The sequence below is a fragment of the Aquarana catesbeiana genome, linkage group LG02 (assembly GCF_042186555.1).
Source record: "Aquarana catesbeiana isolate 2022-GZ linkage group LG02, ASM4218655v1, whole genome shotgun sequence".
Lineage (NCBI taxonomy): Eukaryota > Metazoa > Chordata > Amphibia > Anura > Ranidae > Aquarana > Aquarana catesbeiana.
Window position 1 is genome coordinate 687,881,051 of NC_133325.1, and position 144,179 is coordinate 688,025,229.

Here is a 144,179-nt window from a genome sequence, read left to right on the forward strand (position 1 = left end):
ACTGGCACATAACGTTCTACTCTGCCTGTCCTGTTGGGAGCAATATAAACCAACTAAAATAATGTTCCCGGTTAACAGAGCACAACATGGAAGTAGCTGTTTGTCATACTCTCCATTTACAATGGTTGTGTTGGGTGTTGCTGTGCAGCCAGTGTTGGAATTTTTTCTGTGGCTCCGGTATCGGTTGATCTTGTGTACACATCAGTGGAAGCCAATTTAATTCTCTGTGTCACATAATAACAGCACAAATAGCATTGATATGAAGCACAAAACAAAACATAGCATTTCACAATCTCATGGAGTAAGCACTTAGAGGTCAAATAAATAATGTCATCTTCAACAAAATAATGTAATAATAATGTACATTGTATCTAGCATAAAGGATTTTGTCTTGAACTAAGACTGGAGTCCACGTGATTATCCCATGCGAACATCACATGGAAGGACAAATCTTTTAATATATCAGTTAGGGTCCCTTCACACAAGCGTCATCATTTCTGTCAGGAAAACTGAAAAAGAAAAAAAAGCATTAAAACTTGAGTTTACATCTTAAAGCGGTTGTATACCCGCTGAAATTTTTTTTTTTTTTTTTACTCCTGTAAAGCAAAAGGCATAATGAGCTAGTATGCACCTTAGAACGAGGCGTCGGTATCTTACCTGGTCCACGCCGAGGGAGCTGTCATGTTGCCTCGGCGTGTCTTCCGGGTATCGCGGTTCCAGCGCTGTGAGTGGCTGGAGCCGCGATGTCGTCACTCCCGCGCATGCGCGTGGGAGATTTCTTACCCGGCAAGGTCCGGCAGTTGCCGGGCCTTCAGCCGAGAATCCCCTGTGTGCATGCGCCACTGCAGTCAGCGGCTCATAGCAAGGGGAATATCTCCTAAACCGTACAGGTTTAGGAGATATTTTTTTTACCTACAGGTAAGCCTTATTATAGGCTTACCTGTAGGTAAACTTTAAAAAAAAGACTATACAACCACTTTAAAGCAGAGTTCTGCTTTAAAAAAAAAAAAATTAGTCAGCAGCTACAAATACTGCAGCAGCTGACTTTTAATAATCGAACACTTACCTGTCCCAGGGTCCAGCGATGCGGGGGAATGAAGCCCCGCTCGTCTTCCCCTCTTCTCTGCGGCACCGGCATTGTAACTGTGGGCGCCTGGCTGTGGCTTCACAGCCGGGCACCCACTGCGTATGCGTGAGCCGCGCTGCGCCGCTCGCCGTGACTGGCCGGACAATCATCTGGGACCTGTGACATGTCCCACATGATTGCCGAGAGGGAGGGAGGAGAGGTGATCTCCCTTCTGGTGCCGCGGTGCGCCGGGAGGAAGTGGGAGTTGGGACCCTGTAAAGAGAGCCCCCCCCCAAAAAAATGACATGCCAAATGTGGCATGTCAGGGGGTCACCTCCCTTAAATTGGAGTTCCATTTTTTGGTGGAACTCCGCTTTAAGTCCAGTCCTGGCTGGAAAACCAGAGACTTTTGACATGGCTGTTGTCTGCCCCCCCACCTCCTGGGCCAGGCCAAAATTATTTGTTGATAGGCATTAACACCAATCTTGTGAGGAGGCTACTCACTTCACTGGCCCTGGAGGGTGCCCCAGTAAGGAAGATCCACCCTCGGCCATGCTAGCAGTGTGAAAGGGGTCTAACTAAACAAGCTGACGATAGAAGCTGATTGGGTGTCATTCACAGCTGCTCCAGTTTTGATAAGTCCCCCTCCAGTGTGGTTCATTCCTGGTTCACACTGAATGCGGTGCGGGAACTGCATGCGATTTGAACTGGAATCGCACTGCATTCCTGTTCAAATCGCATGCGACTCTGCAGCAGTGCAATTTGAGCCATAATTCTGTATAATTCTGTATGGCTCAAATTGGACCGCATCCTCACCAAAATCACGCAGAACCTTTTACTTTTTGCCGTGCCAGAATTGGATTGCATGGGTTTTAACACCCATGCAATCCAATTCTGCAAATGGCACTGCGTTTTGGGAACCAATTTTGGGGTACCGTTAACGTAACATACACACCCGCAGCACTTCACATGAACGGGGTGTGATTTTGATGCAGTGCGGAAACCGCACAGAATTTGCTGTGAATTCTGCACCACATCAGTGTGAACCGGGCCTCAGTCTGGATTCTGAAACAAATGACAGCAGGATCCAGACTGAATGCTTGTGTGAAAGGGCCCTTACATGAACAGGCTGTATATAGATGCTGTGTGCAGTGGATGAACTGTGATCTGCGGTGCTGCACAAGTGATCAGTTATGAGTCCCAGGGCTTTTTTTCAGCTGTAACTTGGTGGAACTCAGTTCTGCCACCTCTGGCCTCTGCTCCCTGCTCATCACTATCACTTGTAAACACAGAAGTCCGGCTTCTGTTTTTACAAGTGATAGCTTGTCTCCCAATGGTCCCAACAAATCGGATCTCATGAGTAGATCCCACTGAGGACAGAACAGGGACAAGGGAAATGCAGGTGCCCGGGTTGCCGTGCAGTCATGGGCAGGAGAGGGTGCGTGGTATGCTCCACGCTCTGAGATCTCCATTTCTCCCTGGTGCCCAGATGCTGATGCCCCCGCTGTATGATCTTCCTTTTGAGTGAGATAGGCAGAGCTGCCTACGGTGTGGGGGAGGGGGGTTGTGGGGGGGGGGGGGGGGGCATGGTTGAGTTCCTGCATATATTCTCTGAGAAATAAAGCCCTGGTTATGACAGAGCCATTTGATGGTTGGAACGTTCAGTTGACAGTGTAAGAAACATGGGCTCAACTGTTTGATCTATTTTTAGATCCTAGGTTCTGGACTGAACTGTTCAATCTATGTTTAAATCCTAGGCTCAGCTATTTGATCTATTTTTAAATCCTGGGCTCAAATGTTTGATCTATTTTTATATACCCTGGGCTCAACTGTTCGACCCATGTTAGATTTTAGGCTCTAGGCTCAACTGTTCAATCTCTTTTTAACCACATCCCGCCTGGCCTATAGCAAAATGACGGCCGGGCGGTGGTTCTCATATGACGCTGACAGGGCTTGAGTAGAAGAGAGCCAATAAGCGGCTTTTCTGACAGGGGAGATCTGCACTGATAATCAGTCCCATCAGCGATGCTCACAAATCGATGCCCACTTGTATCCACCAGTGATGCCAATCAGTGCCCATCTGTGATGCCTGTCAGTGCTGTCTATCAGTGATCATAAAGGCTGCCCATCAGTGCCACCTATCATTGCCCATCAGTGCTGCATATCAATGGCTCCTGATCAGTGCAGCTTCATCAGCGCACAATAGTGAAGGAGAAAACCTATTTATTCACAAAATGTTATGACAGAAACAAAGAACACCCACTAGGACCATCCATACCTACTATAACAGCTGGAGAGCCAGGAGTGACATCACAATGCAATGCGCCCTGCTACACACACCTATCATAGCATTGAGAAAGGCAAGATTGCTGCTGGATCTTTAATATAGGACAACTCTCTATTATACAGATGTTTATCATACACGTGTATTATAGAACAACTCTTATATACAGATCTTTCTTATGCACAGACATTTATTATACATGGATCTTTATTATAGGACAACTCTTTATTATATACAGATGTTTAATACTCACACATGTTTATTACAGGACAACTCTTTATTACTGTTTTATTATACACGTTTATTATAGGACAACTCTTATATACAGATCTTTGTTATGCACAATTTATTATACATATATCTTTATTATAGGACAACTCTTTATTATACACAATATGCTTATTATATACAATACAGATCTTTATTCTACAAACACCGAGACCCGAACCCGCACTGTCCGCACATCAGCGGCCCCAGCAGTCACATGACCCTGACCCGCTCCAATCACATCTCTTCTCCGCGATTCCAGAGGTTTTGCAGCTGTTTGTCCCCCCGGAGCCGCCGTAGGCTCTGTCGGAACTGTTCCCATGGAGACGGAGGGAAGTTTGTGCCCGGGGTCTGCAAGATGGAGAAATACCAGAGAATCCGGGTGGTCGGCCGAGGGGCATTTGGGTGAGCTTGTTAGGCTGTAGGAAGGATGTCCTCGGGAGCACAGTGTGTAGGTATTGGAGGGCATTAGTCATGGCTTGTCCAGCCGTTGTGGAACTACTAGTCCCAGCATGCTCGGTGTGGGGTGACCTTTTCTTTCAGAACTGCCAGCTATGACCCCCTTCTTTTCTCTTGTTTTATGAATTATGTAACCAGTAAGTGCACATTTGATATTAGGATAAATAACAATCACAGAAATCTCAGTTTTATTCAGAAGAAGTTTTTTTTGTCAGAAATATTCAGAAGAAGTTTTATTCATAAAATGTTTTCAATCTTTTAAAAGCTTCGGCTTTGTTTAACCGCTTCAGCCCCGGAGGATTTTACCCCCTTCCTGACCAGAGCACTTTTTGCAATTCTGCCCTGCGTCACTTTAACTGACAATTGCGCGGTCGTGCGACGTTGCACCCAAACAAAATTGACGTCCTTTTTTTCCTACAAATAGAGCTTTCTTTTGGTGGTATTTGATCACCTCTGCGGTTTTTATTTTTTGCGCTATAAACAAAAAAAAGCGACAATTTTGAAAAAAAAGCAATATTTTTTACTTTTTGCTATAATAAATATCCCCCAGAAATATATAAAAAAAAAAAAACAATTTTTTTCCTCAGTTTAGGCTGATATGTATTCTTCTACATATTTTTGGTAAAAAAAAAAATCGCAATAAGTGTATATTGATTGGTTTGCGCAAAAGTTATAACGTCTACAAAATAGGGGAAAGGGTTATGCCATTTTTATTATTAATTTATTTTTTTATTAGTAATGGTGGTGATCAACGTTTTTTATCGTGACTGCGACATTATGGCGGACACATCGGACACTTTTGACACTATTTTGGGACCATTGTCATTTATACAGCGATCAGTGCTATAAAAATGCACTGATTACTGTGTAAATGACACTGGCAGGGAAGGGGTTAAGTGTGTCCTAGGGAGTGATTCTAACTGTGGGGGGGGGGGGCTTCCACTCACATGACAGCGATCACTGCTCCCGATGACGGGGATCGGTGATCTCTGTCATGTCACAAGGCAGAATTGGTAAATGCCTTAGTTACGTAGGCACTTCTCCGTTCTGAGGCTCCGTGACACAATCGCCTGGAGACCGGCGGACATCGAGTCCGTGGGTCCCACGGGCACGGTCATGCTGTACGCGGCAGGTGCATGCCATTTAAAGGGGAAGTACAGGTACGCCCATTTGCTCACCGCTGTCATTGTGCCGACGTATATTGGCGTGCGGAGGTCGGCAAGTGGTTAAAGTAATGCCTGGCAATCACTTCTTGTTATGGGGTGACAACTGTCTCTCACACCTGGGTTGTCACCCCTCGGTTTGGTGGCCATGTTGATGCACATTGCACACGCTCGGCTCCATCGCTGTCACTATTGGGAAGCTGTTCTAATGGTGAGAAGCCAGGACTGGAGGGATTTCTGGCAGAGTTCAGATGTCACCATCCGCTCTACACATGCAGAGTTACACCGCATCCTGCGCTTTATGTGCCAATCAGAAGATCCAGACCACTGGATGGAGCCTGGGAGGGGGCACATGACTTTGCCAGGTCATGTGACTGGGCGCTCCTCATTCTGTTCAGTTTGTGTTGAAGCCATACCTCTGCTTTACACATGGAGCCCTAGAGCTCCATTCACCTCAGCGCTTCTCCAAAGTCGCAGGATTGCCAGTGCAACTTTGATCCGACTGCATTCTCTGGACCAAAGTTGCATTAAAATAGTGCAGACACCTTTTCCAAATCGCTGCAATTTTAAGTCATGGGCTGCGGCTTGTCATGTCCAAAGTCGCCAAAGTGTGAATGGGCCCTAAATGTGTCCGAAAAGGTTGGAGGAGATCAGCACCACTGAGATAAAAAATAGAATTAAAGGGTAAGTTCACTTTTACAGAAAAATCTGTAAGGTGAACTTACACAGGACCCCCCCCCCCCCCTGTGACCCCCCCCCCCCTGTGACCCCCCCACAGCATGGGGGAGAAGAGGCTTCAGTCCAGCAGTGTGGAGGGAGCTTGCAGGAGAGGAAAACCATGTAAGCAAAAGTACTTTTTGTGACCCCTAGACAAGCATTTAACCTTTGTAGTGAAGGGGGCAGCCCCACTGCAGGGGAGGATTGTCACTTTCAGTTCAGTTATAAATATAAGAACGTGGCAGCTGTTTATGATACACAGTGCGTTGGCAAATCAAATTTCTAGTGTATCTGTAGGCCAAACCTTTTTTTTTTTTTTTTCTATAGCCCTCTGGTCACCCCTGTGAAAGAGCCCTTGAAGTGAAAATAAAGTTCCACAGTTACCAAATCAATACACAAGCGTCAAGTTATTCAGACCGATAAAAATAACGTATTCAATATATTGATTTCTGCACTTATCCTTGTTTGGCAGCATTCTGAATAGGAGCCTGCAGTCAGCTTTGCTTTGTTTTCAGAAATCAGTAGGCGGGCACATGACATCAAAGCCTCTCTCTTAAACGAACGCCCACCACTAATAACGGTCCATAAGCATGTATGCCAGCTTGCATCCCAGCATCCCTTTGTATTTGTGCGCCTACCTAATGTATACTCAGCGGCATACTCATGCGCCTGTCAATAGACTGAGGATTACGTGCACGCACTTCTTTACACTTATGTTGCCTGGATGCTGATGGTAAGAGAGGAAATGAGTGACACCATGTGTTGCATGGTGTTGCTGATAGTAGCTGGCAGTTTTACAGGTTGATTGTGGGAGAACAGGAGCATGGACATAATCCAAGCTTGGTGTTATATATTTATAAAGGTACATGTGGTATATGACCTCTGTGACCAAGCCCCAATGAGCGGGGCGAAACATGTCAGGGGAACGTGGCTGAAGCGATGCTGGCTGAGGCCACATTCAGCTACATACTAATGCACTGGGTTGGTGAGCGGCACCCTTTCTTCTTTTTGAAACTGGTAGATGAATGTTATTGTAAATTGATGTTCCTATTCGTACCTCAGAGGACATAAGGCGCTTCATATTCATGCGTTCTTGGGTTATGCTGCTACCTGCAGGACACTGGCCAAAAAAATAATTCCCCACCCAGGCATAACCCCTCCCAGCTCAGCTAAGCCTCAGTCTTTAGCTAGTGCCCTTAGGTAATGGGTGTGCCTATGGCGTCTCTCTAAAGATGTTGCCCTTTGGCACTGGATGTTGTAGGCAGCGATCTCCGGGCTACCCAGTTACTGATTACCTCATTGGCAAGGTGCTGTGGGGGTCCAAGGCAGTGATCTTAGACCTTGAAGGCCCTGTGGGGCGCGCCTGCTGTGAGAGGTGAAGATTGTGCCTTTTGGTGTTGTTGCAAGGAATGGTGAGCGTCTCTGTATACAGAAAATGTGTCAGTCGCCCAGTGTTCCCATTGTGATTTGAGCTGTGAGGGCAGTACTGGAATGACACACTGCTGTAGTGCTTTTAAAAAAAGGTGCGGATCAGATGCAATTATATCATCGCACTCATCTGCGCATGTGTGGGCGCCATTTTCAGTGTCCCTTGGCATGGAAACACGTGCAATCAGCAGCTCAGCATGGGCAGCTACAGCACAGTATTGGCACAGCTCCAGCACAAATCCTAAAATAATCCAGCACAGCTCCTTCCCAACCAGAGTTGTTAATGCTCCCCTCAGGTTCAGATTATCTTTAAATCCCTGCCCCATCTGGTAATCGCACTGTTTCTGGGGCACAGTCTGAGGGTTCCTTTTTGTCAAGGAAGGAATTTTCAGTGTCCATTTCTGGTTTGCATGACCAGTTCTTAGGAGTGTTCAGTGATTTGGTATGCCTGGGTCAAAAGCGTGGGTGGTCTTCTCCCCCTTACCCCTTTTGCGGAGAGCAGAATTTGCTGATCAACATTACGGAACTTTGGGAGATTTGTCTTGCCTTTCCCTGATCTACTGTAGATCTTCCCTCTACTGCAGCTTCTCCCTTGCCTGTTCCACAGGATAAAGTTGGAGGACTTTCTGATGATTCTGATCGCATATGCTTGGCCAAGAAAAACATGGTATGCGGACATCATGGAAATCTCTTGGTAAATGAGCCATGGACTCTTCCAAATTGGTCAAACTGTTTTGTAGCAGGATCTAATCTTCTTTCCTGCTTTATGGTCGCTGGCTTTGACATCATGACTGTTGAAAACCATGTCTTGAGGTATAGGGGTGTTTTTGACTGTAATTTCTACCCTGCTCAAGGCAAGAAAGTCAATCTCCAGGAAAGTATATCATCATACATGGAAGGCTTATTTTACCTGGTACGTGGATTGTAAGTTTCATCCCTGACAATATATTGTAGGTGCATTTTGGTTTTTCTTCAGTCTGGTGTGGAGATGTCTCTAAGTACCATCAAGGGGAAGATCTTGGCTTTGGCCATTCATTTTTAACTGCTTGTGGACCGCCCCATGTACATATACTGTGGCAGGGTGGACGATGTGCACTGAATCATGTATCTGGTATGTGATCAGCGCTTCCAGGTAAGACATGCAGGCCCGCCGCCTCAGCTGTGCTGTGTTTTGTTAAGGCACAAGCTGATCAGCGGGTTCTGGCCAATGATTGATTGTTGGGACCTGCTGATCGGCTACATCATTCATGGAAAAGACCTCTGTGTTGGTAAAGAACACAGAGCGCTGTACACTAACAGGCAATCTTGCCGTTTTTTTTCCCTGCAAAGAAGGGAAAAAAACAACAAGATTGTTTAGTAAAAGCAGCACATATTACACATATTACACATTGTTAGGCACACAGTTAACCCCTTGATCATTCCTAGATGTTAACCCCTTCCCAGCCAGTGTCATTAGTACAGTGACAGTGCACAGTATTAGCACTGATCACTGTATTACCATCACTGGTGATGTCGGCGTCAGTTCGTGTCAGATTGTCCGCCACATTCCCACTATAAATCACTGATCACTGCCATTACTAGTATATAAAAAAATTAAAATAAATAAAAATTCCAGTATATACAGTATATATAACTTTCATACAAACCAATTAATATACACTTATTGGGATTCTTTTTTTACCAAAGTCATGTAGCAGAATACATTTTGGCCTTTTGAAGAAATTAGATATTTAAAAATGTTTTTATTGGATATAATTTATGACAAAGTAAAAAAATATTGTTTTTTTTTTTTTTTTCAAACTTTTCGGTCTTGGTCTATAGCACAAAAAAACAAAAAAAAAAACAGTTGGTGATCAAATACCCCCAAAAGAAAGCTCTATTTGTGATATATATTTCATTTGGGTACAGTGTTGCATGACTGTGCAATTACCAGTTAAATTAGTGCAGTGCTGAATAGCAAAAAATGGCCTGGAAATAAAGGGGGTAAAACCTTCCGGAGGTGAAGTGGTTTAAAGGTTGATCCTCTTTTCATATAGGGTTTTTTTTTTAAAGTTAGATGTTCTCTGTGTGCGATACTGGTTGATACATATATAACCGCTTATGTTTACCATCTGATTGACCCCTACATGATCTGATAGTCGCTCAATCACTGCTAATTAAAATGCTCAGCTACCTATATTAAGTAATATTAGGTAATCTGAAGGCTACGCGCAAATGGGTCATTGTTGTCTAGGTCATACATTTTACACATCATTTTATACAATCAATGAGCTTCTAAATGGTTTAGTTTTGATCAGGGTTTCATAAACGTGGAGTAAATGCCACATTGTTTTGTACAGAGTTTTATTTGCCTAAAAGCTCACTTGAAATTATTATGGTAAACAGGAAACAAGCTTTTTTGTCAATTTGAAAGATGGAGCGCACAAAGCGATCACCTGAATTCACTCTCTGTCTTCTCTTATGCCCCGTACACACAATCGGACTTTCCGACAACAAAACCATAGATTTTTGTTCGACAGATGTTGGCTCCAACTTGTCTTTTTTACACACGGTCACACAAATGTTGGCCAACAATTACGAACGTAGTGAAGTACAAAGACGTACGTGGTATCTCCATTATGAATGCTAGTTACATCTCCGGCTCGTACTTGATTCCGAGCATGCGTGGACTTTTGTCCGATGGACTTGTGTACACGCGATCGGAAAGTCCGACAACAAACGTTTGTTGGCTGAAAATTTGAGAACCTGCTAGCCAACATTTGTTGGCGGAAAGTCAGCCAACAAATGTTCAATGGAGCATACACACGGTCGGACTTTCCGCCAACAAGCTCACATCCAACATTTGTTGTCGGAAAATCAGATCGTGTGTACGGGGCATTACATGGCAATGCTCCATTGCTAGTGCTTCCAGCACCTATTTAGTTTGCATTATAACATACTAGAATTATGACATAAAATATAATGTTTTATGGAAGTAGCACATTACCATGTCATACAATTGATTTGCTGTAGTTCTTCGGTGATCTTTGGGGTCTCTTCTTGCAGGTAATTCATATTTGTGTGTTTGCAGGATTGTGCACCTCTGCCTGAGAAAAGCAGACCAGAAGCTGGTGATCATTAAACAAATACCTGTGGAGCAGATGACCAAAGATGAGCGACTTGCAGCCCAGAATGAATGTCAAGTGCTGAAACTATTAAATCATCCAAACATCATTGAATACTATGAGAATTTCTTAGAAGACAAGGCCCTTATGATTGCAATGGAGTATGCTCCTGGTGAGTAAAAAGGTTTTACCACTGCAGATGTGGTCATCTGTATGATACTAGAAATCTTTGATGATATACCTGCATTTATACAATATACATTCATCTGTAAAAATTGCAGCCAAAATACCTGTACCTGTTTTTTTTTGCTGCACATTAAATTTTTAACTTTGTAAATGTTAACTGATGACAGTCACTAACCACAAAAGTTTTTAATGCTCTATGAAGTCCTTAAGCCGGCCATAGTGCCATTTTCTCTCCTGCAACTACGGGCTGCACAAAAGAAAATCACTCGATTCCCCCATCAACACAAGCAGTGTTGATGGGGTAATCGCTCCCGCTGAGTTATTGTGTTCCCCTGGCGGGTGACAATAATCACATGAAATATCCGACATGCTGGTTGTACCCAAGTTGATTGATCGATCAACTTGGGTACAATCGGCCTGCCCATACATGGTTTGAATCTCGGCTGGTCCCTGGTGAACCGGCTGAGATTCGAGTCGTTTATGGCCAGCTTTAGGCTTTGCATTTGTCAGGCTGGGTTTCCTATTGTTGACATCAGTGGACCATTCCTGTGTAATGTGTGTTGAAACAGCAACTTTTTTTGAGAGACAGGGTGACAACACAGGTGCACATCCGGGGGCAGAACAATGTCACAATACAACAGAAAATGCCTGATCATTACTTAAATGAAAGCTAAAATGGAAAAAATATTGAGAATGACTTTTGCAGTTGGGTTTGCATACACTTTTAAGTGAACTTAAGTAAAAAGCAAATTACATTTGGTCCACTGGTCCCCTCTGAAGCTGTCATAAAAAATGTCCTCCTAACTATCTTCTAAATACTTACCTCTCTCCTGAAGCATTCTCTATGATTCATTCCTTCCTTTCTATCTGTCAGCCTTAGTGAAGGGTCGGATCAGTATAAGATGAAGACTGTGATTGGCTGCCTGAGCAACCATTCTGAGCTTCTGATCCAACCCTCAGCCACATCTTACAGATGTGCACATCTCATTTGCAACTGCTTTCTTTAGAAATAGGCTGTTCTAGTGGATGACAGAAGTCCTAGAGCCTGGTCACATCATGCCTGCACATATGAGCACCCTCATATTCATGGGCATTCTAATGCCCCGTACACACGGTCGGACTTTGTTCGGACATTCCGACAACAAAATCCTAGGATTTTTTCCGACGGATGTTGGCTCAAACTTGCCTTGCATACACACGGTCACACAAAGTTGTCGGAAAATCCGATCATTCTGAACGCAGTGACGTAAAACATGTACATCGGGACTATAAACGGGGCAGTGGCCAGTAGCTTTCATCTCTTTATTTATTCTGAGCATGCGTGGCACTTTGTGCATCGGATTTGTGTACACACGATCGGAATGTCCGACAACGGATTTTGTTGCCGGAAAATTTTATATCCTGCTCTCAAACTTTGTGTGTCGGAAAATCCGATGGAAAATGTGTGATGGAGCCTACACACGGTCGGAATTTCCGACAACAAGGTCCTATCACACATTTTCCGTCGGAAAATCCGACCGTGTGTACGGGGCATAAGAGTAACGTTGGGCATCAACAAATAGATTTCCTTTATAAGGTCTCTTGCACACGGTACTGATGTTTGGGCATCTGCTTTTTTTAACATAATTTCTGGCGATTGTTTTGTTCGTATCTATGCACATACAGTATTTGCACATATATGCGCATTTGTGAGCACTATACATTCCTAGGGAAAATTCATTAATATTTATGCTTATATGCGCATATTTGCGTGTACCGCCGCAAAATACTGACCGGGAACGCAGATTTTTCTATTTTTTTTTCTTTTTACCGAGGACAATGGGCTGCATTTTTGATTAGTAAAAAAATGCTATACTGAGCTTTTTCAAGCTGCAGTGTGCAAGACGCCTAACAGATTTCTCTATACATGCAAAACAGCGTGGGTAAACAAATCCCCCCAGTCGACAGTCGTATTCTGAGAGCTGGTTCCAGCAATTTTCCACCCAACTCCTTCGAGTATACCATATCATATCTTACCTGGCTACAATAAACATAAAACTAATTTTATTAATACAGGTAACAACCTTTTGCACATCTTTAGTGTTCTGGTGCATCCCACTCTTAATCTGATTCTTTACTTTTCAAGACATTAGAAGAATTTAACAAAGATAGATTTTAGGTAATTTTACTAGTAGCATTTAAAAGGTACCCTGAAGATGAAGATTGTCAGGAAATAGGGTAATTAACTAGAGATTCTGCCTTCATGTTAGATATTGTATGATGAAGGTTTTCTTTTTATCAGAAAAGTATATTTAAAAGGTCAATCACCAAAACATTAGAGAGCTGACACACACACAATGGGACTGACTATAGGTGCATGCATAAGCTGGAATCCAGTGGAAAAATCTGTGAATTTTTGCAGCTGGGATGACAAGTATATGCGAACAGCGAATGCCGCTCAACCTGTCCAAAGCTATGGAATTCGGAAAGGAGGCTGCGAGAGAATGCGTATACAGCACAGGGGACCAGTGTCAGTGCAGGTCCTGCTGGAATGGTATGACTCTGTCCGCCTGCAACTCTGGAAGGGAGCGCTAGCCCGTAAGCAGCGCCACATTAGGGAAAAATTCTCCCCTTCATCCAGGAAAGGTAGTGGTCGCAGTACGAAGTGCAAATGCTGTTATTGGGGAAACAACTTGACAAGAGGTGGACACCTGAGTTAAGGGTTGGTCCAAGTGAAGATGCGGTTGGAAGAGAGCTACAGAGCACTCCACTATGTAGCCCAAGTGTGCCCATCGACAACGGACGACAGCCCAACAGCAGCCTTTGGCTATGGCGGCTTGGGGATGTTGTACTGGAGGCTGTCCAAGGACCCTGACTTTGGGAGCGGAGCGATCTGGAGTGGCGTTTGTAGGAAATCATGGAGTATGGAGATCTAAGGCTGAATGTCTTGGAAGTGCTCTGGGCACAGGAAGATGTGGAGTTTCTAGCCATTCAGGAATGGGAACTGGAGATTGCCTACAGATGGCTGCTAGACTCTGCTCAGCAGCAGGGCTGGGCTCCCTTTGCCTGTGACTATCAGGAAGTACCAGCCGACAGCTTTGAAATCCTGGCTGAAATGTCAGCAATGGGCCAGAGTGACAATGTGCTTTTCCCACCTCCACCCGCAGTTATGGAAGCGAAGCTCTTATGGCGGATGCAGCAAGTGCTGACTCACCTTGACGAACCTGTTTCTGCACAGAATGAGCTTAGATGGAGAAATGCATCTGTCCAGCAGCCCGATAAGGATGCAGGAACTAGAGCCTTCCTGAGAGAAGAAGAAGCTGGCCTTTCTCCCACACCACTGACAAGGACATTGGATTACATGCCAGCAGCATCTGTTGAGTTACAACAGACTTCTCCAGCAGAAGCGCTGGCATCAGGGCGGAGTGTTACAGACCTCTGCCCCACACCCAGGGCAATCCCGGAGGCCCAGGGTGAGAAGATGGAGGTTCTTCGTCCCCAATGGCAGATCCACAGTTCAGCAGAGGAGGTGGTCGTCCTCCCTCCCCAAAAGTCAGTCAGAGTGGAGGAAACGGTCTTCCCTCCCCAGCAAGGATCTGTGCACCTGGGATACAGTACCAGAGAAAGATCTTCCCAGAAACTGAATAAGAGTACAAGAGATGGAGCAGCTGGCTCATCTCCCCAGCAGCAGTTGAAGGACCAGGGAGGGGAGGAAGCTTGTCCTCACTCCCCAGCGGAAGTCTAAGATGAAGGGAGGGGAGGAAGCCATGCACCCTACCCAGTGGCAGATCTACAGTCTGGGAGTGAAGAAAGGCGGCCTCCCTCTTCAACAGTTAGCCAGAGCGGATGATGTGGGGTCCCCGGCAGAAGCGCTGGCATCAGGGCAGAGTGCTGCCAACCTCTGCCCAGCACCGGCAAAAACTCTGGAGTTCCAGGGAGCCGGGGCAGGTGGCCCTTCTCCCCAGCGACAAGCTGATGTAGTAAAGCTCCTACTTCCAGCTGAAGCGCTGGCAACAGGGCAAAGCGCCGCTGGCATCTGTCTAGCACCTATAGTGTCTCCACTGCTTCAGGGAGCAGGGGCAGTCGGCCCCTCTTCTCAGCAGCAGACTGGGCTCTGGAACGGAAAAGACCACCCAGCTGAAGCTCTGGCAACTGGACAAAGATTCCAAGACTTCTGTCCCAAACCTACTGATGACAACTATTCCCTGTGGCCCATAATGGAGATCATGTGGACCACCTATGTGGGTTCACTCTGCCCGACTAATGCAGGTCCAGACCAGGTGGAGGCCTGGGACCTTGTTAGTCTACTTTTGATGGGGGAGAAATGTGACCCAACCAGGACAGAGGCTTTTGGAGAGGACTAGGGGCAAGCCTCCTACCCACTGATTTTGGCCCACAGAGAGAGCAGATCATTCTCCAATGATGAACAACAATGTAATGGATGGTGAGAGCAAGGCTTGGATTAATTTTATGAATGGGGACAATAAAGCTTCCCTTCTGGAGTGGATGGAAAGGTGTAATATTAATCTTGCACAGGCTAATGGTTAGATGTAATATGGTGGCCCTCCTGCAAATTGGGTTAGAGAGGCTCCTTCACTCGGGACAGAAATATTTATCAATCATAATCCTCAAGAGATTTTTGAAGATAAATTAATTCCACTGTATCAGACTGCTGGGACATTTTATGTCTTCTGGTGATTTGTCTAGTGGACAGAATACACAAGTTTGTGTTTCTCCCATTGTTGATTGGGTCACCTATTGTTTCAGTTTGACTGCTAGTATTGTGTCCACTCCGCCTTGTTAGCAAACTATTGTGGGATGTTAAATGTTTGTTGATTAACTTACACTTTAATTACCTGGTAATCTAATTAAACAGTATGTAAACTCGATTTATGACATTTGAGCTGGGCACATATATCTGTAGTGTTTTCTTATCTCTCTCCAAAGCACTATGTCCCATAGCTGTCTCTTGCTCCGTAGCTCTGTTATCGCACGTTCTCCGAGACGTGTTGGGGGAGGTTGCTATATATAGATTAGCAGCCAGCTTGCCGTCTAAAGGCCCATACACATGATCGGACTTTTTGACAACGGTCCGGCGGACCTGTTTTATTGGACAATCCAACTGTGTGTATGCTCCATCGGACAATTGTTTTCGGTTTTTCAAGGGACAAATGTTTGCTGTGCATGCTCTCAAACTTTCCAGCAACAAATGTCCGATGGAGGATAATACGATCGTGTGTACACAAGTCCATAGGACTTTAGTCCAAAGTACAAACACGCATGCTCAGAACCAATGCTAAAGATCAGACAACAATAGCAGAAGTTGCTCAAAGGGTGGTGGTAAAGAGCTGAAAAACCACGTGATTTGCTGAAAGTTGGCTGAAAATGTTCTGCCATGTGTATGCAGAACAAGTTCACGGCCAATGCCCCTTCGGACCAAAAGACTGATGGAAGTCCGATAGTGTGTATGAGGCTTAAGAGGAGAGCTGTGCATGTTTTTTTCTTCCTTTGCCTATGAGGAGAAGGGGTGTGTGCCTTTCCTCCAATCAGCTGTCTTGGTTGTATGCCAATAATCCACTCCCAGTGGTAACTAGGAAGAGATAAACTTTAACATGATGTGCGCTTTCTAAAGCATATATACAGATGAAGGCAGCAGATATGCATGTAAAACGTATGTAGGGAGATTTGTTTCATCTCTGTGTATCATCTGAGGCTGTTCACTGGGTATATGTGAGGGTTTACATACACTTTAAGATCATTATTAGCTGTTAATTGGATTGGTGTTTGAAGTTGCATTGTCATGCTAATATCCACAAGAGGGGAATTTCCTCCTTTGGGGTATAAAGTATGTGTCTGAGTTTCAATAAACAATCATTCCTTTGGTTCTATCCCAACATTTTGTCTGTGTACGATGCTTGGAGTAAAAAGGGCTGGTATTAGCTCTCGGTCGGTTTCGAGGGCAGGAGTCACTGTGTATCGGAAGGAAGCACCCAAGCGTGGTGTCAAAGCGGTTCCGTCACAATACTGTTCAAAGTGTGTCTATTCAATAAGGGCAAAAAACCCAGATGATCCTGATAGAAACCTTCTGAGCTGGTATCTTCACAGGCTCTCTGCCTCTGCTAACTGTTATCAGTTAGCATTGTTTTCTCTCTGGACTACAAAACACCCCCTCCATATCCTGTGGATAAGAGAAGAGACTGTTCTGTAGTCATGTGATAGGATGATAGTGGTGCCGCTCTATAGATACAGTACAGTAAGTGAGTGTTTTTGTGCTAGGAGAGGAAATTTTGTTACTGACTCGATCACTAGGTGAAAATAAAGTAAAAACTGCCCTAAAAGAGAAACTAATGTGACCACGTCATCTAGAGATTGGTAAACTACAATATATTAAATGATTGTTTTGAGGATTTTGAGCTGATTTAGGAGAATATAGAACAACTGGCACCTAGTAAGGAATAGCAGAGATCTGGATTTTTTTTTTACAGTCACCAGTTTCACCTGTTTCATAAAAAGCAGTTGGTTCTAGGTTTCTGTGGCATCTAGTGTTAAAAGATATTTCAGAGAACAAGCAGGCCATGTCATCACATACAAAGCCTACATGTCTATATCCCACCCATGAATGCCTTTACTTTCCAAGAAAGCTTGTAATCAACCTCTATCACCTCTTTACTTACTACTACTGTACATCTGGCATGCTTATGGCTGAAAAAACGTTTTTTTTTAAAGACATAAAGCAGACCAGTCATTTTTTCATCCATCTCTTAAATCTTCTGCCCTTGTTGTTTTAACTTTGTATAGTAATTTTTTTTTTTTTTTTTTTGCCAGTAAATCCCTTATACAGCCCACTTCCTGTTTTTTTTCTGGTCATTAGCCTAGGCTTATGACATCATGCACAGCTCTCTTTCTCTCTCTCTCACTCTTGTGAGAGTTTGCCAGGAAGGGAGGGGGGATGGATCATAAAAGGGCCAATGAGAGCTGCAGAGCTGGAGGTGTGCCTCTGTGTGTCTGTGTAAATCCAGGAAGTGAACAGGCAGCAGCTTCAGCTACCCACTGTTAAAATGGATGCAGCCAGACTCAGTGGAGGGAGATTTCTGCAGCATATTTGGCAAGTACAGAATCACAGTATATATAAAATAATATGCAAAGAGGTTTGAGGGAAGCTTTAGAATGGCAAAGATGTTTTTATTACAAATTATGTGAGCAGACTGCAGTTCCTCTTTAAACATTTCTCTAAATGAGAAAATAGCTACCAGTAATGTTTTTTTTCCTGATTTGAACTTTGTTGATGTTATCTGTTTGCTAATTGTTGTAAGAACACAGATTTTCCTCATTGCCTCTGCTACATAAACCTAATTGTTCCATTCATTTAGCAGTGCCAGCCAGTGTAATAATATTTGCTTACAGCTCCGTAGGAGGCAATATTACACAGCTTTAAACACTTTCTAAGTGTTTTTTTTTTCTTTTTTATGAATTTTTGGTGCATTTGAGTTGTAAACAGATTACATGGAATCTCCTTGTTGCAACCTCCATAGCTGTGTTTGGCATGCGGTTGCAGCACAGTCCAATTGATTTCAGTGGGCTTGTTTGGCAGGCGAAGCTGCCTATCAAACTCAACACGCTGAATAAAATATGTGCAATACATATACTGCAGCTCCAGGTGGGTCTACCACTGCGATCTTCTCTACCTCTTGTTTCCTCAGGTGCTAGCTCTGCTCATCGAGCCATGCTTAGTGAAAACACTTCGGGAAAAAAGTATCCATTTTATTACAAATATAAAAATGCCAAAAACAGCAAATCAGACACTGTGGAAGCAAGGAATGAAGTCAACGCATTTCACGCTAACTAGCGCTTACTCATCACTTATGAGTGTCAGGAGTAAGCGCTAGTTAGCACGAAATGTGTTGACTTTATCCCCTGCTCCTACAGTGTCTGGTTTGCAGTTTTTGGCATTTTTACATTTGTAATTGCATTATTTTTCGGAAATGCAGCCATTTGGATCCCATGTGTTTTTGCTATGCATGCTGAATTAATCAGAGGATCAAATCATCACAATTTCAGCAAAGCAAACAGACCTGATTGGCTGAAATATCATATTGTAGGTAGGCAGTCGGGGTGGTAAAAATGCAGATCACCCATGTGTTTTTGCTGCCTCCCCCAGCCGTCCATGTGAACTTAGCCATAGAAACAGTGTCAGCAGCTTTTGTTCAATTCTAATGGGTTTTGCATAAAAATCCACGAGCATACAAAACCCACATGTAGCAGGTCAAAAGGAGGTCAACTGCAGGTCATATGCTCCTGTCATTGAATTCCGAATGATCATACAAATGTCTCTAACTGATTTCAAACTATTGACAAGCCCAAAGTCTATTGTGCAATTCAGCCTTTAAATGTAATTGTCTAAAAAATAACATTGAAATCCTGTGAAAAATGAATGCTATCCTAGTTAATAATCCGAAAAAAAAAATTGGGTCATCTTCTGTTCTGTGTATAATTCGAATTCCTTTATTTATGTATCGCCCCCATTGGTTACACCCAGCAGAAAGTATCTGACTTGTTTTCTTTTTCTTTTTATGCTGCTTTGTTACTTTTATTGTAATCTGATATCAGGACCGAAACCAGCTGCTTATGTAAATTCAGGTCAGAAAACAGAGTGACTCAGATTGTTGACATAAGGACAGTCATTGTTTTGTCATACAGCTTCTTCACTGATTCAGGAATGTGGCTTTATCTTGTCTATTAGTGACAGATCGGGCCTTGCCACTCTCATGTCCTTGTTTCAGTCAAAACAGTTCCACCTTTCATGATTTATTTCATAAGCACTGATATTATTAAAGCACACTTTTCCCCTCTTTCACTAAAAACCACATCAGCATTCAGCTCTGCTTGTTGATATGAAATGATTTTACATTTTTTGCTTTTGCTTACATTTACAGTTTTTCTACTTCCTGGTTGAATGAGACACTGGTGATGTAGCACGAGTCTTACAGATGCATCCTGGGAAGACTACATCACCAGTGCCTTCCCCCTCATAGTCACATGGTCCAGGAGGCAGATCTAGAGATATAGGAAGTAATGGGAGATGAATTCTTCTTAGTGAAATTGGCCTCCATGAGAAGAATGGAGAGGAAAAGAAAAAAAAAGATATGCGAAGAATAAAATGCCTGTAGTTATCTCTAAGTATCTGTTTGTAGATTGTCTTTACTAAATCAGCGTTTAGGCATGTCAAGCATGTTTAATATATATTATTTTTCTAGTATAATATAGTGGCCTGCATGAGCTGCTATGTAAATGGAAATGTCTCAACATATAGTGTTAACCAGGTCATGCCACTTTCCCCTGAGAAAGTCACATGACCCTGTGACGAAACTGGCAGGGGCGGGGCTTACTGAATGAAGTCATCACATTCAGAAATACAGGAAGTAAGGGTATTTGAGCTGTGTGATCTGTGTTTAAAACATAAACGAGTTTTTTAAGGACACAGGCAATTGTATTGTGGTGCTTGTAAGCACCTTGAACAATGTAAGTGTAGTTTTATTTGGGAGTGTGTGACTAAAATAAATAGTAACCATTTAAGCTCTTGTTCTGAGAGGACATGATATGACGGCCTCCCATTCTTGCCACACAGCGATAGGTGGTGGGCTTTGACCCTTGGACACAGCGCATCACCGATCAGGGTAAAGAGCAAATTGAAGTTGGCTCTTTAACATGTGATCAGCTGTGTTCAATCACAGCTGATCACATGTAAACAAATGCCAGTTATTGGCATTTCCTTTCCTCAGCGCTGTCACTGTCTGAGGATAGGAAAGCCGATAACCGGCTTTCCTGTGACAGGGCATACTTATACTGATGATCAGGGCACTGATCATCAGTGCCCTGATGATCAGTGCAGCCTCATCAGTGCCTCTTCATCAATGCTCATCAGTGCCGCCTCATCAGTGGCCATCAGTGCCGCCTCATCAGTGGCCATCTGTGCCGCCTCATCAGTGCCCATCATTGTAGCCCTATCGGTGCCCATCAGTGCAACCTCATCAGCGCACATTAGTGAAGAAGAAAAATTACTTATTTGCAAAAGTTTATAATGGAAACAAAGAAAAAGGTGTTTTTTTTCTAAATTTTCTGTCTTTTTGGTTCATTTAGCAAAAAAAAAAAAAAAAAACCCAATGGTGATTAAATACCACCAAAAGAAAGCTCTATCTGTCTAAAAAAAAATGGTACAATGTTCATATGGGTACAGTGTTGCATGGCCGTGCAATTGTCATTCAAAGTGCGACAGCGCTGAAAACTGTCCTGGGCAGAAAGGGGGTTAAAGTCTCCGGTATTGAAGTGGTTAAGGATAAAGCCCTATTTCAGTACTTTTTTTTAATATGTATATGGCTGATTAGTTAGGAATATGTGGCCTGTCACAACAATATTAGAACAATGACATGCCTCCATCCCTATACGTTGCACAAAGAGGAAAGGAAATGGGACTTTACATGAGGTACAGTATATGGCTGAGTGGAGGAGGAGAGGGAGAGCTGGAGAGGTCACCTTAAAGGAGAAGGATATGCAATTACTGGAAAGAGATTTTAACTTAAGGCTAAGTGTGGACCACCAAGGTGACATTGAGGTGTACCAGAAGTCCATTTAAAGGGGACATGAGCCTATTTTGACCCTACATAAGATGTATGGTCAAGTGGTTCAGGTAATAAAAAGAGCAGCAACAGAGATTGCACTCACATTTGAGTTGAGGTAAAAAGGCATATGAGAGTCCTAGATGTAACCGAAGGGGTCCGTGAGGTTGATCATCCCTGCCATGGATGTGTAATCAGACTGGTCTTCAGATGCGCTGTGTCCACTGGCCGGCAACGATGGAGAAGTACCAGAATGAGGCTTGGAGGCAAACAGTAATCCAGGTGAGGGGCGATGACGTCACACACGTGCGACGCGTCTCCTGAGTCAGCAAGCCGTGAATGGCATGACGGCTGCACTCCTTTGTCAAGCTAGTTACCATGGGACTGGTGGAGAGAATATATGGGAGGGAGTGGGGGGAGTGGCCATGAGAAGAAGCTGTATGCAATTGTGTCAGCAGCGAAGGACGTATGAACGGGACCGGAAGAGGAGCAAAGTGAAAGTGCAGAAAAAAGCACAGAAAAAAGCAGAGGGGGCATGATTGAAATGGAGACATAAATAGATATGTAGTACTGGGGATAAGAATATAATTAGAATTAGAAGATATAAAAACGGACTCTAAATAAAGGTATGAGTGACTAAAGGGAAATTAAAATATAAAATAATGAATTAAAAAAAAAAAAAATTAAATTAAAAAAAAAAAAAAAAAAAGTATGTAGCGTTATGTGTATATACTGACACACATATACAAACAAACCCAATATGTTTGATGGTATGTAGTTTTTTTTTTTAATTTATTATTTTATATTTTAATTTCCCTTTAGTCACTCATGGGAATCCCATCGCCCTCATTTCATGGAGATGAACAAAGACAGAAGTGTGAAGTCCAGCCTGGGTGGCAACCATGGTTCCCTCCGTAGATAGGGTGTAGAAATGAAGGAATGGAAATGTGTTATTTGCAGGATCACCAGGTTATAATAAAGGGAAGAAAGCCTAAAATAAGAAAACAAATGCAGCCACCAGATCTAGAGACTGTTAATCTGCAATATACAGTATTATGTTTTTGTTTTTGGGTTTAATACCTCTTAAAGGTAAGCTGTATCTCTAAACCTAGGTATTAACATGGTAATGTGACTACAAAAATATTTTTCAGTCTTTTTAAAGCCTAATGCCCTGTACACACGACCGGTTTTGCCGTAGGAATAAACTTTGAAGGTTTTTCCGACGGAAGTCCGCTCAAGCTGTCTTGCATACACACGGTCACACCAAATTCCGACCGTCAAGAAAGCGGTGACGTACAACACGTACGACGGGACAACACGTACAACGTCTCGTGCTTCAGAGCATGCGTCGTTTTTGGTGCGCTGGAACAGCATACAGACGATCGTTTTTTCCAATAGTAATTTGTTCCATCGGAAAAATATAGAACATGTTCTCTATCTAAGTCCGTCTGAATTTTCGATGGAAAAAGTCCAAAGGGGCATACACACGGTCGGAATATATGATGATAAGCTCCCATCGGACTTTTTCTGTCGGAAATTCCACTCGTGTGTACGTGGCATTAGCTTAAAGCCTGGTACACACTAATGCCCCGTACACACGATCGGACATTCCGACAACAAAATCCATAGATTTTTTACGACGGATGTTGGCTCAAACTTGTCTTGCATACACACGGTCACACAAATCTTGTCGGAAATTCTGAATGTCAAGAACGTGGTGACGTACAACACGTATGACGAGCCGGGATTAATGAAGTTCAATAGCCAGTGCGGCTCTTCTGCTTGATTCCGAGCATGCGTGGAACTTTGTTCATTGGAATTGTGTACACACGATCGGAATTTACGACAACGGATTTTGTTGTCGGAAAATTTGAGATCCAGATCTCAAATTTTGTGTGACGGAAATTCCAATGGAAAATGTCCGATGGAGCCTACACACGGTCAGAATTTCTGACAACAAGCTCCCATAGAAAATTTTCCTTTGGAAAATCCGACTGTGTGTACGGGGCATAACAGTTTTTGCGCAACCTGCAAAAAAACTGACAGCTCCAGTCGGAGACACTGTGCTAACCATCCGACATTAGTACAGAAATCTCCCCTGCTGAGCTGTTGTGTTTTGACAGGGGGACGGCCCCCCTGCCAGAACACTCTGATCAGCGCTCTCCGCCATTGGCAGAGAGTGCTGATCGGGAATCGGTCGGCTGCTGGTTTTCCAGCAAGCTCGTCCGACAGACCAACATACATACGGGCCGAATGGCGGACATTTTTTCTTGAACCAGCAAATGTCTCCCGAGATTCGGCCCATTTGTACCCGCCTTTAGACTTTGCCATGATGGTCCCTGTTCAAGTAATTTCTGTTATGGGGTGGCTCTGTTTTACAGCTCATATTCTAAGTTGAGACCCTATCATATACACCCCTGATGGCTGTGCTGGCACACAATGCCCAGGCATAGTCTCCTGTTGTCGCTATCAGGAAGCCAGTCCAGAGCAATGATGTGCTACTAATGCTGGAGGGCCATCTGTAAACAGGACGTGGCTGAAAGAGGCTGAAATTGGTGCACACTGAATCTGTTGCATCTGTGCATAGTAACTAATCAGCTAACTTCAGCTCATTCAATTAAGCTTTGACAGTGAGCCCCCGTTCACCTCGGGACGATTTGACATGTTAAATTGCATGCCAAATCGGAGCCTATTATCGGCAACGACACCGTCCAAATGGGTGTGGCGCCGACTTTGCGACGCCACGCTGATTCCCAAAAATAGTTCCTGCGTTACTTTTGGCAACTTTGGGGCAATTTCAATAGACATCTGTGCTTGAACCTGCACAGATGTCTTTCAAAACGCCCCCGAATTCGCACTGAAATGCGGGTTTAAAATTGTGCGAGAAATTGCCCTCAGTGTGAACGAGGGCTTAACCACTTCCCGACCGCCGCACGACTATATACGTCCTAAGTTTGAACGGGGATATCGTTGTTATGGCAGCAGCTAGCTGCCATAACCCCGGTATCCCCGTTTTCGTGCGGCGGCCGGCTTTCAGATAAAAGTGGTCCCTGTGGCGGATTCGCCGCGAGATCACTTTTATCGGTGGCGGGAGAGGGCCCCCCCCCTCCCGCCGCGATCCGGTGCCCTCCGCCGCTTACCGGAGCCGTCGGTAGCGGCGGAGGCAATCGCGTCCTCTTCCGTTGTGTGTCAGGAGACAAGTGAGGCCAAGATGGCGCTCACTCGTCTCCAAGATACTGCTGGGCGGAAGCGACTTCAAAACGTCACTTCCGTCCACGCCTCTTAAAGGCATATTTTTTCAAATGTCATTTTTTTTTTTTTTTTTATTGCATTTTAGTGTAAATATGAGATCTGAGGTCTTTTTGACCCCAGATCTCATATTTAAGAGGTCCTGCCATGCTTTTTTCTATTACAAGGGATGTTTACATTCCTTGTAATAGGAATAAAAGTGAAACAATTTTTTTTTTTTTTTTAAACAGTGTAAAAATGAATAAAATATTTTAAAATAAATAATAAAAATAAAAAAAAAAATTTTTAAAACCCCCCTGTCCCGACGAGCTCGCGCGCAGAAGCGAACGCATACGCGAGTAGCGCCCGCATATGAAAACGGTGGTCAAACCACACATGTGAGGTATCACAGCGACCGGTAGAGCGAGAGCAATAATTCTAGCCCTAGACCTCCTCTGTAGCGCAAAATATGCAACCTGTAGAATTTTTTAAACGTCGCCTATGGAGATTTTTGAGGGTAAAAGTTTGACGCCATTCCACGAGCGGGCGCAATTTTCAAGCATGACATGTTGGGTATCAATTTACTTGGCGTAACATTATATTTCACAATATTAAAAAAAATTGGGCTAACTTTACTGTTGTTTTATTTTTTTATTCAAAAAAGTGAATTTTTTCCAAAAAAAGTGCGCTTATAAAACCGCTGCGCAAATACGGTGCAAAAAAAAGTATTGCAACGACTGCCATTTTATTCTTTAGGGTGTTAGAAGAAAAACCATATATAATGTTTGGGGATTCTAAGTAATTTTCTAGCAAAAAAAACCTGTTTTAAACATGTAAACACGTAAAATCCAAAACGAGGCTGGTCCTTAAGTGGTTAAAGTGGATGTAAACCCAATGTCATCCTTTCTAAACTACTACCATAGGGGTTATCTATAAGGATATACATGCCTCCTGCATGTATCTTTACCTGTCAAATGTCTCCCCTCTGTCTGTTATTAGACCCGAAAAACTGCAGATTCTGTGGGCGGGTCTGTTGTCTGGAGCTCGGTGGGTGGAGTCGTGATGTCAGTAGACTCCCCGCCCACCTCTACACTCCCCTTGTCAATATGCATTTTCTCCTGTGTATTTCTTACACTGAACTTCTGCTATCATCTCTAACATCCAGTGAAAAGACAGGAAAGTAACCACATGACTTCAGCATGCCAAATCATGCTAAGGTGTGGAACAGCCAATCCTTGCAGAGCTGCTGAAGAAAGGAGTGGGGGAGGGAATTAAAAAATAATGCCTGTGTCTTAGGCTGTCACTCACAGCAAGGGGGAGGATTTGACAAAGTTTTTATCAGTTTGTCAAGATTTTTCTCACTGAACAATAAGAGGATTGCTCAGAGATGGATTAACTCTGTGGGGCAAGACTGGGCTCAAATGATAGGAAATCTTATATTCTACATTGTGATATAAAAATAAAATAAAAACATTTTTGGGTTTACATCCACTTTAAGTAGTGGAGTGGAGTGATTGTACTTTACTGATCCTTTCTCTCAGCACAAGTCTGTTTGTCTACTCAGACTGATTGAAAACAATACGATCTCTATGTAGCTTAATCTGTAATTGGCTTCATTCAGAGTTCTCACTGCCATGTTGTTGTGTGACATCATTGGGAGGCTGCCAACTCTTCTGGGTCCTCTTGGTGGGCCCATAGACTAGTTTTTTTTTGTTCAGCCAGTGGGTTGAACGAAAAAAAAAAATAAAAAGACCCGATTTCCCCATCTATTCCCATTTTTTTAGGTGTGCTGTGTGAATGGGAACACATAACAAACATATAATTATGCTGACTGCACAAGAGGGCAAACAAACCTAGAGATCTGTGTATAAATTATGATCATGAAGATGTGGCGTAGCATACAGTTATAAGAGTTAAAATGTCTTCAGAAATTGATTTTAAGTAAACATTTTAATAACCACTCAGTATGAGTGTTCACTGAAAAAAAAAAAAAGCTTTTAAAACTTGCTTAAGCAGATAAAAAAATGTTTCACAGAATAATAATTCACATAATAATATGGCATTCTTGGTTTGCAGGTGGCACTTTAGCTGAATACATCCAGAAACGCTGTAATTCCCTTCTAGATGAAGACACTATTCTGCACTTCTTCGTCCAGATCCTCCTTGCTCTCCATCATGTGCACAATAAGCTTATTCTTCATCGGGACCTGAAAACCCAGAACATCCTACTGGACAAACATCAGATGATTGTCAAGATTGGAGACTTTGGCATTTCAAAAATTCTCAGTAGCAAGAGCAAGGCTTATACAGTAAGTAAAGGACACTAATCCAGAGTCAATGATTAGCATACAGATATGTATGTAATAGCTCCATGGTGTAAAAGTATGAAATGTTATCTGAATGGCTGATCTCTATGAATGAACACACATGCCTTTTATATAGATGCTTTGTTTAGAAAAGCTGTTCAGAGTGGAAAACTATAAGGCTGGCCATAAAAGGAGAAAATTATTTTCTGCAACCACGGGTTGCAGGAAAGAAATTTTCTTGATTACCCCATCAACACAGAAACTGTTGATGCGGAAATCCCTCCTGCCGGGCCTATGTCTTCTCCCAGCAGGGGCCCCCATAGCAAGCTGCTTGCTGTGGGGGCACTCAACAGGAGGGAGGGGTCAGTAGCACCGAAGAGGGATCAGAGAAGAGGAGTATCTTGGCTGGGCTGTGCATAACCAACTGCACAGAGCAGGTAAGTATACCATGTTTGTTATTTTTAATGAAAAAAAAACAAAAAAACAAGACTTTAGTATCACTTTAAGACTGGTACACACTATGAGAAAATTGGGTGAACGATCGTCCAATTTTCCTTGTTGTTTCACAACAAATAGGAACTGAGGAAAGAAATAATGTATAAAAATTCTTGTATGACAAAGGCTTTTTTTTTGTTTATTGTTTCTGATCATGTGCAGTCTTTTGTTTCTGACTTTTCTCGTTATCTACGAAAACGGTACACATTAAATAAATATTGTTCGTTCTGTTCACTTCCAAGAAAAATTTTGCCCCTTCGGAAATTTTCCTTTCCAAAGTCTGAATCGAATGTCAAAAGTTGTGTACACGCTATACGAAAATCTAACGATCGTTCCTCAAGCAGATTTTTTCTTCTGATTTTCTCATAGTGTGCACAACAATTTTTCTAAATTTTGCTGTCATGAGCTGAGCCGGTCTCACCTAATAAAGCAGAATGAAGGTGTTCTAAGAGGACCATATTGCTGACTTGCAAATAGCCTCAGGAGACATTCAGCACTGCGCTGTCTACAGAACTGGCACGGCCCTGGTTGAATATGCTCTTAAGTCTTCCGAAACAGGAAGGCCTTGTGAAGAGTAGGCTCTTTTAATTGTCTTAACAATCTAGGAGGCGACTGTACATGTTGATGCTGACTGATTCTGCCTTAAGTCACGCCGAACCAAGCACAGATTTCAGCTTTCCTGATTGAAAAGGTTGCTGTCAAGCAGGCCATCAGAGTTAGACCACCATCCAGGGGATGTGGTTCTCCCACTTCACCAAAGAAAGACGATAAATTTGGGTTCCTGGTCAAAGTGGAAGGAGAATTCTGCGAGCTGGGTCTGTCTTTCATTTAGGCCTCATACCCACGGACGCTTTAAAAAACGAGCTGCAATGCTAGTACCGACGCCAGGAAAAAAGCGGCGTTAAAAACGCTGGGTTTTTTTTTGCGTTTTGCATTGGCGTCAATTAACATTTAGCCACGCTAGCTTTCAGCAGTGTTTCTCTGTCTCTATTCAAAATCACTGTTTCCCTATGGGAGCCCATTGATTTGAATAGAAGTCGCAGAAGTCGGATCATGATGACCAGACTTGTGCTAAGAATCTTGAGGGGGAACCCCGTCAAAATTTTGCATGAGGTTTCCCCCAAGATCCATACCAGACCCTTATCCGAGCACACAGCCCGGCAGCCCCCCCGGACCCTACCAGGCCACTTGCCCTCAACATGGGGGGGTTGGTGCTTTGGGGCCAGTTCTTCTCCTCTCTGCGCTGTCCTCTCTCCCCGCTATCTTCTGCTCTTTTGCTGGGTCTAAACTATTGATCTCTTCAGTCACAATGTAATGGGGATAAAAAAGCAGACATGTTAGTTGCTCTGCTGGGTGGCAACAGGTGCTGCATATACATACTCGGAGCAGTGTCTCTCCACCTTTTATCAGTAGTAGCACCCTTTAAAAGTATGCAAAATCCTGAGGCACCCCCGTCTAAAATGTAAGATATTAAAATGTTACTTATCATTGGGAAACCTGAGCCTGGGACAATGCACACAACCAAATTGATGAGAATAACTTCATCAGATGCCCCCTGTCCCCTAATCACATCAGATGTCCCTTCATCACATCAGAGGTCCCCCCATCACATATTTTATTAAGGCAGCTCCGGCTATTCTGGCGACGTGTTCTCTCCTCTCCGGTCCTTCTCCCCTCTCCAGTTTTTCTCCTCTCTGCGCTGTCCTCTCTCTCCGCTATCTTCTGCTCTTTTGCTGGGTCTTCTCCCTCTGTTCTTCTTCCGATGTTGACTCGACGCGATCTCCCGGTGTAATGCTGGGTCCGCCGTGTGCCCCTACTCATTCACCTGGGGTGGGAGGCCGTGATCTGGGCGGGCCCCTTGTTAAAGGGGCTTCCAGACCACGATAAGTCCCCGCCCGCAGACCCTGACAACTACCGGGCAAGGGTTGTCGGGAAGAGGTCCTTGCCCTCATCAACATGGGGACAGGGTGCTTTGGGGTGGGGGGGCGCAGGGGCCTCCTCTGCCCCAAAGCACCAACCCCCCATGTTGAGGGCATGTGGCCTGGTATGGTCCAGGAGGGGGGGGGGGGGGAACCGCATGCAAACATTTTTTGGGATTCCTCTTCAAGATTCTCAGCACAAGTCGGATCATCTTGATCTGACTTCTGGTGCGTCTTCTATTCAAATCAATGAGCTCCCATAGGGAACCATTGATTTTGAAGAGACACAGAGAAACGCTGGACGGGGCATAACACTGTGTATACAGCATTAAGCCCCGTTAAATCGCGTTTAACACCTTTTACTGGTGTCTGGCGTTTTTACAGCATTAACGCTGGAGCCTCAGAACTCACTGGTCCTGGGTTTTTTTTTTGGAGCTTAAAAACGCCTATGCCACTTACAGCTCAAAAATGCCGTGGTGGGCATGAGGCCATAGGCTAACATGAAGAGGCGTTTTTAAGCTGCAAAAAAACACTCATAAAATGCCATGGTGGGCATGAGGCCATAGGCTAACATGAAGAGGCGTTTTTAAGCTGCAAAAAAACGCTCATAAAAGTGGGTGTAAAACGTCCATGGGCATGTAGCCTTATAGTTAACCAGTCCTATAAGGTTGTGGGGGTGGAGTAAACTATTGATCTCATCAGTCACAATGTAATGGGGATAAAAAAGCAGACATGTTAGTTGCTCTGCTTGGGTGGCAACAGGTGCTGCATATACATACTCGGAGCAGTGTCTCTCCACCTTTTATTAGTAGTAGCACCCTTTAAAAGTATGCAAAATCCTGAGGCACCCCCATCTAAAATGTAAGATATTAAAATGTTACTTATCATTGGGAAACCTGAGCCTGGGACAATGCACACAACCAAATTGATTAGAATAACTTCATCAGATGCCCCCTGTCCCCTAATCACATCAGATGTCCCCCCATCACATCAGAGGTCCCCCCATCACATCAGAGGTCCCCCCATCACATCAGAGGTCCCCTCATCATATCAGAGGTCCCTTCTCACATCAGAAGTCCCCTCATCACATCAGAGTCCTCCTCCCTTTATGTCAAAAGCCCCTCCCAATCACATTAGAGGGCCCCCCATCATATCAAAACCCCCTTCACATCAAAGGTCCCCCCATCACATCACAATTCCCTCCATCATGTCTGAGGTCCTCCCAATCAAATCAGTGCCCTTTACATCGACAGCTCCCTATAAATTAACCCCCCCCCCCCCCCATCACACCAGAGCCTCCCTATCACACCAAAGTCCCTCCATCACCATAGAGTCCCACATTTACATGGAATCCCCTCATCACAAAGCTTCCTGGTCACACATGCCCCCTCCCCCTCCATTACAGAACCCCCCCCCCCCCAATCACGCAGTCCCCTCTTCACTCCAGAGCCCTACCTTTTGGCTCCAGCAGGGTGGCAGGGAGAGGAGGCCAACTTCTGACTTCTGATTGCTGGGAGCAGTCCTACTTACCTGCCCTGGATCAGAGTCATGCATTGCCATGGTGCTGGTGAGCATAGCAATGAATGATGCCATACGTCCTGGCCCTAAAGCATGATAGGTTCTTATGGTGCTGGCGCCCAGCCCACACACACCATGCTAAATACGATGCTGATCGAGGGTATACTGTGTCCTGTGCTCGAGGTACCCTGGGGAACTCAGATGGTACCCTGGATGAGAAACACTGTCCTAGAGACAGGTATTGTGTTATCTAAAGGATTAACTGGTGAAAATAAAGCAAGAAAGCCTGAAAAAAACACCATATCTTAATACTGGGACTGGTAAGCTGTAATATATTACGTTTTTGTTTTTTTTGGGGTTTAGATAGGCTTTAATTCTCTCATGGCATATTTATCCCGCTTCCTCTTTTATATTATTTTATAACCACTTCTTATGATGTCTAGCATACTATTGCCTTTTAAACATTATTTGTCTACATATTTTATTGGTGACTTACGTAGGTTTTCTCACATAATTATCCATTCCTGGGATTCCTCTTTGTCTCACCCTATTGTGCAGAAACCAAACACTACAGTTTCATTTGTTCACCACATGCAAACTGAGAACGTCATTATTATATTTAGAGTAAATATAATATAATGTAACTTTTGTAAGTATATATCTATACCAGGCATTCCCATTAACAAATACTAAAACAAGAAACCCAAGAAGAGTGTGAAATTTTGTTTCCATTGACTACTAAAACTAAAAACAAAATTCACTAGGTAGATTTTTGTATACTGTTACTATTTAAACGAATCTCCTGGTATTGGTTAGACCTTTGGGAGTACATACATACATACATACACATACATACACATACGTACATACATACACATACATACATACACATACATACATACATACATCACCTCACCAAGATCCACTGCTTACATTTATAGTGGAACTATGGGGAGAAGCAAACATGCCATACATCAGCCATAACATCATCACCACTGACAGGTTAAGTGAATAATATTGAGTATCTTGTTACAGTGGCATTTGAAAGTCCGTGGGATATATTAAGGCAGTTAGTAAACATGTTGTCCATGAAGTTGATGTGTTGAATGCAGAAAAATGGGCATCACAGTTTGTTGTGTATGAGACTGCGTAGCCACAAACCGGTTAGGGTGCCCATGCCGACCCATGTCCACAGCCAAAAGCACCTACAATGGGCATAAGAGCATCAGAACTGGACCACAGAGCAATGGAAGAAGGTGGCCTGGTCCAATGAATTACATTTTCTTTTACATCATTTGGATGGCTGGGTTCATGTGTGTTGCTTACCTGGAGAAGAGATGGCACCAGGATGCATTATGAGAAGAAGGCAAGCCGGCAGAGGCAGTGTGATGCTTTGGGCAATGTTTTGCTGGGAAACCTTTGGTCCTGTCATTCATGTGGATGTTACTTTGACACATACCACATACGGTACCTAAAAAATTGTTGTTGACCAAGTACTCCCCTTCATGGAAATAGTATTCCCAGAAGACATCCTTACCTTATAAATAATATATTTTTTGTGCTGCACTGAAGCACTTTCTGCTCTCTGGCCTAGGCCAGAGTGACGTCATGCCCTGATGACTGCTGGGATTTTCTCCAATTTGACTCAGGATGCGTGAGACATACCGCAGGTGTTTTGGATATAGCAGAGAACTGTGGCATGTGTGGGGGTATCCCGTGTCAACGTCTTGTCACTTATTTACATCCATTGTTACTTAAAGCGGAGTTCCCCCCCCAAAAAAAATCAATAAAAAATCAGCAGCTACAAAAAGTGAAGCTGCTGACTTTTAATAATCGGACACTCACCTGTCCCATGGTCCAGCGATGCGGGCATACAAAGCCTCCCTCCTCTCTGCAGTGGCTGCATTCTTACTGTGGTCATCCGGCTGTGGCTTCACAGCCGGGCACGCACTGTGCATGCACGAGCCGGCTCTGTGAATGGCCGAGCAATCTTCTGGGACCTGTGGCTTGTCCCAGAAGATTGCCCGGCCATTTTGTTGACAAAATAAACACTAGTTTAGTTGACTAAAATACAACTAAAACAATTCAGGTGACTAAAATATTTAATTCGAAATTTGACATCAAATTTACCGCTGGTTATATATCGCAATGTCTGTAGTGCATGTTCAAACCCTAATACTATAAATAATAACGTTATTTGATCTTTACTGCAGCAGTATATAATGAGTTTAGAAATTCGAGAGAAATGCTTAACCACTTCAGCCCCGGAAGGATTTACCCACTTCCTGACCAGGCCATTTTTTGTGATACGGCACTGCGTCGCTTTAACTGACAATTGTGTGGTCGTGCGACATTGTACCCAAATAAAATTGATTTCATTTTTTCCCACAAATAGAGCTTTCTTGTGGTGGTATTTGATCACCTCTGTGTTTTCTGTTTTTTGTGCTATAAACAAAAAAAAGAGCGACGATTGAAAAAAAAAAAAAAAAAAAAACATTTTTTACTTTCTGCTATAAAACATGCCCCCCCCCCCCCCCAAAATAAATGTATTCATCAGTTTAGGCCGATATGTATTCTGCTACATATTTTTGGTAAAAAAAATCCCAATAAACGTATATTGATTGGTTTGCGCAAAAGTTATAGCGTCTACAAAATGAGGGATAGATTTATGACATTTTTATTTATTTATTTATTTTTTACTAGTAATGGCGGCGATCTGCGATTTTTAGTGGGACTGAGACATTGCGGCGGACAGATTGGACACCTAACTGACATTTTTGACACTTTTTTTGGGAACCAGTGACATTATTACAGTAATCAGTGCTAAAAATATACACTGTTATTGTACTAATGACACTGGCAGGGAAGGGGTTAACATCAGGGGCGATCAAGGGGTTAAATGTGTTCCTTGCAGGTGTTTTCTAACTGTATGGGGTACTGTGTGACTGGGGAAACACACAGATCCACCTTCCTGCTTAGCAGAAAGACAGGATCTGTGTGAACTCCCCTGTCAGATCGGACATTTGCCTTGTTTACACAGGCAGATCTCTGTTCTGTCACTGTGGGGAACGATGGTGGGTGGCCGGCGGACATCGAGACCGCCAGACCTGCTGATTGGCTCCCTCCGCTGGCCAATGGGAGTGCCCACAAAAGAGTTCCTGAGCCGATGTACATCTACGGCAATTTGCGGGATCGTGCCACCTTGCCGCAGTATAATGACGGCAGCTGGTCGGCAAATGGTTAAATAACGCATTACAATTTAACTAAACTCATTCTATTTTAGTCTTCTAAAACAATTTTAGTCGACTAAAATGAACTGGAGGTTTTGGTCGACTAAAATATGACTTAAAGTAAAACAATTCAGATGACTAACATACAACTAAAACTAAAATGTCATTTTAGTCAAAAGACTATGACTAAAACTAAATTGAAAATTGACGTCAAAATGAACACTGGTACAGAACTTATTATAAAGATTAGTCTTCAAACTGTGATTCGGTATGTGTGTTGCTGATTACACTACAATGCAATGTAAGCTTATACCATTATTTTATTTAGAAAATGCATCCTTGATATTTTTTTAATCATTTTATTAAAAATTTCAAAGCATCATGGGATGAATAAATAAAAACAAAAACCTTGTCATGATTTACTTTAATATCCTAATTGTGGATTCTGTATGGCCTTGCCTTCACCTCTCCCTCCTTTCTTTATTCCTGGTAGCTGTTCATCATTGATGTTGATGACTCCAGAATTCCTTGTCAAGCTCTCATATATTTACCTTCCCCGTGTTCTTATTCAGCCAGTCTGCGGTGTGTAGACTTTGACCCCCACATTAGTGAATATGTACGGGCTGTCATCGGAACTTCACCCTGATATATTCATATTGTGACAGCTTCTCCAGGTCATCTGTTACGTATTGACAGCTATAGTTGTTTATTTCTGCATGTTTTATGTTTACATATTAGACTGCAGCAAGGTGGATACAAGATGACGTAATTAAAAACTAGGCTCCATTTACACCAATGCGATTTTTTTCATGCTTTTTTTTTTTAATGGGTTCCTTTGGAACACAATCACATCAATGCATTTTTGTGCCTCTGCATTTTTGGAAAGGATCAGGGACTTTTTTTAAATGCAAAACTGTGCTTTTTTGTTCAATAGACTTTAATGGAGAAGCTGCAGAAAAGCATATAGTGCGTTTTTACTGCGATTTGCATTTTTAAATCTGCCCAACAACGATAAAAAAAAGCATAAAAACCGCAAATTGCTGCAAAATTGCTGTAAAAAAACAGTGGAAAGCACAGCAAAAAGCACTGAAGAAACGCTCAAAAGCAACATGCATACTGTAGATGTGAATCAAACCTTATACTGTAGCCTCTCCTCTGCGCTGCTGACAGATGAAGAAAGATTTTAAAACTTTTCTGTCCTTTTGAAGGGGTGTAGGGTAGAGAAGACTGCAGATAAACAAGTAAAATCTATGTAGGAGGATTTGTTCCATCTCTGTATAAGGAGGCCATAGTGTCCCTGAAGCATTGGTGGTTTTGAAGTCTTCTATGATTTCATTGCAATTAAGACCTCAGTAAAGAGTTGAAGTCTTTGCTTATTGATGTTCTGCTGCCCATTTTTAGTCTTATATTCCACTGTATCAACAATGGCCTTGCACCCTCCTTAACCACTTGCCGACCAGCTCACACTGATATACGTCGGCAAAGTGGCACAGGTGCGCAAAAACAACGTACCAGTACGTCGCTGCATCATCCGCGGGTCCCGCGGACTTGATGTCCGCCGGTAGCCTGCGATCGTGGCACGGTGAGGCAGAGCGAGAAGATGCCTATGTAAACAAGGCATTTCCCTGTTCTGCCTAGCAACATGACAGGGATCTGCTGCTTCCAGTGATCGGGAGCTGTGATCTCTGTCATGTTCTAGTGAGCCCATCCCCCCTACAGTTAGAACACACTGAGGGAACACACATTTAACCCCTTGATCGCCCCCAAGTGTTTAACCCCTTCCCTGCCAGTGTCATTTACACAGTAATCGGTACAGTTTTATAGCTGTATAATTGCCAATGGTTCCAAAATAGTGTCAGAAGTGTCCAATCTGTCTGCCGCAATGTCGCAGTCACGATAAAAATTGCAGATCACCGCCATTACTAATAATAAAAAAAAATAATAAAAATTCCATAAACCTATCCCCTTTTTTGTAGACGCAAAAACTTTTGCGAAAACCAATCAATATACGCCTATTTCGATTTTTTTTTTTTTTTACCAAAAATATGTAGAAGAATACATATTGGCCTAAACTGTGGAAGAAATTTGTTTTTTTTTATATAGGGGATATTTATTATAGCAAAAAGTAAAAAATATTGCTTTTTTTCCAAAATTGTCGCTCTTTTTTTGTTTATAGCGCAAAACATAAAAACCGCAGAGGTGATCAAATACCACCAAAAGAAAGCTCTATTTATGGGAAAAAAAGGACGTCAATTTTGTTTGGGTGCAACGTCGCACAACCGCGCAATTGTCAGTTAAAGTGACGCAGTGCCAAATCACAAAAAGGGGGTAAATCCGTCCGGGGATGAAGTGGATAAAGTGGTACATATACCCACTGAAGTGACTGACCTCAGATCAGAGATGAAACAAATCCTCCTACATGGGTTGTACCTGTTTATCTGCCATCTTCTCTTCTCTACAACTGTTCAAAGTCCAAAATTTATATTGCTTGTCTGAGCTGTCAGAAAAAAGGGGGTGGAGGGCTGAAATGACACTCTGCAGAGCTCAATAAGGAAAGCTCTGACAGATGATTGGAGGGAAGGAACACACCCCCTTCACACAACACAAGGCTGTCAATCAGCTGGAGCTCCCTCCCCTGTCACATGTTTTTTCTTGGTGTCAGAAAACTTGTCAGAAGTAATTTATGCTGATAGCAGAGGAAAGAGGCAGCAGGTAGAAATGACACTTAGTGCTCTGGATTGAGACGAGACGGGTACACACTATAAAAAGATATACTTTGTTCATATTTCATGTCTGAGGTTTACTTTAAAGCCTTTAGCCTTTAGAGTCCTGTCTTGTTTCTTTTCTTGTTTGTGTCTGTGGGAGAAGACGAGACAAGAGAGAGTTTGGCAGCTGTGGCTGGAGCAGCGTTGTTGGAATGTATTGGATCAGTACTAGTGTGTGTTTATGAAGTGAATTTTCAGGCTTCTCTTGTATTGGATGAGCTGCCAGTTCAGAGTCTGAAGACAGCGTTACCTCCTATCTAAAGCAGTAACACTGTCTTTAGGCAGGTACTGTGAGGGGAAAAAAGTATTTGATCCCCTGCTGATTTTGTATGTTTGCCCACTGACAAAGAAATGATCAGTCTGTAATTTTAATGGTAGGTTTATTTTTACAGAGACAGAATAGCAAAAAAAAAAAAAAAAAAAAACGCATTTCAAAAAAGTTCTAAATCGATGTTCATGTTCACTTGGAACTAGGAGAACCAGAGACATCTGTAGGTTAGACACATGATGTATACTGAAAATATGTTTTCTGACATTTCAGTGTCACAGCTGTCAGCTGTCTCCGCTTTCTAGGGATCTGACCCAGATTTGAACGCTTTGCCCTTGGAAATGTCCCCACTTTTCCATGCTCTGTAAAATGTAATCTTTTCTGCAAGTCAGATTAAACTTTAAAGTCTGGTACACACGATCAGATTGTTGGCCAACAAAGCGCCAGACTTTTGTCCGAAGGGCGTGTGCCAGGAACTTGTCTTGCATACAAACGGTACACAATTGTCGGCCATCAAACACGAAAGTAGTGACATACTATGGGGAATTTCAGCTCTTGAGCGCCACCCTTTGGGCACCTTCTGCTAATGTCGTGTTTGGTGAGCATTGATTCTGAGCATGCGTGTTTGTACTTTCAACTTTTGTGTGACGGACTTGTGTACAGATGATAGGAAAATCTGACAACAGACTGTTGTTCACTGAAAATTACTAGCCTGCTATCCAACATTTGTTGGCGGAAAGTTGGACAACAGTTGTCTGATGGAGCGTACTAACGGTCAGATTTTAGGCCAACAGTCTGTCATCACACAATTCTCCTGCAGAAAATCCGATCGTGTGTACGAGGCTCTATGCCTCGTACACACGATCGGACTTTCTGCCAACAAAACTGTGGAATTTTGTCTGAAGGGTGTTGGCTCAAACTTGTCTTGCATACACACGGTCACACAATTGTTGGCCAACAATTACAAACGTAGTGACGTACTAGACGTACTACATGGTTTTTCAGCTCTTTAGTGCCACCCTTTGGGCTCCCTCTGCTTTCATGTTAGTAAAAGTTTGGTGAGTGTTGATTCACGCTTTTCTTTTCGCGTTTTTTAGTTAGCGCTTTTCAGTTTCTGAACGGCCGTTCGACAACCAGACATGTTGAGGAAATGGAGGAGATAACATGTTATTTATTATTGGCCTTGGAGTTATTGCTTTGACATTATTTTTTTGGTTGAATAATGATTTGATTTGATTTGGTATATTTTCTATATTTTTGGATGCATAGAATGCACTTTTTGGTTAAGTTCTATTGGCAGATAGCATGTCTAGTTTTATTTGTTTTCTTTTTTTTAATGCACAATAAAACAATTGTGTAGAATAATACTTGGCTATGTTTTTTACTTCAAATGACAGTTTGGGAGTAGGCAGTTACATTTTAAAAAATACAATGTAAAATTGACAAGGGACACCAACATAGTTGTATCTTTGATCGTAAAAACTACGGGATAATGGTGTTGTGGTAACTTGCCCAAATTAAAAAAAAAAAACAAAAAACATAATAATATTATTCTTGATATCACTAGAAAAAAAAAAGCCTTTGAAAATTTGTTTGCAAAAACTCAAATCAGTATCACCAGCAAAGCAGCTTCATTATTATCCCATTAAAGAAGAAGAGAATTGTGCGCTGCATTTCGAGATTTCATAATTTGCCACGTCACGAATGTTAATTCTCCATTACGAGCACTAGTTTACAAGACCGACCACTTCTGGCTTGTCCTTGCTTCCAAGCATGCGTGTTTGTACTTTGGACTTTTTTCCGACGGACTTGTATACACACGCTCGGAAAATCCGACAACAGACATTTGTTGGTGGGAAATTTAAAGACATGCTAGCCAACATTTGTTGGCGGAAAGTCTGACAACAATTGTCCGATGGAGCATACACACGGTCAGATTTTCCGCCAACAGCCTGGCATTGAACATTTCCCGTCGGAAAATCCGATCGTGTGTACGGGGCTTTAGGCTCTTTTAATGCTTTATGTTTTTCATAAAGTGTAACTTCACTCTCTCAATCAACATTGACTATTTTTAATCCTCATGCTGCCAGTATTAGTAAATAGATAGAAAAGTATTTCATATTTACTTTTTTTTTGTACTTTTTTTTTTACATTTTTTTTTTTTTACATTTCTTCAGTTACTTCCTGGTTTCCAGGCCTAGGCAAATAATGTCATACATCCCAAGAACCTTGAGGAGGGGTTTTCTTAGCTAGGCACACCCTTCTGTCTGTATGCCTGAGCAAAAGGCAGATGGATTCCAAGAAGTAAATGCTACATGAATCATCTGCCAGAAATGCTAGGGGGTGTTTTTCAAAGTGATTTCTCTGCAAAAGAAGCATGGAGACATGGGTGGATGGGTGAGACTGCTTTAAATATTAAAAATTATTTAACCACCCCCCGCCCACCTTATTGTGAATTGATGGATGCACGGCTGCTCTCATATGACGTTGTCCCACTCTTGACAGGCAGTGCGGTGTTTGGTGCTGCGCTCTGTCCCTGGGACAAGGGGCATCACTGATCTCAGTAAGGAGCCGATGGCAAGGCTCTTTACCCGTGTGATCAGCTGTGTCCAAGCACAGCTGATCACATGTAAACAAGGAAATGCCGGTCAGCAGCAATTCCTCACAGGGGAGATCTGCACAGATAATCAGGGCACTGATCATCAGTGTCCTGATTATTAGTGCAGCCCCAACCGTGCCCATCAGTGATGCCAGTCAGTGCTGCCTTTCAGTGCCAATCAGTGCCGCCTATATTTGCAACCTGTCATTGCCCATAAGTGCCACCTATCAGTACCCATACCATCCTTGCCACCTATCAGTGTTCATCAGTGCTGCATATTAGTGCCGTCTCGTCAGTGCCAATCAATGCAGCCTCATCAGTGCACATCAGTGAAGGAGAAAAATGACTTATTTACAAAATTTTTTAACAGAAACTAAGAAAAAACTTTTTTTTTTTCAAAATTTTCGGTCCTTTTTGTTTTTTAGTAAGAAAAAAGTGTGATGATTAAATACCACCAAAAGAAAGCTCTGTCTCAAAAAAATTATAAAAATGTTGATTGGATACAGCGTTGTATGACCGCGCATTTGTCGTTCGACAGCGCTGAAAATTGGCCTGGGCAGGAAAGGGGTAAATGTGCCCAGTAGGCAAGTAGTTCAATTGCATTTTTTAGTTTGTTGTGCTCAGATGCAGTGTAGTTCTGCTTTAAGTTTTGTTTAATTAGATAGGGGCATTTAAAACTGAGAAATGTATTTATATTCTAGTTAATAGACATAAAGGTGTGTATGTTGGCTCTATGGATGGTATTGAGAAGAATAAAGTGTTATAGTTGAACACCAAAGTGTTACTATAACTTACTATAAAGCTGAACTCTAGACAGCGAGCTTAATACACAGTCTCTAAGGCCTCATGCAGATGAGACGCTGTTAAACTCGCGCTCAGAGGCAGTTGGACACTTTTTTCAACTGCCCCTGAACTCATTCAATATTATCCTATGTGTCCATGTACGCAGTCTCGTTTTTTTTAGGCAGTTGCGTTTAACTTCGTTTTTCCAGAAGCAAAAAAATGGGTTCAGATGAAAAAGTTTTCCACGTTTCAGACGCCAAACGCGGGTAAACGCCGGTACTGCATTTAGTCGTGTTTCTGTTTATAAGTCTTTTTAAAGGAACCCTATTTTTTGGACCAGAAAACACAGAAATATGATGGTAAACTGCAGCAGAGAATGACATTTTGCGACCCGACTTTGAGGCCCCATATCTCGGGGCCACTTGGTGCTAGGAATCCCAAATTTGGTGTGCAAACACAGTGGAACTAACACTACAACATGTCCAAAGTTGGGTCGCAAAATGTCATTCTCTGCTCTGCAGACACTTCTAGATGCAAACGCAGTAAAATGCGGCTAAACGCAGCATGCAAACGCTGCCAAACGGGCCTCTCTAAATGCCGGTTTCAGCTTTTAAAAACGTGTTCAGCAGAGTTTGCACCGGCATCTCATGTGCATGAAGCCTTAAAGGTGCTCAAAATAGATGAAGCACTCTACCAAGCGTACATGGGCAGGAAGTCCTCTAATTATTATTACAACACCATACTAAATTCAACTGCTGCTATAAATGCACTCAATCAATAAAAAACAAATTAACATTACAACAATCTAAACAGCGATCCGTGAGTTGAAATGAAGTGGTGTATGCACGCCCAAACCCCAATGGTGATTATGTTCATATAAAATTCAACCATGTGAAATATAATAACCAGTCTTTAAATGAGTGACTGCCGTGAGCTAGTACTCTGATTTTCTGTGATATATATTGGTCACCTGCACCACACCATGTGAGTTACCACTCCCTTTAGACTCAACACTCACCAGAAAGCAGTGTCAATAAACATTTGTTTTCAGTGTTGTTTAAAGCGTCCTCCAGGAGAAGGTAGGTACACTTCCGGGTACTGCATCACATGCTGTAAATATCAAACTCTATTGGAAAGCCAGTGACTACATCCACCTCAAACTTTGTTAGAGACCGGTATCTACACCCAAACTCAACACCCACCTCTGAGCTTAATACACACTTATGCCCTGTACACACGATAGGATTTTCTGATGGAAAATGTGTGATAGGACCTTGTTGTCGGAAATTCCAACCGTGTGTAGGCTCCATCACACATTTTCCATAGGAATTTCCGACACACAAAGTTAGAGAGCTTGCTATAAAATTTTCCGACAACAAAATCCGTTGTCGGAAATTCCAATCGTGTGTACACAAATCCGACGCACAAAGTGCCACGCATGCTCAGAATAAATTAAGTCATTGTGGTGACCAGACACCTCTCTCAGCAGAGCAAATTTAAGTGTGTTCTTAATTTTATCGATAGTTTGAGTACAGCTGTCTATCAGACCATCCATATCTAGCATATTCATCTGTGGCACTGTTATTGTGATAGACTGTTTCAACCTCTCTCAGACAGCATAAGCAGGCCGTGGACCTCCCTGCAGACTACATGTCAGATAGACTTGTGTACACTGCAGGTTTTTTTTCCTCCCCTGGACATCTTGCTTCAGAGAAGGAAAAACAGCATTAAAAACGTCAAGCGCTTGTGTGTTCATTCATTCATTCCATTGAATGCCAGATTCTGGCCATTGCAATATATATTAACCCTCACTATCCCTGAAATGTAATTCTAAGTCTTAGTGGTATTTTAAACCTGAGCTATTTTTTCGTTTTTACTCATTAATATAACCTTCAGCCCAGAGAACACAGAACACTGAGCACTTTGCATCAGTCCCTGCCCAAGAATTAGCTTACTATCTAATGTACCTGCCACAGTCACACAAACACGCACACCCCAGGGATAAATTGAGTAGATGCCAGTTAACCAACCAGCGTTTTCTTGTGAGAGCAAACTAGAAAATCTGGGAGTACACAAATATTAGGAGATCATGAAAACTCAATGTCCTTGGTGAGAGTTGGACACAGGATCATGTGGCTACAACTATGTTACATATTTCTCTTATGTGATTGCCTTGTGTCTTTACATCAGCCTTTACCAATAACGGTTTAGTGTTACTCTAGGGTTCCTCCACAAGTGACCAGGAGTTTGTTGAGAAATTAGCACTCTCTCGCCTAAAGTCAGTGACCACTGACACCAGTGATCTTTTTAGCTATCTGTTGAGGGGGGGCTGTTTTTCATTTTATCCACTGGCCACCAATGTAAGTAGCATTCTTCCCACTGATAATCAGCACAGTAGGGCGCTTCCCCTTTGATCACCAGTGTAGGGAGAACTCCTAATTCCCAATGAGCCTGAATGTAAGGTGGCTCTTCTCCCATTGACTATTAATGTAAAGGGGTACTTCTCCTTACACTACAACTTTCACAGTTTGCATTTTTGCTCACTATTATTTGTTTAAAGGATACATTCACCTTTTGTAACATGTTATATGTTACACCTATATTCAGGGTGTAACATATTACTGTTGCAGCAGCTCCTGCAACCCCCCCCCCCCCATCCCCCATTATGACAGCAAGTGGGGGATCTTCGCCTCTCACTCACTATCACAATTTAAAAAAAACGTGGCCGTGCAGGGCTCCACTACCCAGGTACTAACATCTTTTGCAGCTGTCATCTTGTAGTTCTCAATGAACTGCCAGGTTGCTGTTGATGTTTCCTGTCAGTGTCTAACTGCCTGCCTATATGAAGTATGAGCAGACAGCTTACACAGTCTGCAAGAACCCTGCATAGCACCCGTGAACTGCTGATCGCAGGGGCAATGCTTTCCAGGCTCCTAGTAAAAAAAAATAAATAAATGCATATTTTTTTTACCTGCAAAAATATGTGCATTTTTTAAATTTTTTTATTTCAATATGATTAATAAAAATAATTTTGGTATATACAACAGCCATACGTTTGCCACATTCCTTATTTTTTATTTATTTTTATGTTAACTCACCTGTCACACCAGTGTACCCTGAGCTTTAGAAATAGTAATTTTCATCAGGGGTTCCCTGAGACTTGAAAGTTACTGATGTTGAGAAAAGCTGCTTTACATTATTGATTAGCTATTGATGTCACACATGATTATTTCATCACAATAGTAAGGATTTTTGATCGCCCTCTTATTGTATGTGAAATCATACTAATTACTTTATGTTTTCCTGCAGGTTGTGGGAACTCCATGTTACATCTCTCCAGAACTTTGTGAAGGAAAGCCCTACAACCAGAAAAGTGACATCTGGGCACTCGGATGTGTCCTCTATGAACTTGCAAGTCTTAAGAGGGCATTTGAGGCACCAGTAAGAGCAAATCTCGATTAACTGTGCCTTATGGTGTCACCCCTGTCTTCATTTAGAGCAGACAAATCTGTTTTAGAACTTTACATATCAGAGAGCATGTTGAAACTTGTAGCTACCCTCTGGTTAGGGGTTATAGACTCACAAGGCATAGATCAGGGGGATCAAGGGAAAAGCCAGGCATAGAATCTGTGGAGACCCATTACATTTTTTTGTGAAAATGACCAAAAATATAAAGCAATGTATTTATAAATGTTGCAGTATAAGGTCCTTTATACATAAGATAGGTCTGACCACCTCATTGCTGTTCTGTAGAATGATTGGGGTACTAAGTGGACGATCACATCAGTTGATTTTTTTTTTGTGGTTATGGCTTTTGCAGAGATCATTGCAGCAACCTAATTTTAGAAAAACAGTAGTGATTTTACCAGGAAAAATAGATAACGTAATTCTTTGTGCAAAATTGTTCTGCTTAGAGGTGTCTGAACAGTTGTTATGAGTACTTTGTAGGATGTAAAAAGCAAGAATAATGAAGCAGTCTGCAAGTGGATAACATATTTCAGAGGTGCATAATGTTTACTAAAGCTTATTAACTGGGTTACTGTTTAAACTTTTTAATACTTTACATTTTTTGTTTGCGACAGGAAACCAAGACTCCTTCTATAAGGGTAAGGTCCGGGTGACAGTTTCATGCAAGTGCAGCCAAACAACCCTGTGGCATTTTTTTTTTTAGCACAGGAAATAACTTATCTTTAAAATGCATCTCAGTGACAGGCTCACGCCTGCTACCTGAACCTTTATTTTTCTGTGAAATATCATTCCAGACAGTGATGTCATCTGGTTACCTTTTGACCCAGTGTTTCTGGGAACTATATTGTGACATGGCCAATTGGCACACTTTATTTGAGGTGCAGTATAATTATAGTTTTTTTTAAAAAACTGAGGCCCAGATTGACTCCCTAATTCCTTTGTGAGCCCCTACTATAATGTTTTCTAGATGATAAAATACCATTTTAATTTGACAGTGCAGTAGAAAAACATGTAGGCTTTTGTGACATTAAATGCCATCTAAATGTGCCACTATGCATCCCATTTATCGAGCCCATTAAGTTGTTACCCAGCTCCTTTACCTAGTAAAAGCTGCAATTGGGTCACCCCAAAACTGATATTTCTCTGCTTTGGTAGGTATGGCAGGTACAGCCAGTGTTATCTGAGGACCTGCATTTATGGCCACTTTCATTGTTCATCACTATTAGAAAATTCAATTAGGGGACTTTTTGAGTTGAGCTTACCAGTTTACACATCTAGGGCCAATATAAAGCCATCTGGTCTGTGCTCTGGCAAATTTGTTGTCTATCCAGTTATTATGTCAGATGAAAAATCCTTTTATTCTGGGCAATATGGCTTAGCATAGCTTTACAAGGGGCTACTAATCTTAATTTGTGGCATGTATGGCTTCATATCAGTACTTTATCTTTCTGCAATCTACAGTGCAAAATGTACATTTTGGTCAAAAAATAAAACTAAGCCTAGAAATGCCAAATGAGAACGTATATTTTTATAGGGCTTCTGTTTTTCATATAACGCATAGCTGTAGTAAGTTTAACTACCCCAATATTTAGAATTGCCTTGCACTGTACAAAATCATTTTATAATCTGAGGGTGCATACATGTGCATGGTGACATTTAGCTGTGCTGGGTTACTTTACTGGATTACTTCAGGTGGCCATACACTGTAAATGTTCATGAAGAACCATCCAAAATTCGCTACATGGGTTGTTCTGTTGTATGTCATCGCGCCATGGGAGGCTACCAGCTGTCCCAGGGAGGAGATGTAGATGAAGAATAAAAGGGGTCCAGGGACAAAGCCTTGGGGGAAACCTTACAGAAAGAGGTGAGGAGGAGGTAGAGTTGTAGGTGATACTGAAGGTGCAGTGAGATAAGAAGAGAGTCAGCAAAGAGTCTCAGAGATCAAGGGAGTAGAGTCTTTTGAGGCAGAGTGGTGGTCAACTGTATAAAAGGCATCAAAAAGGTCTAAAAGTGTATGGAGAAGGACAATTGGTTTTAGCACATAGACAGCTCAGTAGACACATACCAAAAATCGGCCGGTTCAGCAACAACTGGCTTCTGTCTAACAGTCTTTCTGGAAAACCAGCATTCAATCAGTGTATTCTGGGAGTGGGGAGTCTCCCTCTCAGAATACAATAGCACAGTGAGAGGGATCTCCACATCTTACATCATTGTGTGGATGCGGGGATCTGTCAGGTTTTTTATGTTCAACCCGCTGAACACACAGACCCACACATTTTGAACTGGATGGATTGGTGACTTTTTTCAACCTTACCAACTATGTAACTATGAAAAAAACTGAACGTGTATACCAAGCTTTAGTGTACAGAGAAGGCCATTGGTTTTAGCAGATAGTAAGCCATTAGTGAATGTTAAGAGGGCAGTTTCTGTGAAGTGTTGCAGGCTAAAGTCAGGCTGAATGGGGTCACAAAGGTTTTTACCATTGAGATGGTAGTTCAGACAGTTGTAGACTAGGCATTTTCTAAGTTTGATTTAGTTTTTTCTTCACACTATTGGGGTCCAGCAAAAGCTTTTTAAGTATGGGGGTGACCAGTACATGTTTTATAAGAGTGGGAAAAATTCTAGTAGAGAGGGAGAGTTAAAAGATGTGAGTTAAGGTGACCATAGATGGATTGAAATTTGGCAGATTCAGCAGGATCGGACAAATTTCAGTTACTCTATGGTCGTTCCCACACAACAGAAATCGATCTAACGGTTGATTTCTGTCGAACAGGAATGTTGGAAAATATTAATTCAACCAATGGTTGCAACACTGATCAGTGTACTGTATTTTGAGCACAGCAGGGAGGATTGTGATTTGCATGCTAGATCGGAAAAAAAAAAATCCATCTATGGCCAGCCTTAAAGAGTGTAGAATAGCGGGTGAGCAGAGTAGTTGTGAGTAGAAAGTCTAATGCCGTGTACACACGACCGGACTTTTCGACAGCAAAGGTCCGACGGAACGAATCCGCCAGACAATTCGATCATGTGTGGGCTTCATTGGACCTTTGCTGTCGAAAAATCAGACAGACTTTAGAAATAGAACATGTTTCAAATCTTTCCGACGGACTCGAGTCTGGTTGAAAAATCCGTTCGTCTGTATGCTAGTCCGACGGACAAACAACGACGCAAGGGCAGCTATTGGCTACTGGCTATGAACTTCCTTAATCTAGTACGGTTGTACGTCATCACACTCGAATCAGTCGGACTTTGGTGTGATCGTGTGTAGGCAAGTCCATTGCGTTGGAACCTTGTTGAAAGTCTGTCAAAAAGTCCTTCGGAGTTCAGTCCGTCGAAAGTCCGCTCCTGTGTACACAGCATAAGGCATACTAAAGTCTTAAAACAGTCACAAAGCATAAATAGATGTGATGTTAATGTAAATTGTGGTGTAAATGTACAATGTTCCTCGTGCTTACAACCTCATAATATTATGTGTGCTCTTCCTTTCATAATATTATGTATGCTCTTCCTTTTATGTGTAGAACTTGCCTGCTTTAGTGCTGAAGATCATGAGTGGGACTTTTGCACCTATTTCTGACCGATACAGTCCTGAACTCCGACAGCTTATACTTAGCATGCTGAACCTAGACCCTTCCAAACGACCCCAGCTAAATGAGATCATGGCTCATCATATCTGTATACCTGCCCTTCTTAATCTGTACAGTGACATTGGCAGTGTCAAAATGAGGTCAGTATAATTAAAGTCACTTCCAGCTCTTCCGCTTCAGCTTCTACTCTGTGTTTTGTGGATTACTTCTAGATGCTGGCAATAGTACAGAAATAGAGTATTGCCTAATGTATCTAAAAATCACCTTTTGAGCCTAAACTGCAATTGTTGTACAGGTTGTAGATTAATCAGCTACAAGGCAAGCACAAATATGAACATCTGATTGATTACTATGTTTTTTTTACATGTGTCCATGTACACACCATAAATACCCTTCTATTTTACACAAGATAAACTACTGATTACACATTTAATCACTTGTTGCTTTCCAAGAATGAGCTGTTATAATATACAGAGGTGGTGTTTCTTTGCTGATTGCAGAATGAACATGGAAGTTGATTTTCATTATGGTGGGAATGATTTTTAATGATAATTTGACCAACCCCAAATGATTTGCAATATGATTGCATGGCTCTCTGCCCTATGGCAACTAGTGCAGGTGGTTTAGTATTAGAACACCTAATAGTAAAATGGCAACAAACTTTGGTGAACTAAATTTTCCATAGGCAACACCTTAAAATCCCCTACTGTTTATTGATGTAACCATGAATAATGGGCCTAGAATTATTGCCCTTACTCCAACATTCATTTTTTGGGGGGGGGGGGGGGGGGGGGTTAAAAGCTTTTCACCAAAACATTTTACATTGTATAGAGGGCCAAAAGTCTTCTATGTAATATAAACTACTAATTCCAACATACCCCATGTAATGAAGATGGACAAAGACAGGCCTGTTTTAAGTCCAGCTTGGGTGGCAACCATGACCCCATCTTTAGATACTGTGGAGGAGTGAGTGTACCTGAGGACTGGAAGTAAGTTATTCACAGAATTACCAGGTCAAAATAAGGGAGAAAAATCTGAAAAAATAAAACTAAAACTTTGATGAAAAAAAATGTTGTTTTTGGATTTTTGTATTACAAAACATGTTAAGGGTTGAGCATGTAGTGTAGGGAGGTTAAGTTTTAAGGTCATATTTTAAGAGTTAGGTATGAGGTTGTGGAAAAATTAGGTGTTAATCAGATGCATTAGTGAAGGGGATACATTTTTAGTAATATGGTGAACATTATGTACACTGGTTTATAGTGCTGGGAGCATACTGCTACCTGTGCCATACTTCTAGCTGAACAATAAAAAGAACAGTTGCAACTTGTACTTCAGAGTTTCCAGGTAATGAAGAGTTATAATCCTGATAGGATCTTAAAATACACTGTCATGCATTCCCTTAACTCAGCTGGACAGGAAAGATCCATATGTTGAAGAAAGCATAAGAACAGAGAACAGGGTGCAAGGCCACCTTTGTGCATAAAAATCATAAACGCCTTAATAGGATAATATAAAGCACAAGGATAAAGGAATGGAGCAGCTTGTCACAAGCCAGTGCAGAAGTTCTCACAGACCTCCATGCAAGTGGAGAAGGCTGTGTGGGAACGGAGGCCTGTCCTGGATCCTTGCAGTAAAACAGAATCTCAGTCCCACAAGGTACTGGAAGGATGACGGTGTCTTCCTCTTCGGCACAGCTTCAAAAAAGCTCACACTACTGGGTTGGGGAAATACCGTGGTGCTGCTATGGCTATGTGCTAGGGGGCTCCTCTTCATTTTTCAAGCCAAAAGGGATAAGCTTGATTTATGATTTTAATGCATGATGTTCGTCTTGAGCCCTGTCCTCTGCAATACTTCTGACACACAAGTGTGCCACTCTATATTTACCCTTTGTGCCACAGTTTGTGTGCAAGTCGGCAGCCTACCTCTCACGCTCCATGTGTGTGGGAAAGATTGCAAGAACCCTTCTATGCTCCAGTGTGTGTTAACAGGGCTGCAACCACCCTGTGTTTTAGTGTTTGTGTGGGCAGATTGCAACCTTCTCCCTTGTGGTTCAGTATGTGTGGACTGGAGCAATATAAATTTAGTGTTGTAAATGTGGAACTTTTTGACCTGTCTTTTTGCAATGTCAGATACATGGCCATTTAGAAGCAAAATGATACCAGCTAATACATAACTACCAAAAATCAATAACAGATCAATGCCCAAGTAAATTAGTATTATTATTGTTACTATTATACTGGATTTATATTTTATATAGCTCCATTTTACAAAATAAAGACAGTAAAGTTACAATTCAAGACAAGAAAGTTAGGAGGTCCCTGTTCATGAGCGCTTACAATCAAAAGGTAAGAGGAAGTGGTAGTAACTGTATGGGGATGAGCTGTTGGTGAAAGTAAAATTGAAAAGTAAAATTGACTTGAGGCGGGATAAGCTTGCATGAAGTGATGAAATTTTAAGGGTCGTCTAAAGACTGTCAGAGTAGCTTAACAGATTGGAGTAGGGAGTTCCAGAGGATAGGAGAGGCTCTGGAGATGTGCTGCACACGAGAATAGGAGGAGGTGGCTAGGAAGCTAGAGAGAAGGGGGTCTTGGGAAAAGCAAAGAGAATGATCTGGTTGATATTTTAGGACGAGGTTGGTGATGTAGAGGCAGAGCTGTGGATGGCTTTGTAAGTTGTTAATATTTTAAATTTTAATTGTTGGGCTATCAGAAACCAGTGATGGGGTTGGCATAGAGGGGTGGCAGACACTGAGCAGTTATCCTCAGCAATCATGATTAACTGAGCAGAGCGCATGTATAGAGGTAGGTCAGTGATGAGGCAGTTTGTAGTACAGTAGTAGAGATGAGTGATATCAAGTAAGTGAATTAGAAGCTTGGTTGTGTTGTTAGTTAGGAATGCGTGCGTTTTGGAAATAATGCAGAGGTGAAGGTGACATCTAACACCCTGGTATGATGGGAAAGTTGTTTTAGTAAGTGGTTTGCCATCCATACTGAAATGTCAGTTAGTAAATTAGTGATGTGCAAGAAGACTGAAGTGATGAGCTGAGAAGTAGAAAGATAGATTTGGGTGCATAGAGACAGGGCCGGTGCTACCACTAGACAAACTAGGCAGCCGCCTAGAGTGCACTGCTGCCTAGGGGCACCCGCCCGCTGGTTTCCCTCCACCTCTGTATGCTCTGCAGGCTGCAGCATGTAACTAACTCAGTTAGAGGTGCAGCGCAGCACTGGAGCCAGTGCTAGAGGAAGCAGAGCCAATTCTTCCTGTATAGCGGCTCCTTCTGTCACATGGGCAGGACAAAGGGGGTGGAGTCAGGGGTGGAGCCAATGGGGGCAGCAAAATTAGGTTTTGCCTAGGGTGTCAAAAATCCTTGCACCAGCCCTGCGTGCAGATGATATTGGGATCCATACGAGATGAGGTGTAGATAAAGAACAGAAGGGCTCTGAATACAGGGCCTCAGGGATCCCTATGAAAGGAGGAGGAGTTGTAGGTGACACTGAAGGAGCGCTTAGATAAGTGGGAGGAGAACCAGAAAACTCTTGGAGGTCAAGGAAATTCATTTTTTTTAAGAGGAGCCGGTGGTCAAATGTATCGTAGGCAGCAGAAAGGTCAAAAATTGGGAGTACTGAGTAGTGGCCTTTGGTTTTAGCAGTTAGTAAGTTGTTGGTGAGTTTTAGAAGGGCAGTTTTTGTGGAGTGTTGTGTGTAAAAGCCACACTGTAATGGCCTGAGAAGATTGTTGTCAGTGAGGTAGCAGCTCAGATGGTTGTAAACTAGGTGTTCTAGCAGCTTAAAATATAACTAAAGGCAAAACCTTTTTTTAAGTTTTGGATAGAGTGCAGGGGGATTAGAACACTTATCAGTTTTATTGCGATCTGTGTCCCGTTAGGGAGATTCCCCCTCTCTATTTGTTCTGTTTACCATTATCATTGAAAGTGAAAGTAAAAGAAGATCCCAAATTTTGGGTTGTCCCCAGAAAAGTAATAGAGGGGAAATCTTCCAATGGGAAAACTCGTTCTGGTGACCTGGGGGTCCCCAAGGATTTCCCTTAATTTGCAGCGATTTCGTCTCACTTCCTGTTTGGCTATGGGACAGGAAGTGAAGGGAAATCTCCGCAATGGGACACAGATGGTGAAAAAAAATCTGACAGGGGTTACAACCCTCCCTTACTCTATCCAACATGTAAAAAAAGTGTTGCCTATAGTTTTACTTTAAGGTAATGAGGTGTAAAAGGATAGGTCTTAGGCTGTTCAGACTGGTGGGATCCAGTGAGGCCTTTTTATTCAAGGGGGTAACCAGTACATGTTTTAGAGGGGAGGGAATGAAGCCATTATAGATGTAGAAAATTAAGATGTGAACAAGAGAGTGTAGAACAGAGCAAGAGGGTGACCCTAGTAAGTGAACTGGGTCCAGGGGCAGGTGGTGAGGTGGGTACCAGAAAATAGTTTAGCAACTGCCTCACTAGTGACAGGGTCAAAAGAGAAAAGTGTTGAATGTGGTGGTAGAGATGGTATAATAATTGAGGTAGATAAATGAACCGTGACAATCTTATCACAAATTGTATCTATCTAGTTTTGTGAAATGGCTGACAATGTTTTGGGCAGACAGCAGTGTACCTTAAACCTCCAGTCGTCAATCGTATACTTTTATTTAATATCCTCAATAGTTGTTTATGGGGCAATTTATGTATTATGTAATGGTAGTCCAACCTATTGTTGATTACATTTTGCATTTTTTCTCATTTTCACTTGGTTTAATAACCAAATATTTCCTCTCTGCAGGCTAGAGAAGCCTCTGGCAGCAATGCCTGCAGTGACTCGTGGCCGACCGGCTGGACGGATCCCCAGTGCAAGATCCCGAGGTGAGCAGATTTGAACTGCAGGGTAATGCACTTGATAATTCATGCCATTAGAGTGCAGTGCCCTATTCCCGTAAATTAGTTTGCGATCAACAGTGGTTGATATAGTCATTTGCTCTCCTTCCTTCTGCTGGAATACAACACTGCATTCGTACATAATTTAGTGAGTTACCAGCTCATGCTTGATCCTGTGTTGTAAATCTCCTAATGAAAATCTGAAGAATTATGCACTATTTCCTGAGGAGATATATGAATATCATTTGTCACCAGTATAAACTTCCCATCTTTGCGCTAATGAAATACTTCTCTAGAGTTCCTGTCCATTCATTTAACATGACAGGTGCCTATTAGCAAGCCAGAGGGAGTTTTCTTTAATGCATTCCTTTATTTCCTCTTATTATCACCAGGGTTTAGCCACAGCATGTTTTTGTGGAATGTTATATTGGGAGCTCCGTCTAACTGTCATATTTGTGTTGATTTGTTACAATCAGGTGGCCGTGTTGGGTATTCTGCGAAAACAGGCATTCCACCCCCACTATCCTCAGTGTACACATGGGGTAGTGGGATCACCTCCCCTCTCCGACTGCCTATGCTGAATACAGAGGTAATCCAGGTATCAGCTGGAAGGACACAAAAAGCAGGAGTCACCAAGTCTGGAAGGCTCATCATGTGGGAGGTGAGCATCAGGAAACTCTGACCCAGGTTTCTACCGCAAGGCATCCGCCAAGAGAAATATGTAATTCTTAAGTATCTCAAGCATGTGCAAGCGCATCATAAAGAGTCATTTAAGGAATTCTACAAATCCTTTTCACAGTAGTGGGCTACATTCATATGGCCTGGGATACACATATAGTGCATTAACCCCTTTTTTTTTTAACAATCAAAGGTGCTTTATTGTCAAATAAAAGGTAGATTACAGTATATCAATTGACACGGTACACAACACTACATGTGAAGTAGACACAGGCAGATACAGAAAACAAAATGGGTCAGGCAAAATACAAACTACAATGCGGCATTCATGAAGACAGCACGGAGGATAAGTCCCCCAACATCTGTACTCCCATCCCACCCTCCTGGTGACCACAGATGATTAGGTAGCAGGGACATTAGAAGGATATTCATGGAGCCCATACCTTCTCATATTTCCGTGGGCAACCCCGGTTCATGTCCGTGATCCTATACATGGGTAAAGCAGCCTTGATCTGTGCTTCCCAGGAGGAGAGGGACGGAGGGGAAGAGACCATCCATTTCAGGAGGATCAGTTTCTTGGCATAAAATAAAAGATAGGAAATGAGTAATTTCAGATGGTGAGAGTATTGTGCATCCTCGTGAACCCCCAGGTGGGCAAGCTCAGACAGGGCCGAAATAGAAAGCTGTAGCCTCATATTAATTTCACTAAAGACCACTGTCATAGTTATGCAGTGATGTATGTCTGACAGCTTACCTCCTCCATGTGTTTCTTTAGAGACCATTTACCCTCACCTGACTGTTTAAATAACCTTCCCTCAGCATAGCTCCACCCCAGCTTCTAATTAGGAACACTATATTAACCTGGGTATTGCAAGCCAACCTTGCTGATCAACCATTGTGTATTCATTGTATGTTTGGCTTCCTGTTTCCTGCTTGCCGTGTGCTCTTCATTTTTCTCTGTTACCGACTTTGGCGTGTTCCCGACTATTCCTGTCTGCTCGTGACCCGGACCTTTTGGCGTGTCCCCGACTATACCGGTTTGTCTGTGACCCTGAACCTTTGGCGTGTACTCTGTTCCTGTCTGCTAGTTGCCCTGACCTCTGCCTTATTCCTTTACTGTCCTTGTTCCAGCCTGCTGCTTCCTTCTCCTGTAGTCTACCGTGAGCGTGAGCTGTGAGACCCTAGGGGCAGTGACCTGGAGCCAGACTGCAGCCCAGTCAATCCTCACCACTAGAGGCTCTGGTGAACGCCTGCTGGCTCTTAGACTCCGCGCCCTGGGGAATCTATGCTCTAGCTCCCACTGGGATCTGTGTTAGTGATCCAGTAGACCTGCTTCCTGAACCTCCCTGGGTACTATGCGCAGCAGTCAGTCCTAGGGTCCACTATCTTAGCGGTGCACTTCCGACTCCTACGGAGTGCATCTGCACCTGGTCTCAGGTGACCTGACAACCGCTTTCCAGTGGGTCACTATGATGGGGCAGTCCCAGAACATGTGGAAGAAGGTACCAACTTGAGTTTTGCATTTGGGACATATGGGGTCCCTATCTGGAAATATGCGATGAAGTTTTTGGGGAGTATAGTAGATTCTATGGAGGATTTTGACCTGGATGAGCTTATCCTTGGATGCTATTACCAACTTAGGGCCGTAGTCAAGGCTGTCTTCCCATCCCTCTTTGTCTAAAGATGGTATATCTCTATGCCACATACCCCACAGTCTCTCTATCTTGGGGGAGTCTTTGCCCAGGAGTGCACCGTACAGGGTAGAGAGATGTTTAGCAAGGTCCCCAGGAGTCAGGAGCTCCTCGATAGGATCAGCTTGGAGGAGGGGCGTTTGAGGAAACGGCCCTAGCAGCATGTTTAAGTTGGTAACGAAACCGCATCCACTGGGGCAGCTGGTATTTGGTCATCAAGTCTGAGAGAGGCAACAACTCACCCCGGAGCATAACCTGATTCAAAGTTGTGATACCATAGCGGCCCACACCTGAGGGTCCGGGATGGTTCGGAAGTGCGGCAGAGCGGGATTCCCCCAAAGAGGATGTGCAGGGGACCACTGATTCGGTCTCAAATAACGTCGTCTGGCAGCCATCCACACCCTCCACATTGACCCCCGGGATCTCAGCGTACGCCCCCGGGCCTCTATAGGGAAAGTTACGAAGGTCAGCCAGCGAGCCTATGCAGTTCGCTTCTAGACAGACCGTGGCATTGGATCTGGAGCCCTGAAACCACCAGTGGACCAAAACCAGCATCGCGGCCCAATAGTATATTTGAAAATTCTGGAGGTCCAGGCCTCCCAAATGAGCAGTCAGCCACAAGGTAGAGCATGCCAATCTGGGGACTGCGCCACTCCAGATAAAGGAACCCACACAACGATCAATCTCCTTAAAGAACGAGACAGGGACCCACACAGGACAGTTTCTAAACAGGTAGTTGAACTTAGGTAACATCACCATCTTAAGGAGGTTGATACGTCCCAGGAGGTTAAGCGGCAGGTCCGCTCAAGCGGAGCATTTTGTGCGTAGGGTAGTCATGACCAGTGTTAGATTCTTCTCTATATAGTTAGATGGATTTTTGGTAACCAGGACCCCAAGATACCTGAACTCTTCCACCCATTTTAGGGGGGGTGGGGGGGGCCCCTGAAGCAGCACCTTCATCTATGGGGAATAATACCGACATAGCCCAGTTAATTTTAATGCCAGAGAACCCCCCAAATTCATCAAAGATTCGTAGGGCAGCAAGGAGTGAGGGACCAGCGTCATTCAAGTATAGTAACGTGTCGTCAGCATAAATGGATAGGCGCTCTTCCATCTTACCCACCCGTAAGCCCAGGACATCCGGAGTACACCTGATCGAAATTGCCAGGGGCTCCAGAGCCATGGCGAACAGACTGGGGGAGAGCGGGCATCCCTGCCGTGTACCGCAAAATAAGTGAAACGGATCCGAGAGCCAGTTATTCATACGGACCCGAGCTCTAGGTGCATGGTATAACAGTCGAATTCCGTGGATGAACTTGGGGCCAAACCCAAAGCGATGTAGAACCTCCCACAAATAGGTCCATTCAACAGAGTCAAATTACTTCTCGGCATCTAGAGAGGCAATAACTCTGGTAACTGGGTTGTCATGTGGGATGGTGAGGTTCAGGAATAGGCGTCTAATATTTATGTCAGTCCCCTTACCCGGCATAAACCCAGTTTGGTCTATTCCAATCAAGTCTTCAATAACTTGGGATAGACGGATGGCCAAGACCTTTGCAAAAATCTTGGCATCCACATTCAGCAAGGATATGGGTCTGTAGGATGCAGAGTCCAGTGGGTCCTTGCCAGGCTTGGGCACCAATACAATTATCGCCTCGTTCATTGAGTCAGGTAAGGCCTCCAAGGTTGCGAAGTTAGTGAGGAGCGAGGTCAGCTTAGGGGCCAAGATTTTCTTAAAATTCGAATAGAATACAGATGGTAGTCCATCCGCCCCAGGGGCTTTACCCTCCCGGAGTTGTCCCATAGCTACCTGCATCTCCTCTAGAGTAATATCCGCCTCTAAACCCTCTCTAGCTTCCGTGGATAAAACAGGGATAGACAGAAGGTCTAAAAAGGGGGAGAGGGCAGAATAAGAGAAATTGGCTCAGGAGGTATATACCTCTTTGAAATATTCCCCAAAGTGACGATTAATGCTGTCCGGCGCAGTGAGTAATAGTACATTATCCCTAGTTGAATAAGTATTGTAATACTGAATAGGGAAAGTGAAGGATTGCCAAGGTAGCCAACTATGACGGTTCATCAGGCTTATTCTTTTAAAGAACAGTCTCTTCTAAAAAATGTACTTAAAACATGGAAATTGTTTATATACTGTAGGTCAGTGAGGTACAATTAACAATGATAGGTAATGTGCACAGACATCATGCATTATTTTATTGATGTGAAGCATTCCAGTAGGCCCTGTTATTTTGCCATTATTTTATTTTATTACAAGCATTTTTTTAGTACTGACCATTTACGCAGTGCTTTACATTTATATTGTACACTCACATCAGTCCCCCGAGGAGCATACAATCTAAGGTCTTTACCTTACATGCATACAAACACATTATTAAGCCAATTTAGACAGGAGCAAATTAACCTACCAGCATGTTTTTAGCGTGTGGGATGAAACCCATGCAAGCACAGGAAAAACATGTAAACTTTGTGCAGGTAGGGCTGTTGTTGTTATTCAAGCCAATGAGCCTAGTGCTGTAAGGTAGAAGTGCTAACCACTAAGCAGCTGTGCTTTGGTTATGATCTGAGGCTTGCCCCATTGGTAAATCAAAAGTGACTTTGGGGTAAGGTATGTTTGTAAGCCCTGCCCGTCTGTGCCTCTGAAGTTTAGAGAACTAATGCAAAATGTATTTCCTTCTACTATTGGTAATATGAAAGTGTAACTTCAGAAAATGTTTTTTTTAATTTTTAGAGGAAATATGCCAAACACAAGGCCAGCAGGCCAAATCCAACCCACCATCCGTCTGTTTACATCTGCATCTGTTCAGTTAAATTTTTTTAAATGGAACAGCCAACGTCCAGAAACGTTGAAATGGAAAGGATGTAAACAGATGCTGTCCAATTACATTCGGTATGTTTATATCTTTTGTTTATACAGTTGTCATCTCTTATTGGTTTTTGCAACAACTAAAAATATGGATGCAAAAACGGATGTATACTGAAGTAAACCGAACTGATGTAAACTGAACTGAACTGATCTGAAATTGGATGTGCAAACTGATGTTAACTGATGAAATCTCAATCCGTTTTCGTTATTTTTTTTTCTTGGCAAAAAGCAAGACTGAACAGATGAGGCCCATGTGAAAGGGGCTTTAGGGCCCTTTCACACAGGCTTTCCGATCAGGTCCGCCTGTCAGTTTTTTCAGGCGGACCTGATTGGACGCTCATTCACGCCTATAGGGCAGCGGATGTCAGCGGTGACATGTCCGCTGCTATCCTATCCAATCCTGTCCGCCAAATCCATATGGATGGGGACCCTATTTTCCATCCATCTGGCGGATCAGATGAAAACGAAAAAAGGAGAGCGGGACTCTGACAGGTCAGTCTCTGCACATTGAGCGAAGACGGACCTGTCATCCGCCTGCTCAGCAGGGATCAGCAGATCTATCTCCCGCTGAGCAAGCGGAGTTTGTGAAACGGACAAGCCCATGTGAAAGGACTCTTAAGCCTCGTACACACGATCAGATTTTCGGACGACCGTTTGTCCTTTTTTGTTGCATGCTTAGTCTCAAGTCGAAAGTGAAGAGGTTACTCACCATACGAAAATTCTCATAGGACAGAATACGACTTCAGAAGTAACATAATGTGTTGAATAGTTTTGTATGTATTCTTTCGTTTCTGAGCATGTGTAGTCTTGCTCTTGCGATTTTTTTCGGATGAAAAACATTCTAATTAAATGGAAATTGGACGTTGAGTTCACGTATGACAAAAATTTTATAGTCTGCACATCCAGCTTTTGTCGGCCGAAAAAACGGAAACGGCTGTCTGAAAACAGGGAGACCGTTCATCGGACAAAATTTTACTTCCGATTTTCGTATCATATACAGGCCTTTAGTCTTCAAGCATTAGGCTTTGCAATGGAAAATACTATAAAATTTAAACTGCATACATATTTACCATATGCATAGTTTGGAGTAACAACCTGCCAAAGAAGAGGCTTAATACTCACGTGTCCCGCTGCCCATTACTCCGATCTTTGCTGTCTGACAGAGCAATTGCCTCTTCACATTGGCCACACATCCAGATATTTAGGCTGCCTGCTCTTCCTCTGTGCTTTTCGCAAATGAGATATGAGATGTTTAACATTCAAATAATTGTATTTGTTGTGTTACTTGGATTAGATATATTATTTATTTTTTATATTCTAGGCGCCTCCCATAGGAACTGGTGCACCCTCACTTCCTGGTGCTGTAGAACATGCTCAGCCTCAGTTTATCTCAAGATTTCTGGAGGGTCAGTCTGGTGTTACCATCAAACATGTGTCATGTGGAGACCTCTTTACTGCTTGCCTAACAGGTATAGACAGAGTTGGGCAAAAGTTTTATGAAAATGGGAAATTCCTTTAACCACTTGCTGTCCGGGGCAATTTTTAACATTTTTCACATTTATTGTTAAAATCAGCATTTTTACTAAAGAAACATAACAACAAAAAAAAACTTAGAACCCCCATGTTATAAATTTTCAGAAAGCTGAGGCTTTAGATAATAAAATGGTGGCCATTGCAATTTTTTATGCTGCATAATACTTGCGCAGCTGTTTACCAAATTTATTTTTTCAGGACAAAATACAATAAAAAATGTAATATACACTAACAAAATATAATGCTCAATATTTGGTAAAATCTAAAAGATGGGGTTGCATTGAGTAAATGGGTACCAAACGTGTCAAGGCTTAAAATTGTGTGCACCTGTCTAATGGTAAAAGTCATGTTACTTAAAGGAGAAGTCCAGCCCAAGCTCGTTTCGCTGGGCTTCTCCTAAGGGACCTGTTTTCAGCAGAGATCGGTCTGAAGTTCGCTCTCTGCTGACGTCACACAGATCAGTCCAGGCAGCGCATCATCCCGACTCTGGGAGCCTGAATCTGCCAGGTGCCTGGACTGATGGCCGTCTCAGCGAGCCGCTGAGACGGACGCTTCCTGCCCCTCTACAGCTCAGCGATTCGGTGAGCATGGAGGAGCAGAGCAGGGGAGAGCTGCTGATTGACAGGCAGCAGCTCTCTGCTCGGGGAGCCGAGAGAACCGAGCCATCGGCTGTGTTCGATGGCTCAAGTCTCAGTGCAGAGACAAAGGGGGACAGATACAGCGTCGGACCAATGTTGCATCCACCTAGGTAAGTACGAATCTGGAAATAGAGCCAAACCCATACTTGTCTTTTAACATTTTTTGTAGGTGACACTTTAAGGCCCCATGCACACTGCAGCTGTCAAAAATTGGATTTTTCCTACAGCTTACCCGTAAAATCCTTTTCTTGGAGTACATCACGGGACACAGAGCAGCTATAATAATTACTATGTGGGTTATACGCCACCCATAGGTGAATGGACACTGGAAGACCAATCAAACAGGAAGTCCTCCCCTATATAAGCCCTCCTACACAGGAAGTACCTCAGTTTTGTAGCAAAGCAATGAATATCCCAAAAGAGGGGAGGGACCTCTGTGTCCTATGATGTACTCCAAGAAAAGGATTTTACAAAATCAAATTTTCTTTATCATACATCACGGGACACAGAGCAGCCATAATAATTACTATGTGGGATATCCTAATGCCCCTGAGGGGAGGGAGACGCAATCGCAGAAACTGCCACCTGAGAAGGACTTATTGGGGACCTTGCCCTTCCAAGCCAAAAGCTTGAATAATTTACTGACGGATCCAATGAAAAAATTGTTAACTTGGATGCCTCCTGCCTTTCCTGGGCTCTGCTGGCAGCACAAACCAGGATTCCTGACCTGTGCTGACAATTCAAGTAAATCCTGACTGCCTGAACTACCTCCAGAGTATGCAGCGATCTTACTCCTGCCAACGGAGGATTAGAAGAAGGTAAGGCACTGTCCTGATTCAAGTGGAAACTAGAAACCACTCTAGGCAATAAAGGTGGATGAGGACCAGTGGCGGCCCGTGCGTTGTGGGCGCACGGGCAACGCCCCCCCCCCCGACACTTCCGCCGCCCTCCCTATTCCTGTGCCTGGCCCCTTTCAGGACGCCGGACACATGAATTACTATGGCAGGGATAGGCGGGGGGGGGGTGTATTTTGAAGCACGTGATTAGAGCCAGAGGCTCTAATAGGCTTCAAAGTAGGGTGGGCTGTTGTGTGGCATAGCGAATGAATTTTCACTATTTTCACACTAACATTCCTCCCTGCCAATCGGCAGGCAGGTCAGTGAGACCTGTCTCCCGATTGACCAAAGCATTAGGTGATCCTATTGAATGCCTAATGCTTTGGCGGAAGAGGAGACATGGCAGAGGAAGCCTAAAGACGAGCCGAGCGGACACAGGACCCGCAGCCGCTACTTCCTGCCGAGGAAGAGAGACCGCCGAGGAAGAGAGCCACCGAGCCCCCGAGGAGGAGAGCCCCGTCACTCCAGGAGAGGAGCGGTAAGTGCCACCGGACCGGCTGCGTGCAGGGGGGGGTGTTAGTGAAGTGACAGTCGAGCCTGGCTGCATATACTGGGCAGAAGTGGCTGCATTTGCTTGACACAGGTGGCTGCATCTACTGGGCAGAAGTGGCTGCATTTGATGGGCACAATTGGCTGCATTTGTTGGGCACAAGTGGCTGCATATACTGGGCACAAGTGGCTGCATTTGATGGGCACAAGTGGCTGCATATACTGGGCACAAGTGGCTGCATATACTGGGCACAAGTGGCTGCATTTGATGGGCACAAGTGGCTGCATATACTGGGCACAAGTGGCTGCATTTGACGGGCACAAGTGGCTGCATTTGAAGGACACAAGTGGCTGCATTTGATGGGCACTAATAGCTGCGTATGATGGGCACAAGTGTCTGCATTTGATTGGCACAAGTTGCTGCATATACTGGGCACAAGTGCCTGCATTTGATGGGCACAAGTGGCTGCATATGATGGGGACAAGTGGCTGCATTTGATTGGCACAAGTGGCTACATTTGATTGGCACAAGTGGCTGCATTTACTGGGCACAAGTGGCTGCATTTACTGGGCACAAGTGGCTGCATATGATGGGCACAAGGGGCTGCATATGATGAGCACAAGGGGCTGCATATGATGGGCACAAGGGGCTGCATATGATGGGCACAAGTGGCTGCATTTGATTGGCACAAGTGGCTGCATTTGATTGGCACAAGTGGCTGCATTTACTGGGCACAAGTGGCTGCATTTACTGGGCACAAGTGGCTGCATATGATGGGCACAAGGGGCTGCATATGATAGGCACAAGTGGCTGCATTTGATGGGCACAAGTGGCTGCATTTGATGGGCACAAGTGGCTGCATTTACTGGGCACAAGTGGCTGCATATGATGGGCACAAGTGGCTGCATATGATGGGCACAAGGGGCTGCATATGATGGGCACAAGGGGCTGCATATGATGGGCACAAGGGGCTGCATATGATGGGCACAAGTGGCTGCATTTGATTGGCATAAGTGGCTGCATATGATGGGGTACAAGTGGCTGCATATGATGGGGCACAAGTGGCTGCATATGATGGGGCACAAGTGGCTGCATATGATGGGCACAAGTGGCTGTGTTTGATGGGCACAGTGAGGCTGCAATTGATGGGGGGGGGGCAGTATTTTTCAGTTTCTTTGCACCCCCCCAAAAAATTTTGAGGACGCAACATCACCATATCATCATGTAAGACCAAGAATGGCTCCTTGCATGAGAGAGCCATCAGCACTGACACTCCACTTGCTGAGGTGATAGTAACCACAGAAACCACCTTCCGAGTCAAGTACACAGTTGGATAATATGGCGCACTCTGAATATGACAATAAAATTAGAAAAGGTGTAGGTAGGAAAATGGGAAAATAAAAAAGTTCTTTAGGAAATTAGTCCATGTAAGGATAAATGATAAACAGAACAGCGCCCTCTAAGTGCAGTATGCAAACATCTTTAATGTAAATAAAAGAATCAAGAATACACTCACAAAGGTGTAGTGATAACAGGCATGTTTCAGGATATTATCCGCTCTGACTGCCAGGTGAAGGGGAAGGACCAGTGTCACTGTTTTGGACGTGTGTCCGCGATCTGGTCGTTTTCCTCCAGCCACACTGTTGGTGCACATTGCTTCTGGATGGTGAGGACTGTGATCAGCGGCGTACATGGAGGAGCGTCACTTCCGGGTCGGCTTCAGTGACAACCATATTGGGTTAGGGAATTTTATACACACGCATGTGGGCACTATGTGCGTGTGTATAAAATTCCCTAACCCAATATGGCTGTCACTGAAGCCTGAGGAAGGAGCACGCATGCTCCGAACACGAAGCACCGCCCGCTGACCCGACCTGGAAGTGACGCTCCTCCATGTACGCCGCTGATCACAGTCCTCACCATCCGGAAGCACCGTGCACCAACACTGTGGCCGGAGGAACGACCAGATCGCGGACATGCATCCATAACAGTGACGCCGGACCTTCCCCTTCACCCGGCAGTCGGAGCAGATGATACCTTGTAACATGCCTGTTATCACTACACCTTTGTGAGTGTATTCTTGATTCTTTTATTTACATTAAAGATGTTTGCATACTGCACTTATGCCCCATACACACGATCAGAAATTCCGTCAGAAAAATCGGATGGCTTTTCCGACGGAATTCCGCTCAAGCTTGCCTTGCAAACCCACGGTCACACAAAAGTCTCTGAACTTTTGACCGTTAAGAACATGGTGACGTACAACACTACGACGAGCCGAGAAAATTAAGTTCAATGCTTCCGAGCATGCGTCGAATTGTTTCCGAGCATGCGTGACTTTTTGCGTGTCCGAATTGAATACAGATGATCACATTTTCGGATAGGAACTTTTTCCGACCGAAAAATAGAGGAAGTGCTCTCAATCTTTTGCTGGCTGGAATTCCGCTAGCAAAAGTCCGATGGAGCATACACACAGTCGCATTTTCCGACCAAAACCTCTCATCAGAGTTTTGCTGTCGGCATTTCCGATCGTGTGTACGCGGCATTACAGAGCGCTGTTCTCAGGTTCTATCTACCTTCCCAGTCAAGGACTAACAATTGGTTCAAAAGGTGGCAAAAGGCACCAAAAGGTTGCCTCTTCAAGGACAGTCGAGCAAATTCAACTCCCAAGAACACAAGAGTGGCTTGACAGGCGGAACTGTCTGCGTTACACTCTGTATGAAGTATGAATCAAGGAGTGAGAAACGGCCTCTGGAAAAAAATGGATAGGGGCGAATCTGACCCCTAATGGTACTTAAGGCCAATCTCCTTTCCCCTACCAGCTGGACTGGAAATGTCCAAGGCTATGTCAGTGTACCAAGCCATCCTGGGGTGTTACCACCTCCCGGATTCAAAGATGCTGCAGTAGTTGAAACAGAGGAAAGGCATCAGTTAGGGAGAACTGGTCCCTAAGGTGTTACCAGTGCATTTAGCCCTGTCCAACTTGTTGTAGAACTTGGAACCAGTAGATCCCCCTGCAGAGTTCTCCAACATTGCCAGATTGCCAAAAAATGTCGCAGGAAGCAGGGACCGCATGGTCCTGGCATTAGTTGCTGATGACTGGAAACCCCCCTGTCATTTCTCTATACCTGGAATATGTACTGGTGACAGAGACAGCACCTGTTGTTCTGCCCCAGACAGAATGTGATTCACCTTCCTGAGCCGCACAACTCCTGGTGCCGCCCTGGTGGATAATATATGCCACTGTAGAGGCACTGTTGTATTGAATCTACAACTGATTTATTCAATAATCCAGAGCCAGGTGTACTGGCCAAAAGTTTCAACATATTGCAGGGCAGTATTTTCTCCTGTGGAGACCAAGTCCACTGAACTGTAGTCACCTTCAAAGCAACTGGAGAGACTAGCACTAGTGGTTATTATCTTCAAAACACCTTCTTCAGATTCCGAACCATCAACCACCAATTTGAGCTCTGCAATACCCCTGGAACAGAGTCCTCTGGCAACCCAATGCTTGGATCCTCATGTTCCAGACAGAGAGAATGTTCATCTACAAAAGACCTGGATTAGGACTATACATAGAAATGTATTGAAGGAAAAGCTGGAACCGACTGCTTCCTGAACAAAGATTATTGAGGTATACTGAGATTGGCACCCCCCCCCCATTTTCATCAAGTTCAGCAGCGGAGCTGGGAGCTTTGTGAATCTTCAGAGTTGTGGCCAGCCCGAAGAGCAGAGTCACAAAAATAAAAAAGACGACTTTGCACTGCAATTGCAAAAACCCTTGATAAGCCTGGAAAAAAGCGGCACATGAAGATATGCATCATTGATGACTATGGACCCCGAAATCTACCTCTCGCAGAGAGGTCAACACTAAATGGACAGAGCCAGAAGGATGTCCAGTGGCTTAAGATCTAAGCTAGACCTGATGTCCCCATCTGGTTTTGAGACTGCCACCGGTTGAGTTTTTTTTTTTCTTTTTTAATAATGAGCCCATACCTTCTGCTCCAAGAGTCAAATGCAAGGCAAAAGACGGACGATGCTGTGGCAGACCCAGAAGGCCCAAGGAGGCGTACCTACCCTACCAAGCTTCTGTCGGCTAAAGATGGAGCAAACCACCTCAGAGAGTGCCCTAAGATCTACTGGCCTGAGATACTCTCAAAACACAGCAGCCTCAGATGCCTCCCTCACGCAGGTGGGGAAAAGCTTATAGCATCTGGTATTCCCAGGCAGTCTCCCATCCATATACTAACCAGGCTTGATCCTGCTTAGGCGATCAACAGAGATCAAGCATGATCAAGGTGATGCGGCTGCAGTTCATCTGACAAAATAAATGCATCAAGAAACACTGCAATTCATTCATTTCAATTGCCAGAATAAATTAATATTCTGGCCAACTAAATGAATGAACGTCTAAATGCATTTGAAAAATGGGGCTTTAGGCACGATTTTAAAGCTGCTTTTCTCTTGTCAGAAGAAACATGTTCAGAAGAGCCTAGTGTGCATAAGGCCTAAAAGTCTTTATGGGTTGTTATTTATGGCCCTTGAATTATTGCTCTCTCCCCAACGTGTGGCGTAATCACTGTTTTCATACATAGTTGGACCTACGCGCAGTTGTATTTGCATGTATATGTGGGGGGCAGAGGTGCTTGGAATTATTTTTTATTATTATTATTTTTATTTATATTAATAAAATGTAATTTTATTTAAAATTAATTGAACATGCATTTACATTATCCTAATCCAAACAAAAAAGCAATATCTATTCTAAATATTTTTTTCTGGCAGCCCCTGGATTATACCTCCACTATGGCTGGCCTTACCAAATGGACCAAGAATTTCCCTCAGCTTCGAAATCATTATGTTTATCTTGGGCAGGGGCAGCCCGTCCATTAAGGGCGCACGGGTGCTGCCCCCTCTATCCACGCCACCCCCTATATGATTAATAGATCGATTCTTGCATAGCATGAATCTATCTACGGCGGCCGCGGCCACCCCCTGTTCATGCCTCCGGCCCCTTTCAGGACGCAGGGCCCATGAATTACAGCGGCGGGGGGGGTGTTTTTTTAAAGCACCTGATTAGAGCCATAGGCTTCAAAATAGGGTGGACTTGTTTGCGCAGAGCATTGCGCTCAGAACCCACCCAGGTGTGTTAGAAAAGCCAATGAATATTGGCTTTTCTAACACTGAATCGCCTCTCTACCCATCGGGAAGCGCGGGTCTGATACCCGTTTCCCGATTGGCTGAAAGGTCAGGCAATCCTATTGGACACCTAGGAGGAGGAGGGGGATGCATGGCGGAAGCCACCATGATCCACACTACAGGAGGAGGAAGAAAGACGCCGGACACACTGCCCGCCCGCCCACTTCTTAGATGAGGTAAGTGCGGGGCTTTGATGTCCCAACTGTACTCCGGGGGGGGGGATGGCTTCCCCCCCCCAGAAGAAAAAAACAACAGCCGCCACTGATCTTGGGGCACGATCAAGGCCACAATATACTGCAAGATGCTTTGGCTTTTCTACCACTCTTTATACAGTATATCTCCACATCACTCCCACCTCGTGGGTCTAAGCTCCTCTTCTTGCTGCCTAAAAATCTTTCATTCAAACTTTGCCCACAGATACTCAACAATCTATACTATGATGTTTTCAATACACCCAATGATATAAAACCAGACTGCTAACAAATGATCCCCCAATTGATGCATCACTTTCCACTTAAAACAACGGGACTTCAGTAACTGTGACCTTCCCCCTTTTTCCTCAACTTGCTACTAGTTAAACCGACTTCCATCCATCTAAATACTTAGAGGAGCTCCAGGCTCCCCCAAAAACAAATACTGTAGCTGCTGACTTTTAATATAAGCACACTTACCTGTCCAGGGATCCAGCGAAATGTCATCACCTGAGCCGATTCTTCAATTGGCTTTGGGTGCAGGCGCCAGCATCTCAAGTAAGGGAAGCAGGAAGTGAAGCCTTGCAGCTTTACATTCATTTCCCTACTGCGCATGCGCTAGCCGCGATCTGCAATGTGAATGGTTCCGTAGTCTTCTGGGACCTGTGTGTCTCCCAGAAGACTGCAGAGAAAGGAGGTGGGGGGGCGATCTGAGCCAGAAGTGGGATCGGGTACCTGTCAAAAAGCGCCAGGGGGGAGGGTGCAAACAAGCGGAACTTCCCCTTTGGGTGAAGCTCCACTTTAATAATATTTATCCTTGGACCTAGTACCACTAGTCTGTTTTCAAACTATGTATAAAGTACTATGCTAATCCGTCAAATATAAAAAGTACAAATGCAAGACCATAAAATGAGACATAATACAATATAACAAAAAATAAGAGAATCAGTGCCACAGATATTAGTGGACAAACAAGGATTTTAGCTGTGATTGCTGCCATTCACTACCAGTGAATTACCAGTTAATAGGTAAGAGAAAAGAAGAAACAAGCGGCACAAATCTGAAAAAAATCCCGCAATCTTGTGGTAATGAACTCCCTGTTAATAACACATGTGTAAAATCTATAAAACCCTATAACCACTGTGCCACTACCATCAATACGCATCTAACAAATAACAATCTGTGTGTTTTATATTAAAGCAATTAAAGTGCAAAAATGCAAAAAAAAAGAAGAAAGGGTATGTGTCACCACAATCAAAAAACGTGTTTGGTGCAAATACAATATGTTCATTGATCAAGTGCATACATTCACAATTCATATATATTAGAAAATATGTTTTAGTTCATAAATAAAGTGCATATATTCAAATCCCAGTCCATAATAAAGTTCATATTCTCAATCCCAGAAAAAATCAAGAAAAAGTGTGGTCCAAAATATCTTATTCATATGATCATACACCTGATGTGCACCTTCACCATTAGTCCAAAAGTAACTCACCAGAAACTATGGCTGGTCAAATTGTAAACCAGTGGAAGCGCTCTGTGTTATATGTCAGGCAGATCCACTCCACGTGTCCTCCTGTCAGCTCCTCTCCTGAATTGAACACAAGGATTTTTTAGGGGGAAGGAAGAAAGATCTCCATAGCGTGATACCGTTTTATAAATGCTTGTTTATTAAAATTTGTTAAAAGCACTCACATTATTCAAGTGTCAACCCAACACTAGGGAACAAACGCATAAGGCTATATACGTCAATCGGCTCTGGCTGCAACAACGAAAGCCACGAGCACCATACCGACAAAGCCCGATGATGTCAGCATCCTAGCCCCGCCCTACTAGTTTCGTCATTTGACGTCCTTGCGGAGCTGTAGTTTTTTTTTTGCATTTTTGCACTACAATTGCTTTAATATAGAAAAAAAAGATTGTTATTTGTTAATATAGGATTTTATTGATACAATATAACACTCTAATAGTGATGCTGATAATATTAGTGAATCCTGAAACTACAGTCCAAATATAGTGAACATAAAACATCTGTGCTTAATAGTGATGGATCCCCAATCAATGAAAACTTAATGAAATACCGTTTTGACAACCTCCACCGAATCCCCCATTACAAAGGTCAAATTTGCATATGGAAAGAACTATGAACAGACAGGTATTCTTAGATGGATTCCCCCATGTAGACTCTCAAGGTTAATGTAGGCAATCGAACAAAACATCAATGCATCTCCAGAAAGCACTTGATCTCTATGAACCCAGACTCTAAGAGGAGCTGGATGCCACCAAGCTCAAGAAAGAAAAAACATCATAGTGGTCACTGATAATTTTCTTTATTTTAAACAAAATAGATGCACTTGTATACAAATAGAAAGAACTTAGTATAAATAGATATGAAAACCGCTCCACACTGCATGTAATAGAGCGCCACTGCATGCAAACCTTGAAGCTGCCACTCAGGAATGAATCAGATTCAAGCAGACCGCAGTATCTCTCTCTCCCAGATCGATAAGCTCCATCCTATCCATTTCGTCGTTCTGATGTCATCAGAGGCACAATGCAGCCATGAGCCTATTACAACCACCGAGTCCAAGACATTTTAAAACTGCGTAAGGATATAAAGAGAATAAAGGATGTTCCCAAGAAAACTGGAAATCTACTGTATGATTACCTTCATCTCTTTAGCAAAAACTGGAGGGTTCCCTGTCCTGCTGTAAAGTGCTTGGAGAACTGCGTAAAACTCAATTTTAGCCCAGGTTTACACTGAGCTGCAGGAATGAAGCCGTGCGAGTTTAGCTGAACTCGCACGATTTCACTCCCGCATGTCAGTCCCGATTTCAGACGCAATTTCAGAGACATCTGTACAGGTTTCTGCACAGATGTCAATGTAAATCACAGCCCGAAATCGAAAAAAGTAGTACAAAAAGCAACAGATGCGGCGTTGCACCGATTAGGACAGTGCCATTGACAGTGCCATTGACGGCAATTGCCGCCGATTTAACATGCAATTTGACATGTCAAATCGCATGTCAAAACGCTCCAGTGTAAACCAGGGCTGACTCAGTTTTCAGTGAGAATTTTATACATATTTACTATAGTAAATAACTTTATTTTTTGAAAGGCAATCTCTACAAAGTAACTAGAATTACTTTTTTAGATAATTGTCATTGGAACAGGTGTCCCTATTGAAAGATTTACCCTCACTCAGTTTTGGTGACAACGTAGATTTCTTATTGCTTTCTGTCTCACTGACAGTGGTCATCATGACAGAAGGTGAATCTTCCCAATAAGAACACAGACCACAAAAAAAAACTGATAGCGAATTCTAATCCTTCCTTACTCTAAGGCCCCTTCCACACGAATCTGTCCACTGATCTCCAGTGAGCAGGCAGATGGCTGGTCCGTGTCCTCTTCGCAGATGCAGAGTGGACACAGACACAAACCTCTCTCTATGTGCCGTCGGATGTAAAAGGACCGCCTGTCAGTTTACACCCGACTGCCATCCAATCTGATCCGCCAGATGGATCGGGAACAGATCCCCATCCGTCCGTTTTTAACAGAAAGGATCTGACCGGATGTTCGTTGACACCCACCACTCCATAGAGGAGCCTGGAGGGCCCGCCCCTGTGAACGGGCCCTAAAGCTAATATGAAATATTGTGGCTATATGTACATTTTCAAATATAAATGTTTTTATGACATTGTTTTTGGTTTTCTCTAGACAGAGGCATAATTATGACCTTTGGCAGTGGCAGCAATGGTTGCTTGGGACATGCTAATTTTAATGATGTCACACAGGTAAGTTAATCATCTTTTTAGAGTTAATTTACTCAGATGCTTTTTTTCCACCATTGCTTAGCATTGTGCTTGCAGCCCATATAAAGTAAATGGGTTCACATTGGCTGTACAGGCTTACCTGCAAAGCCTTGTTTGACTAGTATGCAGTTACATGGACCCGGAGACATTGGGACAGCCGATTCGGCACAGGACCTGGCAGATCATGACGATCACTGTAGTAAGGGCCAGTTCACACCAGAACGTGATGCAGGAAACCTGCGTTACGCGTGCATTTCCCACAGCGAGTTCAAAACACAGTGCACTTGCGATCTGCAACAGGTGTCAGTGTTAACTTAATGACACTCCAAAACACAGGTCCCAAACGCAGTGCGCTTGCCGGTCCCAGATTCAGTTGCTTTGTGTTTTAAAAGGTAGTGCATGCGATACTTTTGGTGCGGTCTGGCGCGATTTCACCCCATTTAAATAAATGGGCTGAAATCACACTGCACCCAGTTGGCATGTGAACCAGACCACAGATTTGCATGATTCTTTACAACAGGCACTCCTCACCCTATACACACTGACATCAGTGGCCTGTACTAGGACTCTCATTGGCAAGAGGAGTGGCAATTGATGAAGTTTAGCTATGAAGTAAGGAAAAATCAGAAATCAATATGTTGCTGCTTCAGCAGGGGCTGAGCGAATTTCATTTCATTAGTGCAGATGTACTTATAGTAAAGTGCTGCAGCACTTTTTTTCATTGGAGACCATAGTTCTACTTGATGAAAAGATATGCTTTAAAACAGGATTCTGTAATCCTAAAGGAGGACACCAGATTTGACAACGTGTTCAGGTATGACTATGTGAAGTGAACATCTATTTTCCTGTGTCTTCTGTTAAAGCGGTTTGAAACCCAAAAGCAAATATTTTCTTTATGGCAGCTTACCCATTTTTAGTTGCGATGGCTGATTTAGTTTTCTTTTCTAGGCTTTCTTTCCTTTATTTTTATGTGGTGATCCAAGCAAAAAGTCTCTTGTTTTTCAGCTGAAAAAGTTATCCTCCAGATGTAGCAGTTAAAGTGTTGAGACAAACCATTAACCACTGACAGGGGTGCTTACAATGAACAGCTTTTATTTATTCATGTATAACCTTTATCCCAAAAGGAAAAAAAAAACGCTTACTAAGTGTGAGCTGGAGTTTGTCTTCAATGTGTTAGTGTAGCTAAATCTGCAAGTACATCTGACAATGCTGTTGTCCAAAGGTGCCCCCTGTGCTCATTCATCCAGAGTGGAGGCACTCTAATACAGGAGGTGTGATAATGGTCAGATCACCAGCTGAAAACAGGTGGGGAAAAAGACTAAAAAAAGGGAAAACAAATGCAGCCACCACATCTAATGATTAGTAAGTTGAAATATCTTACATTTTTGGTTTGGGGTTTAATACTGTTTTAAATTTTGGCAAAATTTTCCATAATGTTTTGGGCAGCAAGTAAAGTTTTTTTCTGTTCATAGTAACGATTAGACAGATTGCATTCTGTTGCATAATCCTCCACCATAATTTGGAGAATTCATTACATGCATTTGTTTAGCTCACAGCTAAAGAGAGACAAAGTGCAGAGTGTACATAATTGCATTAGTTTTTTCCTGACTGGCGTTCTGCTTTTTAAATATCAGTATCTGTTTTTTTTATAACATATACTTCTATTTAATTAATGCTGTAAAGCAGTATTTTTCCAGGGATACCACATTAGCAAAAGAACAGCATATGTTCCTATTGCACAACATGGGCAGAAATATTTGCAAAGCTGTGACATCTAATTAATAATGATGAAAAAAAGAACATGCTCTCCTTGGCATTGATTCCCATTTGCCTGCTTGTTTAGGCAAATAAATATTGCTCAGACACATAGGTCTGCATTTACATATGTTATATTGCTGTTACTGCCAAATGGATCAGCTTTCTATAAGTAATTCAGTGCTGTGTAATTAGCATTGCTAAGAACTTAAAACAGGACTCCAGATAACAAATCAAAGCCCCCAATACACAACAGCCCCTACAGTCGGTCCGCTTTAATTGTTTGATTCGATTTTTTAAATACCTTAATATATGGACCAGGGTCCCCTAAGGCCTCTGTTCATTCAGGCTGACCAGAATGGACCACTGAAACTGTAGAACAGCCATTTGATGTTGATATTCACACTGCTTCTTTTGTGGCAGCCTCTTATACTTCTGTTGGGTGAGATTGAGTGTAATATATCCATGTCATATCCATGTCAGAGGAGCAACTAGAACCTTCAGGTTCAAGTGTGACCTTTGCAACCCTGGAAGTTCCGCCACTAATGGTAGTCGTTTTTTAGTTTTGTGATTTTCTTTTTTTTTTGTTTTGTACCATTTTATTTATTTATTTATTTTTTATTACAGTTTTTTAGGAGCCCCGTTGAGGGGCTTTGGTGAAATATCAGGGGTCTAAACAGATCTCTGATGTTTCACCTTTCAGACAGAGAAAGGAGATTTAGGACCCAGCCCTCAATCTGCTTCTCTGCAGACTCAGCAGCATAGAATGTATGACAGGAATAGCTCTGTACAGAGCTTTTCGTTCATTCACAAACTGAAGCATAGTAAACACCTATTCATTAGGACAAGGAAGGTGGCGGTAAATTAAACATTTACTGGCCCCTTCCCTGGTCTTCATGCTGACAGATGGGGGGGCAGGGTATCATACAGGGGCCGATCACAGCAGAAGATTGATAGGAGGGGCATCTGGGCAACTTGTAAAGCAACTGTTCCCCTCAATTTTCTGCTTGCAGTGAGCAAGGCCCCCATCGCCCCTCCTATCCAGGTGTACAGGGCCCTCTGGAGCATGGCACTGGGCCCCAATTGAGACCCCTGTGACCCCTTTATATACGCAACCCCATCCCCCCCCCGATCCATGCTGATTGTGGCCAACAAGCCATAGTCATGACAAATTTTGCAGACCCCCCCAGTCTCTCATTCTTTTAATTCCCACCATGTATATACTTATGTAATGGCTATCGTGAGAAGGACATTGTAGCACCACATTAGAAGCTGTTTCTGACATATTTGTCCTATATGTTAATTGTGTATTGCAATGTCAGTTTCTGGCTTGCTTCCTGTGGCCCTTGCTCACTGACATTCCAATGGTCAATGGCTATAAAGTATTGCATATATTATTATAATTGGCTTTATGAAACTTAAGTCATCCTGTGCTTTCTCTTACAGCCTAAGATTGTAGAAGCTCTTCTGGGTTATGAGATAGTTCATGTGTCCTGCGGGGCTTCACATGTCCTTGCTGTTTCTAATGAGAAAGAAGTGTTTTCCTGGGGCCGTGGGGACAATGGTAAGGCTTGTTTTGACCTCCGCCTGCATAAATCTGTATGACAAGTACCTCTGTGATTGAAGACTGACATTGCTATTACATTCTGGTTTTTAAGATATATTAACATCAGTTCTTCAGACTCTGACAGTTTTATAGGACACCACACAGGGTGCAAGAACTGTGAGCTATATACAGGTAGAACCAGAACATCCAGGTCTGGTGTACAGTGGTGACCCTTAGATTTTATCATAGTTACTGATTACAGAGGTTTCTCATAGTGTTTGTATACCTTACAAATATATATCATTATCTCACAAAATTGTTCAGGATAGTGGTATTATCATTTACTTTCAAGGGCCTGTAAACAAATTATTGCTGGTTAATTGAGAATATATCATTACCTTCTAAGTTGTTCTATGTAGTGGCATTATCATTTACTTTAAAGGGCGACTATAAAGTACTGTTGCTAATATAAAGGAACAGTTTAAAATGTTTAAACAGAGATAATTCCCCTAGTGGACTTTAAAGGCACATATGAAAGAATGTGTAGGAAAGTATGTTAAGTAGACAACAATTTATTAATTACAAAAAGCTCTCATAAAGACATCAAACAAATGACATAAATAAAAAAGGAATGCGATTACACATATTTATAGCTATTGATACCAATACGCTTGCACTCGACGCGTTTCGGAGTTGTTTTAGCCTCCTTCTTCAGGGGTGGTTGTAAGCTTTAACAAAGATTTCTATATAGGAAATAGTATATACAACATAGACATAATAAATACATGTGTATATCAAGCCATAAACATATAGGTGCAATATTATATTCATTTCGTTTACACTTACATTGGTATATATAAATATTGGCTGCGCATTCCAGAAAGGTTCATCAAGCGCGTCTTCCAATCGTGGTGTGTAAAACTTTGTTTAGTATATCCAAAGTATTCATATGGCCTCTATCGAGGTGGAAATAACTGGGTAAGGATGTATGAGGTGGTTTTACTTCCTTATGATAGGAAGAAAGGCCCATTAATCGAGGGCATACAAATGTTTGGATCTGGAATCACACTGGGGCCAAATGCGGGTCCTGTAGGTTGCGAAAATGTATAAATAAATGTATAGTGACCAGGAATATGAGTAAATTCAGTGGTAGGTAAGAAGTTTTTAGATGTATCTTACCTAATAGGCCTACGGTACAGAGTTCGAGAAAGACCACCAACTGATGATAGGTGTAGACCAGGTGGAACTCAGATAGCTAGAAAATCAACATGAAGGAGAAGGGACAAATAAAAGTCTCATTTTTGTACTTCTGTCATTTATCTTGACAGTTTAAGGTGTATCTAAAAGGTATGTGTTTGAGGGTTTTATATAAGAGAAAACAGGGGTTCAACAACTTTGTCCCTGGTTAGCAGTGTTAAATTTGATCAAGGGGGGAAAGGGGGGGGGGGGAAGAGAAAGGAGGGGAAGGGGGGGAAAAAGGAGGAGGAAAAGGGGGGGGGAGAAGAAAGGAAAGGGGGGGGAAAGAATGAGGGAAAGGAAGGAGGGGAAGGGGGGGGGAGAAAAGAGGGGGGGGGGGGGAGGGGGAAAAAGAGGGAAGGAGAAACGAAGGAAGGAGGGGAGGGAGAAAGAGGAAAGAAAAATAGCAGAGGAGAAAGGGGGAGAGGGGGGGGAGGAGAAGGGGGGGGAAAGGGGAAAGAAAAGGGAAGGAGGAAGAGACATAAAGAGCACAGATGTGATATAAGATTTGTGGCTTGTAGTTTCAGTGATACAAATCTAAGTAGATGAGTGTGCATGGGTTCAGTCTGGTATTAGAGTTACTTACAGTATGTAGCAGCGGCTCACACCGACAGCGTCCTACCCAAAGCAGATGACGCTCGGTGTGAGCATTGCCAGAGTATTTCAAGCCCTCCCCACCAATCAGCTGTTGATGAGAATAGTCAACAGCTGATTGTGGATGGTGGAGGAGGGACGGACGCGCTAAAACTGGCCCCCCGGGTGGAGCGAGCGCCGCCAGGTCCCCACAGCGCATGCGCTCGCAGACGCGGTGAGGCGTGGCCACGCCCACTACACCCGCCGGCACGTCTAGCTTCCCCGACGGACTGCGCATGTCCGCCGGGGTCGCAAGATGGAGGACAGTGTCAGCAACACTGTACCTCACACAGCGCCGCAATGAGCCAGAATCGCTCAGGCGGCTTTGTGTGCCGGGCGGATAACAGATCACAAGGTGGAGGAAATGTAAATAAAAATGAAGCACAAGTATTGTGCATACTGTAAAAGGAATAAGTACATATATAGTAAATTGGTCACCATTATAAAGGAAGAGACGCTGGTGGGCAGTGTATACAGGTTAGAACGGTTCCTAATGGAGGGACATACATTGTGAAACAGTGACTTAAATTAACAAGCATAAAAAATATATACCTCAGATATACATTGTATGGGTAGGATCCAGGGATTCCACTCAGTTATACATACACACAGTCCGGATTATTGGGACCCAAAGTGTCACAATATAGGATATGCATATGCATGACAGTAGTTTAATCAGAATATCCAAGACATATCATTATAGTACATCCTAAAACATTCTATAGGTCCCACTTCTATGTAAACATAAATCTAGATAGTAGACAGTAGGCAACAACCAGGCTAGGCATACATACATATTGCTCAATTCAGAACGCCTCTTCTAAGTTTTTATTTATGATGTAAATAGCCGATAGCACAAAATCTGCTAGGCATATAGATACAGCCAGTCCATACTTGAGAGATGTGTCTTTACATATATGTATATATGCCTCTAGTTGTGTATAGGCAACAGGAGGGGAGATAGAACAGTATGTAGATTGATATATAAAGGAGCTGGCAGTAGTACCATAGGGGTAGGGGGTGTTTACGGACGAAGTATTGGTATATTCGAAAACTCGGTCTATGGTCCAAGTGTAGATACATATTGTATATATAATTATCTTATTCATTGCTCTCTACCGCCTGATGAAAAGCCTTCGAGAAAGGGCTTAAACCAGATGGTTTCGTTTAAGCCTGGGGGTTGGGTAGCTCTTAGATTATATATCCAGCGGGACTCTAACTGTAAAAGTGTCTTATTCCAATCACCTCCCCTAGATTCCGGATGTACCCGGTCCAGAATAAGAAATTTAATCTTAGGACATTTACCCTTATGTACTGTTAAAGTGTGTCTCCCGAGTGGGAGATCAGGATCGCAAGTCTGACTTCTGCCCTGCGCCAAGTACCCATCCGAATGCAGCGGCCTTCCTAAAGCTAGTCGGTAAAGAACTAGATAAGATAAGAATTCACAGTAAATCCCCTGAAAACCTAACTACAAGTGAGAAGGCAGCACTCAAATCACTGTCAAAGAATGACCGAATTACAATCAAGAATGCGGACAAGGGTGGGAACATTGTGGTGTTCGATAATGAAGACTACATTAGGATGTGTAATAGACTATTAGACAACCGAGAGTGGTATCGCCCTATACCGGCGAGTTTGGTTAAAAAATATAATCAGGATTTCTACACACTGATAAATACGGCCTATTCCAACTCAACAATCACAAAATCCCTATGGGAATTTATTAGAAACAACTTCCCTCGTACACCGGTCTTCTACTCATTACCCAAAGTCCACAAAGACATAAAACCCCCCCCCGGCAGACCAATCATCTCCGGTATAGGGGCAATCAGTGAAAATGCAAGCAAATTGATAGACAAAGTACTAAAACCATTCGTCTATGCCCTCCCTTCCTTTGTAAAAGACACAGTACACTTCTTACAAATTATTGATAAACAAGTAATCCCCGAACATGCTACGTTTGTCACAATCGATGTTGAATCCTTGTATAGTTCTATTCCCCATGAGAAGGGTGTAGCAGCCATCAAACATATCCTCCGCACAGCCAGAGATATGGACCCCACATATGGAGAGTTTATTACTTCATTATTAGAATTTATTCTTAGCCACAATGTGTTTACTTTCAATGGCTCCCACTACCTCCAGGTGCAGGGGGTTGCGATGGGGACATGTTGTGCCCCATCGTATGCCAACCTGTACCTGGGGGAGTGGGAGGCCATGTTCCTGGATGATGAAGGTCTGTCGATGTATACGTACCACATACTCGGATGGTACCGATACATCGATGACCTTTTCATCATATGGGATGGATCGATCGACCTCCTTAAGGAATGCTTGCTGAGGATGAACCGTAACGACTTTAACCTCAACTTTACTATGTCGTTTGACAAACAGTGCGTTACATTCCTTGACGTAGGGGTCTGCAGGGGCGAGGAAGGAAATATCACAAGTAGACTATATAGGAAACCCACTGCAAGTAATGCAATCTTGCATGCGAGCAGCTTCCACCCCAAACCCCTCCTTAATTCAATTCCATATAGCCAGTACCTTAGAGTAAAACGTAATTGCTCCGACGATAACACCTTCAGGCGGTAGAGAGCAATGAATAAGATAATTATATATACAATATGTATCTACACTTGGACCATAGACCGAGTTTTCAAATATACCAATACCCCCCCTACCCCTATGGTACTACTGCCAGCTCCTTTATATATCAATCTACATACTGTTCTATCTCCCCTCCTCTTGCCTATACACAACTAGAGGCATATATACATATATGTAAAGACACATCTCTCAAGTATGGACTGGCTGTATCTATATGCCTAGCAGATTTTGTGCTATCGGCTATTTACATCATAAATAAAAACTTAGAATAGGCGTTCTGAATTGAGCAATATGTATGTATGCCTAGCCTGGTTGTTGCCTACTGTCTACTATCTAGATTTATGTTTACATAGAAGTGGGACCTATAGAATGTTTTAGGATGTACTATAATGATATGTCTTGGATATTCTGATTAAACTACTGTCATGCATATGCATATCCTATATTGTGACACTTTGGGTCCCAATAATCCGGACTGTGTGTATGTATAACTGAGTGGAATCCCTGGATCCTACCCATACAATGTATATCTGAGGTATATATTTTTTATGCTTGTTAATTTAAGTCACTGTTTCACAATGTATGTCCCTCCATTAGGAACCGTTCTAACCTGTATACACTGCCCACCAGCGTCTCTTCCTTTATAATGGTGACCAATTTACTATATATGTACTTATTCCTTTTACAGTATGCACAATACTTGTGCTTCATTTTTATTTACATTTCCTCCACCTTGTGATCTGTTATCCGCCCGGCACACAAAGCCGCCTGAGCGATTCTGGCTCATGGCGGCGCTGTGTGAGGTACAGTGTTGCTGACACTGTCCTCCATCTTGCGACCCCGGCGGACATGCGCAGTCCGTCGGGGAAGCTAGACGTGCCGGCGGGTGTAGTGGGCGTGGCCACGCCTCACCGCGTCTGCGAGCGCATGCGCTGTGGGGACCTGGCGGCGCTCGCTCCACCCGGGGGGCCAGTTTTAGCGCGTCCGTCCCTCCTCCACCATCCACAATCAGCTGTTGACTATTCTCATCAACAGCTGATTGGTGGGGAGGGCTTGAAATACTCTGGCAATGCTCACACCGAGTGTCATCTGCTTTGGGCAGGACGCTGTCGGTGTGAGCCGCTGCTACATACTGTAAGTAACTCTAATACCAGACTGAACCCATGCACACTCATCTACTTAGATTTGTATCACTGAAACTACAAGCCACAAATCTTATGTCACATCTGTGCTCTTTATGTCTCTTCCTCCTTCCCTTTTCTTTCCCCTTTCCCCCCCCCCCCCTCCCCCTTTCTCCTCTGCTATTTTTCTTTCCTCTTTCTCCCTCCCTCCTTCCTTCGTTTCTCCTTGCCTCTTTTTCCCCCTCTTCCCCCCCCCTCCCCCCACCCTCTTTTCTTCCCCCCCTTCCCCTCCTTCCTTTCCCTCATTCTTTCCCCCCTTTCCTCCCCCCCCCCCTTTTCCTCCTCCTTCCCCCCCCCCCCTTCACCTCCTTTCTCTCCCCCCCCCCCTTTCCCCCCTTGATCAAATTTAACACTGCTAACCAGGGACAAAGTTGTTGAACCCCTGTTTTCTCTTATATAAAACCCTCAAACACATACCTTTTAGATACACCTTAAACTGTCAAGATAAATGACAGAAGTACAAAAATGAGACTTTTATATGTCCCTTCTCCTTCATGTTGATTTTCTAGCTATCTGAGTTCCACCTGGTCTACACCTATCATCAGTTGGTGGTCTTTCTCGAACTCTGTACCGTAGGCCTATCAGGTAGGATACATCTAAAAACTTCTTACCTACCACTGAATTTACTCATATTCCTGGTCACTATACATTTATTTATACATTTTCGCAACCTACAGGACCCGCATTTGGCCCCAGTGTGATTCCAGATCCAAACATTTGTATGCCCTCGATTAATGGGCCTTTCTTCCTATCATAAGGAAGTAAAACCACCTCATACATCCTTACCCAGTTATTTCCACCTCGATAGAGGCCATATGAATACTTTGGATATACTAAACAAAGTTTTACACACCACGATTGGAAGACGCGCTTGATGGGCAGTATGTGTCAGCACCGTTGTTTTTAAACCTTTCTGGAATGCGCAGCCAATATTTATATATACCAATGTAAGTGTAAACGAAATGAATATAATATTGCACCTATATATTTATGGCTTGATATACACATGTATTTATTATGTCTATGTTGTATATACTATTTCCTATATAGAAATCTTTGTTAAAGCTTACAACCACCCCTGAAGAAGGAGGCTAAAACAACTCCGAAACGCGTCGGGTGCAAGCGGATTGGTATCAATAGCTATAAATATGTGTAATCGCATTCCTTTTTTATTTATGTCATTTGTTTGATGTCTTTATGAGAGCTTTTTGTAATTAATAAATTGTTGTCTACTTAACATACTTTCCTACACATTCTTTCATATGTGCCTTTAAAGTCCACTAGGGGAATTATCTCTGTTTAAATTCTTAATCTAGGATGTGGCACAATTTGCAGATAATTAGCCGACCAAACCCCTGTTTTCAGTTTAAAATGTTTACCCAGATTTAAATAAACATTGCAGGTACTTACCTAGACTAAGATTGAATTCTGGTTTAGGGTTTTCTTACATAAAGCTGATTTCTGGACCAAAATCCAGCTGAATACAACCTTGATTAATCGAAATAGGTGATACCATTGAATAATAGTCTACACATAGCTTTATAGGTGATGTAAAAGCAATGCCAGATTTCCTAAAGCAAAAATGCATTTTAGGTTTTACGTATCCTTTCCTAGGTTTCCCGTGAGTGCTTATTTTAATCTCTATTGTACCCTTTGCAAAAATAAAAAAATAAAAAAATGAATGCAGGATTCATGATATTACAAGTGTACTAAGCTTACTTATTGCTTTAGACCAGAGGTCTTCAAACTGCGTCCCTCCAGGTGTTCAGTAACTACAATTCCCATCATGCCTAGTCATGTCTGTGAATGTCAGAGTTTTACAATGCCTCATGGGATGTGTAGTTCTGCAACAGCTGGAGGGCCGTAGTTTGAGGATCCCTGCTTTAGACCCTAAATGTATTCTAAGATTTTATAAGAGCAGTAAAATTAAACCTACTTGCTGCACTATAAGCCATGTCACACTATTGATTCACTGAAAAAACGGCTGCCATTTCCCTAACTACTTGCCGACTGGGAATTTACGTCATTACTTTGGGTAATGGGTTGTGGCTGCAGCTAGATTCCATAACCCAAGTATTTTCTTCTCCTTCAAGGGACTGGTGTTTCGTCAGATTGGGCGACCCGTCAGAATTTGTACCAGAAGTGACATTCCGTCCCCGCCATCTTGCTACACCCCACACTCCTCCACAATAACGATACAGGGAGAAGGCAGCAAGTGGACATCTTGTTACACCCACCGGAGTCTTGCATTTTACACTTATTTTTAACAGTAAATGGAGCTTATATGGTGAAATACAGTACTTAAAAATCCGTTGGACTGTTTACATGTTGAATTATAAAAGCAGCAGTCTCTGTCAGATTTGCAAACCTGTAAGATCAGCAGGCTTGTTGCTGCTTTTATAATTCAACATCTAAACAGCCTGTCAGATTTCTAAATACTGTATTTCACCATATAAGCTCCGTTTACTGTTAATAATAAGTGTGAAATGCATGACTCCGGTTGGTGTAACAAGATGTCCGCTTGGCACCTTCTCACTGTATCTTTACTGTGGAGGAGTGCGGGATGTAGCAAGATGGCGGCGATAGAGCATCACTTCCGTTACAAATTCTGACGGGGCTTCTAATCTGACGAAACACCGGCTTTCAGATAAAATTGATCCCAGAGGCAGATTCGATGCAGGATCATGTGCCCATCCCGCCCCTTCCCAGTGGTTCCCTGGCTTACATTACCGATCGTGAGCCCGGGAACCATCCGGCGTCGGCAGTGTTTTCCTATAGAGAGGTTCTTGGCCCATGTAAACATGTTTTTTTTTCTTAAAGCAAAAGATAAAAATGTTTTTTTTTCTGATCTTTCTATTTTAAAGAGGACCCCAAATCTCTCCATAAAGAGGACCTGTCATGCTGTATTGTTATCGGATGTTTACATTGCTTGCAATAGCAATAAAAGTGATTAAAAACATTTTTTTTTAGGGACAGTGTAAAAGATAAAAAAAGTTATTAAATACATTTTAAAAATATATATATTTTTTAACCACTTGCCAACCGGGCCATAGCCGAAAGACGGCTACAGCGCGGTCGGGTTTTTCTGGGTGGGCGTCCATGGACGTCCTTCCAGAATGTTGCTCCCGTGCGCCCCCTGGGGCGCGCACCCGGGAACATCCGTGACCGCCGGGTCCTGAGGACCCTGCGCATCACGGATCACGGTAAATAGCCGCTGTTCGCGGCCGCTTACCACGTGATCGTTCCGTCAAATGTCGGAGTGATCACTTGTAAACAAACTGGCGTCACGTCATGACGCCGGTCCCTCCCTCCCCTTTCTGTACCGATCGGTACAGTGCGAGGGGAGAGATTGCAGCAGCGCTGTGGGCTGGATGTGTAGTGCCCACAGCACTGCTCACTGCCAATAATCTGCAATACTCTGCCAATACCCTGCAACACTGTGCAATACTCTGCAACACTGTGCAATAATCTGCCAATACTCTGCAACACTGTGCAATACTCTGCAGCACCGTGCAACACTCTGCTAATATTGTACAACACTGTGCAATACTCTGCAACACTGCAATACTCTGCCATTACTCTGCCAATACTCGCCAATACTCTGCAATAAATTTTAACAGAAACAAAGAATTTTTTTTTTTTTTTTAACCAAATTTTTAGTACTTTTTGATTTATAACGCAAAAAATAAAAAAACTCAGTGGTGATTAAATACCACCAAAAGAAAGCTCTATTTGTGGGGAAAAAAGGACAAAAATTTCATATGGGTACAGTGTTGCAGGACTGAGTAATTGTCATTCAAAGTGTGAGAGCACAGAAAGCTGAAAATTGGTGGTTAAAAAAGCACCCCCGTCCCCCCTTGCTTGCGCACAGTAGTGAACGCATACGTAGGTCATGCCCACATATGTAAATGGTGTTTGCACCACACATGCGAGGTATTGCAGCGAATGTCTGATCGAGAGCAATAATTCTAGCACTAGACCTCCTCTGTAACTCTAAATTGGTAACCTGTAAACATTTTTAAAGCGTCGCCTATGAAGATTTTTTTTAAAAAACGTAGTTTGGCGCCATTCCACAAGCGCGTGCAGTTTTAAAGCATGACATTAGGTATCTTTACTCGGTGTAACATCATCTTTTATATTATACAAAAAATTGGGGTATATTTTATGTTTTTTTTTTTTTATTCATTAAAATGTATTTTTTCCAAGAAAATTGCTTTTGAAAAACTGCTGCGCAAAAACAATGCGACATAAAAAATTGCAACGACTGCCATTTTATTCTCTAGGGTCTCTGCTAAATAAAATATATAATGTTTGGAGGTTCTAAGTAATTTTCTAGCAAAAAAAATACAGATTTTTACTTGTAAACAACAAATGTCAGAAAAAGGCTGGGTCCTTAATTACTTGGTGCCCGCGCTATAGCCGAAAGAAGGCTGCAGCGCGGGCCTTAATTGCCAGGAGGGCGTCCATGGACGTCCTCCCAAACAAGCGCAGTCTGTGCTACCCTGTGGGTCGCGTGGCGCGCTCTGTGATCACCGAGTCTCAGACTCTGCTGATCACAGATCCGCCTAAGGGGTTGATCCTGGCCCCTTACCACGTGATCACCTGTCAGCCAATGATGGCTGATCACGTGAGGTAAACAGAAGCTCGTTAATCAGTATTTTTTTTTTTTCCTCACGCTGTCAGCGTGTGGGGAAAAAAAAGCCGATCACCGGGCTTCTGTCAGAGGGACATCGGTCCCTCACTCAGAAAGCGGCGGCTGTGCCCACCAGTGTCACCTGCCAGTGCCCACTGTGCCACCTACGAGTGCCACTTATCAGTACCCACCAGTGCCCACAGTGCCACCCATCATTGCCCACCGGTGCTGCCAATCAATGCCCATCATTGTCTAATAATCAGTGCCACAGATCAGTGCTGCCTATCAGCTGCCTATCAGTGTCACCTACCAGTGCCGCATATCAGTGCCACCTGTCAGTGCCCTTCAGTGCCACCCATTAGTGCCAACCAACAGTGCTTATCAGTGCCACCTATCAGTGCCCATCAGTGCCGCCAATTAGTGCCCATCAGCACAGCCTATCAGTGCAGCCTCATCAGCGCACATCAGTGAAGGAGAAAAATTACCTGTTTTCAAAATTTTATAACAAACTATGAAACAGTTTTGTTTTTTTTTTTTGTTTTAGTTAGCAAAAAATAAAAAACCCAGCAGCAATTAAATACCACCAAAAAAAGCTCTATCTGTGTGAAAAAAATGATAAAAATTTCATTTGGGTAAACTGTAGCATGACCGCACAATTGTCGTTCAAAGAGTGACAGCGCTGAGAGCTGAAAATTGGTCTGAGCAGGAAGGGGGTTTTAGTGCCCAGTAAGCAAGTGGTTAAAGCGTAGCTCCGCCGAATTTTTTTTTTTTTAAAGTCAGCAGCTACAAATACTGCAGCTGCTGACTTTTAAAACATGGACACTTACCTGTCCAGGGCGCCCGCGATGTCGGCACCCGAGGCCGAACCGTCTCTCGGTCCTCGGGTGCTGCCGCCTCCATCTTCGGGAAGGGAATCAGGAAGTGAAGCGGCTTCACTTCCCGGTTCCCTACTGCACATGCGCGAGTCGCGCAGCGCAATACGGCTTGTCCCTGCTGTCTCTGGGACCCGTGTGTTTCCCAGCAGACAGCGGGGGGGAACAGGATGTGGCGTAAATAACCACAGATTCTGCGGCTATCTACGCCAGAAGTGGGTACAGATACCTGTAATATACAGGTATCTGCACCCCCCTCCCCCCTGAAAGATGCCAACTGTGACACCGGAGGGGGGGGGGGAATACGATGAGTGGAAGTTCCACTTTTGGGTGGAACTCCACTTTAAGTGGTTAATGGAACTTACTCACTGGCTATAACACTGCAGTCACTTGAACAATAGTTAAGAAGTACTGAAATTTCTGGAAAGAGACCTGGCTTGTTTGAGCGGTACAAAGAAGCGGTACTAAAGAAGCGGTCCCATAGGACATAGTGAGTTGGAAATCCTTAATCTAACCATATACAGTTTAAATTTTGTCTAATGCAGGAATGCTGCTGTGGGAGGCCCTTTCAACACCACCTGGCTCGACAGACCTCAACTGAAAAGTCAAATGGGTCAGGTAGAAAATTGTAGGGTATTCAAGCAGCTGCAACTGCTTGAATACAATAGCCAAGAGTGCATATTTATCCATCCATGCTGTTTAGAATAGATGGAAGAATCGATTGATTGAATCTATTAATTTTCTCATGTGTGGCTAGTTTTATTGTGCCTAGGCATCCTGACAGGAAGTAAGCAAAAATCACTTCAACAGGGGCACAGACAGAAATAAAAACCTGGGAGGTTCTAACCCTATCTGCCCTGTCCAAACTGAAACAAAACACTTTGACTGTAGCTGTTTTATAACTATTAGAACTTATCTTACTTTTCAAGTGTATCAGAGGACTGTAATGTTGAAAAACAAATATCCTGTGTAAAATATTTTCTTTGCCATTACAGGGCTGCGCAGTTAGAATGACCAAACCTAAACACATATGAATTACGCAGGATCTGAGGCTGAATTAAAGCAGTGCTCCACCCAAAAGGGGTGGGAGAGGGCCTTTTGGGGGGGGGGGGGGGGAGATACCTTTTTTTGACAGGTACCCACTCCCACTTCCAGGGGACTTCATGGTGAAGTCCCCCAGAAGTTCAGCCCCTTCTTCCTTCCCCTGCTGCTGGGCTATTCATAAAGCATATCGCCCTTCGCACAGTAGGGAGCCAGCTGTGAGGCCACAAGGCAAGGCCTCACTGCCGGTTTCTCTTACTAGGAGTGGCGGCAGTAGCACCCAAGAGCCGACTAAAAGATTGGCTGGGGTGCTGACATCACGGGATCCCTGGACAGGTGAGTGTCCTAATATAAACAGTCAGCAGCTACAGTATTTGTAGCTGCTGACTCTTCATTTTTTGGTTGGAGGGCAGGAGCTCCGCTTTAATGCAGATAAGGCACCAAGTGAGTTTAATTACTACCTTAATCAGCCACAGAACCTGTATAATTAATAAGTGTTTGGTTTTAAAGGGATGAGGTGGAAACCCTGCGCTGAATATTCCAATACATCTGCATCTACCCCTATAAACTAGACCAATTTTTTTTTATGCTTATAGAATAGATACAGAAATATTTTGCTCCTTTTTGGTCTGCTTCATCATAACAGTGTTTTTTTTTGTTTATTTTTAATAAATAATTTAATTATTGATAGCTCTAAGCTATACGCCATAGTACACTGCAGTTCAAATCTTGCACTGATGAGATGAGACTTATATAACAGAATATTAATTGTATTATTGTATTGTATAAATTGCTTGTTTTAGGTTTTCATGGATATACTGTATCACGTCAATTTAAAAAATTATATTTTTTTCTGTGCCCAGAAATTGTGAAGTAAAACTAGTAAACCCCTAGTTTTGGATTTTTAGTAATAGGTGCATATCATATGTTTTTTTATGTTATTGATGCCTATACAGTGGGGAGGAAGGGGGGCATTTACATTTTTCATCAATCCAATCCAAGGTTTACCTTTTTTACTGATCTTATTTTTTCCTCACTGCAGGAAGACTGGGATTAGGTAGCCAGGAATCTCATAATTCCCCTCAGCAGGTGGTAATCCCTCAGGACTACGAACCCCAGAGAGTTGTATGTGGTATTGACAGTTCTATGATTCTGACCGTGGGCAATCAGATCTTGGCCTGTGGCAGTAACAGGTTAGTATGTCCTAAACATACCACACAAAGGGCATTAAGATTGATAACAATGTAACAAATTCTTATTTGAATTTGAAATGTTATAAATTTCAATACTTGAACAGACAAATCTTGCAGAAGAATGGAAGTTTTGCAAAACCAAACTGGCATAATGTCTGCAGGATGATTTTTGTGTCCTAATATTATCCATCTTCCCCAAACAAAAATGTCAGCCTATTTTTATCCCATAAAAGAAAACAAAAAACAATAATAACATGTCACCAGTACAACATGCATTCACATTAGTCCAATAGTTTATTTCAAATGATCACATCACAAATCGTGTGGGTGCACATTTTTGAGGCCATGCAGGACCTCTTGTCACCAAAATGTGTGAAATTCTCTTTAAAAATAAGTTCTGAAAATGAAAGTTTGATAATTGATGTGTTTCATGTTGAAGCAAACCTGTGTTTTGCCTTTGCTGGGAGTGAAGGAAATAACTGTTGCATCCAGGTACTTTGGAGCTTACATCAGGCTTCCATTCTTTGCTACTGGCAGATGAATGGAGAAAGGTTTGAAAAAAGGAAAGGTCGGGGAGCAGGAGGCGGAGCCTAGCGGAGCAGACATGCATTGTTAGAGCTCCACACCGCTGAGGAGAGAAGAGAAGGACAAAGCGGAGCCTGCAGGCTCAAAAGGTATCCATTTGAACCTTTTTGCCCCAGGGAACAAACTGTGAAAGTTTGGGCAGGAAATATGGTACTGGGAGGAAACCGTGGCAGAAATAAAAATCACCTCACAAAGAGCTCACAGGCACTCACTGCAGCTGAAGCAGCTCCAGTCACCTCACAAGATACAGCATCAGGGCGCTCTCACAGACAGAAAATGTCAAAGCAAGACTCTCCATTTGAGTCAGATACAGAACAAATCCTCTCACAAACTTCTCCACAAGCCTCCTCAGTATCCCCAGTAATATTATTACAATTTGAAAAGATGCTTCATAAGGCTTTAAAACAAACCTCAGACCAAATAACAAAAAGCCTAACCAAAGAAATAAGAGAGCTGGGAAACCGCACCGCAGCCCTAGAAATAAAAATGGATGAAATTGAAATTACTACCCAAGAAAATATAACAGAATTGGAACAATTAAAAAAAGAGAATTTAATACTTCAAACTAAGCTCGAAGATTACGAAAATAGAGCCAGACATTCAAACTTGCGCATAAGGGGAATACCTGAATCTGTGACAGACCTGCAATCTACTATTACTGCTCTATTACAAGAACTAAAGCCAGATATCCCTATTGAACGTTTAGAACTGGACAGAGTACACAGAGCCCTCACAGCCAAAAAGAAAGATGGACCCCCACGTGATATAATCACAAAATTTCATTATTACAGAACGAAAGAACAAATACTAATTGCTGCAAGAGAAAAAAAGGAACTTAATTTTCAAGGACACAATTATCAAATTTTTGCTGACCTATCCCAACTTACTATTACTAAAAGACGATCCATGAAACCCCAACTAATGGAACTGCAACGCCACAACATTATGTATCAATGGGGCTTCCCCTTTTCAGTCAGATTTAACTACCAAGGTACAATTTACAGAAGCAGATCAGCAGATGAACTACAACAAACCCTTTTAAAATTAAATCTGACAGAACCCACAAGCAGCAACTCTCCCACACGCAGAAGAATGGCATCATCTTCACCTTCAGGCAGCACCCAGAAAATTTCAGAACAAAATGGGAATCATCATTCTCACAAAAGAGGCCGTTATGCCACATCATCCATGGACCAAGAAGATTCAATGGACTGACATCCTAATTCCTGATATCTCTTCATTTATTATACTAAGAGATGGTTCTCTATAAAAAACCTATATTTATAACTGAATGTGACTGCATTCTGATAGTCACACACTGTGTGGGATCATGTTACATTCCAGTTATATTTCTTATTACTTCTGATTCATATAGCCTTAGAATATATAAGTGAAATAAGGAAATTCTTGTTCAGTTATATATTATCAGGTAATAACAATAGATTTATTACTTTTTAGGACAAATATGTTCAATAATCCAGAAGTAATGGAAGCTTTTTCTTTCTTTTCTTAAAACAAATATAATATTACCTAACTAGTTCCTAGAATTATGTTTTTGTTTATTCTAATCTGAAGCAATACAACCTCAATTTTATGAGTTAACATATCTAAACAGTTACATATGAATAAAATATGTAATTGTTTACTCTAAAAGGGTTAAAATCCCAAAATAATTCAAACTATCTTCATCAATACCAAAGTTATTAACAGTACCTTTCTAACTGAATTATTTAGCCTAGGGAAAAACTAACCATATACAACCACCCTGGAATAAATAATTTCAACAAAAACTATATTCTGCACTCCAATTAATGAAACATCATTTTGATGTCTTTTGACATAGCACTTCTCTCCTGTAAGCGGAAGATCCGTGTACCCCCATTAGCCCTCCTCATTCTCCCAACCATATTATGTGGGAGTGTGACGAAGGCACTTATTCCCCTGAGAGAGATATTTATTCTCTTTCACGGGTAAATTGTGATTACTTGCAAAAAATAATTTATACAATGTATCATCTAATCTCATATGTTTTTTGTTTACTCTTTACTCCAGAATTCACTGGTTTCTTTTCTATCTATTCATCTCTTCAGTCCACACAGGTTGATCTGCGCAGTCAGCTCTGCATAACAAAAAGTAAGTCAAAACTATTTGATCTGTTGCCATGGCACCACTGAATATACTTTCCCTGAATGTTCAGGGAATAAATGTCCCTCAAAAAAGGACCAAAGCCTTCCGTACTTTCCATAACAAGAAGGCTCACATAGTATGCCTCCAAGAAACACACTTCACCAAAGATTCTACTCCAAAATATATTTCTCCTTTTTATCAACAAATTTACACGGCTTCTGCCTGTACCAAGCAAAGGGGAACTCTAATTGCATTTCACCGATCCACACCATTCACCTTATCATCAGAAATTAAAGACCCAGAAGGTAGATACCTGATACTCATGGGTTATATAATGGATACAGCAATCACGGTGATTTCCTACTACGCTCCTAACAAACAACCTACACCATTCCTCTCACATATATTACAAGTGATTAATACACACAAAATAGGAACAGTGATAATGTGTGGGGATTCGAACCAGGTCCTCCTCCCATTTCTAGATAAATCACCTTTTACACCATCCAAAATAACTACAATAGAGGCAGGATAATTTGGGCTAAGTGAAAAAACAACTCAAATGATTTTCCATCCCTAAAAGCAGTAATGTGAGAAAGGAGGAGGGGTGGGAAGGGAATGGGGGACGGGGACAGGGAGCAGGGAGAGCAGGGAAGAGGGGGAATAAAATAACCTCTAGATTACCTTTTTCTCAACTTCTTTCCAAATACAATCTGGTAGATTCATGGAGAGAAAGTAACCCAATGAAAAAGAAATTCACTTATTTCTCGCACCCTCATCAAACCTTCACCAGAATAGATCATATTTTTCTAACAATAGGAATGATACCAGAAATTATTGCATCAGATATAATTCCGATTCCGTGGTCTGACCATAATGCAGTATACACTACTATAGCCTCAGCCATACCAAAAGCGCATGACCCAACGTGGTACTTACCGGACATAATGCTCAAACACCCACTACATCAGATGGCCATTGAACAAGCTTTAAAGGAATACATATCAATTAATAATACAACAGACATCTCCCCAATAACACTGTGGGAAGCTCATAAGCCTGTCTTGCGTGGTACAATACAAAGACAAATGGCACTATTTAAACGGGAACGCAAAAATCTAGCAAAAAAACTAGAACTCAATTTTAATGCAGCCTACATATCATTTCAAGATAATCCATCTCAGAGTACAAAATCTCATCTGGAAAAATCTAGATTGGAATACGATCTATTTCTCACTGAGTCAGTTGATAAATCCCTCAAACGCTCCAAACACAATTTCTACATGAATACAAACAAACCAGGTACATATTTGGCTCGGGCATTAAATTCAACTAACAAATCTTTCAAACCAATACGTTTGAAATTATCAAAAAATGTTTACACTTGTAATCCAGTTAAAATAGTCCATAAATTTCACTCACATCTTGCAACTTTATACAAGACAAACAATGAATTTAATCCTACAGAGGCTGAATCCTTCTTCTCAAAAATAACCTTACCTGAGTTATCTCAGAATCAAAAAAACAGTTTGGATGAGCCTATAACTATAGATGAAGTTGCTAATGCCATAAAAGACCTAAAACTTAACAAAAGACCAGGCCCAGACGGCTACTCGGCTTTATACTATAAAACATTCTCAGAAATACTCTCTCCCATTCTCACTGAAACTTTTAACAAACTTCTAGATGGACATTCTTTTCGGCAAGAAACACTAATGGCAATTGTTTGTATGATCCCAAAACCCCTTTCTGATGATACTTCCTGTGTGAATTATCGGCCTATCTCTCTGTTAAACCTTGATATTAAATTATTAGCAAAAATAATAGCAAAACGCCTCAATAGCATTATAGGAAAATTAATACATAGAGATCAAGTAGGCTTCATGCCAAATAGACAGGCAGGCGATAATATACGCAGGGCAGTGTTATTGGCACATATTGCTAAAAAACGGAAAATCCCTTTATGTTTTCTATCTCTCGATATTAAGAGGGCATTTGACACAGTATCCTGGCAATATATGAAATATTCATTACAAAAATGGGGTTTTGGACCCCACTTTTTAACATGGATCAAAGCATTATATAATAAACCCAAAGCCTATATAAAATATGCTGGATACAAATCTGAAGCCTTTAATATCGAAAGAGGTACCCGACAGGGTTGCCCATTATCTCCCTTATTATTTGCCCTTATACTCGAACCCATGGCCCAATACATCAGAACAAACCAAACTATAACTGGCATTGAAGTAGGAGGTATTACACACAAATTATGTATATTTGCAGACGATATATTACTTTTTCTATCATCACCACAGGTCTCTGGTCCTAACTTAATACCAGCTCTTGATGAATTTGCAGCCCTATCCGGCCTTATGATTAATCCTAAGAAATGCCTAGTGCTTAATATTTCACTCACAAACATGGAATTGATCCCGGCTAGGGCTGCACTCCCATTCACATGGGCAGAAAAATCAATCCCATATCTTGGAATTCATTTAACAGCATCTCATTCTGACTTATTCTCAACCAATTATCCTCCTGTATTAAGACAGATCACAAATCTAATAAAACAATGGTCGCAACTTCCTTTATCCTGGATAGGGAAGATTAATGCAATCAAAATGACTATTCTACCCAAATTGCTTTATCTATTCAGAGTCCTCCCTATTCCAATTCCTTCCTATTTTTTGAGAATAGTACAAAAAAGAGCAACTTCGTTTATATGGGGCTCTTCTAAACCACGTATACCTATACACACACTACATCTTCCCAAAAATAAAGGAGGCCTGGGATACCCTAATTTTACTAACTACTACAGAGCAGCACATTTGGCCAGTCTGTCCAAATACCATGCAAAACAGGAAATCCCATTATGGGTATTTATAGAGGCTTCAGAAAATGACCCTCTATTAATATCAAATTTATTATGGCTTGATCCTAAAGACCGCTTTAAAATTCATAATCCCATAACCAAACACTTCTTATCTCTCTGGGATAAACTAAAAACCAAATATCAGTTACAATCTCCACACAATCCTTTCCTTTCTTTTATCAGAAATCCGGCCTTTTATCCGGCATGGATCTACCCAAATTCTTTTAAAGCTTGGACAATATCAGGCATTCAGACACTAAATGACTTCATAGCATCTAAATCATTCCTTTCATTCCCATCGCTTAGAGAAAAATATGATCTACCAAACTCTGAGATATTTAGATATCTCCAAATCAAAAATTTCTATACACCATTCCTAAAGGGGGATACACCATTATCCCAATTATCCATTTTTGAATCAATCTGTACAAAAGATCCATTTGCTAAAGGTACAATTTCATCACTTTATAATCAATTATATGGAGTAGCAAATCTTAATAGACCCTCTTACGTTCAGAGGTGGGAGGAGGACCTGGGACGAACTTTAGAAGACATGGACTGGTCTAACATATGGCTCACATCTAAGTCATCTTCACCCAACATCTTAGCACTGGAGACAAATTATAAAGTCCTAACTCGCTGGTACCTTGTACCCGCTAGAGTGGCAAAATATTCACCTAATACCTCAGCTCTTTGTTTTCGAGGATGCCCAGAAATAGGTACATATTTACACATATGGTGGACGTGCCCAGTAATCCAAACCTTCTGGAAGGAAGTCTTCGTGATTGCATCTAAAATATTTAAAAAAATAATACAACCAGATCCATATTTAACTTTACTTAATCTAAAACCAGAATGGTTAACACTCTCTCAATTCAAACTTATGATCCAACTAATAACGGCTGCAAAACAAACAGTGGCCAAGGCATGGAAATCTCCTACATTGGTACTAGCAGAAAGAATTCACAGAATGAATAATACAATGTCCCATGCTAAGATGGTAGCCATCGATCAAAATCAAATTCCAAAATTTGAAAAACTTTGGCATCCTTGGATAAAACAACAGTTCCTGTCAAACTTCAATGACTCTGTCCTGTTGCCATGGTAACAGATTAAATGACTTACAGAGACACCCATTCTAAGGCTTCAAAGAGAACTAAAAAGAATAATAAACTAACGAGCGGGACAACCTTGTGGACCATACCTCTACCTTTCAACCCTTTTTCTTCTTTCTCTTTCCTTTTCTCTACCCTACGATTAAAGCTCATTATCAGAATTTATTTGACCTATATACACTCTACTTGTAAACAATATGTATAGTAGGTATAAATCATTTAAATACCTACAAAAGTAACTAAGGAAATGATATATATCTTTAATTTAGGTTTACGTGAACCCAATGTTTAATATTTGAAATTTCATGATATTTACCTATATAAACCCTACTGTAAAACAATGAGCTTACGTTATAGATCCTTGTAAACTTACTTTATGTATCTTTATAACATTGTATACTCAATAAACTTCTTTTGACAAGGAAAAAAGGAAAGGTCGGTATTAGGGATGCGCCGATACCAAGTATTTTAACTCGTACTTGTAAAAATGCTTCCGATACCGAAACAAAACTTTGCGGTGCGAATTGTATCCATACAAAATGAAGGGGCGCAAATCACACTGCAAAGAACTGCATGCAATTTGAACAGGAATGCGTGCGATTTCTGTCAGACTCACATGCCGTTTCCCCATTTTTCCTGTGTGAATCCAGGCTTGTCATAGTGAAGTTCATACAGGAGCGGCGGGGAAAACCATCCTGCATGACATCATCATCACCATCCCCGGCTCCCATCCGACTCAGGACATCTGCGGTGGCGGCTCCTCCTACCTCTCCCCCTGACTTTGTTCCCCTCCAGCCTCCAGCGGTTTGAGCCATCGCCTTCTAGTGCTGACATGGGTGGCTCTGACAAATCAGAACCTTTCTAGCCTGTTCTGTCAGGGTAGGAGAGAAACCCACAAGATTTAAAATCCCCGGGCCGGTAAAGCGTCTTTTTTGATAGCGTGGGATCAGCAATCTGGTACAGCGGGACTGGAGGGGATGGGGAGATTGTTCAGTAGATGGCTCAAACCATTGGAGGCAGGGAAGAGAGAGCCGCTGGAGGTTGGGGCGAGAGATCTGCTGGAGGCTGGGGAGAACAAAGCCATGGGAGAGGCAGGAGGAGCTGCAGCCACAGATGTCCTCAGTCGCATGGTTTCCCCCGCTCCTGTGTAAACTTAGGCTCAAATTCACTATGACAAACTTGAGTTTAAACAGGAGCGGTGGGGAAGTCGTATGTGATTCGGACAGGAATCGCACCGCATTCTTGTTCAAATCGCATGCAGTTTTTTTGCAGTGTGATTTGTACCGATTCATTTTGTATGGTTGCAAATCGCACTGCAAAGTTTAGGTGCTCGTACTCGCCAATAAAAAAGGGTATCATTGCATCCCTAGTTAATATATGTTTGGGAGGGGGATTTAAAGCGCAAATAGATTCTACTTCACTCGCCTCCCCTCCAGCAATGCCATGCCATAAGTGTCCTCACTGGTGCCAACAGCTTTTCCTGATCTTACTGTAGTGCATGTTCTTATTATCATTATTGGTCATCGAAGACATTCAACTCCAGCCAAGGCTTATTGTAATGACAGCACACCGCTCACTTCCACCAAAAGTGTGGGAGTGAGCAGTGTGCTGTCATGGCAGGACCTCTGGCTGGAGTTGAATGTCTTTACTGTGCAGCCCGTTATTTGGATGGTGGATTGCAGTGGAGAAAGATTCGACTTCAGGGCTTTGGCACCCAGCTTATTGCAGGGAATAGGAGAGGATACAGGATGGCCTGTGAGCATTAAAATGGGTTGGTTTTCTCTTTTATTAAAGTGTTACTAAACCCAGGATCCTACATTTACTATATTTGGTCTCTCACAGTACACAGAACATGGAAATGCAATTATTTTAGTAAATATAAACTGTTAAATACCTTTTTTCATCAGCAGTATATAGCAGTCTTTTGATTTCTATCAGTGCCTGGTTAAAGCTTGTAGGAGGAGTTTTCATACTGCACTGGCTGTCCTATCAGGATGCAGGACCCTCCACTCTCTGTCTGGATAGTGCTGATTGGCCCTGTGCTGATCACATGCACACACTCCCAAGAAAAAAAAAAATCTCACTAGCAATACACACCAAACTGAGCATGTGCAGACTCCACTAACTCTATCTTATCTGGAAATGTTTTGGGGACAATGCAAGAAGGGGAGGATATTTGCATACAGGATCAAACAGCCTTTTTACACAATGCAGAGGATTAACCCCTTAGGCTCCACAGTGAGTATAACAAGCATGCTTTACTGCATATGCAGACTGATTTTACTGTTGTGGGTTTAGTAACACTTTAATTTCTTGCCTTTATTAAGCTTTATTTGGGTCACACTATGTGGAACATTAAGGGGTTATTAACAAAAACTGGAGGGTGCAAAATCTGGTGCAGCTCTGCATAGAAACTGATCAGCTTCCAGGTGTTTTTTTGCCAAAGCTTAAAGTGATTGTAAGGGTTTTTTTTTTTTTTTTTTTATAAAACATATCATACTTACCACTGTGCAGCTCGTTTTGCACAAAGTGGCCCAAACCTCATCTTCTGGGGTCCCCCGGCAGCTCTCGTGGCTCCTCCCCACATCAGATAATCCCCTAGGAGAAGCGCTCTCCTGAGGAGTCCACCATTCGGCGTCCATAGCTGCCGAATGTATGACTCGGCCCCACCCACCAGCGCCCACATCATTGGGTATGATTGACAGCAGCAGGAGCCAATGGCTGCGCTGATATCAATCTACCCAATCAAGAGCCGAGAACCCGGGGCAAAGAGATAGCGCGTCCCCGCCAGGTCAGGTTCCAGGGCTCAGGTAAGTAAAATGGGGGGGCTGGGGGGCCGGTCACTGCCAGGTGTTTTTTCACCTTAATGCATAGGATGCATTAAGGTGAAAAAACACGAAGGTTTACAACCTCTTTAATTGAACAAGCTGAAGTTAGAAGCTGATTGGCTACCATGCACCACTGCACCAGATTTTACACTCTCCAGTTTTACTTCTGCTGCTCATGATAATATTCAGTTCCTTGCAAAATCAGCAGTGTTGGTCTTGAAACATTTATAAAACACGTTTGATGGTGCACTTTATATACAATAGTATTCATTCCTGTTTGTATTTTTTTTATATGCCAGTCATTTTAGGCACATCCAGGTAAGTGCTTTTTTTTTAACTTCTAAAGCATGAGTTCTCAACCTGTTGCCCTCCAACTGTTGCAGAACTACAAGTCCCAAGAGGCATTGCAAGCCGCTGACAGTTACAAGCATGACTCCCAAAGGCAGAGTCATGATGGGGCTTTTAGTTCCGCAACAACTGGAGGACCACAGGCTGAGCACCCATGTCCTAAAGCATAACTTTTTTTCATTCACCTTCACCCCTTGTGTTCTGACAATCTAGTCTGTATAGAGAACACAACCTGATCAAGATCTCTGCCTTCCAATAGTTTTCATGCATTGTGCTGAATCAGCAACAGTGTCTTATGTCACTGGAGGACTGTGGCAGCAACAAGTCTCTCCTATAGCTTGGAGGTCTGATGCTTTAATTTGGTTTATACATTATGAAAAATGCAGAAATGGTGAGATGCCGAGGTGGGAGATTCATCACTTCATCATCTAACTAAAAATTCAATTCCAGTTTTGGGTGGACTGGCCATATAATTGGTCTATTATTTCATCTTCCTTGAATTAAATTAACATCTATACTATACATCCTAATGTATTCTTATAAATACCGTTGTGTTTTATTTATACTCAATAGTGGATAAATATTTCTGTTTAGGGAGTGTACATGCAAGATCGCCACCTATTATTAGTAATATTGAACTGTATACTATAGTGCCAACACTCTATAAATGTAATGTACTTGTCCATACAGAGACTATAACAGAGTCATTAAAAACACATATATGCAGCCTCATAGAAGAGGGTTTTCTTCCGTGGGGTTGCACAAATGCATAAATGTGTTTGTGCTGGGAGCAGGCTGCATGGTCTGTGCCAGCACAGGGATCGGGCATTCACCAAGATGAAGATGACAAAATTCAGGAGATATCCATCACTATTTACCACCAAATGAAAGCCCAGTTTGTCCTGGGAAAAAAACAAAAAAAAAAACAAGGTATAATCATCCTGGATAAGTAGTTGTGATGATATGTACAGTTTTACTAACACATGTCAAAGTTGCAAAACCATGTTCAGGCATTAGGATTAGTTTTACCCCCACCATGAAAGTGTTAGGGAGGCCTAAAAACCTATAATAACATGTCAAAAATGCATAAAATGCATGTTCATGTGTTTTTTGGAGTGTTTCCATTGACGTCTGTAGGGCCAAAGTTGTGCTGCAATCACACCAAAGTAGCACCGGACCCTTTTCCAAAAACGTGCCGCACTGTGCTGCATTAATGTGAACGGGCACCATAGTGATTTCCATTGTCATGTGATTCTGTGCGACCTTAAACAAAATGCAGCAACCCCCCCCCCCCACACACACACACACACACACACACACACACACACACCTCTAAACACTCCATTAAGCTCTAACGAGCAGGGCTTTCAGATTTCTACTTTATTTAACGGTATTGTAATTGTACTGTCTTCCCCTTATGTTGTAAAGGGCTGCGTAAACTGTCGGCACTATTTCAATCTTGTATAATAATAATAAAACTCTCATCAAAAAGGATACAGCCATACAGTTTCAAATGCTTTGACAGAGCTGGCCTGATTGTAGATAACCCTTCCATTCATTCCAGCGTTCCAGGTTTCATGCATGCAAACTACTGGGGTTACTGGACTGTTTAATGTCTTTATAGCTTTATCTTTATAGGTGCTGTGCAGGACATTGCTTCTTGGATAAAGACTACAAATGGCATTGTTTAAATATACTCTTTTGATTTTTTTTTTGAGATGCTACAGTTGGGGAAGTGATATAGGAGCATTGGGGCTCATACAAATAATTTATATATTTTTTTCTCTCTGGCAGTGCAGCTTTTAAAGTTGAACTTTAGTCAGAAAATTAAGTCCTGCTAGTTTACTTCAGGCTGGCCACTTTTGCAGGTATAGCTATGTAAAAATAAGTGCGTACACTGTTTAAAATCCAGTAATACATTGGGGCTGATTTACAAAAACTGGAGCATGCAGAATCTGGTGCAACTCTGCATAGAAACCAATCAACTTCCAGGTTTTATTGCCAAAGTTTATTTGAACAAGCTGAGGTTAGAAGCTGATTGGCTACCATGCACAACTGCACCAGATTCTGAGTGCACCAGTTTTAGTAAATCTACCCCATTGTCTCACCCTGCTCTGCACATTCTCAGGTGCTTTCTATTTTTAGGCACTGTCGAATTTGTAGAGGCCGATCTGCTGACAGCCTAAAGAATTACTGCTGTTCAGGGGCTCTGGGCTTCAGCAAAATGGCAGCCTCCTGCAAGAAGAAACAGGAACAATGCTGGAGGCAATTTACAGCACACACTCATTTTGGTGGCATAATTAATATTGTGGAATGTATGTTCTTTGCTAAAGAACATTATTTTTAGCAAGTTGTTGTGGGTAAAGTTCCACTTTAAGTTCAGTAAGTTAAATAGTTAGGATAACTTTCTTGTAAAAAAAAAAAAAAAAAATAGTTTGGATAAGGCGATGTGATTTATTTTTAAGTACCATATATACTTGAGTGTAAGCCAACTTTTTCAGCACATTTTTTATGCTGAAAAAGCCCCCCCCCTCGGCTTATACTCGATTGAGGGTCTCGAGTGAGGGTGCAGCCTCACTGTGCCCATCTGCAGCTGTACCTTTATAACCAAAACATGGGGTATCTCCCGCTGTGTCATGCAGTCTGTTTGGCGGCCGTCCACTGTAACAAAGCCCCATCTCCTCCTCGTCCGTAATAGACGGAACACTGATACAATGCTGGGAAACTAAATCAGTGTTCCGTCTATCACGGACGAAGAGGAGGCGGGGATTTGTTACAGTGGACGGCCACCGAACAGTCTGCATGACACAGCAGGAGACACCCGCTGTTTTGATTATCAAAGGTACAGCTGCAGATTGGCACAGTGAGGCTTCAGATGGGCACTGATGATACAGGTGGGCACAGTGAGGCTGCAGATGGGCACTGATGATACAGGTTTTATGAGAGCTGCAATCACAGATCATACAATTTCGTTGTATGATCTGTGATTGTATAATGATATATTTTTTGAATCTCTTGAATCTTACATATGTTTGTGTTAAATTTCTGGCTTCTAACAGGCTTACTTTTTCTAATAAATATAAACTTGAACCACTACTTTGGTTTTCTCAGGTTTAACAAGCTTGGCTTAGATAAGATAACGACTGTTAGTGAACCACCTTCTGAGGATCAAGTGGAAGAGGTCTACACCTTCAGTCCAGTCCAATCCGCACCTCTGCATCTGGAGGCCATTCTGTGCGCAGATGTGGGCACTTCCCACTCCGCTGTAGTAACAGGTCAGTAGGGAGACAAGAGAACAAGCAATGTGTAGAATGTGTAGGAAAAGTGAGAGAACAGCATGTTTACAATGGGATTTTGTGTTTGTATTGAGCTGAATGACCAACAGTTCTCTACTTTTGTGAATGACTAGGAAAGTTTTTTCACTTTGACATTCTAAAGCTAACATTTGTGTTGACAAGCTGTTGTATGAGCAAATACACAGAGACATGAAAGATGAGGGTGGAAACTTTGCAAAGATTTCTCTCAGTCCCTTACCTTTTTTTTTTTTTTTTTACTTTGTCATGAAAGCCCGGGGGCAGTGTTACACCTTTGGCAGCAATCAACATGGACAGCTAGGCACCAGTGCTCACCGAAACAGTAGAGTGCCCTATCTCGTCAGTGCACCACAAGGGTTAAAGGTGACAATGGTGGCATGTGGTGATGCCTTCACTGTATCTGTTTGTGCAGGTGAGTCTTATATTATATATTGAACACATTGCAACCATTACATTTACAGCTTCTTTATGACCACAGGAGATTCAGCTAAATAAATCAACACAAAAAATAAAGTGAGTGGTTATAATCAGAATTGTAGACTGATGTAGATCAAGGTCTAACAAAAAGACCTCGGGTAAGCCCATTTGGAATAACTAGAGATTTAAGTTCAATTCCAGCTAAAGGTTATCAGTCATTTTTTGTGATGCTGCTTCTGGATTGTGATTACTCAGAATGCCATCATTTTAATTATGACCACTTCAGTTTTTTATTCTTTCTTCATGCCTTCATGCAAACAACTAAATACGCAGATATTCCCATCTCACTCCCAGAACAAAAAAAGAGTCAGGCAGAGCGCTGCTCAGCCATTCACAGGGAGTTTGTATTCTATAAATCAATACAAAGCCTTAATTGTTTGGCTGAGGCCGAGATCGTACGTCATCCGTCCACCTCTCAGCCTCAGCCATTCAGAGGGAGCTTTGTATTCATAATTAGAACACTCAGGCCAACTCTCTTTTGTTCCTGGAGTGGCTGAGGTTACATACAGAGTTAATACAGTGTGCCCAGAAGGCACACCTGTTAGTGCAGTAAATAGTTTGTCTGGGCCAGGTTGGTCAAAATGAACTATTTAAAAGGACAAAAACACGTTAGGCTTTAATGAGTGTCTTTTTTTTTTTGCTGCCTGAAGTTCATCTTAAAATTGTTATCAGCAAATAAAAAAAAATTCAGTCTGTCAATAGCATCAACAGAGAAGTCCCCTTGTAGTATATTTTTATAACCTGTTTACCTGGCCCGGAAGATCCATTGTTTTTCAACTTCCTTTAAAAACCAAGCCATTTAGCAAAATTTCAGTTCGAGGTGGAACAAACCGTTTAAAGCGGGATTAAACCCACCAATTTAACAGTTTGTCAAAAGAAATTTCAGGTTAGAAATGTTAAATAGATGTTATTAAACAACTTAAGAGTAACTCCACTTCTGTTGAGTAAAAAACATTCTCTCTGGGTGATCAATGTACATTACAAGGATTTTAACAAACTTTGTTGCAGATTCCTACCTTTTGTTAATCTGAAGGAATAGCTGCTTGTCTGTGTCCATGTGCTAAGTGAATATGTATGGGGGATGGTTTTGTAATTATTGATCAGCTGCTGCTCCTGCAGGGCTCTACTGAGGAAATTGGCAGGGTCTGCATCTGATTAGATGCGATTTCCCTTTGGAAGTATCTCACCAAAAATGACATTTTACCGCTGGGGATGCCAAAAATCTGAGTTGTATCTTAATGTAGACTTCTGGGAAAATCAGTAAGCCAATCACACAAGCAGGAAATTACATTTTCATGGGGCGTTCTGTACACAGTCTGTGTATAGAACATCTCCAGGTAGCAATATTGCATTACATTTTACAGAAAAGTACAGCTGTGCATATTGAAAAGGAAATATAATTTGTAATAACATTAAATTACAATATGACTTGATTCACAATTGTATACGCTATAATATATATATATTTCTTGTTATTTGCTCATTTTTTTCCCCACAAAAGTAGAGTTACCCTTTAAAAGGTTGGTTCACCTTTACAATAAAACTGTAGGTAAGGGGTGCCTGTAGATGAAAACAAACTGTGCAGCTATGACTAAAGTTCAATGATGCCCTTGCTATAGGTGTAGACCATTTACCTACCCCCCCCCCCCCCAAAAAAAATAGAAATAAACTTAAACACTTTGGTTAAGCTGTGCTATGTGTTGTTTCAGTGATCCCCAGCTGCTGCAATAAGAATATCCCACTGATATTCAAAATTATTCTATTTCAAGATATATGCAGCACTAAATAAAAAATTGAATGCTTGTTTTGAGTGAGGTCTGAATTATTGTTATGTGCAAAACGGTGCCTGTATTTTATTATACTATTCATAAATATTCAAACAATAATACCTTAAAAATTAAATCAATGCCAAATCAATTGTGCCAACCAGTGCCATAATACTTATAAAAACTGTAAAACCTTGCAATTAATTTTTTATGCTTCCACAATATATAAAGTGGAAATGTGCGTTCCCAAATAGTTCCAATACATATACTTGTGTTTGACTTCCACAATGTGCAGAGTGCAAAACTGTGTCCCAAAAAAAGTCCAACACATTCACTGTGCCTTTAAATCCACACTTTAAGCAACATCCTGTGGCTGACACCTTCACAAATCAAGTATAATTCCTTTTTTGTACCCCTTAGGAGAATACACTCACCAGATGTTTAGACTCCTCAGTGGTTAATAGGTGGGTCTAAAAGCTGTTGATTTGGCAGTCAAATGTGGGTTCTTCTCTCCTTTTCCTCCTCCTATGGGTCTGACCCTTTATTATGAACTGATTTTAATGATCACCTTCATAGATCATTCCTCATAACTGCCCAGATAAGTAAGCACCAGAATGAAACAAAAAGACTCCCATAGTGTAAAACCATTTACTACAAATAAAAACATATATAAAAATGTACTCACCTAGCACTGTGCCTAGAACTAGCACCATGATAAGCCGATTACTATCTGTGTAGAAAGCTCCATGGGTTTTCACTTTTCCTGTGCGTTCCAAAGACTAAAAGCTGTGTCACAGTCCAAACCTTACTCCATGTGTTTCATTATTTCATTAACAAGGACATTGTTAGGAGCCTCCTAACATCCTTTTGATTTTCTGGTTTGGTTACTGTAAGGGCACTTTCACCCCCGCTAGCGGCCGAAAAAGGGTTAAAAGCGCCCGCAAAGCGTCACTGCAGTGGCACTTTGCCGGGGGTTTGGTGGCGCTGCCCATTGATTTCAATGGGCAGGGGCGCTTTAGGAATGGTGTATACACCACTCCAAAAGCGCCTCAAAGAAGCTGCTTGCAGGACTTTTTTTTACGTCCTGCCAGCGCACCGCTCCAGTGTGAAAGCCCTCGAGCTTTCACATTGGAGTGACAGGAGAGGCACTTTGCAGGCACTATTTTTAGCGCTATATCGCCTGTAAAACGACTCAGTGTGAAAGGGGTCTTAGTACCACTTATACAGTGATGATAGGGGGTCACTCCCTCTTTAGCTGCTCCATCCAGGAAATGTCTTGTATTTTTCACTGAATACATTCTCTAAATGGACAAGGTGAGATCCTGATGTTCATCATCCGCTTGTCCATTCAGAGAAAGCCTTGTATTTAATGAAAAGAATACACGATGTCTTCTGAATGGACAAGTTAAAGAGCAAGTGATCCCATATCATCACTGTATGAACAGCGGCACTTTTTAGCATCCACAGCAACCCTCTGGACATAGTATACCAAAAATTTGAGGTAACTAAGCTGAACCCAGCAAACAGCTATTTTTTTTTCCCTGGAGTTCAGCTTTAAGGTATGGCTAGCAGTTTGTATTTTCCCACTTGTACAAAACCACTCATCATCAATGAAACCAGAAATCAGAATGTACAAGGGAGATATGCTAGCAGATATAAGGTAACATGGATTGCATGTTTATATAAGAAGCAGAATGAAGAGGTTCATGACCACCAGCTTTTGTTTGTTAATGTATGTATATTTGTTTATTGAGATCACATCCATACCCAGATTTCTATGTTTGTTTACCATCATATGCTCTTCTTTTGTATGCACTTTATTGGAACAAATATGCACAATAATTGATTTTTTTAATTCCTAAATTGGTATTTAAAAGGGTTCTCCTGTCTGGTACTTTTTTTTTGCTAAACAGTTAAAAAGACCAATTAAATGTTGCACAAGGGTAAATGAGATTCAAGATTAATCACTTTATAGTTTCAGTGTAGTATACTCATACTGTGAGACTTTGATGCTGGAGTGACATTAAACTCTAGTAACTTATTATTTTCCAGCTTCACTATTGAATCACTATATGTAAATACAATTATTCCACTCTAACTGCAGTCATGCAGTTCTGAAATTTCATGTAGTGTGTAGCTGATGACGTGCAGTACTGTGTACCAACAAACTCACATTAGTCATTACTGGTGAGAAAATCAATACTGATGCACTTCAGATTATTTCTGTTTTGGAAAACCACAGGTTTTATTTTTTTTTTTTTTATATAATCTTTTTTAAAGGTGTTATATGTTTTATTGATGTGTATGTTAGGCCTTGTGTGCTGTGGTTAGCAACTGCAGTGATAGATGTGACATTTTTGTTACTAGCAAAATGTGCTCGTTCTTTGAATGGTTGGTTTATTTAAAGAAAAACTTTACTCTTTAAAAAAAAATCAGAATCTACCAAAATTAGAACATGACTTTAAAGAAACAGACACTTAACAGACCATGGAGTTCAGCGCTGTCTTCTCCAGAGCTATTTTTTTGCTGGGCATCAGCTCTCAAGGAACACCACCTTGGGCATGGGAGCTGGCTGTGACTTCCTGAAGTCTCACAGCTGGCACCCCACCACACATGTGAAGGCATGACAGCACTTTGAGACTGGCCCTGCAACCTCCTGGAACATATACTCCATCCCAGGAGGCTGCAGTTATTAAGGGAGGGGGTGGCAAGCTGACTTAAAGCTGTGTTAAACCCAAAAGTAAACATTTACTATATTGCAGCTTACCAATTCTTAGATGTGATGGTTGCATTAGTTTCCTTTTTTAGGCTTTCCTTTCTTATATTTTCATCTGGGGATCTAGCCAGTAAATCTGTTGTTTATCAACAGAAAAGCTCTCTTGCAGTTACAGGGGTGGGACAGACCATTAAACACTGGCAGGGGTGCTTAAAATGATCAGCTTTTATTTATTTATGTTAGACCTTTATCCCAAAAGGAAAAGACTGTTTACTGTAATTGATTATAAAGAATTAGCTGGAGTTCGGTTTAAATTTGTTACTGTATGTAAATCTGCTAGTACTTCTAACACTCCCCCCCCCCCCCCAGACTGACAATACTGCTGTCCAAATCTGCCGCCTGTGCTCCTTCATCCAGAGTGGTGTCTGTATAATACAGGAGGAGTGTTACTGGCCAGATCACCGGGGGAAGCAGAGAGAAAGAAATCATTTTGCAACATATTACATTTTTGTTTTTGGGTTTAATACCGCTTTAATTTTCACCTAGGTGAGACTTGAGGGAGTGAGAGCAGATGCCTGTCACAAAAAGGTACCTGCTCCCCCCCCCAAAAAAAAATTCAAGATTATTCGAGGCAGAGGGGAGGAGGGGGGATGAGTGGTACTTTCACGCTTTAGTGAAGGTCCAGTTTAAGTGTCATTAGTTATAATACTTATATATAGTGTTATATAATACTTCAGTGAACACAGCATTTTTTTATGTTATAGTAAAGCTTCCTATTTTTTTTTTTCTTTTAAAATGACAAACAAATGTTATTCTTAATAATAAATTATAAACTGCGCTAGACGTTGAATAAATAACTTTTAATAAATATCCTGAAGTAAATTCAAATCAAAGAGTCCAAATTATTGAAACAAGGGGCTTTGTTCGGGACTTGAACTAGTTTATCTCCTTTTTGGGTCACATACTGAGGATATGGATTTCCTGGCTACAGTGGGCAAATAATCTACTATCTATCACCATTCAATTGATTCCTAGTGGGGTTTAGTGCCATATGCGTTTTAAAGCTTACGAGTTGGTAAGCATATTCTACAGCTACGGTGGTGGGAATATCACCTTTTTGTTTTATGTGCACATCAGGCTGTTGGTCACTGTTGAATGTCTACATACGTTATATAGCAATATTACACTATAGCCAGTTTTCTTGTTATTTCCTTCTTCCGGTATTAAACTGAGGGAACGGTAACCTGATCCTGGACAGAGCGGATTACTCTCTACCTTAAAGGCCCTGGCTGGGTTTAAGCCATCCGCCCACATTGTTTGCTGTTCTGGTAAGGGCAACCTATTACTATGGTGTTTGGGTTCTTCAGTTGGACTGTTAAACAATTCTGTGTACATTGAAGCGTTTTGGTGATCCGGAGTGCTTTTGCTTGAAGAATAATTTGGACTCTTTGATTTGAATTTACTTCAGGATATTTATTCAAAGTTATTTATTGAACGTCTAGCGCAGTTTATAATTTGTTATTGATTTTTTGTGTTGTCGCACTGTTTACTGCTGCTCTATTTTTTGTTATATTTTTTCCAGCGCGGCATTTTTATTTACTGTAAAATGTTATTCTTACCTGCTCTGTGTAATGGTTTTGCACAGAGAAGCACCAATCCTCCTCTTCTCGGGTCCCTCGCCAGACATACAAAGTGGAGTTCGGCCCCCGATCTCTCCGCTCCCTTGCCACTGGCTGTGTATCTGTTGCTGTATCTGAGCCAATGAGGTAAAAAACCTTCTGTCTTTACAACCACTTTAGGTTTCAGAAACAAGGGGAGAACATGAGTAAAACATTATGCCTGCACCATCTTTTATGACCCATGTCCTGTGGCTGCAATAAAGCTTAACAAATGTGAATGTTTACACACACCCAAATAAACATGCCCATGTAGACCACAGCAAATTAGCCATTTTTTTATGCCAGTTTTATCAAATAGCTCATCAAAAATGGCTCTATGAGAATAGAAAAGCAACATTGTTTTGTGCCATCTTTCAGGCCATGCTTATGTCCATCTTACTGAAACCAACAATTTTTTTTACTTTTGAATTGAGTAGGCAAGGGCTAGAATCACTGTCAAGTTTTTGTCGTTGTCTCTTTCCCTTTGGGTAGATCTGTCTTCTTGACCATTGTCAGAAAGGCAAAAAGTGGTGGTAAATCCAAAATTTTACAGTTGTCACCAAAGCAGCGGGCAAGGGTAAATTTTTCTTTGGGGAGAACAACTGTCTGCGACAGATATTCACAGCTTTGTAGAGATTTCCCCCCACTTCCTGTTCCATCTCCAGAACAGGAAGTAAAGAAAAATCATCCCAGTTGTACACACCCAACAAAACAATAAGGTATTTTAACCCATTCTTACTCTTTCCAACACAAAAAAGTTTTGGCGTTACATGCCCTTTAATAGACGTCTTCCTATCGAGAATAATATTTTGCAAGATGCCAAGTTAGCAAATATTTCATAATAGCTTGTTCCCTTGTATATATGGCCTTTGAAAAAGCTTTATATTGTTTGCTTGCCAAACTGAAAGTAGCATTTTATATAGTCTTTGTGCTCTGTTTGCTGTGTCCTGTGTGTGCACTGTGTGCCACCCCTAGTATTTGTACGCTTTGTGTTGTGTGCTGTGTAAGTGCTATGCTGTGTATGCTATGTATACGCTGAAATCTACTACTTTGGGTAGAGAAAAGAATCACCCCCTTTAAAATAGTCACATTTTGTTGCTTTGCAGCCTGAAATTAAGACAGATGCAGTTTTTGTTTTATCCAGCTGTATTTACTAGTGCATAACTAACATCCAAGTGAAAGATTTGACACCAACAGGTTATTAAAAAAAATAATAATTCAAAAACAGAATCACTGAGTTGGAAAAAGGATCACCCCCCCCCCCCCCCCATGTCAGTATTTTGTTCAACCACCTTTTGCTTCAATTACAGCCTTTAGTCTGTTGGGATATGTCTCTACTAACTACTAACTTACTACTGCACATCTAGACTTTGCAATATTTGCCCCACTCTTCTTTGCAAAACTGCTCAAGATCAGTTAAGTTTGATGGTGACCGTTTGTGGACTGCAGTCTTCAAGTCATGCCACAGATTTTCAATGGGGTTTAAATCTGGGCACTTACTAGCCCATACAAGGACAATCACCTTTTTCTCCTTCAACCACTGTATGGTCATTTTTGCTGTGTGCTTTGGGTCATTGTTATGTTGGAAGGTAAACCTTCTTCCCATTGACCCCTTTCTGGCAGAGGGCAGCAGATTTTCCTCAAGGATTTGATGGTATTTTGCCCGATCCATTTTTCTTACATCCTGACAAGTGCTCCAGTCCCTGCTGCAGAGAAACACCCCATAACAGAATATTACCACCTCCATGCTTTACTGTAGGAATGGTGCTATTTGGATGGTGAGATTTATTGGATTTCTGCCAGACATATCGTTTGGTGTTGAGGCTGATTAATTAAATTTTAATCTCATCTGACCATAACACCTTTTGAATTATTTGGCCTCAACACCAAACAATTTGTCTGGCGGAAATCCAATACTGGATATCCCAGATATCACCATTCCTACGGTAAAGCATGGAGGTGGTAAAATCCTGTTATGGGGATGTTTCTATGTAGCAGGGACTGGAGCACTTGTCAGGATAGAAGAAAAATGGATGGGGCAAAATACCATCAAATTCTTGAGGAAAATCTGCTGCCCTCTGCCAGAAAATTGTCAATGGGAAGAAAGTTTACCTTCCAACATGACAATGACCCAAAGCACACAGCAAAAATGACCACACAGTGGTTGACGGAGAAAAAGGTGAATGTCCTTGCATGGCCTAGTCAGAGCCCAGACTTAAACCCCATTAAAAATCTGTGGATTGACCCCTACATATGAAGAGCTCTATCAGGCTAATTTCCTACCTCTATTCAAAACATTATCAAACCTACTGTTGTCCTGGATTCACCTTCTGCTATCTTGGTTTGGCAGGTGTAACATGGGGGACCATTACCATCTAGTGGTAGATGCATTTTGTAGTGATTCACTGTAGTCAGGAACTATATTTTAAGGGCCTGGTAGCCCATTTTTATTAAAAGGCAAATAAAAAGTCAGTAACATAAAGGTTTCCCACGCAGGGAGTTCTTCTCCAGTAAATTCACAAACAGAAAAATGCTAGCCCACCTGGCTCTCTCTTTAGCAGTACCTCTGCTCTTTATGCTGGTCACACAGATCACAGGATTCTTCAGTGTGGACAGCTTTACTCTAGTGCCTACAGCTCCGCTCTGGCCTTAGTCCACAGGCCGTTTACTGCCTCTTGCAGTCACACATGTGCTCTGGCTGACACCTGCAGCTTCTGACTCCTGGAGACCTCCTGTGGGGTGGAGCAGTCTCCAACAGGGAGCCATGAGGTATTCCTATACCTTCGTTATAAGGGCTTTGTTCACCTTGCTGGTCATCTGCAAAACCTGAACACAAGATTGGAGATTCCATCCCACCCAAGACACTACGGAATCTCCCAACTACAGAGCTCCATCCAGGTATACCAAAACCTGGAGAAAGCTGCAAAAGCGGTTTTCTCCACTCAGCAGCTACAGTCTGTAGTCCTGCACTGAGGCAATGTGCACACTCTGTGTCCTTTAAATCACCAATTTCACAGTGACGGCGTCTCGTTCTGTCACATGGGATTAACGCAGTTTGGATAATTTATCTACCCAAATTGCTATATGCCTTCCGGGTCCTTCTGATTTCTGTACCTCTATACATACTCTGTATCCACCAACGGAAATTATTATATTTTATTTGGGGTTCTTCTCGTCTCAGGTCAATAAACAAATCCTATTTACTCACAGAATAAATGGTGGCCTCCCAGTCCCTAATCTCCATGATTTTTACATTGCAGCTAATCTAGCATCTATCTCCTACATACACGAGACCCACCACCTTCCTTTATGGACCACCATAGACATGATAGCTTCACATCCTATACCTTTGTCTTCCTCACCTTGGCTTCCTCCTTCCTCCTGACCAAAAGGAATAAGCCCTTCTTTATCACATACGCTCCGCCTTCGGGATTCCATTAAACACTCAGCAGGCTTGATCTCACCACATTTACCCCTCCTACGCTTCTTAAACTGTCCATTATTCCCCCCCGGTATAGACAGCCTGACCAGTTTGGTTGGTGGACAGACCACGGGTTCTCTGACGTACATTCTTTACTTACCCCAGTTGGAATCATAACTTTCGGTGCCCTTCGTTCCTCACACGAACTACCGCTGTGGGAACATTTTCGCTACCTTCAACTCCATCATTTTATTCACAGACTCCTCAGGTCCCACTTGACACCTTACCTTCTTTCAGCCTTCGAGAGCATATGTAGGTCGCGCCCCACACGCCACAGGAACAACATTGGGAATGTGAACTAACAGTGAAGCTGGAATCGGCGTACTGGCAGATCATGCTCCAAGTTGCTTCTAAAAGTTCCAGAAATGTTGTCACTCTAGAAAATGCCTATAAGGTCATTTATTGATGGTATTATACACCTGCACGCCTGGCACGAATAATTCCCCAATATTCGCCAGCCTGCTTTTGCGGGTGTTCCCAGCTGGGGACGATGTCTTATATCTGGTGGTACTGCCCCAGGGCGAGTAGACTATGGATCCGGGTTTACGCACTTTTATGTATGTTACTTCACTCAGATGTGAAGAGAAACCACTGCAAATCCTTCTATACGAACCAATAGATCCCTAATTACGAGTGGACCACAAGCTGGCAACGCATCTCTTTGTTACAACCAAATTAACTATAGTGAAAGCATGGAAAACTTCTGCACTCAGTTTTGAAGCAGTAAAATTGCTTGAACAATATTATGGTAAATGAAAAATTAACAGCTATACTTTCTGATTCCCATGACCAGTTTCTGCGAGCCTGCCAACCCTGGATATCCTACGTCACCCATCACGCTTTGACCAAACATTACTGACATTATGATACTTTTAGAAACATTGCCCTCTGAGACCACTCTTATCTTTCTTTTCCTTCTTACTTTCTTTTCCTCTATCATTTTAACATTCTCACCCTTCTTCTCTTTAGCTAAGGAAGTCCTCCTTATTCTACATCTCTCTATAGCACAGCAGACTGACAGCCTCACGGCTTATCATGTGAAATTGGATAATAATTCAGTGTCTTTCTCTATAGTTTTGAGGCTTGTTCCCCTCTAACTCTTTTGTTTTCTCTGGTTATTGCTTCTACAGAATGTTACCTTTAATACCTTTATTCAAGGAACACCTGCACATTACCTTAACAACTTCAATGCCCGCCCATAGTAATATGACATCTGCAGATGGGATCTCCCATCCTGGGCGGGCGCCATACGACGTCCTCAGCTTCGTGCCGGCATTGGGGGCGCGCCGCTTCACCGAGGAGCAGATGCGCGTGCCCGGCGACCGCGATGTCCGCCGGGCACCCGCGATCACTCGTGACAGAGCAGGAACGTGGATCTGTGTGTGTAAACACACAGATCCACGTCCTGTCAGGGGAGAGGAGACAGATTGTGTGTTCCTACTATATAAGAACACCGATCGGTCTCCTCCCCCAGTCAGTCCCATCCCCCCACAGTTAGAATTACTCCCTAGGCAACACATTTAACCCCTTGATCGCCCATTAGTGTTAACTTCTTCTCTGCCAGTGACATTGATACAGTAATCATGGCTATTTATAGCACTGATCACTGTATAAATGTCAATGGTCCCATTACTAGTAAAAAAAAAAAAATAATAATAATAAAAATGCCATAAATCAATAACCTATTTTGTAGGTGCTATAACTTTTGTGCAAACCAATCAATGTATGCTTATTGCGATTTTTATTTTACCAAAAATATGTAGAAGAATACATATCGGCCTAAACTGAGGAAAAAATGTGTTTTTGTTTTTTGTTTTTTTTTAAATTGGGATATTTATTATAGCAAAAAGTAAAAAATATTGTGTTCTTTTTCAAATTTTTTTTTTGTTTATAGCGCAAAAAAATAAAAACTGCAGAGGTGATCAAAGACCACCAAAAGAAAGCTCTATTTGTGCGAAAAAAATGATCAAAACTTCATTTGTGTACACTGTTGCATGACTGCACAATTTTCATTCAAAATGTTACAGCGCTGAAAACTGAAAATTGGCCTGGGCAGGAAGGGGGTGAAAGTGCCCAGTATTGAAGTTGTTAATAAGGTGGTTCAGTTTACCTATTGGATTATTTTACTCACTGTAGCTGCCTTTTACTCCACCCTGGATTTGATCCTTGAGATATGCCTAATGTACCGGTTTTTCCATAGCCTGTCAGTTGTTTTTTTTCTGCATATCCATGCTACTTATTATTAAAAACCTTTGTAAAAGAAAATCTGTGGATTGACTTGAAGACTGTATTCCACAAACAGTCACCATCAGATTTAACTGAAGTTCTGCATAGAAGAGTGGACAAATATTGCAAAGTCTAGATGTGCAAAGATAGTAGAGACATATCCCAACTGGCTAAAGGCTGTAATTGAAGCAAAATGTGGTCCAACAAAATACTGACATAAGAGGGGTGAACCTTTTTCCAACTCAGTGATTCTGTTTTTGATTTTTTTTTTCTGACATGTTGGTGTGGTATCTTTCACTTGGATATTATAAGTTGTTCTGAGTAAATACAGCTGTATAAAACAAAAACTGTGTATGTCTTCATTTCAGGCTGTAAAGCAACAAAATGTGACTATTTTAAAGGCGGTGATTCTTTTCTATACCCACTGTATGTGCTCCAAGCTGTGCATTCTTTATGTTGCCTATCTCTGTGTAATTGCTGTGTGCTCTGAACTGTGTACTGTGTATGCTAAACTGTTTATTGTTTATGTTGCCAGTACACTATGTATTCGCTGTGCGCTCTGAACTGCATGTCGTGTATTCTGCGTGTATTCTGTGTGCACTTTGTGCTTTGTGTGCTCTAAGCTAATTGCTGTCTATGTTGCATGCTTTCAGTGTATATGTTGTGTGATCTAAACTGTGTTCTGTGTATGCTGTGTGCCCTCTGTGCTGTGTGTGCTCTAAGCGGTTTACTGTTGATGTTGCCTGTGCTCTGTGTATATGCTGTGAGCTGTGTGGAGGAGCCCCTCTGTTACTATTTGAAACACTGAGTCGTTTGCGAGGGGAAAGAGACAAAGCGATACAACAGTGCGAGAGAGACTAGATAAGATCATGTGAGTTATTGTAATGTGATTGCAACAATAAAGTTGAAAATTAGTTAAAAGTTTGAAGCCTGAGATGTTCTTAAACAACCACTGACTCGCTCAGTATCCCTCATGCACACTGCATCTCAATGAAGCCCAAAGAAGCCACTCCTACAGGCTTTTGAGCTCTAATTTTTTCTGCCTGGAAACTCCCCTCCATGTTAGCCAATGTGTCCATGCACACTATGGCTTTTTCAGGAGTTTATAGGCATAAACCCCCCCACCAAACATGTGTTTTTGAGAGGATCTTCGAGCAGAAAAGACGCCTGAGCCCTTAGGCTAATTTTTTTTTCTAAATGTTGTTTTAAGCTGTGAAATGTGCATGGACAGTCCCTGGAAGATGCACGAAAAACAAACCAATACAGTGTTTGGACAAGTGTGTTACCGCAGAGTTTTGTATTTTCCTTGTATTTTCCTTGCTTTCATGTCTTTACATGTGACTGTAAGGCTTTTATGGGGACAACATGGGAGCAGCACTGTCTGTTTGCATTATGTTGCAGTACAATGATTCCACTAACTCCTATAGACACTGTCTGTACAGATGGCCAAGTCTCCACATGGGGGAAAGGAGCCAGAGGACGACTAGGACGCAGAGACGAGGGGATCGGGGTACCTAAAATGGTTCAACTGGAGGAGAGCCACCCCTATACAGTAACTTCAGTGGCATGTTGCCATGGTAACACTCTCCTAGCGGTAAAACGTAAGTATGCCACAAGTATGCATGTGAATATTAATATGTATGAGCTAGTTCCTTCAGGGACATTTCAGCTATGCCAGGTTTCCTGTCAATAATGCTGATTGCAATAAGCCCTGAAAGCCATTATATATGTGCTCCTTCTATAAATCCTGTAATCATAATCCTATGCCATTATCTGCGGGTGGAACTGGCAGTGAAGAGGATTTTTGGCCTGAGTCCAACAGAGAATGTCAAAAACTATGTAAAGAATGGATGGGGTTTTACACTGACATCTCAGATATTTCATCTCTTTCCTCTAGTGGAGGCTTATACAGTACCTTTCAGTATTTTTAACACTGGGAGAGATCTGTACACAGGTTCTCAGACACGACGCCTTTGCTGTGATTTATATTCCTCGTTTGATAGGTGAAAGGTGCATTGATTCCCACAAGCCATCTTTTTTAGCAGACATGTCAAAGATTTTCTACATTTCTACATTTTTAAGTGCTGTGCAACACAGAAACCAATTTTGCTTTTGCATTTTTCTCATGTGCTCCTCTTTGTATGTAAATATTTATGATCAGTCTGGTAAAGTATAACTTCTATTTAGAAAAATACACACATACCTGGTAACCATTTTGTTTGTCTAAAAGATACTTTTATTTGGGGTGGAGCATGTAACATGTTCCAGCTCCTCCCCCATAACCCCCCCCCCCCCCCATTTCACAGCAGGTGCCCTTTTTAACAACAGCGCAGCTCTTCGGGGTTCCACCCACACAGCCACTCATTCCTACACAGATTCCTGTGAATGAATAAACTACAAGTACAGTCTTCTATCATGGCAGATGGACGTGTAGATTCTGTGAGCTGCAGGAGCACTGATGAGCGCTTTAATAGGCCACTGACATGTCCTCTGGCTTTCAAACAGAAAGCTCATACAGAGGTATGGACTGAAAGTCGGAGAATATGCCTGCAGATGCCCACATTGCACTTGTGGTCTACTGATTGTGGGTGAAATGCTTTCCATGCTTCTGCAGGGAAAAATAATAAATTCACTTTTTTTTCTGCAAAAATATTATTTTTTCTGTAAAGGTAAACTTTGTCTTTAAAGGGATTGTGTTAAAAAAATATGAAGGTGCTCTTAGATAGCTATTGGTTTACATTATGTTCAAAGTTGTGTGTTTTTCTCAGTAGTGTCTTTAAAATAAGTGTTTTAGAGTTCTGCATGTCTCAGTAATTTAATGGATAAGGAAGGAGGTGCAGGGGAAATTGTGAACTGTGTACAGAAAAGTATGTTATGCATTATTTTATGAATTGGTTGGGAATACTTAGTTTCAGTCTGTCTGATCATTACGAGTTTAGCTCTCATAGAGTTCACACAAACAAATGCATTATAAAGAACTGAAGTAAATAAAATTCCTGATCATGTCCCGTTTCCTTTTTTTTTTTGCATACTGTCATACTCTCTATTTACACCTGGTAGTATTCCGCCAGTCATATGAAAAGTGGGAGCAAAAGTAAAACAGTTTTCATTCAAACCATTGACATCTTAGTATTTTATATATTTTAATTTTAATAGAAATGTATTACATTGCAACACATTTTAATTAGACTTTCCATTAGATATGTATAAGCAATGGCATTTAGAAACAATAGGGATTCAGTAATGTAAAAACAGCATTCAGATAACCAAATTATACCATATAGTCATGAGAAAAAGTAAGAACACCCCACTGAAATTTTTGTCTTTTTCAACATATTTAAAAAGGCAAACATTAGATCTCCATTCAAACAGTCACTATGAATAAAGGGAAAATACTTGAAACTAATGAGACATAAAATCGGCACAATGTATTTATTATAATAATTCTAATGAATCAAAATGCATATATGTTGAATGGAACAAGTAAGTAGACCCATACATTTACCACCACTACAAAGTCATTAATTAGAGTCTGCGTTCCAGATTAGAATCTCCTTAGAGAGCATGCGGGTAGAACCTGTCTTTAAAGCAAAGACCTGTCTGTAATGAAAATAATTTACAAGAGGCATACATTTCAAACAGCTGCTAATTTGTCCAGGACTGCCCTGCCCATCAAATTCAGCCCAAAAAGATGTCCGTCTAATGCTAAAAGAAGTCTCCAAGAACCCCAAAGTTTCATTTCAGAATCCGCAGGTAACTTTAGCAACAATTGGTGTCCAAATGCATGCATCTACAATCGGATAAAAATTGCACCAGTTTAACCTGAACGGGACTTGGCCAGGCAGAAACCTTTGTTTTCTAAAAAGATCATAGGAGAAAGATCGCAGTTTACCATTGAACTTATAAACAAAGACCAGGCCTTCTGGAACAATGTGCTGTGGACTGATGGACCAAAGATAGATATGTTTGACCACAGTAACACCAAACATGTTTGGCACAAACAAAAGACAGCATTTCAGAAAACCTCATACCAACTGTGAAGCATGGTGGTGGACATGTTATAGTTTAGGGTTGCTTTGTTGTTTCAAAGCCAGGGCATCTTGCAGTCATTGAATCAACTATGAATTCCGCATCATATCAAAATGTGCTTGATGACCTCCACTGTGTATACTTAATTCTTTTCAATCGTATCCTTGGAGTTCAAGCCTATCCCCATCCAGCCTCAAGATATTTTCTACAGTCTGATCAATCTATGAGGTGCCTAGGCTATTCTGTAATGGGCTGTACTATTTGTTTTTTTGGTTCTGTAATGATAAAAACTCATAATTAAAGAATGTAAAAAAAAGTGTGCTTGATGAGAATGGGAGGCCATCTGTCTGAAATTTTAAGTTGAACCCCAAATCGGTCTTTCAAAACAATAACAAGGAAAATCACACTAGTAAATCCACTAAGGATTCAAAAAGAAAAAATGGAGTGTTATGGAATGGCCTACACAGAGCCCTGGTTTTAATCAATATAGATTTAAAACAGGCAGTTCATGGTCAAGGAGACCCACAAACATCTTGCAGCTGAAGGAATTTTGCAGTAAGAAATAGTCAGATGTCAGAGACTAGTGAACAATTATGCAAATCACCCAGAAGAAGTAATTTCTACCAAAAGAGGGCAATCTCAGCTTCTAAAAACCAAGGGGGTAATTAGACCTGACACAGTACTCCATTACATCTTTTGATATTTTTGTTGAATAAATGATTGAGAAGACCAATTTTCAACGTGTTTTTTTTATTCAAGAATATCACCTTATCTGTAGGTAGTGTTTGAATAAAGATCTAATGTTTGCCTGTTCAAATGTATTGAAAAAGGCAACAATTCCCATGTGTTGTACAAACTTTTTCACAGTACTGTATATATACAATATATACTGTATAACTGCAGAAAAGAATTACCACTCTCTTGCAGTAAGTGATATACTTTCATCATAAATTCAAATCTATACATACAGTAGGTATTCCAAGTCTCCTGTATTACCTAGGTATAGCTTGGTGCTTGGATTATACTGGTTTACTTGCTCCAATATGTTAATTCATCATTGTGAAATATTAAAACAAAAACCTTGGTTGTGGATAGAAAATACGGTATTAAATGAGATGTGCCTGACTGTTTATCACGTGAAAAATTATGTGTGAAATAAGTTCACACATTTATTAAATTCATAAATCAAAAAAATATATAAAAGAGTTAAATATAATTACAGCTTTCATAGAGGACAGAGAGGACATACATTAACTGTTCCCTCGTTTTGGGCTTTACGTCTGAGACTTAAAAAAAAAAAAAATCCATCACACAGAGAATTAGTGCTGCTTTGTCACATGTGGACAACAATCTTGCAGGGAGAGACAGGGTCAATACAAGGAATTATCCTCCTTTCAGTCTGCTTTTCAGTGATACCGATGTGCTATTACCTCAGTCACAGTGGGATATATCTCATCTTCTCTGTGTGTCATCATGAACTAACTGTTTCAATTACATTTACAGCGGGCATAGAAGATGTCTCTGTGTGAGAGGAGGACGTCAAGACAGACATCATGAGCTGTAAATATCAAATAGGTGTCCCCAGCAGACTTTCTCTGACACACCACTTTCAAAAAGGAGCCTGATGACATAACACTTTGTGCCAGATAATACTACCATTTGTGTCACACCCAATTTGTTGCAAGGCAAAGAACAAACTCTTCTGATCTGTGGAAACGCCCTAAGGGCCAGTAGGCCTGAACTACAACTTGGATGATATTAAAGAGACATGAGATGCACTGGCAGACATATATCTTCAGAACTGAAGAGGAAATACAAACTCATGTTTGAAACAACTGAGTAAACCAATGAAATAGTGGTGGACAGCCTTTGTCGATTCTGGTTTAGCCTAAAATGACTTGAAGAATAGGCTGTGGTAAGCAGAGATGGGCCGAACACCCCCCCCGGTTCAGTTCGCAACAGCAGAACATGCGAGCAGGCAAAAAATTTGTTCAAACACGTGAACACCATTAAAGTCTATGGGACACAAACGTAAAAAATCAAAAGTGCTAATTTTAAGGGTTAATATGCATGTTATTGTCATAAAAAGTGTTTGGGGACCCGGGTCCTGCCCCAGGGGACGGCCGTTTTTTTGGGGAGCAGTGATTTTAATAATGCTTAAAGTGAAACAATAAATGTGAAATATTCCTTTAAATTTCGTACCTGGGGGGTGTCTATAGTATGCCTGTAAAGTGGCACATGTTTCCCGTGTTTAGAACAGTCCCTGCACAAAATGGCATTTCTAAAGGAAAAAAAGTCATTAAAAAGTACTCGCGGCTATAATGAATTGTCGGGTCCCGACAATTCAGATAAAAGTCATTGAAAAAAACGGCATGGCCCTCTGGGTGTGGTATGAATATTAAGGGGAACCCCAAACCAAAATTTCTTTTTAAAAAATTGTGTGGGGGTCCCCCCAAATTCCATACCAGGCCCTTCAGGTCTGGTATGGATATTCAGGGGAACCCTGCGCCAATATTTTTTTTTTAAATGTCGTAGGGGGTCCCCCTCAAAATACTTACCAGACCCTTCAGGTACAATGTACCCGTTACCATCTCAAACAGGGCGGGGCCGAGATCTGGGGGTCCCCTTCCAGATTCCGATAAGCCCCCCACCCGCAGACCCCCACAACCACTGGGCAAGAGTTGTGGGGATGAGGCCCTTGTCCCCATCAACATGGGGACAAGGTGCTTTGAGGGCTACCCCAAAGCACCCTCCCCATGTTGAGGGCATGTGGCCTGGTACGGTTCAGGAGGGGGGGTGCTCTCTCGTCCCCCCTCTTTTCCTGCGGCCTGCCAGGTTGCGTTCTCGGATAAGGGTCTGGTATGGATTTTTGGGGGGACCCCCACGCCATTTTTTTTATTTTTGGCGCGGGGTTCCCCTTAAAATCCGTACCAGACCTGAAGGGTCTGGTATGGATTTTGAGGGGGACCCCACTCCATTTTTTTTTTTATTTGGCGCAGGGTTCCCCATAATATCCATACCAGACCTGAAGGGCCTGGTATGGAATTTGGGGGAACCCAACGTAATTTTTTTTTTTTAATTTTGGTTCAGGGTTCCCCTTAATATTCATACCAGACCTGAAGGGCCTGGTAATGGACTGGAGGGATCCCATGCCGTTTTTTCAATGACTTTTATCTGTATTGCCGAGACCCGACAATTCACTATAGCTGCTATAACTTTTAAATGACATTAGAAATGTCATTTTGTGCAGGGACTGTTCTAAACACGGGAAACATGCGCCACTTTACAGGCATACTATAGACACCCCCCCAGATACGAAATGAAAAGGAATATTTCACTTTTATTGTTTCACTTTAAGCATTATTAAAGTCACTGCTCCCGAAAAAAACGGTTGTTTTAAAAAAAAATTTTTTCATTGATACATGTCCCCTGGGGCAGGACCCAGGTCCCCAAACATTTTTTATGACAATAACTTGCATATAAGTCTTTAAAATGAACACTTTTGATTTTTCATGTTAATGTCCCATAGACTTTAACGTTGTTCGGGCGGGTTTCGAATTTGCCCCGAACACCGCATATTGTTTGGTGGTCACTAAAACATCTGAGCAACCAAAGTTCGTCCCGAACTTATGCTCGGGCCGAACTGTTCGCCCATCCCTAGTGGTAAGCCTCATGTCAGTGTTATAGTGTACAAATGTGGGATCTAGTTATTATGTGTTTGTGAATGCTTTTTGTAGGTCTTTGAAGGATATAGACAAAAACACATTTTTAGCACAGTTAGGAACGATTAAAACCTACAGTATCCCAGTATAGCCACATCCACATTTCTTACATGCATATCAAAGGGACATAAAATGAGGGAAAATCTATCCAATGAGATAACAGACAGAAATAAAAAAACAATTTGAACTCCAATTCCCCCCCACTCCATTGAGCTGCTCTTTTGGGCTGTTTTTGAATTAATAAAATGTTGCTCTGAAGATCAAGGGAGTGCAGCCGTCCAGATTTCTCATTTGTGCATGTACAGCAGCGCATTGGGCAAGCACCCTTCCTGTGTTTGGAAAGTGGATGTTAACTGCAGACTTACCTTGAGCAGTGGTAGAAGTTGAGGTAATGTTCTTCAGTTGACTCTTATGCCTCATACACACGGTCGGATTTTCCGACGGGAAATGTTCAATGTGAGCTTGTTGTCGGAAATTCCGATCGTGTGTATGCTCCATCAGACATTTGCTGTTGGAATTTCCAACAAAAAATGTTTGAGAGCAGGTTCTCAAATTTTCAGACAAAAAACTTTGTTGTCGGAAATTCCGAGCGTGTGTACACAATTCCGAGGCACAAATTTCCACTCATGCTCAGAATCAAGCAGAAGAGCCGCATTGGCTGTTGAACTTCATTTTTCTCAGCTCGTTGTATGTGTTGTACGTCACCGCATTCTTAACGTTTGGAATTTCCAACAACATTTGTGTGACCGTGTGTATGCAGGACAAGTTTAAGCCAACATCTTTCTGAAAAAAATCCACGGTTTTGTTTTTTGGAAAATCCTATCGTGTGTACAGGGCATTAGAATTGTATACAGTCCCCAGTTCTGTTGTTCTTACTTGGGCCTGTTCGCGTTTGTTTCCTGTGTAGCCTACCCCTCAGTTAGCCTGCATTTGTCCTGAACATTAAAGTGGAATTTCAGTCATTTTTTCATCTTTCCATCTATTAATTCCTCTGCCCTTGTTGTTTTAACTTTGGATAGTAAAACATTTTTTTTTCTGCCAGTAAATACCTTATACAGCCCACTCCCTGTTTCTTGTCTGGTAAAAAGCCTAGGCTTATGACATCATGCACAGGTCTCTCTCTCTCACTCTCACGAGAGTTTGCCAAGAAGGGAGGGGGGTGAGTCATAAGAGGGCCAATGAGAGCTGCAGTGCTGGAGGAGGTGTGTCTGTGTAAATCCAGGAATTGAATAGGCAGCAGCTTCAGCTGCCCACAGTTAAAATGGTTGCAGCCAGAGTCAGTGGAGGGAGATTTCTGCAGCATATTTGGCAAGTACAGAATCACAGTATATATAAAATAATATGCAAAGTGGTTGGAGGGAAGCTTCAGAATGGCAAAGATGTTTTTATTACAAATTATGTAAGCAGACTGCAGTTCCTCTTTAAAGACTTTGTGTCCCTCAATGGGCAAGAAGGTAGACAGGAATTTTATACTCACCAATAAATCCTTTTCTTGAAGTCCATTGAGGAACACAGGTTCAACTCTTGTGTGTTTATGATAATGCTCTCAGCACTGCTTTGCTACAAATTTGAGGCCTGCTGGTAGTAAGAGTGGTTATCCTGGGCCGGCCTGTTATTTTTTGTTTATTTTTTGGTTTGCCAGTGTCCAATCCTGTTTAGATGGCAGTATACCCAAAGGTTAAAGACTTTCTGTGTCCCTCAGTAAACTTCAAGAAAAAAGGTTTTTGGCAAGTACAAAAATCCTATTTAATCAATTTAAATTAAAATTGGATCACTTCAAGCTTTGGAATATGTAGGACTTGTTCAGTATTAAACTGTATAGCCCAAAGCAACAAATCAAAACAGATCTCCTAACTGATGTGATTGGCTGTCCTACCTATATTACTACCACCTGACTTAAGGAAGCAAGTTCTGGGGACAGAGCACACCCACACGCAGCATTATGCATAGTGACATGCCTGTCTAGAACGTGGCAACACTTTTTTTTTTAGTTTTGGATAGAGTGGAGAGTCCGTTTTTATTGCTATCTGTGCCCCTGTTAATGGGATTCACCCTCTATATGTCCTGTTTACCATTATCATTGAAAGTTAAAGTAAAAGAAAATCCCAAATTTTGGGTTCTCCCCAGAAAAGTAATAGAGGGGAAATCTTCCAATGGGGACACTAGTTCTGGTGACCTGGGGGTCCCCAAGGAATTCCCCTAATTTGTAGGGATTTTCTCCCACTTCCTGTTTGGTCATGGGACAGAAAGTGAAGGGAAATCTCCGCAATGGGACGCAGATGGTGAAAAAAAATATGACAGGGGTTATAACCTTCCATTGCTCTATCCAAATTTTTTTTTAAAAAAGGTTTGCCTGTAGCTCTACTTTAAATGGGGAAATGCTCCTGCAGTGTGGGTATGGCCCTTTCAAGCCTATGAGAAGTTAGTGCGCTGGTAGCACGCCATTCAATTTTGATTAGGCTATAGACCGCTTGGGAAGCTGCAGCCATCTTTGAAGGTAAGAACCTGGGGTGTATTGAGGGGACTAACGAAGATTTAAAATATTTTTTAAAATTCTCCTTTACATCTAAAAGATCAGATTCCACATTCAGAGGAAAACAAATGGACACAATTTTGTGTTATACTGTTTGTATAAAATTTTGTTTTGTGCTTGTGTGTTCTATATACTGTGTAGACACTCAAAGGGATAAAAACTAAAGAAAAGACATAAAATAAGCTTATATGTTAATAATAGTATTTATGATTATTTTATATTATAATATTTCTGTTATTCTTTGTTTTAAATCTGTATTTGCTGGACCAAAGTGTCCCTAAGATTTCTTGTGTAGGCCAACAGGCAAAGCAATTGTGGCTCAGGCATTGTGCTCCATGTAATGACTGGACATCGATGCACTGGACTTAAACTATATCTAAACCGAAGAACAAAATGGGGTGTACGTGACACACCCTTCTGCCCAAAATGTGTGGGGGACATTGGTGACCTAATGCACATGCTCTGGAAATGTCCCAAACTCTTCCGCTATTGGAAGGAAGTCCTTGACGTAATATCCCAGGTTTATACTATTACTGTACCACGAAACCCTGTGGTATCCCTATTGAGTGCCCTGGATGAGGAGACATTAACTCCATCAACCCATACGGCGATCCTTCGTCTGCTGTATGTTGCCCGTAAGCTGATTGAACAATTTTGGATAATTCCCAGGGTTCCCACTAGGCGACAATGGGTTGAGCGGGTTAATAGACTGCTAATAAGAGAAAAACTAACATATCAGCACAGGAACGCAACACTCAAATTTTTCGCAATGTGGCAGGCTTGATTGGATGTTCCAGGGTTGGCACTGCATCAGTTGATCAAAGACAGACTCCTACAAGGATAGGAGTCAAAAGACGTTAGCTTAAGTGGCCGAGCAGAGAACATACATAGCACATGATCCAAAGTGGTATTGGTGACTTTGGTGGGTCATGCAGAATGTTTGGGCGCTGCATGTACCTAGGGCCCTGGGGGCATGGAGAGTACGTTAAGACCATTCAGTTATCTTATTTTTCTTTATGTTGTTCTTTATTCTTTGAACTGGTTCCTTCTTACTTAGTTTAATTTTCTGTTTCTCTCTCATGTGTCATTGTATGTCATTAATGATGTTTGAATCACATATGGACTATACACATTATAATGTTTGACAAACCAACATGTGATGACAACTGTTTTACTTCTGATCCTGTAATATCTTGTATGACATGTATTTGAATCTATGAACAACAAAATAAAAATCTTTTCTGATAAAAAAAACCCAAAAAAAATAAGAACAGAAATGTAATATACCGCAGCATATCGCTTTTTAGATGTAGCAGCATTTATTCTTTTATAGGCTTTTTTTCTCTTTATTTTCTTCTGGTGATCCTGCTAATAACACACTTCCTCTCCCAGTGTGACAGCGCTCACTCATCGTATTGTTTCATACTCCATTGTATGGAGGAGCAACACTGTCCCCCTAGGACAAGACTACAGAACACCCCTGGTGTTCTGTAGTCCATAGAAATAGCTGAAATAATGCTAACTGATAGCAGCAATAGCAGACAGCATTCTTATTTTAACAGAATTATTATTATTATTATACAGGATTTATAGTGCCAAGAGTTTGAATCCTATATACAATTCAATACAGGAGGAATCAGAGGCCCCTTTTTCAGTCAAGGTACCCTTTAAAATTATAGACAATGTCAAGACACCCTTAAAAATCATCAACAGTTTCTAGGCACCCCATTCTAACATGTAAAACACTATTCTAAAAGTTTTATATAATGCAGCAACATCCACACATAGGACCCCCATCGTTAGAGGTGATTTATTCTTCCAAAGCAAATATACTTCTGCACACTGGTAGTGACTAGTATTCTAATGTTTCTCTTCTACCTCAATCTCTCTCTCTATCAATCAGCTAATGTGACCCCAGTGCTGAGGGAGAGGGGCACAGGAGGGTCAAACAAGGATGCTGTGGAGGCAACAGACATCCTCCTTATCAACTGATGATGTCATGGGTTGTTAGGATGCCAGTGCCTAGAAAGTTGTAATGGTGCTTAATAAAAAACCCATGGCTTTGTGTTTTGTATACAATTTTTGATACATTTTTAGGCATTTTGCCAAGGCACCCCTAAAAAAAACTCAAGACACCCTGGTTGAAAAATGCTGCCTTTAGAGCTTACAATGAAAATTAATTTCTAGCTTGATCTGATTTCTGGTGCTTTTTTGCACTTACTCAACACATATTTACCAGATAAAAAGGTAGCCAGTAAAAGAAGTTCATTATAGGGTTCACAGACTCTTTATGTAGTGTACACAAAAAAAATCATCTGGCAAAACTGACACATACATTTATTCTGTGCAAAAGGGGCAACTTTTATTGTTTTCAGGCTATTTCCTTTATAGGTTGAATGTTTCTCATTCATGAAAAAAAGTGTTTCAAGAAAATACTGCATTTTGGCCACAAGATAGCACTGATGATCATAGGAATTAAAGCGTTACTAAACCCACAACAGTAAAATTGTATATGCAGTAAAGCATGCTTGTTATACTTACTCACCTAATGCCCCATACACACGAGCGGATTTTCCGTCGGAAATAACCTGCATGGTTCTTCCGACAGAATTCCGCTCAAGCTTGCCTTGCATACACATGGTCACACAAAAGTTCTCTGAACTTTCGACCGTCAAGAATGCGGTGACGTACAACACTACGACAAGCTGAGAAAATTAAGTTCAATGCTTCCGAGCATGCGCTGAATTGTTTCCAAGCATGCGTAGGAATTTTGCGCATCGGAATTTGTACAGACGATCGCATTTTGTGATAGGAACTTTTCCTGACCAAAAAATAGAGAACATGCTCTCAATCTTTTGCTGGCTGGAATTCCGCCAGTAAAAGACTGATGGAGCATACACACGGTCACATTTTCCAACAAAGAGCTCTCATCGGAGTTTTGCTGGCGGAATTTCCGATCTGGTATACGCAGCATTAGGGGTTATTTCTCTACATTCTGTAAAAAAGGGTGTTTTATTCTGTCTTCTCTGATCCTCCCCTTCTGTATCTGTCCCCATTCCATCTCCTGATAGAACAGAGCCATGGAGGCACTCTGCACATGCTCAGTTTGGGCGTGTATTGCTAGAGAGTTTTTTGGGGGGATCGGCACAGGGCCAATCAGCACTGTCCTGACAGAGAGTCAGGGGTCATGGAGCCTGCCAAGCTTGAACCAGACACTGATAGAAGTCACAAGACTGCTATATACTGCTGATGAAAAAAGGTATTTAGCAGTTTATATTTACTAAAATAATTGCATTTCCATGTTCTCTGTACTGTGAGAGACCAGATATAGTAAATGCAGGGTCCACTTTAAGTATACATTTCCGACGATCTCCAGCTGCATCTAGTGGCCAAAATATGATATTTTCCCAAACCTCTTTTTTTCGTGCATGAAAGACATTTGGCCTGTATAGTACAACAGCCTGAGAATATTTGATTTTCCCCCATAATGAATGCACATTCAGTTTCACCAGATGAATAGCTATGCAAATTTTACATAAACATACCCCTAAAATGTTGTAGGATTTTTAGTGTATGGGTATACTTTTTTGACACCAGGGGTCCCCTGCTGCAAAATCCAAATCTCCTTGTACACTTTATAAAATGTTAGCATACTAATTAGTAATTGTATGAGGAAGATACAAGGAAGATTGGTGAGCTGTACAGCTGTGGAATCTTGGCTAGATCAAACCATGCACGGCCAGTTGTTCTGTGTTATGTTGCACTAGTTTTTACAAATAGAAGAACTCAAATATTCTGGTTGGAAAATAGAGCTGCTGGAAATTAAAGCTGCTTTTTTTTTGGGTAGAAATCAAATAACCGTGATCTGGTGCTGTATACAGTTTTGCCTTTTATATATAACATTTATAAACAAATCACTGTGCTGTGTTTTTAAAGCTTTATGTATATTTATTTTATTGAGGAAATAAATACTCCCATCTGTTTTCACAGTTTGCGTATTGATTGTGTTGCCTCAGTTGACCTCATTGCTGGCTGAGCCCCCTGAGATGTATCTGTATTTACTCTGCATGTTCACAGATGACTTTCTGCATAACACACTGGTCTGGCTACCAGGACCCAGGTGTCAAATGAAGAATATGCTGGGGCGAGAAAAATCCTACACACCGTAAATATGTTACGTCTCATGTTGACATGTGGTTACTATTGTTAGTGCACAGCTGGAACAAGCAAAGCATTGTTGTTGGTGAATTTTGCCAGCAATAGGATCACTATTGTGACATGGCCCATGAACATCAGTCTTTCTTGGATCTTAAAATGGTTATAAAGCCTAAACATTTATTACCACTTCCTGTCCGCCTGCCCGCAATTTACTGCGGGCAAGTGCCCGGTGTAGGCAAAGCAATGTACCCGTATGTCGCTGCCTAATTCTAGTATTAGGGCACACATGTGTGAACCCCCCCCCCCCCCGCCCAGCACTTGCTGTGATTGTACACACCGGGAGTCTGTCAGCAAGTCAATGATTCACGGCTGGGACCTGCTGATCAGCTTTGTACAATCACCCAGATAGCAAGGATAACTTGCCACAAATTTGTGGCAGTGTTGAATTATAAGTCTGTTAATTTGCTGCACATTTTCACTGGCAAGTTGTACACTTGCAGAGCACCTGAAGCACAAGTTCTAGTTGACACTTTTTTCCAATTTGTAGCAAATTTGTGTGGCAAGTCTCTAGCAAGAGCAAAGTTCCAGTGGTGATACTACAGCAAGAGCTCTGCAAGTCTACAGCATGAAAATTCAGCCACAGTGACCCCTGTGGTGGGATTACTATTGCACAACATAACTGAACCAGAAATGGCAGAATGTTTGCAAAGAAAATTGATCTGGAGTCATGCAATGCGGACTTACTGCAAATGTGCAACAAACTTGTGAAGTCTGGCAAGTCTAGCAATAGTTTAGCAAGTCATTTTAAAACTTGCAGCACAATTTCTTGCTATCTGGGCACAGCCCAGACCTCTGTGTTTGTAAACAACACAGAGCTCTGTACAGAGGGAGTGATCTCTCAGTTTCTTATCCCTGCTGAGAAACTGAGAGATCTAGTAGTAAAAGCAGCACACTGTACACATAATTAAGCACACATCTAATTTCTTGATCGCCCCTTTACCCCTTTCCAGCCAGTGTCATTAATATAGTGACAGTGTAAAGTATTATTACTGATCGCTGTAATAATGTCACTGGTGATGCTAGTGGCCGTTAGTGTCAGATTGCCTGCCGCACTATCGCAGTCCCATTATAAGTCGCTGATGGCTGCCATTTGTAGTATAAAAAAAAGAACAATTCCAGTATATATACCAGAGTTTGTAGACGCTATAACATTCACGCAAACCCAGGGCTTTTTTTCAGGAGGAACTTGGTGGAACTCGGTTCCACCACCTCTAGCTCAGACCCTTTGGTGCCTGCTCACCACAATCACTTGTAAACACAGAAGTTTCTGTGTTTTCTGTGTTTACAAGTGACAGCTCTGCACTCTGTATGTAATGCAACCCTGGTATTTAATGTCCCTTTAAGACCCTCCTACTGTTTTCGTGAAATTTGACTGAACACACCCACTATTTGTTTCAAATAAAACACACCCACTATTTGATGTGTTTTGGAGGGTGTGTAGGGGGAGGGGTTTTGTGGGGCCATGGTTAAGTTCCAGCACCTATTGTTTGAGAAAAAAAGCCCTGCGCAAACCAATTAATACAAACTTATTGGGATTATTTTTTTTATCAAAGACATGTTGCAGAATACATTTTGGCCAAAATTTATGAAGAAATTAGATTTTTTAAAATGTCTTTATTGGATATGTTTTATAGCATAACGTAAAAAATATTGTTTTTTTTGTTTGTTTTTTTTTTTAATTTTTGGTCTTTTTTTGTTTATATCGCAAAAAATAAAATATGCAGTGGTAATCAAATACCACCAAAAGAAAGCTATATTTGTGGGGAAAAAAATTAGATAAATTTTATTTGGGTACACCAGTAAGCAGGGAAACACAGAGATGACAAATTGTGAAAGGGTATTCATTTTATAGAAGGTCATCATAACCCCAGCATTATAAAATTGAATTGTTTGATAATCCCAAGATGAAAGAACCAAATAATAAAAGAATTAGGTCAGTGAGTTTTGCCAGATTGAAGGAACTATCCTCCAGGAGAGGGTGGGTACAGCATTATGCCACGTACACACACTCGGACATTCCGACAACAAAATCCTGGATTTTTTTCCGACAGATGTTGGCTCAAACTTGTCTTGCATACACGCGGTCGCACAAATGTTGTCAGAAAAATGAAGTTCAATAGCCAGTCCGGCTCTTCTGCTTGATTCCGAGCGTGCGTGGAATTTTGTGCGTTGGAATTGTCTACGCACGCTCGGAATTTCTGACGTCGGAAAATTTGAGATCCAGCTCTCAAGTTTTTGTTGTCGGTAATTCCGACAACAAATGTCCAATGGAGCCTACACATGGTCGAAATTTCCGACAACAAGCTCCCATCGAACATTTGTTGTCGGAAATTCCGAGCATGAGTACGCATTAGGAGATGGTTACCCTCTGCCTTTTGGCTGGACATCCATTAAAAGTTAAATGCAGCACTAAACAAACGCCAAGAAAAATTATTTTCAAAATTTGCAAGTGAAAATGTAAAAAAGAAAACTAAGGCAAAAAATAAATTTTTCAAATTTGCAAGTGAAAAATAAAAACTAAAGCAAAGTCCCAGTGCAAAAATCAATCCATATATAAGGAAAACAAATATCCATCCATGTGTGATGTCGGTGGCAAATAATAAAAAATCGTGAAGAATCTTCAAATAAATGTGCATCCAGCTCCACACCCAACTGAGTAAGTAGCCTGCTTACCAGCTATCCATGACTGCTAAAAAGCTGTCTCACTCAGCATAGGGAAATCTGTCTCCCCAAGACCATTAAAAGATGTTATGGAACCACAGCTAGAACGATGTCACTCAGAAAACAAAAGAAAGTGCTTCCATAGTGCAGTATGTTTAAAAAATGCAGTTTAATGAAATAAGTGGGTTACACTTACGAGATATAAGTGTCTGGGGATTGGCCAAGTCACTTGGCCAATCCCCAAACAATGTCCAATCGTGACGAAACACATAGGGTGGAGCCTACTACGGTGACGTCATTGCGTTTTTTTCTCAGGATATTTGATGGGCATTAGGAAAAGGAAGCGAACGGCTGTGCATGGAGACGAGTGAGGGGAAGATGGCCCCCACCCATCTCCATGACACTGCAGGGCGGAAGCAACGTCAAAATGTCACTTCCACCCATAGCTCTTAAAGGGCCTTTTTTTTTTATATATATGACAATTTTTTTTATTTCATTTTAGTGTAAATATGAGATCTGAGGTCTTTTTGACCCCCAGATCTCTCATTTAGGAAGTCCCGTCATGCTTTTTTTCTATTACAAGGGATGTTTACATTCCTTGCAATAAGAATAAAAGTGACACATTTTTTTTTTTAACCATGTAAAAATAAAAAATAAAATGTAAAATAAATAAGAAAAAAAAATGTTTTAAACGCGCCCCGTCCCGCCGAGCTCCTGCGCAGAAGTGCCCGCATATGAAAACGGTGTTCAAACCACACATGTGAAGTATCGCCGCGATCGGTAGCACAATAATTCTAGCCCTAGACCTCCTCTGTAATGCAAGCATGCAACCTGTAGGATTTTTTAAATGTCACCTATGGAGATTTTTAAGGGTAGAAGTTTGTCGCCATTCCCCGAGCGGGCGCAAGTTTGAAGGGTGACATGTTGGGTATCAATTTACTCTGCGTAACATTATCTTTCACAATATAAAAAAAATGGGCTAACTTTACTGTTGTCTTATTTTTTAATTCAAAAAAGTGTATTTTTTCAAAAAAAAGTATGCTTGTAAGACCGCTGCAAATACGGTGTGACAAAGTATTGCAACGACCGCCATTTTATTCTCTAGGGTGTTAGGGAAAACAAATGTATAGTGTTTGGGGGTTCTAAGTAATTTTCTAGAAAAAAAAAACTGTTTTTAACTTGTAAACAACACATCTAAAAAAGAGGCCCGGTCCTTAAGTGGTAAAGACCAGTACAACAGTTTATTAGGGGTTGACACATTTTTCATGATTAAACTTGTACTTTTAATTAGCCTTTAATTGGCTAGACTTTCAGGCAGGTATTTTAATGTTTTTTTTCTGGATAAAAAAAAAAAAAACATTAATTGCACTCTAACCAAAGATAAGTGTAATACAAATCGGGAAGTGACTTGAAATGCATTTTTTCTTTCATTTTCTTTCTTTCTCAAAGTTTTTTTCTTATTTTCATGCCCATATAACAGAAATATCCATGTTTTGTCTGTGTCTCCATGCTAGTCTTCCTGTGAGAATTGTGAATGATGTTATGGCGTAAATATCGCATACCTCTCAACATTTTAAGATGGGAATGAGGGACACCTACTAGCAAACGCATGTAGGCATAGGACACGCCCCCTGCCACACCCCCTTAAAGGAATTAAATTCACAAGTGCTTTTTTTACCACTACTATTCCTTTATATTGGCTTTTAAAATTTACAAATGCAGCAATTTAGAATTTGGATGAAAGGTTTAGCACTGGGAAACACTTTTTGAAAGATAAAAAGTGCATTTTATATACAACTATATAGATCAGACCAAAATGAGGGACAAATGAGGGGGAAAAAGGGACAGAGGGACATTGCTCCAAATCAGGGACAGTCCCTCCAAATCAGGGACAGTTGGGAGCTATGATATCGTACAAGTTCTGTTTTGACATTCCAAAGAAAGGTTAATTTCCAGACCTAAAGAACTGTGTATGGAATTATACTATGACAAACAGCCTTTTTGCTGCATTTTGAGTCTACTGTGGTTTTAATTCAGCAAAATATATTACTATACATCACATTAAAAAAACAAATAACTCACATTATGTTCATCAGTAATATTGTTACCTAACTGCTTGCCGACCAACTGCCGCAGTTGTGCTGCGGCAACATGGCTCGGCTGCGCGAATCGCCGTCATGTTACGTCACTTCCAATTTTGGCAACTAGGGGCGCGCCCCCTGCTCGCCCACGGAGCCGTTGCGAGTGCCCGGCGGTCGTGATCACGGTCGCTCGGGGCACACCGAGAATCGGGATCTGTGTGTGTAAACACACAGTTTCCGGTTCTCCGAGGGGAGAAGAGACAGATCGCTGTTCATACAGAGTATGAACAGCGATTTGTCATCTCCCCTACACAGTCCCCTCCCCCCTTCAGTTAGAACACACACTAGGGAACACAATCCCTTGATCGCCCCCTAATGTTAACCCCTTCCCTACCAGTGACATTTTTACAGTAATCAATGCATTTTTATAGCACTGATCACTGTATAAATGACAGTGGTCCCAAACATGTGTCAAAACTGAAAAAATACAGCGCTCGCAACACACAATAAGTGGAATCAACAAAAAAAGTCCAAATAAAAATCCAAATAAATGCAACTGAAGTGTTAGTCCACAATGAAGTAGGTGCAAAAAATGCTTCACAAACTTGCAGGAGTACAGTGACACCCCCTTTTGCATCCCCACTCACCAGAACAGGACGACCCCCAGCTTTGCAGTCCAGGGGTCACTTCAGGCTTGTAAATGGTATCCTACACATATGGATTGGTGTCAAAACATCAGATAGTGGATCGGTGTAAACATAAGACGATGGATTCCAATAGGAGGCTCTCAACAGTTCTTAAGAACTATGAGCCCTCAGGGGTTGAACATCGAACTAGACCTAAACTGTTTCTTGTTCAATTTTTAGTATGGGAGGTTTAGTGCTGTTGTCCTGTTAGAGGTTGTTTTTTAGTTTTATTATTTACTTTATCGTTTAGTGCTGTTGTCCTGTTAGGGGTTGTTTTTGAGTTTTATTATTTACTTTGTCGTTCTTCTTTTTTCATTTTTTGGTATTCATTAATTTTTACTTTTATTTTTATCATTATTATTATTTTTACTTTTATTTTCATTTTTATTTTAATTTTCATTTCTATTTTTATTTTTATTTTCACTTTTATTTTTTATTCTTTTTTATTTTTATTCTTATTTTCACTTTTATTTTTATTATTTACATTCACATATTTTTTTTTCTATTTTTATTTTTCATTTTTATTTTTATTATTTTTATATTTATTTTTATTGCTATTCATTTCATGTGTTTAGTTTAGGTATTTTTGTATATTTATATTTGGCACCAATTTTACCATGTCGCTGGAATTGACGTCAAAGTTTTTTCTAAGTTCGTTTTTTTCCAACCAGGTCCATGGCGACCTTGTCTCTCCTATGGACCATGCTCCATCCATGGTAGTGACAGTTTTTATCTAACCAACAAGATAGCCGCATCCATGGTAGTGACAGTTTTTATCTAACCAACAAGATGGCCGCAATGCCATTCTGATTGGTTTTCAGTAGGGGAGTTTCTCTCTCTCTCAGTGTATTTAAGGATGGCTCTATCAGCAGGAAATTAGGTCCTTGATGACACTCTGTGGGAGGGCGAAATGCATTGACATAAATTTCCTGGTTTGATGTCACTTCCGGTCTGTGGAACGCACGCTATGAACGGCTGCTTCCTGTATCTACAGCTCTATATCCATGCCTGTTTTTAACCGTCTTTTTGTAAGTACCGATCCCTATGCGCATTAAATCAATTTTTATAACAGTACTTCACTATTAGTCCATCCTCTTTTCATTTCTGGGTGCCTGTATATCCTGTTGAGAGCCTCCTATTGGAATCCATCATCTGATGTTTACACCGATCCACCATCTGATGTTTTGATACCAATCCACATGTGTGGGATACCATTTACAGGCCTGAAGTGACCCCTGGACTGCAAAGCTGGGGGTCGTCCTGTTCTGGTGAGTGGGGATGCAAAAGGAGGTGTCACTGTACTCCTGCAAATTTGTGAAGCATTTTTTGCACCTACTTTTGCACCTACTTCATTGTGGACTAACACTTGCATTTATTTGGATTTTTATTTGGACTTTTTTGTTGATTTCACTTATATTGTGTGTTGCGAGCGCTGTATTTTTTTATCCACATTTATCCAAGTGATTAGCACCTTGTCTACAGCAGCTGCATTTCATTATCATTTAGTTGTTTCCATCAGCGCGAGTTTATATTTAGTAATATATTTTCACATGTGTCAAAATTGTCCGACGTGTCCGCCATAATGTCGCAGTCCCGATAAAAATCGCAGATCGCCGCCATTACTATTAAAAAAAAAAAATTCATAATAAAAATGCCATAAAACTATCCCGTATCATGTAGAAGCTATAACTTTTGCACAAACCAATCAATATACGCTTATTGTAATTTTTTTTTTTTTTTTTTACCAAAAATATGTAGAAGAATACATATCGGTCTAAACTGAGGAAAAAAATAGTTGTTTTTATATATTTTTGGGGGATATTTATTATAGCAAAAAGTAAAAAATATTGCGTTTTTTCCAAGTCACTTGTCACCAGATGCAGTGCTACTACAGGACTTGATGGGCACCTCCAACCCAGCTCTGTACCCCCCAACACACAACGTGACAGGGGAGGATAGAGACATACACAGCGCCAAATGTAGCATTAAAACAACTTGTATTCCACTTAAAGAACGTTACTGACAAAGTTAGTAGGGTGAAAGGCATTGAGACACTGTGCAAGAGTCCAGGCTTGTCATCGATCTGAATTAGGAGCCGCCATCGGGAACCGATCGGGCCAGTAGATGCAGAGCATCGGTGTGTACTACTACTTCCTGGTAGCGGTGGAATGCATGATGGGGCGGACGTGATGTCATCATCCGAAAATGATGCAAGATGTGGGAGGTGATGCATCCTTCAGGCCATCATTCCTCTGCCACCAGGTAGTAGTAGTACACACCGATGCGCTCTGCATCTACTGGCCCGATCAGTTCCCGGCGGCAGCCCCTAATTCAGATCGATGACAAGCCTGGACTCTTGCACAGTGTCTCAATGCCTTTCACCCTACTAACTTTGTCAGTAACGTTGTTTAAGTGGAATAAAAGTTGTTTTAATGCTACATTTGTTGCTGTGTATCTCTCTCTCCTCCCCTGTCTCTGAAACTGGCCCACTGAGCCATCAGCCCACCGGGAATCTCCCGGTAGTCCCGATGGCCAGTCCATCCCTATTGGCAGGCAGGCCCGGATTACCATAGGGGCTATTGGAGCTGCAGCTCCAGGCCCCTTACCTTAAGATAGGCCCATTTTTTTAAAAAATCACAAAAAAAAAAAAAAAACGATCGACTTCGAGGGTCGTGGCTTGGCGACCAGGGGTCACATAGAGCCCAAATTTGGGGCTCCTATCATCTATGGTTCCAGAGATACGGGCTCCTTGTGCAGCCTGTCAGAAGCTACATACAGAACGACCAGTTTAATTACAAGCTGGCGCACTCTGTTTGCAGCAGACTGAGAGGATGAGCTTATAGTGCCTCTCCTCACTTCTTGTCAGAGGCACTGAGCTCATTGGACAGCTTGGAGCTTGCAGAGTTTGACAGGCAGCACCACCTATAAAACTCACCTATTGATTTCCATGGGGCCACTCTGCACTCTGCAACTGCAAGCCAAACTCACTCACAGTAGCAGCATAGTCCAACAATGTAAAACTACCATTCAGCAATGTAAAAAAAAAAAAAAAAGGAGGCGGCAGCAGCACCTCATGAACGCCTGTCGGCTGTTGCTATACCACTCGTTGAAAAGCAATATACTACAGGTCACTTTTAAGAGGGCAGTAAGCATTACCGCAAATGTGAAAGAAATGTGAAACACATCATCCATTTCACACTCCCCAACAACCAGGTCACTACCCAGCCACTTCTCATGTTAGCCACCTCCCTTTAATTTATATCACAGGTGACCATTTCCCAACCTGCAGATGACAGACCCCACTCCCAGTTACTCCCCCCACCTGCTGATTAATATTCCTCCATGACCACCTCACACCCCCCTGCTGACAGACCTCTCTCCCCAGCCTGTCCCCACACACCCTCTCACCTGCTGACCTGTGGATGGGGGAATCACTCCCGCAGTGTTATTGTGTTCTGCCAGTGGAGAGCCTTCCCAACCCACAGAATACAATGATCAGTATTGCTAACTATAGCTGGCAGCACTGATTGTTTTGGGAAAAACCTGACAGGCTGGTTGTACTCAAGTTGATAAATAGATTGACTTGTGTACAACCAGCTAGCCCATATAGATTGACTATGGCTGGTCTCTGCTTAATTGGCTTAATTTCAATTCATGTATGGCTGCTTAACCACTACGCAGTCCCTAAACATCCTTCCACAAACCTTTACATTTTTCCTTCCCAGATTCCTTCATCCTCCTCACCTGTGCATAGTGCCCGCTGTCATATCCTCCACACTCCTCTCCTGTACATACTGCTCACTGTCATACCCTCCACATTCCTCTCCTATACAGGGGGTCCCCTACTTACAAACATCCGACTTACAAACGACTCCTACTTACAAACGGAGGGAGACAACAGGAAGTGAGAGGAAATCTACCACTAGAAAGGGAAATTCACTCCTGTAAGAGTTAATATGGGTAAAAGGTGTCTCCACTGATGCTTTATCACCTATCCTTATTTCCCTATTAACCCCAAATTTTCAAAATCCAATTGTCATTGGGACAGAAAGTGAGGTGAAATCTTCTGAACAGGGACACACACAGCAAAACAAATGTTACAGGGGTGATAACCCTTCCCTATGCTATCTAAAAAACTTAAAAATAGATTTTTTGGCTGGAGCTACACTTAAAAAATGTACCTGTTCCGACTTACAAACAGATTCAACCTAAGAACAAACCTACAGTCCCTATCTTGTTTGTAACCCGGGGACCCCCTGTACATAGTTCCCACTGTCATACCCTCCACACTTCTCACCTGTACATACTGCCCACTGTCATACCCTCCACACTCCTCTCCTGTACATACTGCCCACTGTGATACCCTCCACACTCCTCTCCTGTGCATACTGCCCCATAATACCCTCCACACTCCTCTCCTGTACATACTGTCAACTGTCATACCCTCCACACTCCTCTCCTGTACATACTGCCAACTATCTTTCTCTCCACACTCCTCTCCTATACATACTGCCCCCATCATACCCTCCACACTCCTCTCCTGTACATACTGCACCCATCATACCCTCCAGACTCCGCTCTTGTACATACTGCCCACTGGCATACCCTACACACTCCTCTCCTGTACATAGTGCCCACTGTCAACCCTCAACACTCCTCTGCTGTGCATACTGCCCACTGTCATACCTCCCACACTCCTCTCCTGTACATAGTGCCCACTGTCATACCCTCCACACTCCTCTCCTGTATATAGTGCCCACTGTTATACCCTCCACATTCCTCTCCCTCACTTGCACATACTTCCCACTTTTATACCATCCATACTCCTCCCCTATGCCTCTTACCCACAAAAACAGTTCTTTAAAATTATATTGAATATCCTCAATATTACCAGCTCTAGAATGGGCACACTTTTCTAAGTTCAACTAAAGGAAATCTTCTCAGTCCTCATATTTGTTCTGCCCATTGTTAGTACTCATTTAATTTTGTGATTACTACTGTGATGTATAGCGGGACATAGGGGATGTTAGCTACTCTATTTATACCACTGGGAAAAAAAGTGCCCCTGAAAATATTTTTGAAAAAATGTTGGCAACTATGCACTTGGGCACTGCTCAAGGGCCACCGTGTCAGTAGGCGGCCCCATGATATTAAAGCGGTAGTAAATTTAGCTAATATTACTACTTTTTAGAGGCCCTGAGGTAGGTTATGCCATAATGTACTAGTATGCACAGCATATTAGCACATTAGGGTACACTTACCTGTCACACTGAGCCTCCAGTGCTGCACTTTGATCAATCCGGTGGGTCCCGGGTGCTTCCACCTTCACCTGGTCTTCCTTCCGGATTTTGTGCTTTTGTTCACTTACCCTGGCCGGGCTGTGTTGCTGTCACTTCCACGCATGCTCATCCTTTCTCTCTCATCCTCCCTCCCTTACCCCTCACCCCTCTCTCATCCCCTTTCTCTCTCTCTCTCATCCTCCCTCTCTCTATTTCATTTAATTTGCTATAACAAAAAATTGTCTGCATTTTTAATTATATTTTATTTTATTTTTATAAAAAGCCCCACCATAATCCTCAGCACCAGGCCCATGATGTTCTTAATCCGGCCCTGCTGGCAGGATCAACAAGTATTTGTGCAACTTTGCATGGGGACTAAGTGGTTTGATGAAAGGTTTGGCGTAGTATAACACTGTTGGTATTTAAATAGTAGATTTTTGTTTCAAGTCCTATACATCAGACTAAAAAAGGGACATCTAAGCAAGAAAGAGGGATTTGGTTCATAGGGAGCTAATAAAATAGCCTCATGCTCGCTGGTGGCAAACGAGAGGGGTTAAATATGTCTACAAGCTTTTATCATTAGATAGCGTCAAACCCTTTAGCTATCTTCGGGAACATTGGCAGGTACCAGCCTCAGAAGCCTATTGCCACCTCCAGAAACTCATATCATATATGATATTAGGGATTATTGTGGGTTCCTGGTTTAGCTGCATTGTAGTCCTCATGAGTTTACTTACACCCAAGTGGAAATCAGAGCTGGAGTATGAGAAATTTTCAGCATTTTCTGAAATGCACAAAGTTTCTGATCACTGAGGAGACTTTCAACCTGGATTCTTTAGATCAGGCCATCAGTGGCGCAGTGGGTAGCACTCTCGCCTAGCAGTAAGAAGGGTCGCTGGTTTGAATCCCGACCACGACACTACCTGCCTGGAGTTTGCATGTTCTCCCTGTGTCTGCGTGGGTTTCCTCCGGGTACTCCGGTTTCCTCCCACACTCCAAAGACATGCTGGTAGGTTAATTGAATCCTGTCTAAATCGGCCCTAGTATAGGTATGAATGTGAGTTAGGGACCTTAGATTGTAAGCTCCTTGAGGGTATAGGGACTGATGTGAATGTATAATATATATATGTAAAGCGCTGCGTAAATTGACGGCGCTATATAAGTACCTGAAATAAATAAATAAATAAATAAATTGTCAACAGCACTATGAAAAGGCCAGAAGCATATGAAACAATAGCTTTTATAGTGGGAACGGAAGAAACAAGTCAAGGCATGTTTAGGCCACAACAATTTTGAAGGAGAGAAAGGCACAAAGGCTGCCTCTGGCCATGTTGGTTTCACTAGGAGTGAGAGCCAGCTTGCTTCTATGGAGAATTTGTGGTACCTGCAGGGACAATGTGTGTTTTGTCTACTGATCATTGATCCTACACCTCCAGCATGCACTCAAACCCATAAAATGAGGAAGTGGATATTGTTAGCTCAGTGTAACAGCTCATTCTGTGAATATGTCATTATTTTTTATTTAATCCGCCTTTGGTTTACCTACGTTACAAGTACAGGGTTTATATAACATTTGCTTCTTTTATAATATCTTCTATAGGGGAAAGTGGCCAAAGCATTTGTGAACCATTAAAACGTTTAGGCACTTATGTTTGAAATGTGCACCAAATGTGACATTTTCTTGATGCCTATCACAACCATTCAGCTTCTAACCATTATTTCAACAAATCACTGTTAGAAAATGAAACAAGGATACTGGTTGCTACAGGGAAGTGTTCTTGATAGCATAATTTTCATACATTTCCTTCTTTAGCTGCCAATACATGGATTGAAATTCAGTTCAGCAGGGACCGGCTAAATTTCTATCCATGTATGGCCTTGGTGGTTAAACAGAAGTCGATCTACCGATCGACTTCTTCTGTTTAACCGCCCTGTTAGAAAAAACCTCTCGATCAGTCCTACAGACTATAGACTGCAATGCGTATCTGTGTATTCTGACAGCGGGGATGTCAGAATACAAAGTCACAGCAGGGAGAATTCAGGTCAGTTTGTTTCATTCCGCCTGCTGGTTGAACCAAAAAACGAACCCATGTATGGCCAACTTTAGTTCTTCCACAGGTTATGGAAGGAACCTAAGTTGTCATATGGCACTGTATCAGTCATAATGTCATTATTTTGGTGACAAGAAACACTGTAGCAGGAAAGTTTTCTGGCAGATTTCAGGCTTCTACCCTCCTCGTATGGCAGCTGTAATAAGGATGGAAAAATAAGCGAATGCATCAACCCTCCAGTACAGGTGGACCACCAAGAGTACATTAACAGGTGCTGAATTGGCAACAAACATTATGCTGTATCATCAGTGGTAATTATTCACTACAGGTACTTATATAGTGCAGACAATTTATGCAGTGCGTTATGAATGTACAATATATATACTGTATATATATATATATATATATATATATATATATATCAGTCTCTCAGACAGATCTCCAGGGCCACTCCACTAGTACGAGTGGCCAAGCTCACACTCTATATATGTGCACAGATGTTGGTCCAAGACCCTCCTATCACATCACCCTGGTCACTGTTCACAATAACCCCTCATGCATGGAACACTTCATCTGTAGGTCCACATTTCATGTAGTCCAGACTAGGGTTTCGGGAGTCCAACCAAACACCTGGGGCCCATGCTACACCTGATGCGTGTTCTATGAGGTGGTTAACTTTTACTACCAGGCGGGCGACTCCTATTCCCTAGTGACCACCCATTTCCAAGCCGACCAGGTTTGCACAATTAACAGCTTTGCTTCTTCCCAAAGAGGGAACTCTGTTTGCCCAGCTTAGAGAAGGAAGAGGCAATGAGTGACTTTGCTTTCAACTTTATTTAAAGTGATTGTAAATGATCACCTTGTAAAACAACCCATTCAGTTTAAAATAGAAATGAAAGGCAAAACATTTTTGTATAGATATAAAAAAAAAATTATAAATACCTTTTTTATAAGTGATTACATGATTACATTCCCTCTGCACTTAGCTGCATAAGATTTGGGGGAGGAGAAGCAGCAGCACACTGAGCTTCCCAGTGAATGGCTGTGTGGGGGAGGGGTCAGGACAAGCCTGATCATTGGAGTAGAACACACTGAGTTCCCAGCATAGATAGAGAACTGACCACAGTGTGTTCTCCTGCTTAATGTGGTCAGCTTTTATTTGGAAAGCAAGGGGACTAGCAGGAACACCAGGGATTTCACATAAAGGAAGCAATATCAAGAGAACAGGATGCTTTTTTATACAAGTACATGGTACAGCAGCCACATATCAGAATTATGAAGTGTTGGGGTAATAAACGCTTTAACGATTAAACAGGAAGATGGTGACACAGTTCACTAAACAGGGTTTAAATTAAATTCATACATTGGCAGAAGGTATCAAATAACGTTCATAATAATGGTAAACATTATGATAAATCACACTATCTAGTTAGTAGGCGGTGCCGTGGTGCTACTCACGAATTAGACTGCATACCGTCCTTCCTAGGCCGTAGACCGCTACGCTTTCCTCCCCCAGACCCCCAGGAGGAGCGATTGCCTCTAAAGTTCTACCTTTCTCTCTGTTGCTGATGAGGAAAGACCCCTTTAAATGTAAAGGAGCTGGGCTAATCAAGGGGACATATCTGCCGAGGGGAGTGGTCATACAAACATAATATTATTTTTATTGCCAGAGGTAGAGTATTGATCCTATAGAGCACACTTGGTCAAAAAGGTACTGCAAGGAGCAACAGTGTTCAAATGTACTGTAGACATCAGTTTGCTATGTCATTTTTTTAATTGGCTGAATCTGCCTGACTGTAATAAAAATAGAAATTTTCTTTTCCCTAAGATTTGCAGTAAATATGTAAATGCTGATCACAATATTTGAGGACAAGAGAATCTTCAATGGGAAAATCCACCATGAAGAGTTCAACCTCTGAACAAAAAAGTAAATTTTACAGATACTTTCTGATCAAAGAAATTGAAAGAGACATGTAATTAATTAGAAGCCCTGGTCATTGAAAATGTGTTATACATGCTGGACTGGTTCTCTTTGTCTTACAACAAATAAAAACACATTGGCTAAGAATATGAAATGTAACACTTTAAAAAGATTATAATATATAGGTCAGAGCAATTAAGCAGATGGCTACTTGGCCAGAATCTTGCTACTATATGAGATAACATTAACAAACTCTTTGTTTCCCAAATACATTATTCAATCTTTCAAGAAATGTTAAAGGCTAAGTTCACCTTTTTTTTATTGTTTCTAAATTCCAGCTCCCCTATGTACCAATATAGCATTAATGCACTTATTATGCAAAAATAAAACAGCTTTCCATTTATTCTACACACTCTTACCTCACTGCTACACCCCGCACTCGACCACAGTAATGATACAGTAAAAGGGAGCAAGTGGACGGTACGTCACCTGTGACCACTTTTAAGCCTCACGGGCCGGGGCTGTTCTCCCCTTGGGGCAGAGGTGAGCACAACTCCCAAGCAGGGTTCGGGATCTTAATTGGGGGAATTCTTTATCTCCTTCTGTGCTTTTTAACAAAGAGAAGTCTCTGGATAAGCGAGCCGTCTTGGTGGAAGGGAAATGTAAGAAATTCCCTGAAGAAGACCATAACCCTTAAGGTCGAAATGCATTGGCGCATTTCATAAACATCCGATAGTATAATTACAACCCATCAATACCGTAAGGGAGTACCCTCTGATGTATATTGTTTATTAGTTATATCACATGGTATTGTCCACTGTTTGCTTCCCCTTCATAGTTCAAACTGTCTCGCATTGTGTACACCAGAGTTCATATTTTAACTTTTGTATCACATTGATGTCCAATTGTCTCTTGATGAATAAAATCAATATTTTTTATGAAAAATTATTTTGATTCCTATTTGCTGCTAAAAAGCCCCACGAGGAATTATCCACTTTCGTTTACAGTGGACATCTTGTTACAACTACCGGAGTCTTGTATTTCACACTTGATTTTAACAGTAAACAGAGCTTATATAGTGAAATACAGTATTTAAAAATCCGCCTGACTGTTTAGATTAGGGGTAGGCAACCTGGGGCCCTCCAGCTGTTGTAGAACTACATTTCCCATGAGGCATTGCAAGGCTGGCAGTTACAGTTACTCCCAGAGGCATGATGGGACTTGTAGTTCTGCAACAGCTGGAGGGCCCCAGGTTACCTACCCCTGGTTTAGATGTTGAATTTTAAAAGCAGCAGCAAGCCTGCTGATCTCACAGGTTTGCTAATCTGACAGAACACTGCTGCTTTTAAAAATCAACATCAAAACGTCTGACGGACTTCAAAATACTGTATTTCACTATATAAGCTCAGTTTACTGTTAAAAATAAGTGTGAAATTCAAGACTCTGGTGGGTGTAACAAGATGTCCGCTTGCCACCTTCTCACTGTATCCTTACTGTGGACGAGTGCAGGAGTGTAGCAAGATGGTGGCGACGGAACGTCACTTAAGTTACAAAATGTAACGGGTCACCTAATCTGATGAAACACAGGATGTGTGCTAAAGAGATCAGCTGATCAACTCCTTCCTGTGTCATGACCTAAAGTCTGTCCAGGAAGTAAGGCAGAAGTAATGGATCAGTGTTTTTAAACAGCTATTAAGAGAATTAGGTAAGTTTGTGTAGAATGAATGTAAAGCTGTTAAATGAAGTACATTAATGCTATTTTGGTACATAGGGGAGCTGGAATTTATTAAAAAAAAGTTGAACTGAACAATATATATGTAATTAAAAAAATGAAATCTGGTTAACCAGAGCCAACATGAATTGGAATAAAATGTTACTGTGCATTGTTGTGAACAAACCAGATTATTAATACAGGCATTATATGAAAACACTAACAAGAAACTTTAATTTGCTGGGTTCAATAAATCAATAAAAGCTTTTTTTTTTTTTACATAATGCTAAGACATTATGGGTGGAGTTACATATGGGTGCACATATTGCAAAATTAATTATTGTGCTTTTTTACTGTGTTAATGAGGAGGTAGATATGCAGATCCTTACACAGATAAAAAAGGCTGCAAAGAATGGGACTGTGGTAATGATGGGTGATTTAACCATCCTGAAAATGACTGGAGTAATGGCACTACTAGAACACTAAAAGGGTGAACATTCATAAACGTATTAAAAGATATCTTTATGGTACAGTTTATAGAAGCCCCAACTAGAAATTATGCTTTGCTGGACCTGTTAACGTCAAACAATGCAGGGCTTATTACAAGTTTTCATATAAAAGAGCATCTGGGGTGGCAGTGATTTTATTTAATTTACATTGTAAACTCCAAGCACATACAGTGGGGATGGAAAGTATTCAGACCCCCTTAAATTTTTCACTCTTTGTTATATTGCAGCCATTTGCTAAAATCATTTAAG

The 144,179-nt window shown here is 41.9% G+C and overlaps 1 protein-coding gene across 1 annotated transcript; it reads left to right on the forward strand.

Moving 5' to 3' along the window:
* Positions 1-3,866: 3,866 nt before the first annotated feature.
* NEK8 (NIMA related kinase 8) lies at positions 3,867-118,624 on the forward strand. Its single transcript, XM_073616789.1, has 15 exons — positions 3,867-4,022; positions 10,455-10,660; positions 26,571-26,803; positions 43,687-43,818; positions 47,367-47,572; positions 52,210-52,289; positions 52,778-52,962; positions 58,873-59,020; positions 70,219-70,295; positions 73,515-73,632; positions 86,863-87,013; positions 100,003-100,166; positions 100,459-100,617; positions 113,972-114,130; positions 118,062-118,624. The coding sequence occupies exons 1-15, from the start codon at positions 3,976-3,978 to the stop codon at positions 118,085-118,087; spliced, it is 2,091 nt and encodes a 696-aa protein (XP_073472890.1). The 5' UTR covers positions 3,867-3,975; the 3' UTR covers positions 118,088-118,624.
* Positions 118,625-144,179: the final 25,555 nt, after the last annotated feature.

Excerpts from the sequence above, each read along its gene's own strand:
- NEK8 (XM_073616789.1), top strand. The coding sequence starts at position 3,976 with ATGGAGAAATACCAGAGAATCCGGGTGGTCGGCCGAGGGGCATTTGG. Across the intron at positions 43,819-47,366 it reads AGAGGGCATTTGAGGCACCA|AACTTGCCTGCTTTAGTGCT; the intron begins GTAAGAGCAAAT and ends TTTTATGTGTAG. Across the intron at positions 87,014-100,002 it reads TTGGCCTGTGGCAGTAACAG|GTTTAACAAGCTTGGCTTAG; the intron begins GTTAGTATGTCC and ends TGGTTTTCTCAG.